This window comes from Thamnophis elegans, chromosome 2 (assembly GCF_009769535.1).
Source record: "Thamnophis elegans isolate rThaEle1 chromosome 2, rThaEle1.pri, whole genome shotgun sequence".
Lineage (NCBI taxonomy): Eukaryota > Metazoa > Chordata > Lepidosauria > Squamata > Colubridae > Thamnophis > Thamnophis elegans.
In genome coordinates, this window is record NC_045542.1 from 24,407,593 (window position 1) to 24,536,368 (window position 128,776).

The 128,776-nt window shown below is 40.6% G+C and overlaps 2 protein-coding genes across 3 annotated transcripts; one reads left to right on the top strand and one right to left on the bottom strand.

Annotated features, from left to right (window-relative positions):
• The first annotated feature begins 32,322 nt into the window (after window positions 1-32,322).
• On the top strand, window positions 32,323-45,486 carry LOC116503504 (retinol dehydrogenase 16-like). The gene is made up of 5 exons (XM_032209927.1): window positions 32,323-32,450; window positions 37,309-37,642; window positions 39,930-40,188; window positions 43,510-43,673; window positions 44,867-45,486. The coding sequence occupies exons 2-5, from the start codon at window positions 37,330-37,332 to the stop codon at window positions 45,082-45,084; spliced, it is 954 nt and encodes a 317-aa protein (XP_032065818.1). The 5' UTR covers window positions 32,323-32,450; window positions 37,309-37,329; the 3' UTR covers window positions 45,085-45,486.
• Window positions 45,487-60,011: 14,525 nt separating this feature from the next.
• LOC116503093 (unconventional myosin-Ia-like) lies at window positions 60,012-121,586 on the bottom strand. Of its 2 annotated transcripts, XM_032209270.1 has the most exons (27): window positions 121,429-121,586; window positions 117,984-118,099; window positions 117,747-117,841; window positions 116,277-116,381; window positions 114,541-114,587; window positions 113,015-113,078; window positions 109,592-109,690; window positions 108,252-108,355; window positions 106,744-106,891; window positions 105,141-105,259; window positions 98,171-98,257; window positions 95,594-95,659; window positions 90,526-90,630; window positions 87,881-87,943; window positions 87,096-87,296; window positions 85,551-85,777; window positions 85,224-85,424; window positions 84,351-84,444; window positions 80,230-80,379; window positions 77,042-77,110; window positions 73,343-73,417; window positions 71,329-71,463; window positions 69,195-69,301; window positions 68,966-69,098; window positions 67,789-67,941; window positions 64,501-64,628; window positions 60,012-60,415 (listed from the first exon to the last, which is right to left on the bottom strand). In XM_032209270.1, the coding sequence occupies exons 1-27, from the start codon at window positions 121,546-121,548 to the stop codon at window positions 60,292-60,294; spliced, it is 3,135 nt and encodes a 1,044-aa protein (XP_032065161.1). In that variant the 5' UTR covers window positions 121,549-121,586; the 3' UTR covers window positions 60,012-60,291. The 2 variants fall into 2 exon arrangements, with proteins under 2 accessions (XP_032065161.1, XP_032065160.1); XM_032209269.1 differs by lacking the exons at window positions 117,984-118,099; window positions 121,429-121,586 and adding an exon at window positions 74,653-74,739 and having other exon boundaries at window positions 116,277-117,803.
• Between the last annotated feature and the right edge of the window lie 7,190 nt (window positions 121,587-128,776).

Here is a 128,776-nt window from a genome sequence, read left to right on the forward strand (position 1 = left end):
TCTTAGTTTCAAAACCTTTCCCCCCTGCTCCACTTGCGAAGAGGTCAGATCAGATATGGCCTTCTTATCTTTTATGGGTAGCTAATGGGAAGGAACTCAATTTAGCTAAATTGCTTAGATTTCTCATAATTTTCCTTACCATTTTCCCATCACTTGAAAGGTACCTCTATTACTCACTCTTCTGTGTGTGAGAAGAAATACTTTGGATTTTTGAAAAAATGCTGCAGCTATTGAGGCTATCCATTCAGTCAGGTACGACCTTTGGTGATTCTATGAGCCATGGCTCTCCACATTTTCCAATCTTGCACTACCTCTTTGAGTTTTTCTATGCTGTGGCTGGTGTCAGCTTTGATGGTATCCAGCCATTGTGTTCTTTGATGGCCTGGTTTCCTTCTACTATTAAATCTTCAAAGCGTAATTGTTTTCTCCAGTGAATGGGATTCAAATGATTTAACAACCGGTTCTCTGCCCTAATGACCAGCTGGGTAGGCATGTCTCGGTGGTCATGTGACTGGGTGGGCGTGGCCAACTCGACATCACTCATGTCGATGGGCACTTTGCCTTAGCTGTTATAATGTAATAAAGGTTAACTAGAGAGGCAGTTTCTATAAGCACGGCAATAAAGATTAGGCTAGAAGCAACACCAGAATGTTTCCTTCCTGCCTTTCTTACTTAGCCCTGTAAAATGGGGAAAACACGAAAGGAGATTTCTTCCAACAATCAGTTCTCCGAACTGCTCAGAAAGTTAACAACCGGTTCTCCTGAATAGGTGCAAACTGGCTGAATCCCACCACTGAAAATAAGTGAGATACAGTTTCATGATTTTGCCTTCCAATGTCATGTCTGGTGTTATGCACTCCAATACTTGCTTGTGAGTCACCTTTGTTGTCCAAGGATGAAAAACGTTACTTCATGTTAAATCATAAGACTGTTTTTACCCACACACAATATACATTTTTTTCTTAGTTCCAACCCTTTCTTCCTCCCATCAGAAACAGAGGGAGTAAGGCAGGAATTCCAGCAGCCACTTCTCACTTAGTCCCCTTGGGGCATGCTGAGCTACAGCTGTCATCATCCCTGGTCTTCTACTGGCTAACAGAACTCCTTCTGTTGCTTGGAAAATTTGGAAGAAGCTTGCCAACCACAATGATGGAAACAGTACTCTCAATATTGCAATGGCTACAGTTAATGAACTTTGTCTGGCTTGAAAGAGAGAAGTCAGACTGAATCTGATTGCTATTTGGTTCAAGTCCTTTGGGAAAGTCTAAGGTAGTGGGCTAGACTAGAAAGTTAGGAAAATATCTCAGAAGAAAGCAATAGAAACTCAAATCTCTATTATGGCCTAGAAAACCGCATGGATGCATCCGTGAAGTCCTTGCACATATATGCTAGTCATTTTTGGCTCTAGGGGGCAGTGCTCATCTCTTTTTCAAAGCCAAAGAGCCAGTGCTGTCTGAAGACATCTCCATGGTCATGTGGCCAGCATGACTAAATGCCAAAGGAGCATGGAACACTGTTATCTTCCCACCAAAGATGGTTCCTATTTTTTCTACTTGCATTTTTACATGCTTTCAAACTGCTAGGTTGGCAGAAGCTGGGAGCTCATTCTGTTATGCAGCTTTGGGATTCGAACCACCAAACTGCTGACCTTTCTGATCGACAAGCTCAGAGTCTTAGCCACTGAGCCACCGCGTCCCTTCTTATATTAGTAGAAGTACTGTATAAAAGAGTGAAGGAAAATGAAATGGCAGGAAAATCAATTCAGTTTGCCTGAAGACTAAAATCTAGAAATCTGGAACAGGAATCTAAATGAATCATCCAGGTTTGAAAGAATTATTTAGACATCCGTTCTCGTACAGCAGCTATGCAGTTGTCTACATACATTACCAAGGGAAGCCATTTTAGTTGCTATGGTTTCCTCTTAAGAATCTGCAGGGTCTAATTTCAAACACATCACCTGGCAAGAGTGGCCAAAGTGCAGCTCAGACTTTAAACCAACCCTACTGACTCCTGATCAGTTGGTTAGGCCAATTCAGAAAGTTAGTCTTAAGACCTGGACTGCATCTTTCAGACCTTTTAAACTCTGCTTAGTTGATGTCTTTCCAATCATAAAATCAAAAATAGAATCATGGAGGTTTTGGGCAGTCAATTTAGTACAAGATTGTCAAACTCTTAGCCTGTAGGCTGAATGTGTCACGCACAGGCCATGCCCACGCCTGGTTTAGCGAAGGGGAAAAAGTCCCGATACGTCACATGACGCTGTGACAGTGTGAGTTTGACACCCCTGATTTAGTAGCCATAATTTCTTTTAACCATAGTCTCTTGAACAAGTCATCATACTTGAATGTACATATACAAGTAAGCCATAAACCATGGTTTAAAACCTCAGTGGTTCACAAATCACATTAGTAATTAATTAAATAATAATTCATTAAATTTGTATGACACCTGACTCCCAACATTATGTCCAAAACAAAGATGCCATATTATTTCTTGTGAGACTGTGAATCCAAACCCAGCCTGTAAAAGATACTTGACAGATTCTTTCATCTATGGAGTAGGAAGCAAGTCAGATCTGGAGATGATATCAATGGAGGATGTCTCCAATTCTAAGTCAGGGACAGAGTACTTGTATCCCTCCAGATGTTGCTGAACTAAATTCCCATTATCCATGTTCCTTGGCTCAGAATGTTGCTTTAATTCAACAGCATCAGAAGAATCATCCTTAAGTTCACAGCTAGAGAAAGTCCATTGAATTCTCATTGTAGGCTGCAATAGCTATTACAGCAGCCATAACTCTATTCATGTACTAAGTAGTTGTAGATTTACAGTTATAACTTTTTTTAAAAAAATATATAATAGCAGCTGATTTACCTGTTAGTTTTGGTTGTAAACATGGTTCGTTCTTAAGAGCTGTATCTTGCAATATTTGCCTTAGATATATTATTATATTTAGAGAGGAAGTGACTGCATGATAATAAGGGAAGAACAATCTTTAAAAACTGAATGTCAAACTATAATTTCTCAGATGGAATGCAAAGGAATATTTATAGTAAGTAGAAAGGCCTTGGCACATTCTCCATTTTCTCAGAAAGTAAATTGTAGTCTTCAAAGGCTTATGCCATAATTGTCTTTAAATTTGTCTTCAAGAAACTGATCCAGCTGTAACTGTCTCAAAATGAATCATTTGATATGCTATGACAGAACCTCCTTGATCAAGTACCTATATGGAGCAACACTTAAACTTTCATATAATAAAAGCCTTAAAATCATCAAGTTAGGACCGACCCCAGGAAACATCCTGCATTAGTTTATTAGGTACTAGTTGGATACCCATGCTTCACAATGAAATCATGTGATCGGGCAATGCAGGCGACATCCTGTTCACTCCGGTTCAATCTGTTGGCTTAGTGGTGGTCGGTGAATGAAACACATAAGGGAATATTGCTCCTGCCATCTTGAGTCTGGAAGCAGTTCTATAGGTGAAAGACAGACATTTTGGTGAGGTACCAACGTTTAATACTGTAAGGAGCTCCAACGTCTGCCAGTTTGAACTGAGGTAATGGAATGTGAGACAACTGGCAGTTGGAACAGAGTCCTTTTCAGGTGGGGAGGGGGAGTAGAATGTCTAATTCCTTAGCATCAGAGCGTGTTAATATAAGGCAACAGGCAGATGGAATGGAGTTCTTTTCAGGTGGGGAGGGAGAATAGAACTCCTTAGCATCAGAGTGTGTTGATTACTGTATAAGAAATACTAATGAGCTGATTGTCATTTTGGAAAATCCTTTCTTAGCAAGCACCTAGAAGCCAAGAGGAACATATAGTACATGCCAAATTTCAAGTTTGTAGGCTTTAAGGTTCTGGAGATTTCGTGATAAGTATTTGCCTTTTATATATATATAGATTCTAGACTCTTACTACTCCCTGTAAGTTATTACACCTGAGTACAATTAATGACCAAATGAAGCACTCTATGGCTTCTTCTTCTGCCATATCCGTCATTGGACGTTAGTGATCCTTTTGGTGATCCTATTTTTATCAACAGCTGCAGGAAAAAGTGCTGTTGAGTTTTGTCTAAACCAGTCCCTTAGATTTTGAAGCCATGATGTTGTTCTTCTGCCTGGACCTCGTTTGCCTTCAATCTTTCCCTGGAGGATTAAATGAAGGATGCCATATTTTTCTGGGTGTCACATGACATTTCCAAAATATTCTAACTTTAGCTTTTTTAAGGTTTTGATTATTTCCCTTGGCTTTTCCAGCCGGCTTAGATCAAATTTGTATGGCTAGATCAAACCAAAATTTATCTCGCCCAACATTACGTTTCAATAGCAGTTAGACCAAGTATTTGTGGGGAACCTACAAAAGAAGAGTGCAGTAACAGCTTTCTAATTGTAGTCCCCAAAAATTAGAATATGGGAGTATGATTCCCCCAACCCAATTATAGTTTGCACAGCCACTGTAGCTTGATCTCATTTTAATTTATCACATTTCCTTCTCAAGACATCCAGATTGGTGACCATTTTGTCTCTTATCGAAGCTTGCCTTGATTGCTCAAAAAGTAATAGTGATTTTTCTCTCTGTTCCAAAAGCTAACAGTGCAAAGTGCACCCAAAAGTGCTTTTTCAAAAGGCAACTGGACTCCCACCACCACTTGAAGTGCAAAATGCTGTTTCTATCCACTCTTAAAAATGGCTCTTAAGTGAATACATTTAGTGCCCTCTAGTGTCTAAAAAAGAGAATGCCAGTTTCTTCTCAATTTTTAAAGTGTTTTCTTTCCTAGACTAATTGGGATGGCTCTGCAATTTCGTTTCCTTCCAGATAAGCCTATAATTCCTTAATTGTAGGCTGGAATGTAAAATGTTCAGAAAGTAGCATCTGAGGGAAAGATAGTTACATATTGCTGAAATAATGGAGGAAAAAAAATATAAGAGCAGCGGTAGTTCCTTGAACATGGTACCTTTTTCCCCTGCTGAGTTCTCTCCAGCTGTTCTCGAGTCAGCAGAAAACTAGATTGGCATTATCTTTGCTTATCCCTAGCCTCCTCCTGTTGCTTCTGTTAAAATCACTGCAGTCATCTACCTTCCCTCCAAATAGATACAGATTTCATGCTCCATGAGGCTGCTTTTGGATAGTGCCAGAATAAGGGAGAAAATAGTACCCATGGGGTCTTCAATAGCGCCTGATGAGTTAATTCTCCCAAATTATGTAACTAGTATACACATATTTCCCAAAAGGGCTTGCAGAGATGATGAGCCTGGTGAGGGTGAACAAAATTCCATTATTCAGGAATGGAATTTCTGGAGAACTTTCTATTATCCCTCTGCAATATGCTGACTCCCCTCTGGACTAGGCCATTCCTAGAGTGATGTGTCTGCTTCCAGAAGTAAACTTCCTAAATTAAGGTGACCAGACGTCCCAATTTCAGCGGGACAATCACGCTTTATAACAATTTGTCCCGTGTCCCGGGCCGTTTTAAAAAAGTCCCAATTTTCTGGCTTCATGTTGAAAGCCCAGTGGATTTGCTTAAGAAATCCTAACCAGGGTAAGACAAAAGACACCTTGTCTAACCTCTCTCTCTCTGTCTTAGTACTTTCACTGAAGATATTAAAACATTAGTGAAGTGAAACCATGTTTAAAAATTCTATGCACAATACTTTGAAATATATTGTGTACAGAAAGAATAGTTTCAAATGTTTTACTTCAATTAATTCTGTGTGGATTCTTTTTTTAAATTGTCTTAGGCTATTTAAAAAAAGATTCTATACAAAATACAAAATACCAGCTGCAGTTATTCACTTAAGAACTGTGGCAAGAAAGGTGGTATAGTGACCAAAGTTACAATGGCATTGAAAAAAGTGACTGATGACCATTTTTCACACTTAGCGACCATTTTCACACTTAGCGACTGTTGCAGCATCCTCATGGTCACGTGATCAACATTTTGATGTTTGGCAACAGTTACAATTTATATTTGTAAATTGTAGTTATGCTGAAATAAAAAATATTACAATACTATTTTTGCATTGTATGAAAATTTTTGTTGCGCCGTATAAAATTTTTAATCAACACCCCCCCCCCCCCCGGTCAAAGGTGTCCCTCTTTACCAATCTGAAAATCTGGTCACCTTATCCTAAATAGGAAGTGGTTCAAGATATTAAGGACATGGTGCTCTAGAACATTCTGCTTCCAAATTGCTACTTTTTGTATGTATTGGCTTAGCATCTCAGTTGAACACAGCCACTGTGATTTCTAAACCATTTTTATGGCTTGGCATGCTGCATGAATCCAGACAATTGTAACTTGTTTAAGAAACCGTAACAATACAATGGATGGATTCAGGCTACAAAACCATTTTTCTAATTTAACAATATCTAATTCAGCAAAGTATTACCAGATTTAATCTCCAAAATACGAAAGTGCATTTTTCATTGGGTTTGCTATGCTTCCTCCTTCCCTGTAAATGCCATTTATTTCACAGATAAAATCATAACTCTTTTTGGACTGTTACCATACACAAATAAGAGACAAAATGGCTATTTTAAATGCCTTTGTACCCAGTGGGTGGTTGTTGAAGAACATATATTTTTAATTAATATATAATCTTCATGAATAGCCTATGAACTGTAGCTTTGCCCACTTTCCACTGTCTCATATGTATACGGATATATATGTGTATGTGTATATTCATATTTTAATCACTTCCCCTTTTCATAATTAATTGCACTTTACACATTGCTAGTTCTTGTTTTTTACTCATTTCTACCTCTTGCTCTATAATTAAAGATGTACCAGAAAATGTCTTCTTAACTCTTTCTAGTCTCTAATCCAGTGTTTTTCAATCTTGGCAACTTTAACCTGTGAGGACTTCAGCTCCCAGAAATCCCTAGTCACCCATGCTGAGCAATTATGGGAGTTGAAGTTTACACATCTCATAGTTGCCAGGGTTGAAAACCATTGTCCTACTGTCGCAGAAAATAACAGGACTTAGACGTTTCAGGATCAAGGAGAGGTTTATTTGGTAGCCAGGTTCAGAAAAGCTAATCAAAGCAAGTATGTAACTTCTGAACAACTCTTCTAATGGAAGCATGCATTCTTATACTTTGTCAAAAGCAGCACAACAGGGATATACTTAACTCATTTCTTATTGGTTACCTTGAGGAAAGAAGCCTTATAAGCGGATACTGTCTTGCTTCCCCTTTTGTCTCTGATGTCAGAGACTCTCTTTTTAAAAAAACAAACAAACAAACAAAAAACACTTAAACTGCCTGTCAATTTGTTGAGGAGAAAGAGAACAAACATGGGGAAGACTGCAGCCCTGTTCCCCGTCCTGGCTTGTCCCCATGAGCCCTCTCATTCCAGAGAGGAGGAAGGTTCACCTGTTGACTGCCAGTACCCCCAGCCAGACTACTGCACCAGCAAGCATCTGAGTCACCTCCTCATCCTTCCCTCACAATATTAAGAGATTTCAAATTTCAACCTCAGTTTTGAAACCGCCAATCGCCATTTACCTCTTGGACCTTTTCAGCAGCTGATTGGGTGAAGGGGTTGGAGGGAGGAGGGAAAGATGGGAGTATGGCCCTCCCATCTTCCCTTCCACCATGCAACCTATAGGATTTTGGGAAATATAGTGAATTAGCTATTTTGAGCAGCATACTCTGTTAATTAGTTTAGCTCATAATTGATGCCAATAAATAATTTGTTGATTTGTATATTAAATAATTATTGTTGTATAGGTACTGAATTTGAGTATTTGTAGTAGAATGTAGTTTGGAATCCCAAGAGGGAGGGACTGCTTCCTAAAGGGCAAAGAGGCAAGTGGATCTTGGAAAATTTGGTGGGCAAGAAGAAGGTTAGAACATCCTCTCCCTAGCAGTTCACCGAGTATATCTATTGTTATGCGGATAGTTGTTTAGCCTGGCAAGATTCTGTCAATAGGTGAAGAACAATAAAGAAAACTATTCTTAAGTAACTCTACCTGTCATTTTTGGTTCTTGAGCCTGATGGTATTCTTGTCCCATGTGACATTTCTCAAATAACATTTTAAAAACACTAGTATTTTCCAAATAATTAAACTCATTCACAAGCTATCTGCAGGGTAAATATGGAAAGAAAAAAAGTGAAAATCTTTTCAAATAAAGTCCCTATTTAGTGTGAAAGCCATTGTGACCTCTCTTAATAAGAAGGTTCAGATTTCATAGCCCACTTTTTGGGAGACAAAAAGCATGGGGAAAAAACCTCTATTGGCATGATTTATAAGATTCAGGTGCACCTTGGCTGAATCTCCAGGTTTCATTTCCAGTTTTTCTTTATTACAGAACTGCCGATGCCTTCTTTACCATGCTACCTAAATATAACATTTCTGATGAATGTTGGAAACGTTCCTAGTTCCTCTATGTAAACTTTCTCTTGGTAGTCTGCAGTCTTTTATTGCCTTCCACTTCCTTCCAACGATTCAGTATTCACCTGTGTGATTGGGCATGTAATCTCACCACTGCCGTAAGATAATTATGACATCACTAAAGTAGTTTTATGACTTCATTGGAATGAGAACCAATGAGAAAAGGAGAGGATATACAAAGCTGTCTGCATAAATCAAGTCTTTGAAGGATAATAAAAATTATACAAAGCTCTTCTGATAGGAAATAAGATACCTGCAAAAATGTGCAAATAATGGGAGACATTGAAAGAAAGATGTCTATGGAGATTCTCAGACATCCAGGTCATGGTTGTCCCAAAGGTGCTTTTTTCAAGAAGCAACTAAACTTTCTGGGGGGTTTTGAAGACGTTTCACTTTTCATCCAAGAAGCTTATTCAGGTCTTGGATGAGAAGTGAAATGTCTTCAAAGAAAAACCAGAAAGTCCAGTTGCCTTTTGAAAAAAAAAGCACTCCTGGGATTGAAAGAAAGAGTTTCTAAGCCTTGGTGATGATGATGGCTGGGAATTATTCCTACTTAGGAATTTCTAGCTTAGCAGTCACATGTCAGTCAAAACTTTTAACTGGAGTGTTAAAATGAGTGAGTAAATATTTTGAGCTGACCTGTGGTATCAAAGGAAAGAATTGTAATTGAACTAAAAAATAAATATATGAAGACAGACACAGATTGGTCCAGAGAAAATTATGGCCAATGAAATTAATGAGATCTTCAAATGGAGAGGAAAAAGTCTGAAGAAAGAAAAGGTAAGAAATGAGTCACTGTATAAATGAAGTGGAAAGAAGGATGATTTTGTATGGAAAAAGTACACTAAATGGTGTTAGCAATTTCCCTGTATTTTTGCTGGGTGACTTTGGGCCAGACATTCTCTCTCAGCCAACCCACCTCACAGGATTGTTGCTGTGTGGGAAATAGGAATATCAGATATATTCACAGCCTTGAAGTATTTATAAAAATAATAAAGGTGTTATAAAAATGAATACTGGTAAATACAATTTCTCCTTTCTTATCTCATGCTTCTATTTATTTGGTTTAACATAGCTTACTCCTTTTCTGAACCTGCACAATGTTGTTTGTCCTACAGGGAATGATGAAATGGGTAGGTATTTCAATATGTATGTTGCTTAGAATTACTCCCAGGCAAATGTACCGTATCTTGGGACAGCAACTAAGCAGCTTACTAAAGAAGGACACAGCCTTGAAAGGGTGGGGAAAGTATTCAGAATGCACACCTAAAGCAGAGAAAGTTGTTTTGTACCCAATGTGATTGCCCTCACTTCATCATGTTGTAATTCCTTAAAGGAGATGTAACTTTTCTTGCCTTACATGGAAGCTGCCCAGTCCCAGGAAAATGAGGTAACAACAGAGTAATGATACATGGTCACAATCTACTGTTACCTCTTTAATTCAATATATATTTTCCAAGGCCAGCATCATTATGATTGACTTCAGGAAAAGACTCACCTCCTTTAAAGTGCAATAGCTTTGCCCATTTTTTAAATCCAAATACTATACCCCTGTAAAAGGAATCCTTCTCTTTCTGCTGTTTCATAAGAGGTTTAGGGTGCAAGGTTAACTTCCATTTTATTCAATACAGCCGTGATGGCAAACCTATGGCATGCGTGCCACAAATGGCACATGGACCATTTCTGAGGGCACACAAGGCGTTGCCCTGTCAGCTCCAGTGTGCATGCACCTGCTGACCAGCTTATTTTTGGCCTTGATTTTCAGCCGTTTTTCACCCTCCAGAGGCTTCCCTGAAGCCTCCAGAGGACGAAAAACAGCCCAACGCCCAAACCGGAAGTTAGCAATAGCAATAGAGTTAGATTTATATACCGCTTCATAGGGCTTTCAGCACTCTCTAAGTGGTTTAAAGAGTCAGCATATTGCCCCCACAGTCTAGGTCCTCATTTCACCCACCTTGGAAGGATGGAAGGCTGAATCAACCTTGATCCAGTGAGATTTGAACCGCTGAACTGCAGCTAACAGTCAGCTGAAGTGGCCTGCAGTACTGCACCCTAACCACTGCGCCACCTCGGCTCTTTTTAAGTTCAATAATGGACTCCCAGTTTGCATGTTGAGCTGTTTTTCACCCTCTGGAGGCTTTAAGGAAGCCACCTGAAGCCTCCAGAAGGAGAAAAAAAGCCCAATGGGAAACCTGGAGGTCTGTCCCCAAACTTCTGGTTTGCATGTTAGGCCATTTTTTGCCTTCCTCAGGCTCCTAGGAAGCCTCTGGGGCCTGGGGAGGGTGAAAAATGGACCTACCTGGCCCACCGGAAGTCAGAAAACAGGCTGTTTCTGGCCTTTGGAGGATCTCTGGTGGGCGGGGGAGGCCATTTTTGCCCTCCCTAGGCTTCAAGAAAACCATTCGCAGGGGGGGGGCTTGTGTGCCCACCCCATAATTAAATTTTGGGGGTGGGCACATGAGCGAGTGCAATAGCACGCATGCGTTTGGGACCCGAGGCGAAAAAGGTTCGCCATCACTGCAATAGGGCATACTTCCTGACAATTTTTTTTAGAACTGCAAGTTCTAGATTGACCGTATCTGGTAATTATAAATTGCAAACAAATTAAAGGCATTTCTTTTGGCAGAGTCATTAATAAGAAATAAAAAATGTATTACAGATGTCAAAATGTTAACCCTGATGCTAGATTAATGGATTTGCTAAAATGGATTTTGCTGTGGCATAGACTATTACCAGTAAACATGAGTGTATCATTATTTTTCCCCAAAGAAAAAAAAATCTGCACTTCAAAATTTTAGCGTTTCTTTTAAGATGCATCTGAGAAAATGATACATGCTTTTGACAAGATAAGAAGGAAATAGGTATGTTCATAATCAGGAAAATGTGCATCTGAGAAAAAAGTGCTGAAAGGTTTTTGTACAATTACCTGATTTGCTACTTTGACCTTAACTTTCATCTCCCAATTTAGTTCAATATTTACACAGCTCCAATACTCAGGTCATGAAAACGGCAGCAAAATAGTTTCCAGCAAGTTGCCCTACTCTTGTAATAAAATGGCAACCTTATTCTCTAGAAGGAGGTTAGCAAGGAAGTCTGAGTGCCTTAATTAAGGAACTTAACCTATGGAGAAGTACGGTTCCTTACAGCCAGGTGTGGGATTCAGCAGGTTCGGACCGGATCGGACTAGTGCAGGGATCTTGCCCCTGCAGTAGTCTATCTATATTTCCTTTGTTTGAAGCCCAGCTGATAGGCATGGAAAAGCAGATTGCTGCACCTCAGCTGTTTTATTCACCATGGCTGCAGTAGAAGGTACGTTTTAGAGCTGTTTTTAAACACACTGCATGTGTGCTAGAAGACCTGCAAGCAGTGGTAGGATTCACTTACCTTCCCTACCAATTCGTAAATGTAAGTGCATGTATCTCATCTGCAAATGCACACCGCCTTCTGCACATGTGCAGTGCTCGCACATTACATCAGGGTGGGTGGGCGTAGCATCCCGCACCCACTGCTACCAGTTCACCTGAACCGAAGAGAACTGGCTGAATACCACCTCTGCCTCCAAGGTCCCTTCCAACTCTTGTTACTCTGTTAAGTCATTGCGAAGAAGCCAGAACTTTTGCAATTCTTTGGTCATGCAAGGAGTAAAACAAGTCAGCCTCCAGGCAAAAATCCACCCCTTCCTGTTTTATTTTGTTTCTAGTCTCTGTCTACCACATTCTTTTCCCCATATTTTTCTTTGGTAAAGTTGTAACACTTGTGCCTCAGGGGGAAAAATTCTCTATAAAAAGAGTAGAATGTCGTATTTCTGAATGATCTTTCTCCCTTTTTCTCTTTGTTTCTTTAAGGCTATTTTTCTCCTGTAAGTCAGTGTAGCAACATTCCCAGCATATCCCTCCTTTAATTTTTTCTTGAGACACCTTGTTTCTGTCTGTCTGTCTGTCTTCTATTTATCTATCTCAGGGGTGTCAAACTCGCAGCCCACAGGCCAGATGTGTCACGTGCTGCCCATGTCCACCACTGTTTTAGCGAAGGGGGGGGGGAAAGTCACAATATATCACGTGGCGACGTGATGCCGCGAGTTTGATACCCCTGATTTATATCTTCTGCCTTTATTATTATTTTTTTATAAATAACTCAAGTCAGTGAACATATCTAAGAGCCAAGGTGGCGCAGTGGTTAAATGCAGCACTGCAGGCTACTGCTAGATCAGCAGGTCAGCGGTTCAAATCTCACCGGCTCAGGGTTGACTCAGCCTTCCATCCTTCCGAGGTGGGTAAAATGAGGACCCAGATTGTTGGGGGCAATATGCTGACTCTCTGTAAACCGCATAGAGAGGCCTGAAAGGCCTATGAAGCGGTATATAAGTCTACTGCTATTGCTATTGCTATTGCTAATACTCCTTCTTCCTCCTGCTTTCTCCATAACAACAGCCCTATGAGGTGAATTGAGCTGAGAAAGAGTGATTGGCCCAAGGGCACCCACCTAGCTTTCATGGCCTGGGCAGGACTAAAATTCATGATCTCCAGGTTGTAACCTGGTACCTTAACTGATAACCAAATGGTTCTGATCTGAAAGTGCCACATTTGGGCCTGTGTTAAATATCTCATTTTTAATAAGACAGCTCTAAGTCAAAGAAGCTTTGGTGAATATTGTTTTTTGAATCGAAGAAACTTTGGTGAATATATTTTTCTTGAATCAAAGAAACTATGGATAATATATTTTTCTTGAATCAAAGAAACTTTGGTGAATATCTTTTCTTGAATCAAAGAAACTGTGGAGAATATTTTTTCTTGAATCAAAGAAACTTTGGTGAATATCTTTTCCTGAATCAAAGAAACTGTGGAGAATATATTTTTCTTGAATCAAAGAAACTTTGGTGAATATCTTTTCCTGAATCAAAGAAACTGTGGAGAATATATTTTTCTTGAATCAAAGAAACTGTGGAGAATATATTTTTCTTGAATCAAAGAAACTGCGGTGAATATATTTTTCTGAGCCAAAACACATGCTTAGTCTTTGAAGAGGCTCACATCCAGACAGTCATGACAAAATTTGATTTGTTCTCTTCTACATTTAATTAAAATTAATTATAGCATTCCCCCCCATGCCACACAGTTACTATTCTCTGGTTATTTGTTCTGACATGTTACAAATTAATAGCAATTTTCACCAATCTCTAAAGGCTTCCACCTTTGGCCTCAGGCCCTGCACCTCTGCTTTAACAGAACAGTTGCTAATCAGTCTAACAATGATAAAGCGACCAATGAGGAAATGTCATCCTAAAATATACCTACGTCTCTAACTTGAGCTGACATTTGCTGTGCTACTACAGGTAGTCCTTGCTTAACATTCATTAACCCATTTGAATTTATGAGGTTGCTGAACAAAGGCACAAAAGACTGGTGCTTGCGGACACATAAACAAATTTCATCCCCCTCAGGGCCACCCATATTTTATGGGATTGTTTTTTAACTAACCACTTCTACCAGCTGCCCACCACCACCTGGTCTTGCCCATAGTCACCAAAACTGCCACACTGTGCACCATCAATGTACCAGCCAGAGTGTTAGAATATGTAGCTGGAACAGTAATGTGTACTAGAGTGCTGACTCCTGAATAAGGCAGGCAATCTACACTATAATTAGTTCCTGTAGGTGTAAAGGGAGAGTAAAGAGGGAGTTTCCCTTTTTCCCACCGTTTTCTTCTGCATGCTCTGTATACTGTCTGATGCTTTACCTCATGATGTTCCTGTGTTCCTGACTATCTTGTCTGCTGTAAATTTACAGTGCATTCAGAAAGCATTTGGATCCCCTTCACTTCTGCCAATGTTGTTATGCTGCAGCCTGATTTTTGCAGTTGTTGGAATTCATCCCCCCCCCTCGTTTATCTACACTCAGTACCCTATAATGACAAACTGAAAACAGAATTTTAGAAATGTCTGTAAATTTATGAAAAAGAAGAGGTGGGGGGGATAAAATAAATATTGGTATAAGTATTGAGAGCCTTCACTCAGTACTTTGTTGAAGCATCTTTGGCAGCAATTACAGCCTTGAGCCTTTTTGGGTATGACACCATAAGCTTTGCAAACCTGGATTTTCTGCCATTCTTCCTTGCAAATCCTCTCAAGCTCAGTCAGGTTGGAGGGTGACCATCAGTGAACAGCCATTTTCAGGTCCCTCTAGAGATGTTCAATAGGGTTCAAGTAAGGGCTCTGACTGGGCCACTCTAGGACATTCAGAGTTGTCCATAATCCATTCCTGCATTGTCTTGGCTGTGTGTTTAGGATTGGAAAGTGAACCCTTGGCTCAGTCTGAGGTCCTGAGAGCTGTGGAACAGGTTTTCATTGAGGATATCCCTGTATTTGGCTTCATTCAGCTTTCCCTCAACCCTGACCAGTTTCCCAGTCCCTACTGCTGAAAAAACAGACCAACAGCATGATGCTATCATCACCATGCTTCACTATTGGAATGATATTGGGCAGAGTGATGAGTGGTGCCTGGTTTCTTCCAGACATAACGTTTAGAATTGAGGCCAAACAGTTCAATCTTGGTTTTATCAGATCAAAGAATATTATTCCTCACAGTCAGAGAGTCCTTCAGGTGCTTTTTTTTTTTTTCAAATTCCAAGTGGCCTATGTTTTGCATTGAGGAGAGACTTCCCTCTAGCCACTCTGCCATAAAGCCCAGATTGGTGAAGGGCTGGAGAGGTGGTTGTCCTTCTGGAACTCTGTCCCATCTCCACACAGAATCTCTAGAGCTCAGTCAGAGTGACCTCAAGTTCTTGGTCACTGTTCTTTTCTCTCTACACATTACTTGGTGCGCGGCGTGACATGCAGCTAAATCTACCTATCCTCCAATAGAAAAGACAATGTGCCAGTGGTGGGTTTCCATTTTTTTACTACTGGTTTGCTTGTGCCTGGGTGAGTGGGTGGAGCCTCCTACTGCCGCCACTACTGGTTCGTCCAATCCGTGCCGTGTTCATCCAATCCATGCCACCTCTGCCGTGTTCATAGATCTGGATGCTTTATTAAATGGACAGGATGTGTGAAACTGGGAAAAATAGAAATACATACAATAAGAACCCAAATACAACCTCAGCAAACTGGTTGTTAAACCGGTAGGACCCCATCCCTGAATTCAACCATATTTGGATTCAAGATAAATAAATTCCTGTTCAGGGTTGCAGGGGGCTGGGAGGGGGGGTCAAACTTTTTTTCAACACAGATGCTGACATGTACTCTAGAATAAGATTTCATCCTTAAAATGGTCCTGGTTGCTGTTCTTAAAAATTGACCCTTTCTGGTGCCCTGCAAAGAAAATCAATGATGCCAGGGTCAGGGACATGGGAAATTGGGAGGCCAATTTTTTTTAACCCAAATGCTAAAATGGATGCTGGGAGAAGATTCAGGGTAGAATTTCATCCTTGAAAATGGTGGTGGTTGCTGTTTTTTAAAAAATTGACGAATATCTGTTACCCTGCAAAGAAAATTCCTAATGCGGTGGTCAGTGACACAGGCTAAAACATATGCTGGGATAAGATTCTGGGTTGAATTTGATGCTTAAAAGTGATAGTGGTGGTTTTAAAAAAAACACACCATATTTGGTCCCCGGCAAAGAAAATTGCTGGTGGATCAGGATCAGGAATGCGAGGCTCCAGGAGGGCAAGTTTTTTTTCCAACTCAAATGCTAAAATGGACCCCGGATCCAGAAAGGTAGCTCTAAAGCATGGGTGTACAACCTTTTGGCTTCCCTGAGCTGCATTGAGTGAAGAGGAATTGTCTTTGGCTGCATATAAAACCATTATAGCAGGGGTGGGATTCAGCCAGTTCGTACAGGTTCGGGCGAACTGGTAGCTCTGACAATCAGCTGGGGAGCGAACCGTTCTGCTCCAATGATCAGGTTTGCCCGCTCGCCCACCCCTACGCTTTACTTACCTATATCCTCTCATCTGATTTACGCGGCAGAGTGGATTGCCGCACCTCAGCTGTGTTACTCCGCAGAAGTAACGTAGAAGGTAAGTTTTGTTAAAACTACTGACAAGCATGGAACATGCAAAACATGTGTTACCGTCAGATTTAACAACTGGTTTTATAGTACCATAAAGTTTACATAAAGATTGTTAAAGTTTATAATCTTGTGGGACCACATTATTAGCTGATAGGGGCTGAATGAATGCCGCATGCTGCAGGTTGGACATGCCTGCTTCAAAACTTGCTTTTCGGAAGACTGACACAGATTTTCACCCTGTTTTTCTTCATCTTTCTGCCAATGATGCTTTAATATCAAAATATCCGGCTGTAGCTAAAAGCATAGAAAGAGGTCTCAAGTGCTATTAATCTTAGCTTTGAATGGGATTAATATTTGTGAGTACAAGAAAGAAAAAGAAGTTTGCTTTCATAACAATTAATGAATAGAGAGAGTATTTAGAACCTTTTAACAAATATTTTGATGAATTTTTCTACAGGCAATTTACCATCTGAAAGTGAACCTCTCCAACAGCTTTCTGGGTATCTGATGTCCTCTAGATACATGGGGACTACAGTTCCCAGAATTCCCAACCAATATGGTAACTTCTGAGTTGTGTATTCCAACTCATCTGAAAAGTTATGGGTTCAAGGCTGCCCTCTATTATTAGAGTTACACTATATTGCCAAAAGTATTCGTACATTAAATGCTGAATCCACAACTGTATTCTTCTGGTAAGTGGTTCTCACAGAAATCTAGCATCAAAGTTAGAAAGTTGAATGATGAGGTTGTACAGCCAATTTTACTAAAGCAGTTCTTTGTTTTTCAAATCTGAGCAAAGAGCCAATTTTTCTTATCTGTTTGATTCTTAATCCTTTAACAATAGCAAGGGCTGCAGGCCTTAGCAACCACCCATCTTCATAATCTAATGCAAAACAAGTTCTTTCATTTATTGAATCCTGAGTTGGTAATGGCATATCTGTAGATCCAGCTATTTTTCTACCACATAAAAGTGCATCTGTTCTCTTTGGACACATTTCTCAACAAAGAGTTGCAATCACTCTCCATTTTTCTGGAGGACCTCAAAAGAGCTTTTGTCTTTATGGGTTATGTGTATTGATAGTCACCACTTTAAAAATTAAAATGGGTGCATTTATTGCTGCTCACATCTCATAATCATTTGATAAGGCCTTAATTTTTGACATATTGCATGCTCGCAAACCATTTTGATTTTGATTTTGAGAGGCCTGAGAGGGTCTTGGGTGACACCCCCCCCAAGGGTCCTAAGACCATACTTTGAGAAACCCTGGTCTAGGGAATCAAAATTATGACAAGGATGCCAATCTACAACACATTCCAGCTATTTCTTCTATGTGTGCAGCCATTTGAGATGTGCCAGGTCAAGAAACAGACAAGGCAGGAATACAACGTAATGTTACATTGACAAAATATTGCTCCCAAAACATTCACAGCCTCTTTTCAAGGACAATAGATGTTCAGAATCTCTTTCTCAACCATTTCACTTCTCCCATCCACTTCTCAAGGCTAGTCCAAATTTCTTTTTACAGTCTATCACTTCTTTGGTTAATGTTTAGATATAATGATGATCAATGCTTCATTTCACCAAAGTGCGTTATCTAGAGAAAGAAATGAAAAAGACACACAGAGAAAGTATGACTAGAACAACCCCAGTGTATATGGTTGGTGTAGTTTATTTCAAACTTTTCTCCCCCCCCATTCTCTCTCTCTCCCTCTCCCCCCCCCCCCGAACTGTGCTTCTTGATGGATGACAGCAGTACATGAAAATGAGCTAGCACAGCATACTAGCTGATTACCTTTTTGTCTATAGAGTTATGCAAACTCAGTGGTTATAGTTAATTTACAATACATTGTGTTATACAAATGCAAGGAAGTTGGATCAATTCAGTCAATCCATGGATAGCTGTGTTTGAAAACAAAGACATCAATTTAATGAAGTTCTAATATCTATATGCACTTTGTCCACTGATATATTTTATTAAAAGGCATGAATTGCAACCTACTCCATCAGAGACATAGAGTGACTAGAAGAGTGTTTCTCAGCCATACCAGCTTGAAGTTGAGTGGACTTCAACAATCAGAATTCCCAAGGTAACACCAGGCTAGACTGGATGCAGGGTTAAATTGGGGTGACACATGAAGGGAAAATCAGGGTGGTTATACAGATGCAGGATACATGTGAAACAAATTTCAAGCACTGTATCTTATCAATCAAACAATTGTGATGCGCTAGAATCCATTGTGCTTGTTGAGTCTTTTTCAAATTGCATGAAATCTTTTGAAGTATCTGAATTCAGCAGTCTATCACCCAGTTACAGAATTACAGAATAACGAAGTTGGAAGGAACCTTGGGAATCTTCTAATCTAGAGCCCCAACTGTGGCTACATCTTCAAAGTCTTGCAACACATCCTAGTGGCCAAAAAGAGAATTGAACTTAAAGAGTTCATAACACATTCAATAAATTTTCTGAGCTACTCCTAGTCATAGAAGCTTTCTAGCCATGGCAGAAGGGTCAGACATGCCGAACCCCATGCCTGAACCCACCATAGACTCAGAATTGGTCATCCAAAACTCAGAATTGGAAGTCCAACTATCAGAAAAGGCAGAAACACGTCAGATAGCCTATGACCTAAGATAGCATAGAAAGCCTACACATATTAAGCAGTCAAACTTCTTGGAGGAATGGGATGAGGCTTATCGAAGGCATGAGAGTCGCTGGAGGCAGTTGTAGCAGAGAGCGCCTCAACGACATCCAGCTACAACTAAATGATGATGGATGATGGCCATGCCTCCAGAAGTTAAACAAAGAACGTAACAAGAAATTTCAATGCAGCAAAGACCTTATCCACACCTATCTGAAGAGGGAGACTGCACTGGACAAGAAGGCGGACTTCAAAGTATCTCATTGTTCGTATGCAACATTTCAGCAGTCATACGCAACCTCCTCCTATGTCTCCAGAAAAGCCTAATCTTTCTGACCAAAGGCAACTTGCAATGTCTCGCAACAATCTTCCCACTACAGCCAAAGGTCACGGATATCCACAGCTGCAGAAGCCAAAGCTCAAGCAGGGAGGGCAGCTGCAAAAGCCAAATTTCAGGGTTAAGTGGAATATCTTCAGTGCAAGTGGGAAGCAAAAAAAGGCTAATAAGGGCCAAAGTTCTGCAGGCCAAGCTGACAGAGCCTCCTTCATCTCCAGTCTTAGGAGGTTAGAAGTGGAAAACCCAGACACACGCGTCAAAGCCTACGTAAACGGCCAATACGTGGTACAAGAGGAACAAGGAGGGGAATCTCAAATGTCGGAACTCGACCCCTCCCTTAAAATTGGAGAGCTTACCCTGACAAACCAAGAAACACAAGGTGATCAGGGTAGTCCATCAGCAACAGTGAAGGATCTTCCGCAGGCAAGCACACAAGCAGCCATGGTTCACAGCCTCAATGGGGAGGTGAAGGAACCCTTGTCAGACCTTCAAAGGGACTCGAGCTCAGACGGAAAGATACCTGAAATAGTAGATGTGCCAAGTTACAGCACATCAGCCAGTTCAGCACTCGACAGCTTCATCAACATCCAAAGTAAAGAAACACACTTCATGACATCGACGTGCACCAGGTCCCAGTGCACGGCGGGAAGGAAAGTGGATACACTCTGAATAGAAGTGTTAGATGAGAATGCACAGTTCCCACTGGCAACACCAGAGGTAGCAAGCATCACACCTCACCTGAAGCACATGAGTAATCACTTTCCAACTCTAGATCCCAAAGCCAAAATCCTGCTCTTGTCAGGGGCAGACACCTCCAACGCTTTCACGCCTCAAGAAGTGGTCAAGGTCCAAAGAGCCCCTCCCATTCGCCCTCAAGACAGAATTTGGAAGGGGCATCTTTGGGACGGTATGTGTCAATCAACCACAGGTCCCAACCCAGGCGAATGTCTTTGCAAACTCCGCTCTCAGTAATGGGAGAACATCCCACTCAAAACCATGTCAAGAACACTTTACGACCTTGACACTCAAACCAGTTTTAGGAGCAACAGTGTTCCAGACCAGCAAAGAAGACAACAACTTGACCTTGTCGATAGAGAACAAAGAATTTCTGAGGCTCATGATCAAGGAATTCCAACAGGAGGCCACCAAGAATTGGATGGCTTCAATACCCTTTCGTATACCAAGACAACGGTTTCCAAATAACAGGAGCAACCTCTCTCTCACCTCTTCAACCTGAGACAAATCATGAACCAGAAGCCCGAAATAAAAGCTCATTTTGTGGAGTTCCTAGACCAGATGGCCCAGAACGGACATGCAGAACTTACTCCACCTCCAAGAATTGATGAGGAATGCTGGCACCTGCCATCCTTTAGAAAGTGCCAGCCACAAGAGCCAGACCAGATTTGAGCAATTTTCAATACCAAGGCCTCTTTCTGAACAAAGTGCTTCTCAAAGGTCCTGACCTCACCAACAGTCTGCTCAGCATGCTCAAGCACTTCAGAAAGGAAGCCTTAGCCATCCTGGACAACATCCAGAAGATGTTCTACTTATTCCTTGTCAGAGAAAACCATCAAAGCTACCTATGTTTCATGTGGTCCAGTAACAATCAGCACAACCAACGGAAGCAAGAATGGCAAATGTAGCATGCCTCCCTGAGTTGTCTCCAAAGTGATCCCCTCCAGCATAAGTACTTCCCCATCTTGCCTATCACCACAACGAAGGCAATAGAAGCCATCAAGGCCTACGGTGGGGAAAACAACACTCACATTGTCTACGGCAGGGAGAACAATGTTCACATTGGATTCATCATGAGAAAGGTGAAACTAGCACCACAACTACCCATCAACCAGTCCCAAGAACCAACTCGCTTCAAACACCTCACCAGACAGAAGACTCTCATGTTGGGCTTAGCAGTGATCGTTTTCACCACCCTCGTGGTAGAGGGGCAGCCATCATCAACTCTCAAGCCTTGGTTCCAGAGGTTTTGGATCCTGAAAAATCAACTGTCCTCACCCCAGCCACCTTACTGACCCAGAAGACAGGTGACTGGCCAGCACCAGCAGGGAACTTCATTCCCAAAGACATGTATTGGAACTTATGGTCTAAGGGACTTGTGTCCACTGGAACTCACGGCCTATGGGATTTGTGCACCAAGCCCTACCTAGTAATGATGAACTAGTTTCAGATGGAAGCTCAGGTGGCAAAGCAGACTTCCACCAAGAAGCTCTACACCAGACCAATCAGCGACCTAGAACTGCTGTTACGGAAGAATGAACTAGAAGATTGAACCTCAAGCTTTGCATTTTTTGTGTTTACATGATTGTTTGCTCCCCTTGTCCATTCATCTACTTTTGACACTTTTTGAATTTGGGATGGAAATGTACTTTCTCTGATCATCTGTAGGGAATGAGAATAACAACAACAACAACAACAACAACAACAACAACAACAATAGTAATACAGTCCCTATTGTAATTGAAGCCCTTGGAGCAATACCTAAAGGGCTACCTTGCTATTTGGAAATTTTAAATTTATCAGACTTGAACATTCTGATTCTACAAAAAACTTGGAACAGCTTATATCCTCTGACGTTACCTTAACAGTTCCTAGGTCCTTGGTTAGGACTCGAGCTGTTGAGCTACCAACCAGCCCCAAAGGCTGTGAATCTCACCAAAGATTAACCACATAGTAATACAGTCTTAGTAAATAGTTTGACAGTGTTGTGGGAATTAGTTGTTTAGCAGAGCGATGGCATTCTGGAAAAAAACTGTCCTTGTGTCTAGTTGTTCTGGTGTGCAGTGTCCTATAGCGTCCTTTTGAGGGTAGAAATTGAAACATTTTTTTAGTCATTTTTAGTCATTTATTTGACATTTATAGGCCGCTCTTTTCCCTGAGGAGACTCAGGGCGGCTTACAATTAATGGGAAGGGAGTGTAAGACAAAACACAAGAAAGAAAAAAAATGTGAATAAAAAATAAACCGATAAAACACAACATTCATTCAGCATTCGGGTGGGGCGAGGTTCGGGTCTTATCCCCAGGCCTGACGGGATAGCCAGATCTTGAGGGCTGTGCGGAAGGTCTGGACAGTAGTGAGGGTACGAATCTCCATGGGGAGATCGTTCCAAAGCGTCGGAGCTGCAACTGAGAAGGCTCTCCTCCGCATAGTCGCCAGTCGGCACTGACTGGCGGATGGAATTCGGAGGAGGCCTACTCTATGCGATCTGATGGGACAAAGGGAGGTAATTGGCAGAAGGCGGTCTCTCAGATAGTCAGATCCACTACCATGGAGGGCTTTATGAATGGTGAGTAGCACCTTGAAGCGCACCCGGAGATCAACAGGTAGCCAGCGCAGCTCACGGAGGATCGGTGTTATGTGGGCGAACCGTGGTGCGCCCACGATCACTCGCGCGGCCGCATTCTGGACTAGCTGAAGTCGCCGGATGAAACAATTTATGTCCAGGATGTGAGGGGTCTGTAGAAATTTTTCTCAGCCCTCTTTTTGACTCATGCAGTATACAGGTCCTCAATGGAAGGCAGGTTGGTAGCAATTGTTTTTTTCTGCAGTTCTAATTATCCTTTGAAGTCTGTGTCTGTCTTGTTTGGTTGCAGAGCCAAACTAGACAGTTATAGAGGTGCAGATGACAGACTCAATAATTCCTCTGTAGAACTCTATCAGCAGCTCCTTGGGCAATTTTAGCTTCCTGAGTTGGGATAGAAAAAACATTCTTTGTTGTGTTTTCTTGATGACGTTTTTGAGGTTAGGTTCCATTTTAAATCTTGAGATATGATAGAACCTAGAAACTTGAATGTGATCACTTTTTGCAACCTTTTGACAAGCAAAATCCATGGGGAAGCCAGATTCACTTAATGACCAGATTACTAATTTATCAACTGCAGTGATTACTTAACAAATGTCTCTCTTAACAACAGAAATTTTGGGCTCAATTGTGGTTGTAAGTCAAAGGCTACCTGTATTCTTCTTCTTCCAATGCATCCTAAATTGACTAGATCTTTTCCCTACTAGTGAAGGGATTAAGTCTTTCAAATGGAGATCAACTGAGATTAACCTATACCTGACCAGAGGCATACATTGTTTGAAAGTCTTCCTGTTTATACTCCTCAAGTCTTTAGTTAAATGACTGTAACTCAATAAGGACTGTGAATTGTTGTCTCTAGCACTGCTCTTAATTGCTGTTCAGCCTTATGACCCCTAAATCCTATTAGGATGTACCCTCTGCCATTGTTTCCAAAGTTTCCTTTGTTTATGTTACCCTTAAGGATTACCCATACAGAAGAATTGTATTTAAAGTGGTTTCAAAAATGTGAGGGGTGTGTGTGTTTCCATAGTAAAATTCAGTTACCACTGCAGTAGAAAATTGTGTTTGTCATAATCAGCCATCTCCAGCATCTTCCTATATCAACCTACCTAATACATATGCCTGTTTATTTATATGAATATACTATGACATAATAGGCACACAGTGAGATTGTCAATCAGAAAGGTTGGCAGTTTGCTGGTTCAAATTCCTAGTGCCACGTAACAGAGTGAGTTCCCGTTACTTGTCACAGCTTCTGCCAACCTATCAATTTGAAAGCATGTAAAAATGCTAGTAGAAAAATAGGGATAGTGTTCCGTGAGCCTTCGGTGTTTAGTCATGCCAGCCACATGACCATGGAGATGTCTTTAGACAACACTGGCTCTTTGGCTTTGAAATGGCGATGAGCACCGCCCCCTAGAGTTGGGAACGACTAGCACATATGTGCGAGGGAACCTTTATCTTTACCTTTACTATGACATTTTTGTTGTGTATTTCTTGTAATACTTTTTAAAATGGAACTTTCTTTACTCTGTAGATTTGTACATATCTTGACTGTAGAGTTTATACCTTGAGATGAATGTAATTATTTTCCAACCTTTTCCAGCTATAGTTTGTTACCAATGTACATATAAGAGTTCACATCTTCCAAATGCTTCACCCTGGATACCTGGGCATCAACAAACAAAGCACACATAAATCAGATTGATTGTATTAATTGTAGAAGGAAATGAAGAGCTCAGTTGTAATGGAAGATTGTGCCTAGGGCTGACTGGAACAAATCATGCTGTTCTTGTTCAGGTTCCAAAGTAAGCTAAAGAACAAAACTAACCGGTTTCTAAATGTGATTTTGCACCTATATATACACATTTTATAGAGGAATATCAGGAATCCCTTTGAAATCCAGAACCCGAGGAACCAGAAGAACTGCAGAATGAAATCAAATAAAATTAAAATTGCCACATTACAAAAATAGATGTTGAGACTTTGAAAAAGTGCAGAGCAGGGTATAAATGCCCAATGTTGTCAGTTAAGCAAGCCACATTATGGGAACCTAACATCTTCGTTTCTCTCACTCATTAGATAATTTTGCTTTGCAACACAACCGTTTTCTTTCAGCTTAATTATTTTTAGATTAAAGCCAAGTTGAACAAGGAGCCTGGGGGAAGGGTGTTCCTGGACCAAGCTTTCAGGAACAGGAAAAGTGAGCCTCATGGAATCTACACCATTGTTCAGGAAGATTAAGGCAACCTACATAATAGCTGTAAGAATTGCAGGTACTATGAATAACCAACTACAGGTGTCAAGGACAATTGTGTCCCATGATGTATCACAATGTTTTTCGCCTTTGCGGAGTTGGGGTGGGCGTGGCCTGCGCATTACGCATCTGGCCCGTGAACACCAGTTCGACATCCCGAAGTACGGGGCTGGGGTGCAAAAACGATAAAAAACAGGCAATTTTACCCCAAAATGGGCCCGTTTTTTGTAAAAAAAGGGGGGGCATGCGTAGCCTTTAGGAGGCTTATAGAGTGCTCCTGGGGGCTGGGATGACAAAAACAAGCAAAAAACAGGCAATTTAACCCAAAATGGGCCCGGTTTTTGTCAACCAGAAAGGGCATGCATAGCCTTTAGGAGGCTTATAGAGTGCTCCTGGGGGCTGGGGAGACATAAACAAACATAAATGGCCCAATTTTCACTCATTTTTGCCCTCCCCAGCCCCCCGGAGCACTCTGGAAGCCTCCTAAAGGCTATGCATGGCCATTTTTGCAAAGGGGGTGGGGTTTCGGGATGCCAAAAATGTATTCAGTGTATAAGATGCACCCAGATTTTCACCCTCTTTTTTGAGGGAAAAAAGTGCATCTTATACTCAGAAAAATATGGTAATTGGTAAGGAACTCATTTTGTTGTTAACTGCTGCTTCCATGTGTTTTCTTGTGAACAACTTCCCATCACTGGCAGCTGTCAGCTCCGGCCAGCCCAGAACCTGACAGCAGCATTTCAGCTGCTTTTGTTTGATAGACTGGATTGTCCACAAAGGTAGGCAAAAGTGGAGATTTGGCTTTAAAAGATTTATCTTTTTTCTTGGATCAATGCAAGTTGAAGTGTAAACTGAAGATAGGAGCATGTCCCAGCCACTTCTGAACTACCTGCTAGAAATTGCAATCTTGCAGCTGTTGGCAGAAGAAGGGCTACAGAACCTGGATACAATCTATTTGTTTGGGGCTTAACAAGGTCTCCCACAGCCCAGAGGACCTTTGTGTTATAAATCTGGGAAGGGATGAGGGAAGGGATTCTACCGGTTCGGCCTGGTTTGGGCGAACTAGTAGGTCCGAAGATCAATTGAGAGCGAACTGGTTCGCTCCGACCTTCAGGTCGGCCTGCCCACCCACCCCTGGTTTATACCCACATATCTTTCCTTGTTTTTTAGCCCAACTGATAGGCAATTCACTCTGCCGCACCTCAGCTGTTTTCTTGGGAACTGCGCGCGAACCGAACTGGTTGTTAATAGGATCAGATTCCACCCCTAGATTAGCCTCTGTATCCCGCTACAGCTACCAGGGAATAAATGATCTGCTTTAAGTTTGCAGCTAGACCATGTTTCGTTAGCTAACTGGTAGTTTTTTGCCCCTCTGTAAATAACCTCTGGCAGGAAAATGCTTTGGATATCCAAAAGTTGCCAGTTCATATTTTGAGTCAGGTGTAAAAGCAAGAGTAGAGTAGAGTAGAGTAGAGTAGAGTAGAGTAGAGTAGAGTAGAGTAGAGTAGAGTAGAGTAGAGTAGAGTAGAGTAGAGTAGAGTAGAATGAATATAGAATAGAATAGAATTGGAAGGGACTTGGTCTTCTAGTCCAACCCCCTCCTCAGGCAGGAAGCCCTTTACCATTTCAGACAAATGGTTGTCCAATCTCTTCTTTAAATGTTCCAGTGTTGGAGTACCCACAACTTCTGGAAGGAAGTTGTTCCACTGATTAATCGTTCTCACTGTTAGGAAATTTCTTCTTAGTTCTAGGTTGCTTCTCTCCTTCACTAGTTTCCATCCATTGCTTGTATTGTATTGTATTGTATTGTATTGTATTGTATTGCATTGCATTGCATTTTTAGAGGGTGTGATGGCTCAGCGGTTAAGGACACTGACCTTGTCATCTGGCAAGTTGATACCCTGGGTTTGAGTGATGCTCAATGGAGTGAGCTCCCATTCTTGCCCCAGGTCCTGCCCACCTAGAAATTTGAAAGCATGCAAATGTGAGTAGATAAATAGGTACCACTTTGGTGAGAAAGTAACAGCATTCCATGTACCTTGCGTATAATCATATCATAACTACATACAAGATAGAGTTGCCACTGGGAAAAAAAGCCAATGGTATTAAAGTGCTAAAAGCTTACTTTGATATGTGAACAACTATAAGTAGTTTTCGGCTTATGACCATAACTAAGCCCAATTTCTGTTGCTAAGCAAGACAGTCATTATGTGAAATTTGGCCCATTTTACAACCTTTCTTGCCACAATTGTTAAGTGAATCACTGTAGTTGTTAAGTTAATAATATGGTTGTTAGTGTATCTGGATTCCACATTGATTTTACTTGTTAGAAGGTCGCAAAAAGTGACCACATGACCCTGACACACTGCAACAGTCCCAGTGTCCAACTCCTCTTCCAAACCAGGCTCTGATGGGACCATGACAGAGATGTACTGGTGGTCCCTGACTTACAACAGTTCATTTAGTAACTGTTCAAAGTTATAATAGCACTGAAAAAAGTTACGACCATTTGTCACATTTATGACTAGTGGTGGGATTCAAATAATTTAACAGCTGGTTCTCTGCCTTAATGACCAGCTGGCTGGGCATGGATGGGTGGACATGTAACTGGGTGTGCATGCCAACTCGATGTCACTCACATCGAGGGGTGCCTTGCTTGGCCTCTCGTGACTGTGGACTACCAACATGACTTTTAAAAGTAAGGATTATGGCTAATGGAGGACTCTACAGATTTTCAAATCAGTAAAGGAACAAAACAAGGCATTCCAATCTCTCCTTTATTATTTATCATCGTCATAGAAATCCTGGCAGAAAAAATCCAAGATGATAAATGTTCACATACAGGAATATAAAAATCTAAATATTGTGCACATGACATAGCATTAACTATCATATAATTACAAAAGGCAATAAAATACTTAACAAAAGCAATTCATAATTATGGAAATATTTTGGGTATAAAATCAAAGTTCAGAAAACATAATAATTACGCAATTTTTAAAATGCAAGAACAAATATTTCTTTTTCCTAAATAGAATCTGGCTGTCAGATTCCTCCCTTGGCAAAATATCTAGGTTTGCACCTGAGGGGAAACAAGAAATATATGAAAATAATCACATTAAATTATGGCAAGAGATTAAAAGAGATCATGAAATGTAGAGAAACCTGAAACTCTCCTGGTGTGAATTTATTGCAATTATCAAAGTGAATATATTATCCAAAATAACTATTTCTTTCGAATGGTAACCATTCAAATTTCAGAGGGGATTCTACAAAAATGGCAAGAAACTTTCAGTAAATTCATATGGAACAGAAAAAGACCTGGAGTCAAATAAAATTCCAAAGAGAGAGATATTCTTGCCTGCTCAAACTTTAAAGTGTACCATAAATCTCATGGATAACAGAATGGATAAATTTCTGAATATCAGAACAGCAATTTTGGAAGGCGCCTACTTAATTGAACCTTGTAGATATTTATGTTCTGGAGACACAAAGAAGTATAAAAACTTAAAATACCATATTATTAGCCAAAGTTTGATAAAAGTATGGAATTCCACAAAGGGAATAATAAACCAAATAATTTTACCTCTAGCTTCTCCTTCAATTGCTTTTTGTGTCAGAGATAATTATAATAAGAAAATGTAATTAAAGACACAGATACTGTTCACTCAGATTCTATGAACATATTAAAACAGCAAGAAGAACTTAATGAAAGCAAAAATGCCATGGCTGATGTGTACCTACGTGTATAATCCCTATAGCATTTCAAGATTAGTTAGCCTATTGTTTCTCATCTATAAAATGCTTCTTGTGCTAATAGCCACAAAGAGGTCTTAGGGTACAACCTGGGCTTGTATGTATTCCATATTCTCAATATGGAATATAGTCCTTGATTTATGACAATTGAGCACAAAATTTCTGTTGCAAACATTTATTAAGTGAGTTTTTCCCCATTTTACAACCTTTCTTGCTGCAGTTATGTAGAATTGTAGATCACTGTAGTTGTTAAGTTAGTCACAGGGTTGTTAAGAAGTAAATCTGGATTCCCTATTGACTTTGCTTGTCAGGTCACAGAAGCTGGTCACATGACCCCAAGGCACTGCAACCATCATAAATAAGAGTCAGTTGCCAAGCATCTGAATTCTGATCACAGTAACCTTGACTTTATTGTATCACAGATCCACATGCAATCCAAAATTCAGGTCATGGCCTCTGACTCTAAAATAGTATTTCAAATCGGGTAAACCCAATTTTTTCTCTTTCTTTTGCATCATGTAAAATATTATATTTAATTTATGGGTTTTTTTCCTCTGCCACACAAATGTAGATATATCCTTTTGCTAGAGTTTAAGTGGAGCACCAACTGTGAAAACAGGTATTATTGGAAACAATAACATCATTCTAGGCAAGACGTTATTTTTTAATCACAGAAATTTTCTCCAGCAATAACAATTGTAATTTCTCCCATCTTAACATGTCTTTCTAAACCTCATTCCTTAACATAGTTATTTTGAAATGGCATACAATTTGTATTTGTCACAGGGATACCCAAATGTTTTACTTTCTTCTCAATCTTGAAACTAGTTTTATTCATCAATTCTGTTTGATCTTCTGTTTTCATGTTTTTAAACATCTTCATCTATTTGTTGATCTTAAACCTGCTAACAGACCAAATTATCTTAGGTTTCCTAAGCTGCCATAAAGAAGAAGGAGACAAACTGTTCTCCAAAGCACCCAAGGGCAGGACAAGAAGCAATGGGTGGAAACTAATCAAGGAGAGAAGCAACTTAGAACTAAGAAGAAATTTCCTGACAGTTAGAACAATTTATTAGTGGAACAACTTGCCTCCAGAAGTTGTGAATACTCCATCACTGGAAGTTTTTAAGAGATACTGGATAACTATTTGTCTGGTGTAGGGTTTCCTGCCTAAGCAGGGGGTTGGCCCAGAAGACCTCCAAGGTCCCTTCCAACTCTGTTATTCTATTCTATTCTATTCTATTCTATTCCTATTAATGTTTCAACTCCATTTAAAGGTTCTTCCTAAAACACTATAGATTTTATGCAAAAGTCTTTAACATATACATTTCTTTTTTAATCTTTTGTCCCACAATCCTCTCACCTTCTGTTGTATCTCTATTCAGTATTTCAAGAAGTAAAATAAACAAGAGAGGAGATAATGGGTGTCCCTGTCTTGTTTCTTTTTGTATCTCACAAGGCTTTGTTAAAGATAAAAGACAGCTAAAAAGATGGTGTCAGTATGGTATTGGACATTATAGAATACTTGCAACAAAATAATAAAAAAACAAGTTGCAATTATTTGTTTTAGATGAACAGAAAACCTTTGACAATTTAAGTTGACCTTTTTTATTTAAAGTTTTAGAAGATATGAACTTTGGAGAGAATTGCATAAAATGGATAAAATCGATTTACACCTCACAGAAAACAAAACCTTGTGGAATATAAAAGAGAACAAGATAAGCACATTATTACCCCTTTTGTTTATTTTGGATATTGAAGTTTTGAATACCGATAGATATTCATCTATTTTCTCCATCAAAATATCTTATTTTTTATACTAGAAGGTGTATAAAGAATCATATTTATTAAATGCTTTGCATAGCCACATTATCAATTAATACTATATTAATAGTAAATATCTTTTGTAATTTGTTTCTTTTCCTTAGTAATCGTCAGTAAAAAAAATTTTTCTTAAGTATTCATCTATTTTCTCCAGAAAAATGAAACTAGTTTTATACAAGTTAGAATAATGTTGATGAAATAGTTTTTCATGCCCATGCTTAATATTGGATATATCCTTTATAGTTTCAAAAAACATTCATTTTCTGTTTCTTATTATTTGTAAATTCAAATAATATTTATTCTTGAAAAAGATCCATGTCTTTCAGAAAATAAGGTGTACTCTCTTGGACTGCCATTTTTCTGATTCCATAAAGTATGTCAACAAATGCTAAATTGTCCATCAAATCAAAGAAAATTTTTGGGAATTTGACTTGAATAATGTTTATATTTTTATCTGAAGTTCTATCTGGTTTGGGGAAATCTCTCCATTCCAATTCCCATCAACACCACGTATGTAGCCTAATCAAGGAACCAGCAAGAATAGTCCCACCAACACTGATAGGGCAAGCTACTGGTATATAAATATAAGAGTAAACCCCACTCCCTTCTAGCAATGATGGTGTTACTTAGTTTGGTAACGAAACATCTGTAAGAAAACCACCAAGTTCAGAAAGCACTAAGAAACTTAGGCAATCAGAGAATTAGCATGACCTTACTACACTGTGCCTTCTCTCAGTCAGCCAAGACCATCCTTCACACTAGCCAAAGCAATTTGTTTTCCACAACCCATCCGGACGCTTGGCTGACATGGAACTAAACAATTGATAGAATACAATAGGGTTGGAAGGGAACTTGGAGGTCTTCTAGTCCAACCTCCTGCCAACGACAAGAGATCCTATACCATTTCAGACAAGTGGCTGTCCAGCCTCTTCTAAAAGCCTCCAGTGATGGAGCATCCACAACTCCTAGAGGCAAGTTATTCCAGTGATTCTCATTGTCAGGAGATTTCTCTTAAATCTAGGTGGAATCTCTCTTTGATATGATTCCATCTGTTACTTCTTATCTTGCCCTCAAGTGCTTTGGAGAATAAACTGACTTCCTCTTCTCTTTGATAGCCCAAGTACTGAAAGACTGCTGTCATATCAACCTTAGTCCTTCTCTTTGTCAAACTAGACATACCTTGTTCCTTCCGTCACTCATCATATGGTTTAGTAGAATCTCAAAATCATTTTTTTGTATCTTGGTCACCAGAATTGGATGCAGTTCTGTGGCATTTATATGCAATATATATCCCTGCTACTCATAACCTCCTTGTCTCATCTTTTCACATTAGTGGACCAATATTTCCTTGACTTTTTTTCTTGTCTCTTACATGTTGAAAGAAACTTTTTATTTTGCATTTGTTGCACGTCTTAGTTAGAGACTTAGCTTTCCTGACTTGTCCTTGTAGATTCGGGCTATTTACTGGTATTCTGTTTTAATTATATATTTTAGTTTATATAAATTGCATTCAGTTGATACATCTACATAAACATAAATTACAATTGTAACTAAAATTATGTAAAATATAAATTCATTTAGTCCAGCTTTCTCAAGACTTAATCTTTTACATCTCTACTGTTGGCAAGTCTGCACAACGCTTCATCGGCCTTGTAGTCTTTTGTTCTCTCTTCCTATGCTAATGAATGTTTTTTTAAACAATTAGGCAACAGATTACACACAAGACGTTAGTAACAGAATCCCCATTCAGATCCCTGCCTGCCTTAGCAGTTGAGTGGGCGGGCACCGGGAGGCAGTATATTCCACCCAGTTTCAGTTTCTCAATGCAAAGAAATCGGCAAAAACAAATCAGACGATCGCGGTTCCTGAAGGCGCTCGTCGTGGGTTCGGCTAAGCAAGGGGACGTTTGAACAGGTATCTGCTTTTATGGGGTTTACGGTCATTTAAACGAGGCGGTATTGTTGGGAATATGTCGGCTCCCCTCTTTAGCTAAGAAGAAATGGCGAAAAGGGCTCTGTGTGTGTAAAACTGAACAGGGCGGCTTATTTTCAAAGTAGAGTAAACCTGAAACGATTTGCGAAATATTGAATTCACTCTGGTCTCTTTCGTTTCCCCCTTAACCGCCTCTTCCCTAAATCCCCAATCCTGCTGAAGTTAGTTGAGCTTACTTTGGAAAAAATGGGGAGAAGGATTGCTTCAAGTCAGTGTTTTATTGATTTTTTAAAACTCTAATTAAAGTATCTCAAATAAAAGTCTTTTAGCTCCTAGGTTTTTTTAAATGTCATTTAGTTGTTTTATACCCAGTCTTCCCTTCACCTGATTTATTTCTCATAGCACAAAACTCCATCTCAGCTGGTGAAGATAAAATAGGAGTGGAGAGAATCACCATATGCCACCTTGAACTCCCATTGCTTTTTGTTTTGTTCAGGGATTGCCAGATCATCCAACTTGGTGTAAATTGTTTCTTTTTAAGTGCTGAGACAATGATTCTGGGAATACCTGTTGAATGTCATACTTTAAACCAGCCGTCAGTCATTCCAGTGAGATTTGAAATGTGATGCCCCTGGAGGACATTCAGTTAATAAATTCAATGTTATTTATTGTCCCAGCTTTGTTATTTTTATAAATAGCTCAAGGTGGCAAATACCTAACAAGGTGGGTTGGGCTGAAAGAGAATGAGTGGCTCAAACTCACTTTGCCAACTTTCATGCCTTAAGGCGGGATTCGAACTCCTAGGTTTTAGCCTTAACCATTAGACCCAAGTGGCTCTCATATCAAACTGATTCTGAGATTAGGAACCCTGTCAGTGTCTTGCAGACACTGTGATCCTTTGAATTGGTGGAGTAGTTAGAAGTAAAGGTAAAGGTTCCCCTCGTGCATATGTGCTAGTTGTTCCCGACTCTAGGAGGCAGTCCTCATCTCTGTTTCAAAGCCAAAGAGCCAGTGCTGTCCGAAGACATCTCTGTGGTCATGTGGCCGGCATGACTAAACACCAAAGGTGCAGGGAGCACTGTTAGCTTCCCACCAAAAGTGGTTCCTATTTTTCTACTTGCATTGTTTACGTGCTTTCAAACTGCTAGGTTGGCAGAAACTGGGACAAGTAATGGGTGTTCACTCTGTTACACGGCACTAGAGATTCGAACCACTGAACTGCCGACATTTCTGATCGACAAGCTCAGCATCTTAGCCACTGAGTCACCGTGTCCCTGGAGTAGTTAAAAGCACCAGGCTAAAAACTGGGAGGCTGTGAGTTCTAGTTCCACTTTAGTTCACGAAGTGATTAGTTCACAAAGCTTAGTTCACTTTGGGACCTTGGGACATTCTTTCTTTCTCAGCCCTAAGAAAGAGGCAAGGGCAATTCACTTCTGAAAATCTTGCCAAGAAAACTGCAGTTTTTCTTGTTCAGGCAGTTGCCAGGAGTCACAACTGCCTCAACAGCAACAATAATACCACCACCCCAGAAAGGGTGATTACCAACTGTCCTATTTAAGCATTTAGGGGCAGGAAAAGGTACCCCTTTGCAGAATAACATGTGCAGCTTCCTTGGTCAATGAATTGAGATACTGTATTGAAAATGGCTGTACACCTATCTAGTGTTGTGGTTTGCAAAGATAGTATTGTTGTTTTCTCAGGGTTTCAACAGAATAAAAAAGATGTTACATGATTATGGCTGACCCATTTGCAAATGAATGCTGGAGTTCAGCTAGGATGTGAATTACAACCGTAATTGTGTCCTACTTCTCCCTTGGAGAGAAAAGGACTATTAACTCTTGTGCCAATATTTGTCATTAAATAGCTGTTGTTATATGGTAGATTTATACAGAATATCAGACAAGGTGATTAAATGACAGCTGTCTCTTGGTTTGCACTGTAATGTAGGCAATTGGTATCCACAAGAAAAGAAAAGCTCCTGAGGTTTGCTGCATCCTAAAGAACTTCCCAGCTATGCTTTTTATTAATACTATATTTACTATATTACAATAAAAGTATATCAAGATTTGATACCAGAAAACCAGTGCTGGATCTCATTTGAGAAGACCTGAGTTCAAAGTCCACACTTAACCTTGAGCCTGATTGAATGATGTTGAGTAATCACCTTTCTTAACTTCACTGATTTTACAGAACAGCCACAGAGATAATGTGGTGGTGATGGGTGTGTGTGTGTGTGTTTGTGTTGGGGTGTGCAGGCATGCAGGCATGTGTCTGTGTGAGAGAGAAGAGATTCATGCATCATCTCAAGTTTTTTTTAAAGTAGGAAACTAATATAATAGCATTTGTGGGGAGGGATCTTTACTGTACTCTATAGCAGAAAGCAATGTAATTCAGCAAGGGAGGAGTCCCTTGCTGAAGTCCACTTTGTGTATTCTTGCCAAATGTCACCTTTCAGCTGGGGATTTTGAAGTTATGGCCAATGTTCCCTCTAAGCTGCGCAGGTGTGCGGCAATGTTCCCTCTAATTTTTTTTTCAGTGTGTGCGGAAAAGTATAGTGAGCGGCACATTTTCTTTTTTTCTTTTTTTTTTTTTAAAAAAAAGATTTTATTGGTAAAAAGAAAATACAACATCCATAACTTGTAAAAAACAATACAACTACATTTCGAGATATTCCCATACTATCAAATCATTATAAACATCAAAGGTTAGGTATCTTATTCCTTCCCTCCCTCTTTTCTTCCCTCATTTCTTCTTTTCCATACCCTTTTCTTCCCTCCCCCCCTTACTTCCTTCTCCCCTGCCTTCCCTCCTTTCTTTTCCCCTTTCCTCCTTTCCTTCCCCCTCCTTTCCCTCCCTCGGTCCCCCCCTCCTTCTCACATACCTTTCCTCCTTCCCTGCCTCTTTCCCTCCTCCTTCCTTTTCTCTTAATCTCCCTCCTTTCCTCCCTCCTTCCTTCCTTCCTTTCAACTCTCCTTTTCATGTCTGAGCACCTGAATTTTTTTCACAGATGTTTCACAGAACAATTGATTTATAGGACCCAAATTAGAATGGAGAAAAATGATTTTGTGCGTGAGTGAGTGTGTGTGTGTGTGTGTTTGAGTGAGCGAGGGATCTGGCATGGATGCAATTGTGCAAGCATTTTTTTCCTCTTTAAAAGAATTTTTGGATTGCACAATTTGCACAATTGCATCCATGGAGACATGAAATGAGATGTTCTCTCTTACTCTTTCCTCTTCCTCTCTTCTCTCTTTGTCTCTCTCATCCTCTTTCTCTTTGTCTCTCTTCTCTTTCTCTCTCCTTCTTTTCCATTCTTCCTTCACTTTCTCTCTCTTTCTCCCTTCTCTCTCCTCTTTGTCTCTTTCTTACTCTCTCATCCTCTTTCTCTTTGTCTCTCTTCTCTTTCTCTCCCCTTCTTTTCCATTCTTCTATCACTTTACCTTTTCTAAATAGGCGCAATTTCCTTACCGGATCCCTCGCTCACTCAAACACACACACACACACTCACGCACGCACAAACCCATTTTTCTCCATTCCAATTCGGATCCTATAAATCAATTGCTCTGTGAAACATCTGTGAAAAAAATTCACAGGGGGCATTCTCTATAAAAGCGAGGGCTGTGTTTATTACTCAATGTTATATGCCTCGGTTGCACAGTAAACATGTGATTGTATAGAATGAAATGGAAATAAAAAGATTTGTACCATTAAAAAAATTCAGGTGCTCAGGCATGAAAATGTGCCACTCAAACACTACACTTTTCCGCACACACTGAAAAAAGCTAGAGGAAACATTGGTTATGGCTACACCCACTTTGCTGCTCTTCCATGCAATGTCAGATTGACAGAGAAAGTCTCTTCCTCCCTCCTTCCCTCCCTCCCTCTCTCCCTGTCTTTCTCTCTCTCCCTCTCTCTCTCTCATATGTCTACCTACCGACCTCATATATCTATGTATCATCTACCTACCTACCTCTATCTATCATCAACCTATCTATCTATCTATCTGCCTATCTGTTTTTCTATCATCTACCTACCTCTATCATCTATCTATCTATCTATCTATCTATCTATCTATCTATCTATCTATCTATCTATCTATCTCACTCACTCACTCGACGCCTCTTCACCCAACGTGGGTATAGGCGACTTCCATGGAAATTTATGGCGATCCATGGAAGCTGTTTCGGCTGGATATACCCAAGGGGACGCCAGTCCCAAGGGTCGACAGAGCCCGATTGGTGGGAACAGGGGGCACCACGTGAAGGCCGGGTTGTCGTTTGATAGTGGAGAGGCTATATTTGGCGCATCAACTATCCTTGCCCTCTATCTATCTATCTATCTATCTATCTATCTATCTATTATCTACCTACCTACCTACCTCTATCTATCATCATCCTGTCTGTCTGTCTGTCTATCACCTACCTACCTACCCCTATCTATCTTTCTATCTATCTTTCCATCTATCTTTCTATCTATCTATCTATCTATCCATCCATCCATCCATCCATCCATCCATCCATTTATTTGCCACCCATCTCATATCCAACAACTCTGGGCAGCTTACAATATAACAACACTGAAAACATTAAAACCATTCATTATAAAAACACAGTAGATAAAAAAAATTGAAAGATAATGACACGAAGTCATTGTTCAGCTGCTTGGCTTGTGGTAGAGTGGGAACTCTTAGCCACTATAGTTTGTAAAACTTGAGTTATAGTATAACTTGCGTGAATCCAAGCATGTGGTTTATTCAATAAATAATTGTTTATGGATTATTCTCTCCTCCTCTCCCTCCGCTCGGTTGATAATCTAGCATCCTAGTAATGTTCTTCTCTTTCAGCCACAGAAGCATTAAAAGACCATGTGGTTTTATGTGGCAGCCTTGTTGGGGTTCTATATCCTGTTCCGTTGGTACCGTGAAAAACAGATTTTGCCAAACCTGACAGACAAATATGTCTTCATCACTGGGTGTGACTCTGGATTCGGCAATCTCCTGGCTCGGCAGTTGGATGCGAAAGGCCTTCGTGTCTTGGCAGGTTGTCTAACCCAGCAGGGTGCAGAGAAGCTGAAAGAAGCCACATCAGAACGGTTGCAGACCAACCTCATAGATGTCAACAGCACAGAAAGTTTGGACAAAGCAATGGAATGGGTGAAAAGCCAAGTAGGAGACAAAGGTTGGCACAGAATTCAGGCAGTCTTGGGTTTTCTTTAGGGTTTGAATAAAAATGGAATAATATTCTTCTTGTGTAAATCAGGGTGAATTTCTAGAAGGGTTAGCCCCACTTTTTGTGACAACAGTCCTCTGAAACTGATTTTTTTTTTTAAGATACTAAGCAGGAGCTTTTGACCCTGGCTTGTCTAAGTCTGAAGTCCATTTTTAAAATCTCATCTCTACACATTGCCACTCTGTACATATTGGGTAACGTGACTGTTGTGCAATCCTCTTCTTTCAATGGAAAATGTTCCTTACTACAGTATGTATTGGAGGCAAGAGTTACTGGTACTAAACTGGACAGAACTGTTGCTCTAATATGCTCCAGGTGTTTTAGACTCCCATTAGCCTGAGTACAAATTATGGCAAACAATTACGGGAGTTGTCCAGAACTCCTGCAAGTTGCTTGCCCTGCACTCCATTCAGTTTTGTTCTTGCTCATTGTGTCTTCTGAGGTTGCTACTGATCTTTTTTTCTCACAAGCAGTTTCAGGGAATGGTTATTGCACATTGCAATTGGTAATAAGGATGTAAATGGATGACCACAGGTTGATTCAGGTTGTTGTGGTGTTGTGTAAGTTCTATGCAGCTCCAACCAACACAGCCGTGTATTAGCAATATCGGGAAAACTCAATTTTTCCCTTGTCCCTCGACTCTTGAACTATAGTACATACGTCCCACAAGATTAGCCTTCACTTTTTATTAACATTTGCTGACTTCAATACTAAATGCAACCAGCATTCCTGTCTCGATCCATGGTAATTGTATAACAGTTAATTGTTATGTCATGGCATTTATGGTGTGATCTTGGCCAAGATGTCCCCTCCATCCTCAAAAATTATACATAGAAATCCATTAGCATAAAGTAAACTGGCTTTTGATATGGCTAGCTTTGTTTTGTCCAGAAAAGAATATACCAACTTAAATACTGAAGTGATTTTGTTTGCCCATCCAGATTCAATGCTAGCTGTTTACCCATCAGTTAGTATTTGTCTTGGATAGCAACCATTTGCAGTTAAGATGATGATGAAAAAGCAATTTTGTAGCCCAGTGGCTGTATTTGCAACTTTCACAGGTTTGTAAAGCAAAGGAAAATTGAAGTAAGAGCATAAGCACAGTGATGATTTCACTTAGTGACTGCTTCACTTAACAATCAACTTGTCCATCTCAATTTTTTTCAAGTTCTCATCCTGCCTTTATTATTATTTTTTATAAATGACTGAAGGCACTGAACATACTGTACCTAATGTTCCTACCTTTTCTGCTTTTCCCCACAACAACCCTGTGAGGTGAATTGACCTCAGAGACAGGTGAGCGATCCACTGGTTTTCATACTTAAATCAGGACTAGAATTCACATCTTCTGGTTTCTAATATGGTGCCATAACCACTAAACCAGATTTATAGCTATTCAGCTAAACAAGGGCCAATTGCACCACTACTACTTCCAATAGCAACGGGTATTTGTCATGCCAGGCATAAATCAGATTGACAGATTTTACAGTCCCAATTTGTATGGACTTGCAAGATTGAGTACTAACACTACCTTCAATGGAAGGTTGCTATAATGGAATTGAAAGCACATTTTGTCACCTTGGCTTTACTTTCCAAGGGATTAGAGAGGACTAGACATGTCCCACATTTCCATTCTTCAATGGTCTGAGATGTCTCTTACCTGACCATTGTTCTGGCAACAGCTCCTCCTCCTGTCTCTCAAGGATATTCCCACAGACCATTACAAATAAGACTTATGAAAAAAATGACCACAAGTACTGGGAAGTTACTATCAAATGCCAAGGCAAATAAAAACATGTTCACCATATTTAAATTGGTTGCTGCATTAAATCATAACAGCGACATGTGTGGGACCAGTGCAGTACTGCATAGTGATTAAAATGTAAGATTAAGAGTAGGGAGGCCCAGGTTGTAGATTATTCTTATTTTGTGACTTCGGGCAAGTCACTTTCCTCTAATCTTTTTCAAGGGTTATTCTTGTAGGGAAAATGAAAGCGAACTCAAATGAGGACCCAGAATGTTGGAGGCAATCCGCTTAGAGAAGGCTGTAAAGCACTGTGAAGCGGTATATAAGTCTTAAGTGCTATTAGATCTCTAAGCTGTCTTCTTTACATGTTTCAAGAACAAGATTGGCTTGCCTAATGTATAACAAGAGAGAGTATTCCAGAGGGTATACCCTGCTGTAGAGGCCTCTTATCACATAGTTGACATTCCCTGTTTGTCTTCTTCTCATTAGGACTTTGGGGGTTGGTAAACAATGCTGGTGTTTCTGTCCCGACTGCCCCAAATGAGTGGCTAACCAAGGAGGATTTTAAGAAAGTCATAGATATCAATCTACTTGGGGTGATTGACGTGACCATACACATGCTGCCATTGTTGCGAAAAGCCAAGGGACGTATTATCAATATTGCCAGCATAATGGGCCGATTAAGTCTTTTTGGCGGAGGCTACTGTCCTTCAAAATATGGAGTGGAATCTTTCTCTGATAGTCTCAGGTAAGTGCTGTTTTCTGTTAACAGTATTGGCAAAAATTCAAATGTTTCTGGGACAGTGGGGTAAATTCTTTCATAAAACAGCTGCATTTCAGAATATAAAGTAATAATAACAGTGTTAGTTTACAGAAGTGTTGGAGGATACAATACAAGTGTAACTGCAGACCGATCAATTTTCTCATTCAGCATCAAAGTTAGCACCAACATTCCTAACTGTTGAACAAACTTCCATGTTCCTATCAGAGCTTTTGACACACACACACACACACACCTCCTAACACATCACACATGTCCCAATTGCTTTATTTTTTTAATGTTACAGTAAGAGAAAAATTGGTACATAAACAGATGATTAATAATTATGAATCACTGTAATAAGAATGCTTTGCCATCACCACGTTGAAATTCCTCTGCTAATAGTAACAGAGAGTGTGACTCATGGATGTTTGGCTCAGGTTGAAAGAAGAAAAAGTCAGTTTTGAACGCTAATCAACACACAATTAAATTGAGCTAAACCTTTGCAAGTGCAGGGAGACTGATTGGTGAGTAAAACTGAGTGAGCTCTCCTTTAAAAGAACTGACAGTTAGATCCAGGTACTTGAGAGAGACATAACAAACATAAAACATCAGTGTAAATCTTGCTGGCTAAAAAGCAAAATAGAATACAGCTAGACCCCCTTGACTTATATAACCTGTTCAAAATTATGGCGGACCTTTCCAAGGCTACTTACAATCTGGATTTGATGTTCTGATTCAGCAACTGGCCCACATCTATAGCTGTTTCCATTGTCCTGCGGTCACATGACCACAATTTATGGCTTTTTTGCTGGAAAGCAGCACTTACTTCTGGTTTCTGGCAAAAAAAACCTCAAAACCATTGCAGACAATGGATTCACTGAACAAATGGCATCTTCATTTAGTAACTATGGGGACTTAATGACCACGACAAAAAAGGTTGCAAAATCCGGTTCAGTCATGTGAACGACTGACACAATTTACAGCCATAATCCCAGGCTCAATTATGGCGGTACGTTGAGCACTACCTGTGCCTGCAGGTAAAACTTTGTTAAATATACACAAATGCATGCATTCTGAAAAATGAAGTTAACACAGCATCGTAAATGTCAATTTCTCTCAAAAGTGCTGGGTTCTAGTGCCAACAAATTATTCCCATTGAAACAGATGCTTGTCATCAATATAGAAATAGTTCTCACAGAATACTTCTGCTTTTCTCCCCAGCTTTCCACTTGCTTCAAGCACATGTTTTTCTGAAACCAAGTAATTCCCCAGCATAAATGAGTTTTGATTTGCAAAACTATATTTGTAGTATTTGCAATCTTGTCCATTTCAGTCACTATAAAATGTTCATTGCGATGGCACAGCCCTTGCGTTACAAGCCAAGATGGGAGCTGCTCACTGGAGCACTTAATTGATTGGCAACTGTCTTACTTGTCTTTAACCATGGGAGGGCAGATTTTTTGTGTGTGCCATTGTTAAGAATGCAATTGGAAGGCTACATTGGAAAAAAAAAATTGAACCGCTTCATCAAAGCTCCCAGACATGATGTCAGCCAACTATGAGTTCCAAACAAAACACCTTATGGTTAGCACAATGTGAATAGTTAATCCCTTGTGAGATTTTAAAACCACACAGCTTGATTTAATTCAGTCTTTCCCTGGCTGATTTCCTCCAGATGCATTTGCTTTGGCTTCCCATAATTCTACACCCAAGGCCATGTTGGTTAGAGTTATTAGAGATAAAGCCCTATGCATTGGGCGGGAGGGGTGGGACCAGGTTGAAGAAGTCTGGACCCTTGGCTGGGGGAGGGGAAAGAAAAAAGACAGACCTGGCCAATTTAAATTCTATGCATGCCCACACCTTCAATGCACATGTGACTCCCCGTGCATGCATGCACCCCCCTCCCCCATGCAGCCTACTCAGGCTCCTGCACCACGGTGGGGGGCATTTTCACCCTCCTCAGGCTCTGGAGGCTTTCCTCGAGACTCCAGGAGAGCGAAAACAGCCTTCCCCGAGCTCCGGAGGCTGGAAACAGGCCCAGTTTCGGACTTCTGGAACTTCCGGAAGGGCCGTTTTTCTCCCTCCCCAGGCTCCTCTGGGAGGACGAAAACAGCCTCCACCAGACACCAGAGTCCCTCCCTGAAACCTTTGTGCTCCCCTGCACATGCGCGCATGTCTCCTGCATGCACGGCAGAGACCTGAAAATCAGCTGGCCGGTGGGAGGTGTGTGCACATGTGCAGTGAAGCTGAGCTGGGCGACAGCTTGTGTGCTCATAGAGAGGGCTCCCCGAGCCCCTTATGGCACTTGTGCCATAGATTCTCCATCACAGTTCTAGAGTTATTCCACTATGGTAGCCTCAAACCCATGGATTTCCCCCTGGGCACATGCAGACAAGAAAAACAAGCAAGAATCATTTAGACAAGACTCAAGCAGAATCAGGCAGATGAACAAGTTTCCTCACCCTTGCTCTATATTTGTATTACTCTTTCTGAAAACCAGTTCACATCCAAAATATCTGGAGGTCTGTTGCATTTAAACAAGGAAGAGATAAGGAAATGTTTTAGTACAAGGTGTTGTAATAATCACAAGCTTGAACAACTTTTAGAAGAAATTAGATGAATACATGGCTACTAGCCCTGGCGGTTCAATATTGCCATCAGTATCTAAGGTGCCATCAGTATCTAAAGTGAAAGAGCAGCTATTGTGCAACACAAGCATGAGAGTGCAAGAATTCATGATCCTGATTCTGGTCTGTTTTGAGGCATCAGGCTGCGTAGGTGGAAACAAAAATAGGAAACCTTTGCACTCATCTTGCATCAGAGTCCTTGGCCTTTTATTGAATGTTTAGTTATTAATTATTAACGAGTTAACTTATTCTTCAGCCTATATGAAACAAGCAGAGTTTAAATTAAATTAAAAAGAAGAATCAGAGAATGGAAAATCCATTGTAACTTTCAATGGTCACTAAATGAACTATTATATGTCGATGACTCCCTGTACTTCTATAACACAGATTTTTTTTTTTTACTTTCAAGTAAAAAGAATTACATTCTATGCTATAGAAGCAAAGTACATAGAAGTGAGAGCCTTAACATTATTTCCCATGTTTTCTTTGGGGAGATTAATCTGTCTTAAAGTAAATTTTCATACAGAATGTAGAATTTGTACTTTCTCATTTTTCTCCTTCCACTTTCTTTTACTCCCCGTTCTTTTCTTTTGTCCATGTTCCTACATTTTCAAGAAGTTACAGCCATAATTATCTTCCAGGACATGTGGTAGATAATATTAATATATATATTTTGCAGGCTTGAACTCTCCCCCTTTGGAGTGAAAGTCTGCATAATAGAGCCAGGTTACTTCCAAACTGCAATCACCAATGATAAAAACTTGCTCGAAAACTTCAGAAACATCTGGGAGCGTCTTCCAGAAGAAACCAAGGAAGCGTATGGAGAGAGTTATTATAAGTCACGTGAGTGTGATTCTCATATTTTCTCAAAACCTGATGTTACACAATATGGAGTCCAGCCTGAAAAGAAAAGGAAAGGAAAAAAGAAAAAGAGAAAGGGAGAGGGAGAGGAAAAAGAGAGAAAAATGGAAATGGGAGGGAGAGAGAGAGAAATGAGAGAGAAAAGGGGAGAAAGAGAAAGAAATAAGAAAATGATGGAGGGAGAGAATGAGAGAGGGGGAAAAGTGAGGTAAACAAATGAGAGAGAAGGGGAGATGAAAGAAAGAAAGAAAGAAAGAAAAAGAAAGAAAGAAAGAAAGAAAGAAAGAAAGAAAGAAAGAAAGAAAGAAAGAAGGAAAGAAACCCTGTTGGAAATCCCCTGAAGAATGTCATGTCTATCCTTGCAATTATAAGGGTCAGAAACCTGAATCAAATATTGTAATAATCAGAACAATGATTGCAAACATTAACTTTGTTCAGCTGGATTCCAAAATAAATATGTTGCCCTCAATATCCATAATATTAGGGGAAAATAGTAGGAAAGAAAGACATAACAATTATATGACTCTTATAAAGAGCATATGAAGCTGAATCCAATTAGTTCCATGAAAAATGTTTTGCTGTTATAAATGTCTCTCCTTGCCCTCTCTGTCTAGATTCTGCCTTATGTTTCAAAAATTGCACACAGTTTTAGAATGTTTGGTGTTTGTTTTCTAATAACTAACTTATATGAACTATCCTAGTTTTCTGAAGTATCCTAGCTTTCTTTGGGAACTCCCGGGGGGTTGGGAACACACCGATTGCTAAGCTGCTGTGGGCATGATGTATGCCTGGGTGGAGTTACTTAGAACCTCCCCTGTTTATTGGATGAAAGAGATCAATTTTCTTGGGGCCAATGCATTTGGTGCAGCGAGTCATATATCTACAGAAAGTCTTCTACATATTCGAATTACGCTGTTACCATGAGCATTATTTCTGGCTGAATGTATTCTTACCTCATCGACTATTTTATAATGAAGCCCACGCTTCTCAGGATATTAATTTCAGGCACCTAAATTTGTAATGAGCAAAAGTTATAGTTGGAAAGGATAGGTATGATCTGGGCCATTTGTATACAGAATTGTTAAATGAGAGCTTAGGATGATTCTAATTTATATTTTGTGAAGAAGACGTGTATTCTTATTTCATTCCCCCCCCCCCCATTTCTCTCTCTGTAGTGATTGTAGGAACCACTAAGATGCAAGCACACTGCAATTCTAAACTTCATTTAGTTACCAACTGCATGGAACACGCATTGACAGCTGTGCATCCTCGCTTCCGCTACTCAGCTGGTTGGGATGCCAAACTCTTTTACCTCCCTATAAGCTACATGCCAACAAGGCTAACAGATACACTGTTTTTGTGGTCTTACCCTCGACCAAAAGAGAGCACTTAGGGTGGAGAGATGTTGGTTTTCAAGAGGAAAGTTTGACACTGGTGGATTGCGCTTGGAAACCTAGTCTATTTAGAATCTTGCATTCTTGGGTGGCTTTTAATAGGCTCTCCTTTTATTATATGATGCTTGTTTCTAGAATACTGTATATCCTAAATTATCTTTCATTACATCAGACCAGTTTCCTCATTACATAGTTATTGTGGATAAAGGTATTCCCACCATCCACCTGTTCTATTTTTTACAGGAGTGATGTCCATCTAGATTTTGACTCTAAAGCAGTGGTTTCCAACCTTTTCTTGGCCATACCCCACCTAAGCATTTCTAAAACCCTGGTACCCCCCCCCCCCTGTGACATATAAGTCTTACTTTACTCAAAAAGTGAACTCTACTCACATGGAGGAAGCCTAAAAGGCCATTAACCTGGTTTAAACAAAGTTCAAATTGCCCCCATTAAAAATCAAATTGCCCCCCTGTGGGGCATGGGCACTCCGTTGGGAACCACTGCTCTGAAGTATTATCTGGGCAAGAGCATACAAAATTTCCCTAAATCAAATAGGACCATTGATCTGTCCAACTTAGCATGTTACCTTGGATCTTTGAGATCTCCTGATAACTGGTGGCAGGAAGGATGTACCTCCAAATGTTTGTCTGTCACTAAACTATGGTTGGGAACTGCCATCTTCTTCTTCTTGTGCCGTATCCGTCATTGGACATTGGCGATCATGTTGGCGATCCTATTTTTATCAACAGCCATGTGAAAAAGTGCTGTTGAGTTTTGTCCAAATTAATCCCTTGGATTTTGAAGCCATGATGTTCTTCTTCTGCCTGGACCTCATTTGCCTTCAATCTTTCCTTGGAAGATTAAGTGAAGTATGCCATATTTTCTGGGTGTCACATCACATCAGTGGTGGGATACTACCGGTTCGAACAAACTGGTAGTGGTTTGGCGGCCTGAGTCACTGGAACCAGCAGCGACCCAGGCCTGACACCCACCCGAACCGGTTCCCTGGGCAGCGCCATAGGGACCACCAACTTGTTTTACACTTCTGCGCGTGCACAGAACAATTTTTATTGCATTGCGCATGCACGTGCAGTGCACATGAAGCACGCATGCATGCAGAACACCCATGAGCGAACCGGTAGTAGTGCCTGCTGGAACCCACCCCTGCATCACATGTCCAAAATATTCTAACTTTTGCTTTTTTATGGTTTTGATGATTTCTTTCCTAGGTGGCTTATCACCTCCTAATTTCTGATTTTGTCAACCCAATTTATATGTAACAGCTGGCTGGAACTGCCATAGGTGTGTAATAATATGACATAGATCCTGTTGTTCAGGATGGGTTCAAAGACTGCAGAGGATTCCAGCCAGATATTCCCAACAGTCTAGGCAGATTGTCCTCCTGACTGCATTCTATTAATTTGAGAACTAGTCTACAAGGAAAACTTGCTCTGACTACTATTTCAGGCACACTTAGGAAATTATTACACTTCTGTACATTTTTTACTCACTTAGTTTTCTGCTACAGGATTTCTCCCAGACTCTCCATCTGCCAGAGCCCTTGTGAAGGCCAGATTTACTATTTGTTGCTTAACGTATCTGAAGCTCTTTCTGAGTTACTTTTTAATGCCGATCACAATAAATCCTAACCAAATTAAACTTCTTGGAGCGATTTCACAATCTGCCTTTTGTCTATTCTGTTTAAATCACAATATTAACAATTTGTGTCTTAGCTTCATTTTTAAATGATAATTAAAAAAAACATGGTAATTTCATCATGCAATAAAACAGAATTATTAAACTGATGTGGCACACGTGAACCTTTCTTCCTTTGAAACTGAAGCAGTCTGAAAACTAATGATCCAGGAAAAAAGGGAGGGAAGGAAAATACAAAGCTGATTTTTAAGCCATGCTGATAGTAGACTGTAGCTGTGGATACAGTGTGATGGACATCTGAAAACATACAAAGTGGTGCTAGCTTGCATCAAGGACATTCCAAAACCATCTGGGAAGAAGGCAAAGGGCACATCATTATTCCACATTTTTAAAAGTCTAAAATCTATTAAAACCATGAGTGTTGGAAGAGAACAGAAATCTAGTTGTTTGATATCTATTAAACAGGTTGATGACAGTGATTTAATGGCCAGCTTCACTCAACCATAGATTTTATTCTTAGCATTGTCAATTGATAGGTGACCAATCAATCTAGTCCCTACCCTACACCATTTCTGACAGATGGCAGTCCAGTCTCTTCTTGAAAGCTTCCAGTGATGAAGCTCCCACAACTTCTGAATGCAAGCTGTTCCACTGGTTGATTGCTCTCACTGTCACAAAATTTCTCCTTATTTCCAGGATGAACCTCTCCTTGTTCAGTTTCCTTTGGAAACTTCCTTCAGAAGTTGTGGGAGCTTCATCACTGGAAGCTTTCAAGAAGACACTGGACTGCCATCTGTCAGAAATGCTGTAGGGTCTCCTGCTTGGTTGGGGGGTTGGACTAGATGACCTACAAGGTCCCTTACAGCTCTGCTAATCTGTTGGGGTACAAATCTTTTTATTTCCATTTCATTCTATACAATCACATGTTTACTGTGCAACCGAGGCATATAACATTGAGTAATAAACACAGCCCTCGCTTTTATAGAGAATGCCCCCTACAATACAAACCCAATATACCGCCTTAGCCCACCATACACCCTCTTTCATCCCCCTCCAACTTTCATTCTTCCTTCTCTCATACCCCTCTACACCTACTTCCCCTCCCCCTCTATCTAACCCTAACCCTATCACTCCCTCTCTTAATCCATTCCCTCCCTTCCTTCTCCTCCTCCTCTCTCTCACTCTCTCTACTCTCCTTCTTCTTTCATTCAGCTCCCCCTTCGGTATCTCTTACTTTCCGATATATTCAGTTTGTTCTGTTTTGACACTAACATTAATAAAAACCACAGTATACAAGTGCAATCATGCTTTAAAATTTAACACATATTATATTTCCCCCCTCCCCCCCTCCCCCTAGATCCCCGCCTCCCTTCCCTCCCCCCGACTTCCCAGAGCCCATACATGGTATAACTTTTGACAATCACAGTCTAAAATATCTCTACATTGAACTCAGCTTCTTGCTGTTACCCAAATTTTTAACAATTTACGTTATTACTAATTTTAAGCATAAGCTATCTGGAATTTCCTAGTCCCGTATTTGCTTTGTATATAATCAATCCATTTTTTCCAGTCTCGTTTATACTTCTCATTTGAATGTTCTTTAAGATATGCTGAAATTTTCGCCATTTCGGCTAAGTTTGTAACCTTTAAAGTCCATTCTTGAATTGTAGGCAGGTCTTTCTTCTTCCAGTATTGCGCCACCAAAAGTCTTGCTGCCGTTATTAAGTACAGAACCAAATTAATCTCTACTGCTACGAAGTCAGTACATATACCTAGTAAAAACAGTTTGGGAGTGAATTTTATCCTTTTTTTGAAGATATTTTGCAGGATCCACCAAATTTTTATCCAAAATGCCTTAACATTACGACATGTCCACCATATATGAAAATATGTAGCATCGAAAGAACCACATCTCCAACATTTAGGCTGAACATTTGAATACATAGAAGCAAGCTTTTTGGGATCTAAGTGCCATCTATAAAACATCTTATAAAAATTTTCTCTCAAATTTTGTGCTTGTGTAAATTTTACATTTCTTACCCATATTTTTTCCCATGTGTCCAACATTATAGGTTCTTCAATATTCTGAGCCCATTTTATCATACAATCTTTAACCATTTCGGTTTCTGAGTCCATCTGTACTAATACATTATATATCCTCTTTATGTGCATTAAACTTTGATCTCTTATTTGTTTAAACAAGTTATCCTCAGCTATTACAAAACCTATTTTTTGGTCTATTTTCCACCTGGCCTGTAATTGGCAATACTGAAACCACGTTTGAACTACCTTCTCTTTTTTAAGTACCTCTAAGGATTTTAATTGCAGCACCCCTCTTTCTGTATTAAGAAGTTGTCTATAAGTGGTTCTATCGTATTTTTGTTCTATATTCATATTTTCAATTGCATGTCTAGGAATTGCCCACATGGGCAATTTGTCATTTAGTTTATGTTGATATTTTTTCCAAACCCGCAATAAGGCATTTCTTAAAATATGATTTTTGAAATTCTTATCCAGTTTTTTGTTGAATAACAAGTAAGCATGCCAACCATATACCAAATCATGTCCCTCAATATTCAATATTCTGTCATTGGTTAAATGGATCCAATCACTAATTGCAGATAAAGCCACTGCATCATAATATAATTTTAAATTTGGTAATTTCAATCCTCCTCTTTCACGTACATCTTGCATTATTTTCATCTTAACCCTCGGCTTCTTTCCTGCCCATACAAATTTGTTGATACCCTTCTGCCATTCTAAAAGGTTCGCATCTCTTTTAAGTATTGGTAACATTTGAAACAAAAATAAAAATTTTGGTAAAATATTCATTTTCACTGCCGCTATCCTTCCCAACAAAGATAAATGCAGTTTCTCCCACCTTTTCATCTCCATTTGTATACTATGCCAGAGTGGTTCATAATTATGCTTGTATAATTTCCCATTTGAAGTTAAAATATTAACTCCAAGATATTTGACTTTTTTAACAACCTCACATCCTAACATCACTCCCAATTCTTCCTTCTGTTTGGTATTCATATTCATTGCTAATATTTTGGTTTTTCCTAAATTAATTTTAAATCCAGAGACTTGACCATATTGATTAATCGTATTCATTAAAACCTTACTGGATTCCTGCGGTTATTTCAATATTATAACCAAGTCGTCCGCAAAAGCGCGGACTCTGTATTCTTGCTGTCTGATCTTGATCCCTTTTAAAGCATCCAAAGCCCGTATCTTATTCAGCAATACTTCCAAAGTTATAATAAACAATAGTGGGGACAAAGGACAACCCTGTCTTGTACCTTTTTCTATTTGAAAGGAATCTGTTAAACTTCCATTAACTATAATTTGGGCTTTTTGCTGCTGATATATTGCACCAATTGACCTTAAAAAGTCATCTCCTATCTGCATTTTTTGCAGTATCTTCAACAAGAATTGCCAATTGACTCAATCAAAGGCTTTCTCAGCATCCAAAAATATGAATGCGGCAGGGATTTGATTATTCTTTCCCAAGTATTCTAATGCATTAATAATTAACCTAACATTGCTCTTCATCTGTCTACCCTGTATAAAACCTGTTTGGTCAGTATGTATCAGTTGTTGGATAACCACCATTAACCTATTTGCTAATATTTTGGTAAAAATTTTATAATCTACATTAAGTAGTGAAATAGGTCTATAATTTTTCGGCTGAGTAAGATCTTGGTCTTCTTTGGGTATCAACGATATAAACGCTGTCTTCCATGAGGGGGGCACTTTACCTTCCGATTGAATTTTATTAAATAATTCTCTAAGAGGTTCTACCATTTCTAACTGTAAGTTTTTATAATAAACGGCTGTTAAGCCATCTGTACCTGGTGCTTTCCCTAGCTTTAATTGTTTGATTACCTGCAGGATTTCCCCAGAGGTTATTGGTTGGTTCAACCTATACCTATGTTCTTCGCTAACTAGGGGGATTTTCTCTTTATCTAAGTATTTATTTATATCTAAGTCCCTAATTTTGTCCCCTTTATACAACTCTGTAAAAAATTCTCGAAATCCCTTTTGGATCTCTTCCTGCTGAAACACTTCCTTCCCCCTGTAACACAATTTGGATACATTTCGAATTTTCCTTTTTTTCCTGATCTGATAAGCCAACCATCTACCGGGTTTATTTGCATTACAGAAAGTATTATGTTTAGCATATAATAAACTGGTGGCTACCTGGTCAGAAATCAGCATATCAAATTGAGATTTTAATATGGAAATTGCTTCTTTAGTCTTTGTATCACCTGGGTTCAATATTAATTCCTGCTCTTTCCCTTTAATTTCCTCTTCCAATTCTTTACGTTTTTGCCCTTGTTTATGTCTATGTATTTTATTTATATTTATCAATACTCCTCTCATATAGGCTTTGCTTGCATCCCATACATATTCCATAGGTGTACCCTTATTCATGTTAAAAACAAAGTATTCAGATAACAATTTTTTACAATCATTAACATACTTTTCATATCTGAATAAATTTTCATTCAGCCTCCAGGACCTTGTAGCCTGAACTACCCTTCCCAGCTCCATCCAAACTGGGTTATGATCCGAAAGGGCTCTGGCCGTAATCTTTGTCTTCTTCACCCTAGAAAGTAAATCATTAGTAATTAATATAAAGTCGATCCTTGAAAAAGATTGATGTCTGTCGGAGAAGAAGGTAAAGTCATATTCTTCTGCATGCCTTTCACGCCAAACGTCTCGCAGTTCGAAGTCGTCTATCATGTCAAAAAAGGATTTGGGTAGTTTGGCTCGGAATTTAGTATTCGGGCGAGATGTCTTCTTATCTCTTTTGGTGTCAATCACGCCATTCCAATCACCCAGTAGTATGCACGACTTAAAGTCCCACTGTACTAATTTAGCATGGAGATTTCTATAAAATCCATCTTGTTGTTGATTAGGAGCATAGATTCCCAAAAGCAGTGTCTTTTTCCCTTCTAAGATTAAATCTAATGCGATATATCTTCCAAAGGGATCTGCTTCGATTAACTCAGCTTTAATGTCTTTCCTTAAGTATACTACTATACCATTTTTTTTTCCGTAGCAGAGGTCACAAAGTGTTGACCAAGTTTGGGATTGGACAGATATTTTTGATCGGTTATTTTGATATGAGTTTCCTGCAAACAAATTATATCATTCTTAGATTGTTTAAGATAATGAAATATTTTCTTTCTCTTCTGTGGAGAGTTCAGTCCATTAACATTCCATGTCAGAATCTTAGTTGTCATTTTTGATTGCCTGAAGCTTTTTTAGAGCCTCCCGCATGGCCTGTCTCACCTTGGGTCTAGCTCCTCCCACAGCTTCTGAGCTTGTTGCTGTAGCTCCTTGGTCAATGGCCGAAAATTGTAAAGATTGTTGCGTTATGGCTTGTTTTTCTGTTTGTCTGGTGGTCATATGGTTAGATCTTTGTTCCTTAACCCCTTGCCCTTCTGGGAGGGGGAGATGATACGTTTTGTCTGGTGATTGTGTAGTTTGCTGTTTCTCTTGTCCTGCTTGTGGTTTTTCTCCATATCCCGATGGTTCAGGGTGCCGCACTTTCAAAATCTTATGATAGAAATCTCGAGCTTTCCATACAGAGTTGAGACGATATCTTTGCTTATCAAATGTAACTATGATGCCAAACGGGGCATCCCATCTGTACTGTATCTGGCGCTTTCTGAGCTCTTCCACCAAAAAAGCATAATCTCTTCTGGCTCTTAGCATTTGAGGTGGTATCTCTTTCAAAACCATCAAATCCTGTCCGCCAATTTGAAGCTTGATATTGTAGGACTCTTGTAATATCTTATTTCTGGATTCTCTTGTAACAAAATATATTACCACGTCTCGGGGGAGTTGCTTTTGTTTTGCCGCCCAGGAGTTGACGCAAAATTTTTTATCAATCTGCCAATCAAGATTGGATCCCGGTCTTCCCACCAGACAGTCAAAGGCCTCAGAAAACATCTGCTTTAAGTTCTCCTGTCTCTCTTCACGCAGCCCCCTAACTCTTAATGCAAGTTCCATCTGGTTATACTGTATCATAATCATTTGTTTTTCAGCATTTTCAACTTTTCGTTCCACCTCTTCGGTTTTAGATGTCAAATTAATTTTGGCTTCATTGAGAGTTTCTAAGTTCTCTTCCATTCCAGAAATATATTCTGTAAGTACGTTTACGATTCCCAACATATCATCATTTATTTTGGTAATCTTGGTATCAAATTTATCATATGAGACTTTTATCTCATTGCTTATCTCTTTCCTTATTTCTTCTCTGAACTCTCTAAGAGCTTCCAAATTCTGTTCCTTTGATTCTCTAAACATTTCCAACAAAAATTCTTTTGTTACAACATCTCCACTAGGGGGCATAGAAGGTGGGGGCTGTGACTTTGTGCCAGGTATGGGAGAAGCAGATTTAGGAGGTAATTTCGCAGGATTCGACTTTGAAGCCATAATATCTTTGCTTCAAGCACTTAACAAATCACTATGCCAAGAAGAGAAAAAAAAATTCTCCCTTTTTTGCCAAGAATTTTACGGAGGATTTCAAAGAGCTGGCATTACGCCAAAACAGTTCAACAAAACAAAACAAAGAACAGAGAAAAGCCCTGTTCGGAATGTCTCTGGGTCAACAAAGGGCCTTTGAAAACTTTTAATTAGATAAGGAAGTCTCTTCAAAGGGAATAATTAGAAAAGCTGATTAGAAAAGCTGCCGGAATGTATCATCATTGCAAATACAAAGGCTGGAGAATCGCCATCTTTAAAAAAAAAAAAAATTGACACTGAAGCTTGAGTTTCTAAAAAAACAGACGTAAAGTTCTCAAATATGAGCTCTGCTTGTATTAATTTCATAAGAAAAAAAATAATTTCATTAATTTGTCCTAAGGGGGGGTCTTGGCCTTGTGCCGTTAATACAGCAGAGAAATCTGGCCGGAGATGACTCAGCTTAAAAAAAACAACCCCCCCCCTCGTTTGCAGCAGAAAAAAAAAAAGCCACAAACTGCAAGGAAAAGTTCTTACCAGCTGAGACGCTCACTACAATCTTCTTATCTGAAGTTTGAGTTATCTAAAGGGTGTTTAATTAGATAACGAACCAGAAATCTGGGAGCGGCTCAATTAAGCCGCTGCCGATGGCTAAGTTCCTCCCCGGAAGCCCTCTGTTGAATGACATATTTGGAAACCCTGTAATCCTTCATGGTGTACTATGTTGTGAATTTCCCTTTTTGTTCCAGCCAGCCCATTTTATAAAAGGGAGATCAGCTTGCCATACAATAAACACTTATGCCATTTCATATTAAAAGGGGGGCAAAATGGCAATTGCTATTTAATGGAGCTATTTCTCCAGTGTTTCTTGCTTAATACATATCTTACTAAATCAAAGAGGCCTAGTCAAATATTATGAAAGCAAAGTTTACATCATAATCTTTCAAAATGGCTATTTGGAAAGCCAGGAATCTCATTAGACTTTCGTAATATAACTCTTATCAACTCCTACAATTATATTCTCAAGGAGAATGGTTATACTTTTTCTCAGATCAAGATAGTCATTAGTGTCTTGGCCCAGAACTCTGAATCTGAAGAAGTTGCTCCATTTGCCCCAGTGGAATTTAAGCCTCAGGAGATACAAATCAAGAATTATGTGATGCTCAAACACAGCAGGAACAGAACAACTGGAGTAATCATGCCTCCAAGTCCTCGGTTTTGGCACAAAGCAACGACATCCAAAGAGGCTCCTTACCAAATAGGAGTCCTCTTGTCTTAACATCTGGTTGCAAACTTAAGAGGCTGCTTTGATTCAAACAATCATCTGATTTTGTTGTATCCAGTGTGTCATTGCGTTTGATTTGTGTAAGAAGCCTAAAAATCTGGACCCTGGACAAGCTGTTAAACCTTGTTTGCCGCTCTGAAATTTGGATTGAATCTTGGCTAATTTTCTACAGATTACCTGTGAAAAGCAAAATGACTCAGGGAAATCTTTGCTTCAGAAATTCTGACTGATGTACCTTTGCTTTTCTGCTGTTGATCAGCTCAACCTTGAGTAAATTAGTTACCATAAATAGGATAAGTATGCAAGTGCTACAAAACCATTTAATATGTTAGTATTGAAATAGTTAAAATATCCCCATTGAACTCACTGAATGACTTTGAATCAATCCCTTTCCTTCAATTTAAGTGATTTCACAGAAACAGGGATTTCCTAGGGCAGTGATGGCTAAATTTTTTGGTCATCCCGTGCTGAAAGTGTGCGTGGGTGACAACGTGGGCAAGTGCCCACACCCATAATGCAATGCATGTGTGATGCACGCATGACACCCTTGTGTTCCTGCACCCTTGTGTTCCTGCACCTCATTTTGGGCCTAGCAGGCCTCCCTGAAGCCTCCTGGGACCAAAAACAGTGTGCCATACCCCCCTGGGCTCCCCCTGCCCCCTGCACATGTACGCGTAACCTTCCCAACTCCCGTGCATGCACGCGCGTCACCTGCATGCACCCCACCAGTGGTGGGTTCTGGATCCCATTGCAACCGGTATTACCTTCCAGCAATTTCTCTGCAAGCCTCTGCATCGCTCCAGCTGCTTGACAGAGCGTCACACAGGCGCTGTATGCACTATGCCCATGCGCGGAATTGCCGAAGGCTTTAAAGGACAGGTAAGGAGGGTGAGCGGGTGGGTGGGCCCTCTGGAGCACCGTACCAGAACAGTACCCGGTGCTCCGGGCAGGCTCCGGTCTGCCCGTACCGGGGCGGACCTCCTGCAATCCACCATTGCACCCCCCCACACACACATGCTCAGCAGAGACCCAGAAATCAGCTGGCCGGTGGGAGACGCATGTGGATGCACAGTGGACCTGAGCTGGGGTGATGGCTTGCATGCCTGCAGAGAGGGCTCCACTTGCCAACTGTGGCACGCGTGCCATAGGTTTACCATCATGGATGTATGGTCTCCTGCTTAGGTGGAGGGTTGGACTAGATGACCTACAAGATCCCTTCCAACTCTGTTAATTTTATAAAATTTTATATTTTTTTTAATTTTATAAAAGGGGGATCAGCTTGCCGTACAATAAACACGTATGCCATTTCATATTAAAAGGGGGGCAAAATGCCATTTGCCATTTAATGGAGCTATTTCTCCTGTGTTTCTTGCTTAATACATATCTTACTAAATATATGAAAGAGGCCTTGTCAAACATGAAAGCAAATTTGTATCATAATTTTTCAAAATGGCTATTTGGAAAGCCAGGAATCTCATTAGACTTTTGTCATATGACTCTATCAACTCCTATAATCTTGTTCTCAAGGAGAATGGTTATACTTTTTCTCAGGGCTTCTTGGTGAAAAGACAGGCTATGCATGAAAAAGCCAGGCATCCACCCAATACTTTTTGACCAATTCTATATGTGAACAATATATAGCAGCACCGGAGGGAATGCTGATAAGAGAAGAGGGAGGAGCTAAATGCCAGGAGATGGAGAAAGAACAGGAAGATAAAGCAGTAAGAGAAGGAGCAAGGGCCAATGAGACAAAGGAGCAGAGGGAGCTAAGAACGACTAGATCAACTAAACCTATAAATCAATAAGATATGGAGAAAGAAATAAAAGTAATCTCCATAACATAAACGGAATAAACTCGTCAATAAAAAGAAGAATATTCAACAAATTGGAGAAATTGAAATTGGACATTATATGCTTACAGGAAGTACATATTAGAAAGCAACATAGAAAATTTCTGGAACAGGTAAAAGTAGGCAATTTATACATGACATTGGCTGACCAAAGCAAAAAGGGAATAGCATTATATATTAGAAAGACAATACAATCAAACTTAATTTTTGAAGATGGGGAGGGGAGAATACTGATGGTGGAGATAATGATGAATTTGAGAAAGATATTATTAGTGCCAATATACAACCCAAACGATAAAGAATATTTTTTTGGGAAATTACACAAAAAGATAATAGAATACAAATATGAAGACATATCTATACTGGGAGACTTTAATGCAATTTAAATAATGGAATAGACCATAAATCCACAAAGATGAACAAGAAGCTGAGAAAAACCCTACCCAAAACATTTTTCATGATGGTGGAAGAATTAAATCTGCAAGACATTTGGAGAATAAGACACTCGAAAGAAAGATAATATACATTCTACTCAAACAGACATTTCTCGTGGTCAAGAATGAATATGATGTGGATGTCAACAGAAAACATTTAAGATAGACATAGACATAAGCATGTGGGCTAACTATAATCCAATAACAATGACTTGGTAGGGACAGAAGAAAAATGGAAGATGGACTTTAAACTCAAGAATATTGAATGAAAAAAGTTTCCAGCAATACATGGAAAAAGAATTGACATATTTTTTCCAGGAAAATAGAAAGGAAGACACATCATTACAGAACATATGAGACACTTGTAAAGCATACATCAGAAGCCTTGCAATGATATACTTAGGGAAAAAGAATAGACAGAATGGACAAACTCAAAAGAAGTTGGAATCAGAGTATAAAAGTAAAACAAAGAAGTAAAAAAAAATATAATGGAACTGCAAAAACATAAATTGAACCTGATAGAAAATGAAGACTTGGCAAATAAAATAAAATTGGCAAAACAAAACTTTTTTGAAAATGCAAATAAACCAGGACGTTGGCTGGCTTATAAGATGAAAAAGGAAAAAGAAAAAAGGCTGATAGGCCAATTGGTGGATGAAAAAGGGAATCTACAACATTCAAATGAAAAAATAATAATAATTGAGAACTACTACAATAAGTTGTATCAACATGAGAGGGTTCCAGAAGGAAAAATAAGACAATTCTTAGAGAAAACTAGAACAACTAAAATCCCAGAAAAATTTCAGAAGGCATTAGAAGAAAGAATAACAATGATGGAGGTAATAGAAAGCATCAAAAGGCAAAAGAGGGGGAAATGCCAGGAGCAGATGGATTACCAGCAGAACTGTACCAAACATTACAAGAAGTATTAAGTAATGTAATGTTGGAACTATTTAATGAGTTACTAAGGGAGGCAAAGATGCCAGAAACATGGATGGAGGCATATATAACTCTTATACCAAAAGAAGAATCAGATCTACAACAAATAAAGAACTATAGCCCTATTTCACTATTAAATGCGGATTACAAAATTTTTGCATCAATAATGGCAAAAAGAATGAGGGGACTTTTAAATGAATTTATACACATAGACCAAAATGGATTTCTCCCTAAGAGACAGATCAGAGATAATATGTGAATTGTAATGAATATGCTATAGTACTATGAAGCCCACCCAGAGAAGCAAATGGCGTTGTTATTTCTGGAAGTGCAAAAGGCCTTTGACAATGTGAATTGGCAATTTATGATAATGCAATTACAAATGATGGAATTTGGTGAGGGATTTATAAATATGATCAAAATGATATAAAATAAGGTAATGATAAATGGTGACATGACAGGAAAGGTAGCAATTATGAAGGGAAATAGACAAGGATGTCCACTATCACCATTATTATTTATATTGACACTAGAGATTTTAAATAGAGAAATATGACAAAACCAAGAGGTAAAAGGTATGAGGGTCAAGAAAGAAGGATATAAATTACAAGCATTTGCGGATGATTTGGTGTTTATTATGGAGGATCCAATAGAAACAGGGCCAAAACTACCATATTTTTTGGAGTATAAGATGCACCGGAGTATAAGACGCACCAAGGTTTTGAAGAGGCAAATTAAAAAAAAAGTTTTTGCACTCTGCAAACCTCCCAAAAATGGCCTGGTTTTCACAAAAATGGGCCTGTTTCCGCCCCCCAAAGTGTGAATAGCCTCTAGGGGGCTTGCAGAGTGCTCCTGAGGAGGCAAAAACAAGCAAAAAATGGCCCATTTTTTGTAAAAAAAAGGGGGGGCATGGATAGCATTTAGGAAGCTTATAAAGTGCTCGTAGGGACTTGGGGGGGGGGTAAAATTGAGCAAAAAAACAGCCCGTATTTTGCTCATTTCTGCCCTCCCCAGCCCCCAGGAGCTCTCTAAAAGCTTCCTAGAGGCTATGCACGGCCATTTTGATGAAGGGGCGGAGTTTTGGGAGGCAAAAAAATGCTGTATTCAGTGTATAAGATGCACCTGAAAAATACGGTAGTTGAAATAATAGAAGAATATGGAGAAGTAGCAGGTTTGAAGATTAATAAAGACAAAACAAAATTTTTGGTGAAAAATATGACAGAAAAACAGAAAAGAGTTAATGGGGAAACTGGACATACTAAAAAAGGGAAATATTAGGGTATGCAATTGACATCAAGGTGTGTAACATTAAAGGAGGATAACTATTATAAGGTGGGAAAACAAATAGAAATTTGTTTCTATTTGGAAAGATGGAAAAGCCTACAATTATTATTAATGGGAAGAATAGCTGTAGTAAAGATGAACGTATCACCAAGATTGCTATACCTATTCCAAACAATACTAATAAAATTAGAGAAAAAATATTTTGAAAGTATGAATAAAATAGTGGGGAAATACATATGGCAAGGAAAAAAAGCAAGAATTAATATAAAAATGTTGCAAGATGTAAGAGCTCGAGGTGGATTTGGATTACCAAACTGGGAATTGTATTATCAAACAGCAGGACTAACTTGGATGAAAGAATGGATCTTATTGAGAAATACAAGATTATATTTTACCTATGCACCATTTCACTTTCTAAAATTGTTCCTGGTCTATGTAGTCCAGGGCATTGTTGGAAATAATGTATGTCGGCAATTAGTGATTTGCTTTTCAGTAAGCTAGTTTCCCATTCATTTTAGGAATAGGAATAGGAATAAGTTTATTTATAGGCCGCCCTTTTCCCTGAGGGGACTCAGGGCGGTTAACAACTTATAGGGAGGGGATACAAACAGTGACATATAACATAACACATAATTAAAAAATAAACAACATTCATTCAACATTCGGGTGGGGGCGGATCAAATCTTTACCCCCAGGCCTGGCGGGATAGCCAGCTCTTGAGGGCTACGCGGAAGGTCTGATATTAACATTAAATTAGAACAGAGACCTAATGTGACCAAAGAATAAATCAATTAGACTTTGCCACTTGCCCTGTTGGATATCTCTGGAGAAAAGCAAAAAAAAAAAAAAAAATTCAAAATGGGATGGAGATTATTCAAATATGTAGCTCAAAATAAAGTTGTATTCTGTAGCCAAATTTAAGCTTTGGATTTTTTGGTGTCCCCAACGATGGTTTAGTCTTGCGAAGCAGCTTAAATCAAAGCAGAGTTGACATTTCATTTCATTTGTTTGTTTTTAATTGGCAATTCTCCCCAAATTTTCCACTTAAAGCATCTACAGAAAGAAGCCATTTCTGAAGATATTGGCAAGACATTTACACTTTCTGCAAATGCATCAATTGGCCTTGGAATGTATGCAATTCATGTTGCTCCATGCTGTAAACATTCTGATGAGAAACCTAGAAAGGCACCAATGCTTGTAGTGGGTCGAGTCTAAATTTTATTCTCAATATTTTGTGATCCACTGTCCAATGTAGCTGCCTTTGAATCAGCAATAACTTTAATGGACCAACACCTCCATCCTATGGCTGCCTTTTTTCCTGCAAACAGGAGCTTTGCCTTGTGTCTCATCTGTCTTCACAAGTTTGACAGTGATGGTGCTTTGCTTAAACTTCACCAGAAATCTGTAAGAGATCAAATAGAAGGTCAGCTGAACAAAACAACACAAACAGAGGTGGTAGTCAGCAGGTTCTGACCAGTTCTGGAGAACCGGTAGTGGAAATTTGAGCAGTTCGGAGAACCGGTAAATACCACCCCTGACTGGCCCCGCCCCCATCTATTCTCTGCTTCCCAAGTCCCAGCTGATCGGGAGGGAATGGGGATTTTACAGTATCCTTCTCCTGCCACGGCCACCAAGCCACTGCCACCAAGCCACACCATGCACACCAAGCCACCCCCACAGAACCGGTAGTAAAAACTTTTGAATCCCACCACTGAACACAACCCTTGTTTTAACTCTGCATCACAATTTGTCTGTCTTGTGGAGGCTTCCATCATGCCATGTTTGATCAAAACCTTACATACAAGTGTGGGGAGTACAACTATAAGGCAGGGTTAATTTTAGGATTGGAGCCAGTTCGATTCAATGTTTAAGGTACCAGGCTAGAAACTAGGGGATTGTGAGTGCTAATTCTGCCTTGGGCACAAAGACAGCTGGGTGACCCTGAGCCAGCCACATTCTCTGAGCCCTAAGAGGCAGACAAGGGTAAACTACTTCTGAAAACCTATCAAGTAAACTATGGATTTCAAAGAGAGTATGGGAGATTTGTATTTGTATTTGTATTTATTGGGATTTATAGGCCGCCCTTTTCCCTGAGGGGACTCAGGGCGGCTTACATTCGTAGGGAAAGGGGGAGTGCAATATAAAACAAAAACAGTATGTGACTAAAATAAACAGTAAAAAACACAACTTTCATTCAGCATTCAACTCTCGGGCGGGGTGAATTAGAAACTTATCCCCAGGCCTGACGGGATAGCCAGGTCTTGAGGGCTGTGCGGAAAGTCTGGACGGTGGTGAGGGTGCGAATCTCAACGGGGAGGTCGTTCCACAGGGTCGGAGCTGCTACTGAAAAGGCTCTCCTCCGCGTAGTCGCCAGTCGGCATTGACTGGCGGATGGGATTCGGAGGAGGCCCAATCTGTGTGATCTAATTGGTCGGAGGGAGGTAATCGGCAGGAGGCGGTCTCTCAAGTACGCAGATCCACTACCATGGAGGGCTTTAAAGGTGGTAAGTAATACCCTGAAGGGCACCCGGAAATCGACAGGTAGCCAGTGCAGCTCGCAGAGGATGGGTGTTATGTGGGCGAACCGCGGTGCGCCCACTATCACTCGCGCAGCTGCATTCTGGACTAACTGCAGTCGCCAAATGCACTTCAAAGGCAGCCCCATGTAGAGCACATTGCAGTATTCCAGCCTAGAGATCACAAGGGCTCGAGTGACTGTTGCGAGGGCCTCCCGATTCAGGTAGGGTCGCAACTGGCGGACCAGGCGAACCTGGGCAAATGCCCCCCTGGTCACAGCTGACAAATGATGGTCAAAAGTCAGCTGTGGGTCCAGGAGGACTCCCAAGTTGCGAACCCTATCTGAGGGGTGTAAAATTTGACCCCCCAGCCTGAGCGATGGAACACTGGCCAAATTGTTGGGAGGGAAACACAACAGCCACTCGGTCTTGTCTGGGTTGAGTACCAGTTTGTTAACACTCATCCAGTTCTTAACATCCTCAAGACCCCGGTTCATCACGTCCACCGCTTCATTGAGTTGGCACGGGGCGGACAGATACAATTGAGTATCGTCCGCGTATTGATGGTATTTTATCCCATGCCTCCGAATGATCTCGCCCAGCGGTTTCATGTATATGTTAAATAGTAGGGGGGATAAGACCAAACCCTGTGGCACCCCATATGTTAGGGGCCTCAGGGACGATCTCTGCCCCCTGACCAACACCGACTGCGACCTGTCCGAGAGGTAGGAGGAGAACCACTGCAAAACAGTGCCTCCCACCACCACCACCTCCCGCAGTCGTCGCAGAAGGATACCATGGTCGATGGTATCGAAAGCCGCCGAGAGGTCAAGGAGAACCAGGATGGACGCATGGCCTCCATCTCTGGCTCTCCAGAGATCATCGGTCAATGCGACCAAAGCGGTTTCTGTGCTGTAACCAGGTCTGAAGCCGGACTGGAAGGGGTCAAGGTAACTAGCTTCCTCCAAGGACTGTTGAAGCTGGAAGGCCACCACCTTCTCGACAACCTTCCCAACAAAGGGGAGGTTGGAGACTGGACGGTAGTTGTTAAAAACGGCTGGATCCAAGGATGGTTTCTTCAGGAGGGGTCTCACCACCGCCGTTTTAAGCGCGGCGGGGAAGTGCCCCTCCCAAAGGGAGGCGGTCACGACCGCCTGGATCCAGCCGCGTGTCACCTCACTGCTGTTGGCAACCAGCCAGGAGGGACACGGGTCCAGTATACAGGTGGAGGCACTCACAGCTCGTATGGCCTTGTCCACATCCCCAGAGGTAACATCCTGAAACTCATCCCAGAGATGGTTTGCCAAGTAATCCCCCTGTGACTCGGCTGGATCTGCAGAAGTGGAGTCCAAGTCCGACCGAAACCGAGCAACTTTGTCCGCTAAGAACTGGGCATACTCCTCAGCCTTACCCTATAGGGGGTCCCCCACGTCCCTCCTATTTAGGAGGGAGCGGGTCATCCTAAACAGGGCGGCTGGGCGGGACTCAGCGGACGCAACCAAGGTGGCAATATGTGTTCTTTTAGCTGCCCTCAATGCCCTGATGTATTCCTTGGTGCATGTTGTCAGAAGTGCTCGGTTCGATTCGGACTTATCGGACCTCCACAAGTGCTCTAGGCGTCTCCTCCGGCACTTCTTCTCCCGGAGCTCCTCAGTGAACCAAGGAGGTCTCCTGGATCCGCCGACCCGGAGGGGCCGTAGTGGCGCAATCCGGTCGAGAGACTCCGATGCCGCCGAGTACCAGGCAGCAACCAGGGTCTCCGCCGAACTGTGGGCGAGAGTATCAGGAATAACCCCAAGCTCCGTCTGGAACCTCAAGGGGACCATAAGTCGCCTGGGGCGGAACCACCTGGTCAGTTCCTCCTCCCTACGGTGGGGGTTTGGCCTCCGGAAGTCAAGCCTCAGTAGGCAGTGGTCTGACCACGACAGGGGTATGATCTCATTACCCCTCAGACCAAGATCACAAATCCACTGCTCCGAGAGGAATACGAGGTCAAGCATGTGACCCGCTGAGTGGGTTGGGCCCCGAATTACCTGGGCCAAGCCCATGGCTGTCATGGAAGCCATGAACTCCTGCGCTCCATCAGAGTGTTCACCGAGCGAAGGCAAATTAAAGTCCCCCAGAACCATGAGCCTGGGGAACTCAATTGCCAGCTCGGCTACTGACTCGAGGAGCGAGGGGAGGGCTGCTGCAACGCAATCTGCAAACATATTTAACTCCAGTGTAAGGTCACTGCTGGACAATTTGGGAACTGTCCTGTCCCTGATAAAGAAATACAATAGTAGGTTTGCCATGTACTATTTTCAGTCAAATAGGATATAATATTCAATAGCCTATGGGGATGATCAGATTTACAATTATTTTTACAAGCTGTTGAAACTAAGATGTTTCATTATTGAATTAGTTACTTTACTGTAATTAGAAAAGGGGCACGAAATGTATTAATTGCTGCAGCTAAACAACCTGAATACAATGCAACAAATCACACAAACTATATAATTAGGGCTGTACAAGCACTAGATGTACAGATCATAATATATAATTTACATACGCTTGTTATTGCCAGATGGGAATTGGCTGGCAAATTTTATCTGTATATTCAGATAGCTTTTGCTATCAAGCCCTGCTTACTTAACCCAGTGGGGCTAAAGGTAACCCCCCCTTCCTTTTCTTACACACCAGAGCTCATGTAGTCTTTTTAATTGTGGGCAGAAGGGAGGAAAGATTTGGCAAAATTGGATCCAAAGTCTCCTTTATCCCCTTTAAAGTCAGAGGTCTCCAATGGAGACCCCAATGGAGGCTCCAAGAAAGAATGAAAAGGACTTTCAATGTCCAGATTTTCAGAACCCTTTCAGTTTAAACCTTGATAGGTTTTCAATAACAGTACAAGAGAACCAAGATACAAACATCTAAATAAAAGCTCTCATCCAAACCCTTCCCTTTCCCCACCCGCGGCCAACTCCATCCTTACTCATCAGCCACTTGGAGTTTCAGTTTTTGCTTTGTAGTCTCCAGCATGGTCTGGTGAAGCCGGGTAACCAGTTCAATCACGTGGTCACTAATAAGAAGGAAGTCCCCTTTGGTGTCCGCAGTGGTAGACTATAAGAGAACAGTAGTCACATGTATTGGAGATAACTCAATATCTTTCCAGAAGGTAGGCTTAAGGTACAGAAGGATCTTGACAGACTTTAACACTGGGTGCTATCTAACAAAATGAAATTCAATTGTGAAAGAAGTAAGGTTCGACATTTAGGCAGGAATAACTAAATGCAAAGGTACAGTATAGGTGGTACCTTGCTCAATAGTAGTAATTGTGAGAGGGATCTTGGAGTCCTAGTGGGCAACCATTTAAATATGAGTCAGCAGTGTGCAGCAGCTGCCAAAAAAAGCCAACACAGAGGCTACATAAATAGAGGGATAGAATCAAGATATCGTGAAGTGTTAATACCACTTTATAATGCTAATGATAAGGCAACAGTTGGAATACTGCATCCAGTTTTGGTCACCATGATGTAAAAAAAGATGTTGAGAAAGAGTGCAGAGAAGAGCAACAAAGATGATTAGGGGGCTACATCATATAAAGAACGGTTGCTGAAATTGGGTATGTTTAGTTTAATAAAAAGAAGGACTAGGAATGACATGATAGCAGTGTTCCAATATCTCAGGGGTTGCCAAAAAGAGAGAGTCAAATTACTATCCAAGACACATGAAGGCAGGACAAGAAGCAATGGATGGAAACTAATCGAGGAGAGAAGCAACCTAGAACTAAGAAGAAATTTCCTGACAGTTAGAACAATTAACCAGTGGAACAACTTGCCTCCAGAAGTTGTGAATTCTCCAACACTGGAAGTTTTTAAGAAGAATTGGACAATCACTTGTCTGAAATGGTACGGGGTTTCCTTCCTGAGCTGGGAGTTGACTAGAAGACCTCCAAGGTCCTTTCCAAATCTTGTTCTGTTCTGTTTTGTTCTGTTCTGCTCTGCTCTGCTCTGCTCTACTCTATTCATTTTCTTTTCCCTTCCTCTCTTCTGTATTAAAACACACCTCAACATTGGAAATAAATCCTATTTACAGGGAAAACAGCGAGATACTAGGCAGTTCAATGATACATTTCCTAGAAAAAATGTGATTTAATTAATTAAAAACACATCTTAATATATTTACCCAGCTATAGAGTCCCCCTCTTTAAAACCATACCTTAAAAACACAGTTCCATAGCTGAGCCTGCAATTTCAATTGTAAATCATGACAGCTGTAAAGCAGGTCACCTCATGACTGTACCAATTTTATCTTTTTTGTAGTGGTCATTAGCCACAAAGCCGTGATGGCACAATGGTTAGACTGTAATATTTCAGGCTAATTCTGCTGACTGTCAGCAGTTTGATCCTGATCAATACAACATTGACTCAACCCTTCATCCTTCTGAGGTGGATAAAATGAGGACCTAGATTGTTGGGGGCAATAGGGCTGTCTCTGTAAACCACTCAGAGAGTGCTTAAAGCACTATGAAGCTGTATATAAGTGCTAAGTGCTATTGCTATTAAGTGAAAGAGACTGTCATAAAGTGAACACCACAGTCATTAAATGAACCCATTGTCCACTACATGGTTTTTCTTGCTGGAAACTAAGTAAATTTTAGTTTCTGCTAAAAATGTCATAAATTGCAATCACATGACCCTAGGATGCTGCAAATGCAGGATGTTTTCTGAGTGCCCAAAATGTGGTCATGTGACTGGGGAGGAGGGCAAACATTGGAATGTTGAATTTGGATCATAAGATCCTTTTTCGGAATGTGTTATAATTTTGAACGGTCACTAAGTGACTAGTCGTAAGTCAAGGACTACCTATATATGTTGGACTGCTACTTAAGTCCCTTCAGTCAGTTGATAGCCTTGCTGGTGCACACCCAGCCTTTTCTTTCAAAATGATATGTTCCTCAAAGCCAATTTTTAAGAAACAGCTGAACATCAGATTTAGCTTTTCAAACACGTGGATTTTTATTTCAACTCTGGTATTATAAATATCCTCTTCCCCAAACCCTAAACTTGATGCAACTTCACATTTTGAATGGGGGCAGTTATGCTATTCCAAACCAAATAGCTATAAGCAAAATAAAATTGCCTATAGGGAGTTTTCTACAGCAGGGGTCACCAACCCTGGGGCTGTAGACCATTACTGGGCCATGGCCTATTTGCAACTCGGCCGCGTGAATGGTGGGCCAGGCCGGCGCGCATGCACACACAGGTTGACTTGTGCAAGCAGTGAGCACGCACAGGCACACACAGCTCGACTTGCACAAGTTGAGCTGCGAATGTGTGCCAGCCTGCTGCTTGTGCGGACCCATTCCCCTCTCCCGCCCCTGCTGGGCTGCCAAGCCATAAAGGTTGGGGACCGCTGTTCTACAGTACAGATAATCCTGAATATGCAATCAAATTGTGCCCCAAAATTATGTTGCTAACTGAAACAGTTTTTAAGTGAGTTTTGCCCCATTTTACAATCTTTCTTGCCACATTTGTTAAGTGAATCACTGCAGTTGTTAAGTTGGTAACCCAGTTGTTAAGTGAATCTAGCTTCCCCATTGAGTTTGCTTGTCCGAAATTCGCAAAAGGTGATCACATGACCCCAGGACACTGGAACCATCATAAATAGGAGTCAGTTGCCAAGCATCTGAATTTTGATCACAGGACCATATGGATGCTGCAATGGTTATAAGTGTGAAAATAGCAATAGCACTTAGACTTACATATATTGCTTCAGATTTCAGAGTCGTAAGGCAAAGCCACTTAAGTGGGGAATGGCTGAGAGCCAGCAATGCAACTTTGGTGCACTGGAAAAAACTACAGCAATAGCAATAGCACTTAGATTTACATACCACTTCACAGTGCTTCACAGCCCTCTCTAAGCGGTTTACAGAATCAGCATATTTCCCCCAACAATCTGGCTCCTCATTTTATTGACTTTGGAAGGATGGAAGGCTGGGTCAACCTTGAGCTGGTGAGAATCAAACTGCTGGCAATTGTCAGAATATTGTAGTATTGCAATAAATCTGTAATATTGCATTCTAACCATTGCACCACCATAGCTCTTGTTGCGTGTCATGGTTATAAATCACTTTTCCCAATGCCATTTTAACTTTGAACAGCCCAAAATGAGCTGTTATAAGTCAAGGACTACCTGTCATTGGTTATACCTTCTCTCCCTACCAATCTTGAAAGAGGAAGGCTTTTTCTCTTCTCCCTCCTGTTCCCCCTCCACTTACCTCTCTAATGTGCAGAATAAGAAACCCATCTGAATAGCAACTGACAGAAACACTCTCAATGTTATTCAAGGTGATCATGGTTTTAGGTTGAGCAGCCTTGAGATCAGCCAGGATGATGTGACTCTTTGTGAGAAGGAGTATCCGAGAAGAAGTCTGAAACGAAGAGAGGAAAAGCTCCTATTTCATGTACTATATCTGCTTGTCTGAGCTGAAAGTCTATGGAGATTCTCAGTCATCCATGTCATAGTTGTCCCAAAGGTGCTTTTTCAAGAGGCAACTGGACTTTCTGGTTTTTCTTTGAAGACCTTTTACTTTTCATCCAAGAAGCTTCTTCAGCTCTGAGTGGATGGTGGGGAATGGAAGGATTACAACTAGGAGTATAAATCCTTCCAGAAAGTCCAGTTGCCTTTTGAAAAAGCACTTTTGGATCTGAGATGAAAGTTGACTTCCTCTGTATTTGTAAGGATCATGGGTTATTTCCAAGCAAAAAAACCAATTCTCTGCCATGATTTCTGACATCATTGTTAAACATGTGGCTGATAAAACAGAAGGGGCTATTACTGTGTTCATTAATGCAATGCACTTAACCCAATCCCTAAATCAATCATTATTTCCATGTCTATTATATATTGCCCCATAAACCTTGCATGGATATGCTCTGCCACGCGAAAACATCTCCTCCCTCAAGATTAATACAAACCAAGCGTAGCTGGTTGCCCAAATGCTTCTGTTCGATACGCATGACTTGTGTGACCATAGGGTTCCCCCAAGGCACCAGATAGAGTGCCTGCCAAAATGGCTATAATAGCTCAGTGAGTGTTTCCAAATACTCCCACACAATCCCCTGCAGCCATATCTGATTTTAGCCTCAGCGATGGCAGCGGTAAGTTAAGAAAAAGATGAAGTGGAGGAAAGCATTAATCACAAGGAAGCCTGTCCTGAAATAAATTATTATCAGATAATTATTATCTTAAATGTTGAGGAGATCAACTGAGTGTGCAATTTTGCGTGGGTGTAGCTTCACAAATGTTATTGCAATACATTTCAAAATATTTTCTCATTCCAGCAACGCTGTAAGCAGATCTCTTCCCTTTACAGGAGCAAAGTGAGAGAGAACATTGCCGTTCCTGGTCTCCTCCCCTTGGAAGTCAAAGCAAGTTAAAGAGACAGGTCCCACCTTCCCATCACCTCGGTTGACTTTCTTCACATGGTCGGCCATCACCAGCTTGTCGTCGGCAGTGGTTTGGAGCTTGCGGTATTTGGGGTTCTCCTTCAACCCAAGGTATTCCCCTTGGAAAGGCTGGGGGAGGCTGAAAAAGCATAAATCTGGATTGTGATCTGCCCCATTCCTTGGGGAGGTCAAGGCCTCTTGGCCTGGGTGGTGTAGGTTCACGCTTTCCACTCACCTCCTAGGATACAAACTTTTCTTCCCCTTAAAAAGTTCACTGGCACACAACTTGTTCTGCAAGGCTTCTTTATCCTTTGGGGAAAGCTGCTCTCGATACTTCTTACACTGTACCAGAAAGACATGAAGCAACAAGGGAGGGGACAAAATGTGACATTCCTTCTTATAAAGTACAGAGACAAAAAAGCCAAAAAGGCTGAAAGTGGTTTTAGAACATTAGATATGGTATCAGCATTTCAGAAGAACCCAACTCCAATTAAAAACTTAGAGACAGGCATTTTCTCAAAGTTCCCTTTTGTTAGAGTAGTTATACTGGCACATCTGGGAAAATCCGAATCTGAGAGTTTCGGGATTTCCCTCAGTAAATCCATCCCCTGCACCCATGGTCCAATCACAACCCATCTCAACTCGAGACATCACTTCAACCACTCCTCCAGGTGCAGGAATACCATGACCTTGACCGAAAAGAAGAATGCTATTATGTCTAACATTCCCTCTACTAAATCCCCCCTCCTCCTAATTTCCCAAGCACAAGAATGTGGCAGCGTGGAAGCCAGTGATGGGTTTCCATTTTTTTTAACTACCGGTTCACTCGTGTGCGCATGTGCACTCACGCACATGTGCAACACTTCTGGACATGCATCCAGGAGGGTGGGCGGAGCCTCTCACCACCACCATTACAGGTTCGCCCGATCCGGGCCAAACCGGGAGCAACCCACCTCTGGTGGAAGCTTCCTATATATATATATTCAGCTCTGTTACCTTTACACATGCATGTGCACAACCACAGACAAAGTTTCAAATTTTTGATACCTGACACTTATAGCAGTATTCTTGAGGAAGTGGGGAGAGAGGGAGTAAAAACCTGCCTACACTATGGAAGCAATAAGGAATGCAGCTGAGAAGAACAGACTGGTTCAGTCCAGTAATAAGTGAATTCTTACAATGTCACGTGACGTATCACGACCTTCCCCCCCTCGCTAAACCAGGGATGAGCATGGCCAGCGTGTGACGCATCTTTGACGTGTGTTTGACACCCATCTTGCATTCTTTGTTTTATTGTAATTTTTAAAAACCTACCATTCAATATTACAACGTGGGTAACTTGTTACATGATAGCAATATTTTATGTTAGACAAAGCTTGTGTGCAAGTGTTACATTGATGAGTTTCTGTTAATCAGTGGAATTATTATTTCTGAATAATTTTCCTTGTTTTAAGAAGGCATAAAAGAACACTCAACTGTCCCTCTTTGCTCCTGCATAGAAATAAGAGCTTTTAAGCACCTTCCCTGACTCTATGCATCTTTTAGCTGTTGCACACTGAGGTGAACGAATCAGCCAGGCATTCTGGCTAACAGTTTTCCTGGTGTAGCCAGCCAGGAGGCTGTTTGGTTCTGCTTCACAGCAGTGCTGGAACTGGGGTGGTAAAACCTACCAAAGTGCACCCTGAACCTTTTGCATTAATTGGCCCTCAATGTTGTGGGGGATGGAGGGGAGTTAATGGTGCGATTTGCTTTGCCTCAAAGAAGAGAACACAAAGGAGGAAATCCACTCCACCTATGCCCCACATCGCAGGACATTGGTAAGTAAGAAATCTTTCTTTCTTACTACAATAATAGGAATTGCTCCATGGCCAATTCAATCTTTAGTAATATGGATGAAATAAATCTGCCCAGAAATAGACTATTACACCATCGTCTGAATAAATCAGCCAGGTGTTCTAACTAAACACAAAGAACCTTTGACAGCTGACATGATCCGTGACTAGAGCAAAGATTAGATAAACAAAGCTTAAGCTCATTCCGAGCAGCCTGAGAAAATGCCTGGCACTGGCCATTCTTTAGTGTTTAGTTTATAGAAAGATAGAAAAATAAAGTGAGGGAGGGGGGAAGCATTTTCAGATTTGCTTTTGCCATCCCTTTTCAACACAGAGGGAGAGCTTTCCAAAGAATGCATTGCAGCATGTTAAAATTAAGCAAAGTGAGAGGCAAGCTTTCATCCTCCAGCCCATCCATCATATACAAGCCTAAGAAACATATAAACTTGCTTCTGAAGCTCTTAAAGGAATAAACACCAAGAACCTGTTTTAGATTGAAAGAGCAATGGATAGAATGAGTCAAAATTAGCGCCTAACCCTCCAATGGTGGAATGTTTTCTTCAATTCTTGGTTGGTATTTGTGAGAAATTTGTATGGGGCTGGGGGCCAATTGTGATTGATCGCTGACATGGAAGGGAGGTTGTCCTTCAGGCCCAAGAAGAATTTTTGTACCTAGAAGCAGAACAGAAGCAGAAATTGTGAAATCCGTGTTAGAACGTTACAGGTAGTCCTTGACATACAGCAGTTCATTTATTGACCATTCAAAGTTACAACAGCACTGAAAAAATGTGACTTATAACCATTTTTCACCGTTATGGTTTTACGACCGTTGCAGTGTCCCCATGATTATGTCAAAATGCAGATGCTTGCTTCATATTTATGACCATTGTGGTGTCCCAAGGTCATGTGATCCATCCCCTTTTGTGACCTTCTGACAACAAAGTCAATGGGGAAGCTAGATCCACTTAACAGTTAATAACTTATCAACTGCAGTGATTGACTTAACAACTGTGGCAAGAAAGGTTGCAAAATGGGGCGAGCCCCGCTTAACAAATGTCTCACTTAACAACAGATAGGTTGGGCTCAATTGTGGCCATAAGTTGAGGACTACCTGTACTTGTATATTCTGATTACATAATGTTTATAAATTCAACACTGTTATTAAACCTAAACTGAAAGAAGCTACATACATAGCTTCCTTCTAACATCTTGAATTACAGCATGCAATGTATCTCCAATCCTCAGCCAAGAAGCAGCTGCTGCTTGCTTGCATTGACTGTTCTGGGACTGCGAGGATACAATTCTGGGGCTATGTACAAACCACGACAAGATCTGCTTCTTAGGTTTAAGCATATATGCTAAAATTCCTCCTTCTTCTTAAAACTAGGCAACTTGTAATCAGCCATTGATGTCTTGCTGGCAGTTTTCCAAGTTGCAGTACATCGGGTACTACTAGTAAGAGGAAATGAATTTTCATGGGTTCTTTATGGTGCATGGAAATATTTTAAGCCAAGGGTCTCTGAGTTTGCAAACCAAGATAAATGGCTTGTGGAAAAGAATAACTGCACACATGCGGATACTTTTACTGATATTATTATTTAACGATTTGAATCTGGTTACTGAAAATGGTGCAGTTCACAAAAGTTAGGTCAGAGTCTTTTTACCATGCCTGTAAGTTCCAAAAACTGAATCTCCTAATCTCTTATCCGGAACTATAGACTGTTCCTTGGCTAAGTACTGGACCTCATGTATGGGAAACTGTATGCATGCAGCTATGTCTAAGCTTGCCAAAAATTATTATGCTAGGTCGGTGATGTTGAACATTAAAGTTTCCACACCATGTTCTGAGTGGCCTGTCACCATAAATTAGCATTAAGGGCAAGCATTTCCCCAAACACTCCCTGTTCTTTTGCAAACTTGGGAAGCTATGGAGAATTTGTGGGAATTGGATAAAACTCTTGCATAGCCTTGGAAACCTCTGAAAGTCACATGACATGGGCATGGCTTCCTGTGGTCCTTGGATGCTGCAGAAGCTACATAAGAAAAGTCCTCAGAGCTGTTTCAAGAACGAAGGCTTCGTGTGACTCAGAGCAGCCTGGGACAGTCATCAAGGGCCTGTTACCAGAACAACAACACTGCTGGAAGGTAAGCAGAACATGGTACATCCCTGAGGGTGCTGGGCCATGGAGACAATTGTGCCGTTTTCGCCAGGCCCAAATCCTTTGGGGAGTGGTGTGAGGTGCTCTTTTTGAGTGTGGCTGTGGCGGTGTTAGGGCTGAGTTGAGGACCAAGATTCTACATCGGCCCAGCCCAAGTGCTGCTACTGTTTAAGCTGGCCTAGCCCTTTCTTTTGGGGGTGAGGGGATATGACAAATGGAGAGTCAAATTAGGCATGCTTCCAAATTTTTGATATGCTGAGCCCAAAAGGTTCAATTCCTGGACCTTTTTTTTTTTTTTTTTTTTTGCTAGTTATGGTTCATTGGATTTTTTTCAATAGACTTTTTTTTTGCTAGTTATTTTCCATTTTGAAGCCATTCTGGGAAACACTTACCAGTCTTCGGTAAACAAAATTGGCAATACGGTCAGAAGCCCCAGAGCGGAAATATTTCTTATACTCCTTCCTTGTCTGTGAGGAGGAAATAATATGCGTTAGCAACATGTTAGAGTAAAAGCATGGACAAACTTTTTATTCATACTTTCTAATGTTATCTGGTCTCTGATTTTTATCTGTTAAGATTTCTTAATGGGTAGTGCACCAGGTAGTGAATCTATGATTTTGTGCACAAAGTCTACAATTCAGAACTGAACAATTGTTTCTTCCTTATGGCTCTTGTATATAATATTTATATCTCTTGTTTTTATTTTTATACTCTTGTATTTTTAAGGCTACATTCCTGCACAGTTCTTAAGTTCTGGAAGCAGTTATCTAGTCACCTTGTTTCCATTCTCTGGGTCATTGTACTATATAGTCCTCAATTTACAAACACAACTGGGGTCAGAACGTCTGTTGCTAAGTGATGCTGTCATTAAGTGAATTGTCACTTAAAGATTTTACAATCTTTTTTTGCCATGGTCATTAAGTGAATCATCACAACCATTAAGTGAATCACAGTCATTAAGTGAATCCAGCTTCCCCCATTGACTTTGCTTGTTGGAAGGCCCCTGGGAAGGTAACCAATGGTAACTGCCTGATTTCAGGATGCTGCAAACTTTGTAGTACATGCCTGTTGCCAAGGGTCCAAATTTTGATCACATGACCGCAAGGATGTTGTGATGGTCATATGTGCAAAGACTGGTCGTTAGTCACTTTTTCAGCACCACTGTAACTTTGAATGGTTATTAAACAAATGGTTGTAACTTGAGGACTACATGAATATGAAGGCTGACAGGAAAGAAGATAGGATTGCTAAAGAAAAGAATACCCTCCACCAAGCTAGAACACCAGAGAACAAAAAAAGGGATGACTATTAATCTGCATGGAACTAATTTAAATATATGTGGAAGTCACTTTTGCCTTTTCTTTCAGAAAAGCGGGAAAAAGGTTTTATGAATGTATAAACAACTTCTCCTGCAAAGTTATATCTTTTAATGTACCGCATAGATTTTCATAAGGGGAGAAATTCTTGGGAGAGTCAATTGGTACTCATTTTATACTATTACTATAGGTAATGTTCAGGATAACTGTGTTACAAAGGCAAGAGTTAATTCTAATTCATGCTGATTCTTCTGCATGCAGTCAAGAAGAGTAGCTTAGGTTTTAAGCTGGACACCCTGAAAACAGAGAATTAATGAAGAGGTATGAATGAGGGAGGGCTAATCATGGCCACTGCGCTTAGATCTGGGCATGTTCTCCAACCATACCTGATGACCTTTCCAGTAAGCAGAAATGGTGGTGGCAGCCTGAACTTGACATTTCTGTTGCCTTAACTCTCGCAGGAGTTTACGAGACTGTAGAGGAAAGGAAAGGATAGATAAGAAACCCAAAGGAGCCCATAGAAAAAGGGAGACAGTGAGCAGATTCCATTTTCATATTTTGTCTTGAGGCTGTTGTTATAGTAATCAGTCTTTAAGGTGCCACAGAACTCCATGTTGGGTAAACAGTGTCACAATAGACCTGTCATCTAGTCCTTCTTTTCTCCAGGCTAGCCATACCCAATTCCTGCAACCAGGGATGGGTTCTAGCTGGCGTTATTGCTGGTTCGCTTGTGCGCGCATGCTGGATGCGCACTGTGTGTGCATGCACAGTTCAATGGGAATTGTTCCATGCATGCGCAGAACTCCAAAGAAAGATGGCAGCGGCGACAATGGCGACTGGGGAACCAGTTCGGGGGTGTGGCCAGCCTGGGTTGCTGCCGGTTCTGCGACCCAAACAGGCATACCAGTAGCGGTTGGGCCAAACCGGGCCGAACCAGTAGGAACCCACCTCTGCCTGCTGTTCTTCATCTGTTCATTAAATTAACATAATTAAACTAGTATGTTTAATTATGTTACTTTAATTTATAAAAATTAAATAATTTTATAAAGATGCATTATATATACATATATATGTGTATATATATTATATATAATAAAATATCATAATATATGTTATAAATATAAATATTTATTATCATAATTAGAAACATAATTAATTAAATGTAATATGTTAACCACTTGAACAATTGACGATTTGCTAACTGAAAAGAAAATGAATTAGCTGGCACACAAGGTAACATGATAAGACTCTTCTCCATTATGGAGCAAACTACATTCTTCAGATGGGACCTTTGCAAGTATAGCATGGTGTGATATAAACTGTATTGCCACTTCATTCTGAATAGACTTAAGGATACGTAGAGGACAGTGGTGGGTTTCAATGTTTTTTAGAATCTCTTCTGTAGGTGTGGCCTGCTTTGTGGGAGTGGCTTTCTGGCCATGTGACTGGGTGGGCGTGGCCAACCTGTAAAATGTGGTGAAACTCACTTAACAACGCTCTTGCTTAGCAACCAAAATGTTGGCTCAGAGACTCTGGCATATGAAGCACGCAAGTCTTAAAGCTGTCAAGTTACAAGACCCTTGCACCCCTAACCCTTTAGGAAAAAAAAAAAAACCCAGGCGTGTTCAAACTTGACAGATTTAAGACTTTAAGGTTTAGACAGGACTCTTAGAGGCGGGCAGGGCGATTGGTGAGCCAGCCAATCAGTGAGCGGCGGGCGGGGCAAGCACGGTAGATTTGTGGAACCTCTTCTATAGAAGAGGTTAGAACTTGCAGGAACCCACCCCTGGTAGAGGAGCAATTAAGTATTATAGAAATCAAGTTTCAGAAGAAAAAAAAAGGACTTTTCATAAGATGTAGATATCATAGTATAGCTGGAATCCTGTCATTACCAGTAAGTATATTGAGCCAGTGGCCAAAGCAGTAATTTCATTTTCTTTGCCTCATGTTTGGCATTTTGCAATTTCTTTTGATAACATGAACCTATTGTGTCATTTGGAATTGATTCTCTGAAAACCACTTCCATTCCCTTCATCACTACCCATTTCTGTGTCCTGCTCTACTGATTGGATCGCACCAATTCAAATATTGTAGGCAATGGGAAATATAATTCTAAGGCCCTTCAAATTATGAAAATGCAGCTGAAGATATCACTGGAAAACCAGGAATAACCAAGATTTTCTATATGGTCAACAAAATCCTGCTGCATATTTTATCTAGCACAATAATCACATTAGCTCCAGTCCTTCACCAATTGTGATATCTATTTCCCATATCATGTCTTGTATAAGGAACAGACTTTTTTTGGGGGGGGGGGGAGGATTGAATTGTTTGTTCATTTATATTAATCTCATAGACAAGTGAATATTACATATTACATCTAGTTCTGCCCTGAAATTCTACAAAGTCATTTTGCACCTGTGGTTTGCATGCATATTTCAAAAGCATAAGTTATCACTTGTCAGGAAATTATATGAAAATTCATTTATTCATCCTTCTATTTAGCAACTTGGTGAAAACTAGGAACATTAAGTTTAGGATATCTAAAAGGCCACCGGATTCAAAAGACTGTCCTATATTGACTATGTTCCAAAGAACAGAATACTATGATTGCACATCTTGGAAGATTTTGTTCTGTAATGGTTGAACATGTAATAAGGTAAATAAAGATACATTTAGGAACACATCTCCATTTTTTTAAATAGAAAAATTAACTCTGCATTGAACCCAGAATCATTAAGTGCCTGGCTATATCCATTACACACAATTCCTTACCTTCCAACTTCGGATATAGGCCTGAATAAGAATAACTGATGTTTTCATTTTTAAATAATTCTTCCTTTCCTGCAAAATAAAATGCCTACTTTACTATAGAGATACAGAAACAGATAATAGGTGAAAACAATTTTTGTTTGTTTGATCTGCACGCATAGCAGCCAAAGATATCGTGCACACCATTTACTTAGTTTCATCCTGGCAGAAGTTCTATGCCACATGTGTGTGATCATCAGTCTATGGGTATCATGTGGCTACTGAATCTTCCCTCCCCCCCCCCCAAGCCTTGAAGATCCATCGGAATTGAACAAGAAGCACAATTTTATCTGATTTTTCAACATGAAAGTATCAGCATATAATAATTTATAAACTGGAATAGCAAGTCAGCCAATGGGAACTTTTTGGTGACTGAAAGCCATGTCAGACAGACAGCTCAGAGCCTGGGTGTGTCTTAGCTTGACTGATCTCTCTCTCTCTCTCTCTCTCTCTCTCTCTCTCTCTCTCTCTCTCTCTCTCTCTCTCTATCTATCTATCTATCTATCTATCTATCTATCTATCTATCTATCTATCTATCTATCTATCTATCTATCTATCTATCATCTGCCTGTTTGACAAACCAAGAGTTGGTTTGTCCTTGCAATATTAATTCTGTGCTTCTGTAGCTTCTGTGATTCTGTGTTTTGTGCTTTTGTGCTTCTGAGTTCTGGTTCTGCCTTCCACTGCATGGGTATTGTATACATGCATCATGTTTTATATTTTTGTATATAAACAAGTTTCCTCTATAAATTAATCCTGCTGAATCATTTACTTGTGTGCTGGTTGGATTGCTGCAAACTCTGACAAAAAGGGAGAGGAAAGCACACACTGTATCTTCAGTATATATGATATCCTGCCATTGTAGTCCTGTTACTGAAATGAATCACATTAATAGAACATGGTCTGTAGCCCCTAAAATGTTGCCCTTTCCTGCTTTGTCCCCCTGCTATAGTGGGAGTTGGATGCATATTCTCCATATCTTGCCACTAAGCAAACTTGCAATAATTTCTAGAGGCTGCTCTCAGCACAGAAAGCAAATCCTAATAGAGATATACACCCCAGAAAGTACAGTGTAGTTGGGTGGATCTGGCACTGGTCCTTATGGGCACAGCTGACACAAAGACTTAAAGCTGAGCTGCCACAGAGACCTTTGCAAAACCAGAATAACAGAGTTGGAAGAGATCTCGGAGGTTTTCTAGTTGAACTCCCTGCTTAGGCAGGAAACACTATACCATTTCAGAAAAAATGGTTGTCCAATCTCTTCTTAAAAACTTCCAGTGTTGGAGTGTTCCACTGATTAATTGTTCTACCGTGTTTTCCCAAAAATAAGACAGGGTCTTATTTTCTTTTGACTCCCCGAGATAAGCACTTGGCCTTATTTTTGGGGAGCTCTTATTATTTTCAAGGTACAGGAGACTGCTGCTGTTTTGCAATATTTTTGTGGAGGGCTTATTTTTTGGAGGAGGGCTTATTTTAGCACATGCACTCAAAAGCCTCATTGGGCTTATTATCCAGGGAAGTTTTATTTTCGGGGAAGCAGGGTAACTGTCAGGAAATTTCTCCTTAGTTGTATGTTGCTTCTCTCCTTGATTAGTTTCCACCCCTTGCTTCTTGTCCCGCCCTCAGATGCTTTGGAGAATAGCTTGACTCTAGTGGTGGGATTCAAATACTTTAACAACAGATCTCTGCTCTAATGACCAGCTGGGTAGGCGCAGTGGTCATGTGACTGGGTGGGCGTGGCCAACTCAACATCACTCATGTGGATGGGTGCTTCGCCTTAGCTGTTACAATGTAATAAGGGTTAACCGGAGAGGCAGTTTCTGTAATCAGGGCAAAAAAGATTAGGCTAGAAACAACACCAGAATTTTCCCTTCCTGCCTTCCTTACAGGATTAGCCCTGTAAAGTGGGGAAAAAACAAAAGAAGATTTCTTCCAACAACGGGTTCTGCAAATTGCTTAGAAAGTTAACAACCGATTCTCCTGAATAGGTGCAAAGTGACATGCAGTGAGTTTTATGGCTGGTGAGGCAGCTTTTTAGACTTGTGGACTTCAACTCCCAGAATTCCACAGCCAGGCATGCTCAGTTCCGATTTAAAGCGACAGCATTTTTCCCCCTTGCAAAATAAGTTTTCCCATTCTCTTTCTTCTCCCTCCCCCTCCTTCCTCCCTTTCTCCCTCCCTCCCCCCTCTCTCAAACAGACACACGCACACAGAGAACTTGGATCCCTCTCTCACTCTCAAACACAAACACAGAAGTTGGATTGGATATATTTTCTAAAGCCTTGAAAGCAGCTCCTCTGCCATACCCCCCCCCCTTCCCCTGCTGCCTTCCGATCGGAGCCTTTGACTGCAGGTGAATCACGTTGCCTTTTCAGTGAAGCTGGGCTTATATACTTTTATCCAGCTGTGTGTGTGTGTGTGTTTGAAAAGGCAACGTGGGTTCTGCATGCAATGAAACTTTTTGAATTCCTCCCCCCTCCCCACACACGCACCTTTTTCCAGCTGTTTCAGAGAGGATTTCAACTCTGCCCTCATGAAAGGCCAGAGCTCTGAGTTGGACAGAGCTAGTTGCTCCCAGAGAACTCTAAAAAGCCTCTAAAAATGCCCTCTAAAGGAAGTGAGAGAACACGTGCCTCATTTGCATAAGGAATTCTTTGCTTTTTAACCCTTGGTTAACTCTTAAAAGGCGAAAAATTCCTTATGCAAAAGAGGCCCCAAGTTCTCTGGCCTCCTCCTATAGTTAACACTGAGAGCAGACACCAAGCCACTGTGACTTGAAATCTGGTAGCAACTATCCTGGCTTTAATTATTTTTAAAAAATTCTTTAAAATTCTTTCCTTTCCCTCAAGAGACTGGTGAGGCACGCCTCCCTGCCTCTAGTGACTGCACGTCCCTGGTGCAAACTGGCTGAATTCCACCACTGCTTGACTCCTTCTTTGTGGCAGCCCCTGAGATATTGGAACACTGCTATCATGTCATTCCTAGTCCTTCTTTTCATTGGTAGACATACCCAGTTCCTGCAACCGTTCTTTATATGTTTTAGCCTCCAGTCCCCTAATCATCTTTGTTGCTTTTCTCTGCGCCAAAATCAGTAGAGTTTGCTTGTCAAAAACAGCTAGGTATATACAACTCAGTGTCTGTTTGCTTCTTACTCTTTGGGCCCGAAACCAAGCCGAAATAAGGATCTGGCTCCTGCGCATCTCTTGGTAATGCTTACGACACTTCCATGCTCGGAAAGCTGCTTGAATTAAGGCAGCCAACTCTTGTACTCGCTGCTGGCGTCTCCTCTCCAAATCAAAAAGCTGTAAAGAAGGTTGGAAAGTAACCAAGATGAAGTTTGAGTACAGTTAGCATTTTACAGGTAGTCCTTGACTTATAACCACAGTTGGGACCAGAACTTCTGTCGCTAAGCAATGTGGTCATTAAGTGAGCTGTGCCTGATTTTATGACTATATTTGACACGGTTATGTGAATTACCACTGTCATTAAGTAAATCCAGGTTTCCCCACTGACTTTGCATGTCGGAAACCCTCTGGGAAGGTAATAAATGCAAATAACTCAAACCAGGATGCTGCAACCAGCATAAATACGTGCCAGTTGCCATGTACCCCACATGACTGTGGGGATGCTGTGAGGGTTGTAAATGTGACGACCTCTTGTAAGTTACTTTTTCCAGTACCATCGTAACTTTGAACAACTGTTAGACAAATGATCATAAGTCATGGGCTATCTGTGCTTCTTGAACCTAAGCCTAATTGGTTAAATGTCAGTGGATCCTATTCCTTGTGGGTTTGTCTCGAGAATCTCATTGTGAGGTTTGGAAGATTATTTCCTGCAAATTTCACCTTTCTGGTTGTTTAGGAATATGTCCCTCTTCTCTCCTCAAGACATCCTTTTTTTCGCCTTCTTTTTTCAAGGCAACATCTCCAGTATGGCTACCAATTACAGGTGGTCCTCGACTTACGACCACAATTGGGTGTGAAATGTGTGTCGCTAAGCGAAACATTTGTTAAGTGATTTTTGCCCTCTTTTATGACCTTTCTCGTCACAGCTGTTAAGTGAATCATTGAAGTTGTTAAGTTAGTAACACGGTTGTAAAGTGAATCTGGCTTCCCCATTGACTTTGCTTGTCCGAAGGTCACAAAAGGGGAATCACATGAGCCACTTCAACCGTCATAAATGTGAGTCAGTTATCAAGTATTTGGAATGGCAATGATCATGTGACCAAGGGGATTATGCAATGGTCCTAAAGTGTGAAAAGCGGTCATAAGTCACTTCTTTCAGTAGCATTGCAACAGTCATTAAATGAACTGTTGTAAGTCGAGGACTACCTGTAACAGTGACGTGCGGTGAGCTTCATGGCCGGTGAGGCAAGCACAAAAGCTCCACCGAAGCCCCGGCGCCGCATCCGCCATAGAGTGGGACCGTGACCCGCTCTATGGTGGACGTGGCGCCGGGACTTTAAAGCCCTGCTGCCGGGGCCCTGCCGCCACTTTAAAGCCCTGCTGCCCAGGCTTTAAAGTGGCTGCAGGGCCCCGGCGGCGTCCACCATAGGGCAGCCTCGACCGTTGTTAGTAGCCACGTAGTAGCCTTCCCTGCCTGCCGACTTCACCTGATGCCCAGAAAGTGCTTGCAGGCAGGCAGGCAGGCAGGCAGGCAGGCAGGCAGGCAGGCAGGCTTAGCTCAATAGCTTAACATTGGACTAACAGCTGCAGATAAAAAGGACACAGTGGGGATTCCATGAACGCCCTCGGAAGGGAAGGCGAAGGGCGGGGTTATGTGTTCAGGATTTGGATGGGTCTCCGTTGAACGAAACTGCAAGCTCCTTTTAAAGCGAGGTCGGGGGAGGGGGTGGAGGGGTGAGCCAGCCAGCACTGCAGTGGAGCTATACAGAAGCCTAGCAAAGAGGGAAGCCATGGAGGCTGTCCCTAGCTCAGCAGGTTCCTCGCCGGCTCACCTCTCCGCGCCCCCTCCAAGCCTCTGTTTGTGGCTGGCATCCCCCACCCACCCCCACTCCTACCCCTCATCTGGCCAAGGTGCCAAAGCCTTTGATCTGCTTGCTGACACCCCTCCTCGACTCTGTTGCAATTGCTCCCCTCAGGTGAGAGCAAAGGATGAGGAAGGTGGGGAGGGCGCCCGGGTGCGCCTCTGGCTTTCCAAAAGGAAAAGGCAGGAGAACCACAGCCATTACCTTCCACAGCCATTCTCTCAGAGCTCGCTTAGTGCATGCATAATTCGCCTGCCCAGAGATGCTTCTCCTCCTCCTCCTCCTCCTCCTCCTCCTCCTCCTCCTCCTCCTCCTCCTCCTCCTCCTCCTCCTCCTCCTATCTCCCTCCCTCCCTTTTTTCCCCACCTCCTTCTTTCCTTCCTTCTCTTTCTTCTCCCTTCATGGTTTTCTCTCTCTCGCTCATCTGAAACCGAGAAGTTCAACCTGCAGCGAGGAAGGCTTTAACTCGCTTTCCCTCTGCAGCCTGGGAAATGGAGTCTCTGCCCTCCCCGCTCAAGTGGCGCAAGGCATTATTTGCTGCTCCCAGATCAGGAGGCGGGAGAATCACATGCCTCCTTTGCATATGGAATTTTTCGCTTTTTAACCCTTGCTTAACTCTTAAAAGGCGAAAAACTACCTTGGCCTTTTTAATTATTTTAAAAATTCTTTCCTTTTCCTCATGAGACTGGTGAGGCCCCACCTCCCCTGCCTCCAATGACTGCACGTCCCTGACCTGTAATATCTCCTTCAATACCTTCATGCAGTTTTCTTGGCATGGCCCAGAAGGGATTTTGCAATTGCTTTCTTATGAAATGCTTTTTTAAATATTTCTGTTTTTCCTGCAGCCTTGGAATTTCTTGATGGCTCCAACCCAGCTAATCTGATCCTACTTATTGCTTTAGGCCAAAAGATTCATTAGGTGTTGCCACTCCTTTCAGTAGCTCAGTTCTGGGTTAGTTAATGTAAACTTTGGAAAATTACAATAAATTCATCAAAAATTGGAAGAGCAGTGGGAAGGATTTGCCATCTTTTTAACTTTTGTTTTAGTAAGAGATTGATAAGACCCAGCGGGAAGCAGTGATATACTTTAGATTTATTCGTATCACACCCATGGTGGGTTCTTACCGATTCAACCTGGTTTGGCTGAACTGATAGTGGTATGGCAGCCTGGGTTGCCCAAGCCTGCCATGCCCCCGAATCGGTTGCCTTGTCGCTGCCATCACCCCTGCCATCTTGTTTTTTAGTTCTATACATGTGCAGAACAATTTTAATTGAAGTGCACCAGTGGTGGGCTTCAAATTTTTTTAGAACCTCTTCTGTAGGTGTGGCCTGCTTTGTGGGAGTGGCTTGCCGGCCATGTGACTGGGTGCGAGTGGCTTGCCAGCCATGTGACTGAGTGGGAGTAGCTTGGCAGTCATGTGACTGGGTGGGCATGGCCAACTTGTAAAATGTGGTGAAACTCATTTAACAACGCTCTTGCTTAGCAACCAAAATGTTGGCTCAGGAACTCTGCAATTTCAAGCACGCAAGTCTTAAAGCTGTCAAGTTACAAGACCCTTGCACCCCTAACCCTTTAGGAAAAATACCGCAGGGGTGTTCAAACTTGACAGCTTTAAGACTTGTGGACTACAACTCCCAGAATTCCTTCTCCAGTCATGTTGGCTCAGGAACTCTGGCATTGAAGTGTACAAAGTCTTAAAGCTGTCAAGTTACAAGTTCTTGTGTTAGAACTGGCAGGAACTATCCCTGAAGTGCACATGCACACGTGAGTTAACCGGCAGTAAAGCCGGGCAGAACTCATTCCTGCATCGCACTATATAAATATGAGCAGTTGCAGCTAAGCGGTAATTATTCTAGCAGTGCTAGCGGGGTTGGCAATATTTTGTATCTTATTTCAGCACTTCTTTCCAAAACATTTGTTTCAATTGCTCTTTCTTGTTCTCCGCATGTAATTAAACAGCCAAATCTGGTTGAGCGCATCATATTATGACGAGCAAATCTTTCACTGTGTAATCAATACACCAGAGGAATCAAAAGAAAGGGGAAGCAACATCGGCAAGAGCCTGGTATCACTGAAGCGAGAGAATATAAAGAAAAAAAGGGATTAGCTGCACAGGCCTATTTTTAGGAGGCATTAAAACCTCTGCTTTCAACTAGGAAGTTCAAAGTGAGGAATTATCCAGCAGAGTCCTACAAGCAAAATATTCTTTTCCTTTTAATCTTAATTAGCATAGTGATCTTGATCTCTTCACCCCCCGTTGCCCTGAAGTGCCATTATTAGCTCACCGTGGATGGGCTTCGGATGAAAATCTTGGTGTGTCCGTATGCCAGTTCTTTGGAGTCAATGGACAAGCTGTTCAAGACAATCTGAACACCATCTCTGTATCAGAAAGGAGAAGAGATCCGATATTGCTTGAGTAGGCAAATAAGTGCTCTGATCACAAGTATGGAAAACAGTGGGATGGCCAGTATTGGTTATGCCACCACCAACCAAATTCCCCAGATGGAGTCTCAATTTTATAGAGACTCATATAGAGTACAGGTAGTCCTCGACATACGGCCACAATTGAGCCCCATGTTGTTAAGTGAGACATTTGTTAAGTGCGTTTTGCCCCATTTTATGAAATTTCTTGCCACAGTTGTTAAATGAATCATGCAGTTGATAAGTCAGTACCATGGTTGTTAAGTGAATCCCCATTTCCACATTGACTTGGCTTGTCAGAAGGTCACAAAAGGGGATCACATGATCTTGGGACACAGCGACCGTCGCAAATATGAACCGGTTGCCAAGCGCCTGAATTCTGATCACATGATCATGGGGCTGCTACAAAGGTCATCAGTGTGAAAAACAGTCATAAGTCACTTTTTTCAGTGCCATTGTACCTTTGAATGGTCACTAAATGAACCCCTGTAAGTCAAGAACTACCTGTAGTTATGGGATGTCCCTGTCACGTTCTCTGCAACCATAACCAATTTTGTTGTATTTAAGTACAATGACAATAAAGATTACACTTATATCTGTTCAGCACAGCTTTTCAATATTCTTTGAGGCACATTATATTAAACCATTGGCTTTCACCATCTGGACCGTCTGCTGAATACTGAAGGTTATTACAAATCTTTTGCCAGCAACAACTTTAGTACAGGACTTTGGCCTACCTTCCACTTCCTTTCCAATGTGGCCAGGTCTCCTTGCAGAGTATCTTATAACGCTCCAGACATGGCTCATAACGCTGCCTAAAGGCATAGCCAGCCCGCCGGACCTGAATATTTTCCAACAGCCCAAGGTAGCGCACCTGTGCTCGGACCAGCCCATCGGTGAATACAGCTGGCATCTTGTTCTCGTTAGGCTTGATACACCTGACAGCAAAGGGAACATGAGCAGAGCCTTGTTGAGACAATATAAACTAGTCAATGCATTTAGCTAAAGCCCAGTGCAATTCAATCCTAGTTGGAGTTCATCACATGGGAGTAGGCATTCATTACCTGATATAATTGGGGTTCTTGGAATAGAGGTTTTTCATGAGGGTGAACACAGAGGCTTTGAACTGAGAACCGGCTGTAGGTGGGCGCTTGAGTGAGGCTTTTTGGGGGTCACCTTCAGGGAAGAGGCTGCGTAATAGGACATGCTTGGCCTTCCACATGGCTTGTGACAGGTCTCGAAAGAGCAGGTCATTGTTCTTCTCAATGAATCCAGTCACATTGTAAGTTACCTGTGGGAGAGACTGGCTTTAGTCATATCCTTTGGCAGGCATGGTACTTCATCTAACATTGTGTTTAGGAAACTCATGGAAAGGAAGCATCACGTTCACCATTAGATGGTTACTAAATATTCTGGCCTACACCCACAACTCATTTTTCCTAAAGGGATTTCACAACATATTTCTCTGTGCTGCAATCTATCTGCTTTTAGCATCATATTTATTAGCATTTATTTATTATTTGTTATTATGCCTTGGAACCCCACTAAGGAGCCCAGGAGTTGGAGAACATCCTGAGCTTCTATGATAATTTACTTTCTGGTAAATGGGAGCTTTGTGTGACTTACCATGTCATTAATTTTACTAGTTTACACGGTACCCATAGCAGCCAATTTATGAAAGTGCTCTCAGATTTCTAAATTTGCTCCTGGTCCCCAAACCGTGTCTGTTCCTATGCTAAACTAGCTCTTATCCAGTTTCCATGACTATGAGTTTTGTTCCTGGTACATAATTCCTGGGTTTTCTTTCCCATTTTTAATGAAATTAGAGATAATAAAGTTTAGTGTCACATTTTCCTTTTCTATACTACTATAACCATATGCTCCTGGTTCCATTTGATTCAAATCCCTTCTTTATTATCTCTTGCCTTTAATTTATTTGTTCACTCTTATTTTGCATGTTGCATAATATTATTTACCCCCAAAGAGAAATATTTTAATGTATATATTTGCATACATTAATGTATGTATCTATATAACATGTTTTCCCCAAAATAGGACAGGGTCTTATTTTCTTTTGATCCCGAAATAAGCACTTGGCCTTATTTTCAGGAAGGTCTTATTATTTTTGAGGTGCAGGAGGTGGCAAGCATGATCACCTCATGGCTGCTGCTTTGTTGCAATATTTTTGTGGAGGACTTATTTTCAGGGGAGGGCTTATTTTAGTGCATGCGCTCAAAAGCCCAATTGGGCTTATTATCCGGGGAGGTCTTATTTTCAGGGAAACAGGGTATGCATTTGATTCTCATTCATTCTAAATTCCTGGGTTATATCATACATTTCGTTATCTACCCTTGAAAGATTCCTGCCTGGCATACATTTCAGTCCTTACATAAAATACTCATCTAACTTTCCTGACTGAACTCTTTTAATTAGTTTTATAGTGCTAGGGATTATATCACTAATAATACTGAGAACCTCTCCAAAGAGACCCAAGGTCACCAAGCTTAGAAAGCGCGGCTTATGTGCCCCACGTCCCCACATACAGTGGTCTTCCTTTTCTCTTCCTTCTTTGCTTCCAAGAACTGAGAAAGACCCCCAACACTACTTGCCTTTCCAGCATAGTGTTGGATTCGAAAGCAATTGACAGGTAAGCTGGCATCCATAATGCGCTTGGCATTCTGGGTTACTCTGCTCTCATAGCGCTGATGTTTTGCAAAGACCTGGTTAAGTTTGTTCAGGAACGTTTCTTCATTCACTTTCCCAGGGCGAAGGCACTCTTCATCCAACATAGCTAGAATTCCGCTTTTGTTCTGTTGAAAGAGGTACCGATTACAATGCTGCTCTCTCTGTATTTTTTCACTCCAGATCTTGTAGAGTTTGAACAATTGTCCAAAACATCAGAAAAAGAAGGCAGTGGTGATCTTTTAAAATATTTATATACCCTGAAGCTCTCCAGACCACACCACATCTTGCTGATAGGTGGTCCTTGAAGCTATGGAGAGATTTGGAGTGGGGTGGGGGTCCACAGACAGTTAGAAAATCTTCCCCATCAATTTTCAAAGTCATTTTACCATAGGTTCTAAGCCAGTATCCCCCAAACTGGACATATTCTAGATTCTAAACTTCCCCAACCATCATGACTATTTCTGGATGTTAAAATGCCCATATCTGTAGGGTGCTGAGGTTGGGGAATACTGGTCTACTCCAAACTATCAAATTCCCAATGATTTATGCAGATTTGCATCCAGGTTTCTTTAGCCAGAGTGCCAACACTGCAACACATTCCAAAGACTCTGGACACTCTACAGGCATTAACAAAAAGAATAGATTTGGCAGGAACTGGCATTGTCCCTGCTTCACCCCCCCCCCCACCTTTGTTTTGAAACCAACTTACATCTTCTATCAAGTTACAAATGATGCTGTTATCAAAATAATCCACATGGGTCCAGGTAATGCCCTGGGAGGGAGAAAATAAAAGTTACATCAGCAATAGAAGGGCGTGTTATGATACTGCTTATTACAATGTGTGTGTGTAAAACTCTTATGCCACATGACCAAGAGAGAAAAGTGGCAGGGAGAAACTCCTGAGACCAATTCCTGGTTAATCAACTGCCTAGATCTGATGCAAATTTCTCTGGAGGAAGGAGAAATCAGGAGATCACCCACTGGTGCTCCAGAATTGCCCAGGAATTTAGTTTCTTGTGGTTGATTGTGGGCTAAAGGCCTTGGGAACCAAGAAATTAACAGTGAAATTTACAAGGTATAAACCTTAATTTTTGTGCAGCCTTCAGAGACATTTGACTGGTAAAAGCCTCACATTTTAAAACACTTTATGATTTAATTATTTTACATTTAAAAGAGAGATTCTGGGCAACAGTGAAGGTCAAAGACTCTCGGTGAGTGCATTCTTTTTAAAATTAGGAAGAGGAAACGCCCTTCCCCCTCACTATTTTAAAGTGTTTCAATTTAAAAGCAAAAAAAAATATAACAAGATAATGATCTAAGAAAATTTTAAATGGACAAAGGAGATATGGATTTTTTTAAAAAATTGAAAGTACCTTTGAAAATAGTAAAATTAATTAGATTAATAAACCAGAACTTCTTAGGACTGTTGATAATGTTTTTTAAGGATAGTAGTAATTGGATTATTTAAAAGAAGAAGAAGGATAATATGAACTAAATTGTGAGACTGCAACTACAGAGCGCCAATTGGGACTAAAGTGTTCAAGATAGAAAGATGCAAAATGGGTGGGGGGAGAGAAGTCTGCTTTTACTTTCACAATAGTAGTTGACATACTTTCTCCCACAACCACCACAAGCAAAGCTGCCAAATTTGGAGAAAACACAAGAGTTCCCTAGAAGAACTTGCAAATAAGAGCATTTCATCAAATTTATTGCAGAAAATGTTTGAGTTGAGTTGAGTTTGGCCAAAAGATGACTGTAACGTTTAAAAGATGGTCCAAATATATGTGTGGGAAATATTATCATGCTTGATGAACATATAACAAACTTAGAGAAAATGGATTTAAATACATACTTTGATAGCGAGGATTTTAAAGATCAGTATACAATGGAGACCAGAGGCCTTTCTTTTGAGAATGATTGCCACCAGAATAGGAACATGAGGAACAAACAGTTGGCAAAAAGCCATGGAACTTTGTTTTTGTATATAATAAGTGCAGGGAGATTATTATACACCCAAAGATGCCAAGGCTTGGCATTATTTATACTGGAGAAATGATTGGTGAAGATGATGGAACTTGCTGAGATGGCCAAATTAACTTCTTTGATTAGAGAAAAGACAATATCTACATTTATTTCTGATTGGAAACCCCTTATAGATTTTTTGCGGAAAATATATATTGCGGGCATATGGTTTTGATGATTAGACAGGAAAGATTATAGAAAGAAGAGAACTTTATGTTGTAATCATAGAGCAGCAAAGGCGAACATTTTTTGGCTTGCGTGCCATAAGCTGGGGGAGTGCAGGGGGGTTATGCTCAGGCGTGCCACACCCATAATGCAATGCGCAACCCCCCAGTACACATGTGCGCATGATAGGCGCTGCCCCCCATTTTTTGCATGCTTTTTTCGCCCTTCCCAGGCTCCTATAAAGCCTCTGGAGCCTGGGGAGGGCGAAAAATGGCTTTAAAAAAGGCTGAATCAGCTGGCCAGCGTGCGCATGCACGCTGACCAGATGACAGGGCAACGCCTCACGTGCTCTGACAAATGGCTCCACGTGCCACCTGTGGCATGTGTGCCATAGGTTCACCATCCCGGTCATAGAGTAAGAGATAAATTTATAATTCTACTGATAACTGCTGTAAAGAAGATTGGAAGCTATTTCTTTGTATCTTTTTTCTTTCTTTTCTTTTTTTTTAACTTTTCCTTTCTTGCACTTTTAGATTTCTCCTTAATTTCTTTTTTCTTTCTTTCTTATATTTACTAGTTCGTATGGGTTTTTAATCTTTTAAAAAACTTTTAATAAAAAAATAAAAGGATTGTTCATATCTTTTCATCACAGTGCCACAGTGGTTAGAATGCAGAACTGCAGGCTACTTCTGCTAACTGCCGTCTGTCTGCAATTTGGCAGTTCAAATCTCACCAGGCTCAAGGTTGACTCAGCCTTTCACCCAGAGGTGGGTTCCAATCGGCACTACTGCTGGTTCGCTTGTATGTGCGCTTGTGTGTGCGCTTGTGTGTGCACTTGATGTGCACTTTGCGTGCATGCACAGTGCAATTAAAGTGCAAAGTGCAATTTGCACAGTGCAAAAACAAGATGGCGCCGCTGATGGTGCCACCCAGGGAACTTCTTTGGGGGCGTGGCAGGCCTGAGTTGCTGCTTGTTCCAGTGACCGAGGCCGCCAAACCACTACAGATTCAGGCAAACCGAACCGTTAGGAACCCACCACTGCTTCCATTCTTCCGAGGTGGGTAAAATGAGGATCCAAATTATTGGGGGCAATATGCTGATTGTGTAAACCGCTTTATGAATTTTTCTATCAGTGAAACCGACCCAGATACAAAATAATTGGCTACCTCACAAATGTATTCTTCTTGTTCCTCCTTTAAGGTGAGCAGGATGAAGATCTGCTGCAGCTTCTCATTACAGTAATTGATAATGAATTGTTCAAAGCTGTTATCCTGGGAAGAAGAGACAAGACAAATATAAAAAACCAAAGACAGTAGGCTAAAGGATGTGTGTAGCTAGGAGGTCTTATAACACATTTAAAGTTCTACTTAGTTCAACAAGCCTGATTGTTGCCAAAGAATTTTATTAGAAAAGGAACTGTCAAGCATGGGGAAAGTCCAGGCATTTCAACTGAATATAAACGTTTATTGCAAGCTTATGCGCTCTACAAGAATCTAAACTCCTAACAGTCAACGCTAATTAATGGTAGATAAGAGTTAATGGAATTTAAGGTGGGCTGGACTTAATCTCTTGTTAAGGGATTCAAGACTGATGATGCATTTGACTCCTCCCTTGGGCTCAGCCTGGTCATCTCCTACAGGCTCTCAGCACCTGCTGAGAATATTTTAACAGAATAACAGAATTGGAAGGGACCTTGGAGGTCTTCTAGTTAAATCTTAACTACCATCAATTAGCTCAGGCAGGAGACCGTATATCATTCCGGAATATACGTTCTCCAATCTCTTATTTAAAACCTTCAGTGTTGGAGTATCAACAACTTCTAGTGGCAAGTTGCTCCACTGATTAATGCTTCTCACTATCAGGAAATTTCTCCTTAGTTCTAGGTTGCGTCTCTCCTTGATTAGTTTCCATCCATTGCTTCTTGTCCTGTCTTCAGGTGCTTTGGACAATAGGTTGGCTCCTCCTTCTTTTCTGCACTTGCCATGGCTTGTTTGTACTGCTTTGCTACAAGCAGGCCTCGGGCATGTGTACTTCAGGAGTGAAGTACTATAGACAGGAGTGGGCTGCTACGGGTTTACTTGGTTTTGGGAGAACCTGTAGCTAACGTTATGGTCGGTTCAGAGAACCTTCAAATCCCACCCCTGCTTGTCCCTGCCCACCTCCCCTCCCCTCCCCTCCCCGGAGTCTCCCTGTGGCCCATTTTGGATGCGAGGTAAGTGCAGGGCCTGCATGGAGGTTCTGAGAGGGGGGGAAATGGGCCTCGCGGAAGGCCTTCAGAGCCCGGGACAGTTTTCACCCTCCCAGAGGCTCAAGGAAAGCCTCCAAAGCCTGGGGAAAGCAAAAACACCCCCCCCCAGCTATGGTTCAGGAGGTTGACTAGGCCATGCCCACCATGGCCATGCCCACCAAGCAACCGGGCAGAGAACCCATTGCTGAAATTTTGGAAGCCCACACCGACTATAGAGGTTTTAAGGCTATTATGTCAATGTTGAAACCGTTTATTATGGAAGGGACTGCTGGTAATCACTTCAATCACAGATATCTGCTTTCTTTTTCTTTCTCTAATGATAAATTGGCAGGCAAAATACTCTGTGCTATGAAAGCATTCCACTGGGGAATTACTCTTCAGATCTGGCAAGGACATACCTCTGTCTCATTTATTTATTTATTCATTTATATTATAACATTTCTATACCGCCCATCTCATCTAAGTGACTTTGAGCAGTTTATGGCATAATAATAAAACTGTATATATACACAAAGAAAAGCATAAGGGAAGACCAGAACTAAAAACATAAATACTACCAAGTAAAGATAAAATTCAAGGTACAAAATTCAAGAGACTAGGAGGTTAATAAGGCAGTAGAAGCAGTGGTGGGACTCAGCCAGCTCGCACCACTTTGGGAGAACCGGTTATTAAGTTTCTGAGCAGTTTGGAAGAAGCAGTTTGGTTGTTGGAAGAAATCATTAGGGCAGAGAACCAGTTGTTAAATTATTTTAATCCCACCACTGAGTAGAAGTGTTCTTAGGCCACCAGCTATCCCTAGGGTTCCATTATATTTTTAGACCTCCATACTTATTGCCAAAGGTCTTAAAAACCAGAAGAGTAGGGGACTCATCTTGCTTCTATGAGTAAGGTACTCCCTAGGGATGAGAAGCTCTTCCTCCTAGATCCCACCAATCAAAACATCTTGACTGACAGGATATGCCGTGTGTCTTCCCTACTTGATGGGATGGGTGGAGGTAATTGGGGAAAAATGGTTCCTCAAGTATCCATGCCATGAAGGATACCATACCTTTAAATAAAGGTAAACCATCACCTTGAATTGGATCTGGGAGTAAACTGCATAGTAGAGGTATTGTATGTACCACCATATTATCTCAAGTGTTCTTTTGTCTTTCCCAACAAGATACAATGGACATCAGGTTTCAAAGAAAGATATTAGCATTTGACAGGCTCCATGAGCCATTTCTCACCACATGACCAAGTTTGGAGTTAATAACTTTTTAGAAAGAGCATTGGTCATAGCCTGCAAAATTAGGGACAATCAGCTGGAAATCTTCTCTTTGGTCGTTCCTAAATGGATAGAGAACAGCTTCCTCTCTTGATTACAGATGAACAAATCTGTTTGTGTTGGTTTCTTTTCCTTGTGAATCTGTCAAGTTCAGTTCTTACTGTTTTTGCAGATTGTCAATTTCATTTTGTCAAATTTCTGGGATATTTTTTTTTTAAAGGTCATACTAAATGAGCTGCAATTTGGTGCACAAATTAAGAAAGTGTGCATCTCTCTTAAAACAGCCACATCTCTTCAAAGCCTTTCAGTATACAGCTTTTAAAACTGACTCTGTCCTTTGTTCAGGTTCAGGAATTACCTGTACAGCAGAGGTGGATTCATACCGGTTCGGCCGAATAGGTAGTAACTGGGCCGGACACTTGTACCGGTTCTATACTGGGTGCCATCATCTTTATTTTCTGTTCTGCACATGTGCAGAACAATCTTCATTGAAAAAATATAATCCCCCCCTTTTAATGGTGTGCATATGCCAGTCCCAGAGAGGGGCTCTTTTATTGCAAAAACAGAGGTGTTTTTGCTTTCCCCCAGCCTCCAGAAGCACTCTACAGGCTTCAGCAGGGCTGGGGGAAGGGGAAAATGCCAGCTAATGGAAAAAAAATGGAGGTTAGAGTCTCAAAAACCCAAGGGAAAAATGAATAAAGAGGCAAGATAATTGTGGATATTGACAGTGATCTGAGCGTGGTTGGAAATGGAAAGAATGGAACATGGAAAGGGAAGAGAGGTGGAAAGGAACTTATCCCAGATTTCAAGGCATAGAAGGAGAAAAAAGAGAAGAATTGATGGATTTAAGGAGAGGAACTTTGACAAAAGCACTACTGATAACCAAAGATAAGCTGATTAAAGAAACTGATGGAGGGTTCTGAGAATTTATAAGACATGCAAAAAGCAACAAGGTGCGAAGAGAAGTCCATACAAAGTTGATTAAGGAAATAACCAGAAGATTAATCCCACATAAGGCAAAAGAAATAAGATTGTACTACTACTGGAAAGACACAGGTTGAGATATGAAAACTATTAACAAAATACTAGCTAAATAGTTAAAATTAGAGCATTATGTTAAAAATAAAGTGATAATGGATATAGCTAGATAGAAAATTGATAATGATGTAATATATACATATGTATTGGTTTGACAAGAGAAAATTTGGTATAAATTTTTAAATGGTGACCATGAAAGGAAGTTTAGAAATTTTGTTATGTATGAAAGCCTATAATATTGAAATTGGATTAATCATGGATATAGTTAGATAAATAATTGATAATGATATAATGTATACATATATATTGGTTCGACAATAGGAAATTTGGTATAAATTTTAAATGGTGACCATGAAAGGAAGTTTTGAAACTTAGTTACGTATGAAAGCCTATAATATTGAAATTGGATATAAATTGTAAACAGTAATTAAGAAAGGAGGTTTAGAAACCTTGTTATCAAACATAATTAATTTTTATTTAGATAGAATGTTTCACAAAGATAGAATGTTGTTGGATAATATTGAAAATAGACAATGGAATGTCATTATGTGGTTTTGCTTTGAATTTTGGAATATTTGTTATAAAGGGATGTTAAAACAATTATAGTCGTATGAAGGATAAGGTATGATGATAGTAATATATATTAATATATTTGATGTGAAATATATAATTTGATATGGATTATAGGTGATGACTGTGGAAGGGATGCACGAAAGTTCTTTGTAACCAATTGACACAGTTTTTATAATTTGTAATGAAATATGTTTTTATGGTGTTTGTTATGTCTTGTTTGTTTGTGTTTATTCAAAAAAAATAAAAAAAATCTTTTCACCATCGTTTTAATGGGCATGGCTAGATGAGGGGGGGTCATGTGACTGAGTGTGCGTGAGTGATGTCAAGTTGGCCACGCCCACTCAGTCATATGCCCCCCATCTAGCCACACCCACCAAACTGGTAGTAAAATGTTTTGAAACCCACCCTTGCTGTGCAGGTATGCAAACAGGTAGGAAAAACCTTCAGAGAAGCTGCACCAATTCTTCTGGAGGACAAAGGCTGCTTTGGTACTTTGAAGTGGGGTATTTTTCTCACACTAGTGCACTTTGTAAAGGGCCCTTTTGCAAATGCTTTATACAGTTCAAACGTAGCTAGCTTACCTTCCACATACACAACCACCCACCACTCATATTGTACAAATAAAGGGGAATGTTGATTCACTTCAAAAGAAGCTAGGATGTAGGATGCAAGTTTCACTATTGCTAAAATTGACAGGTTCTCATGGCAAGTATACATTAGAACATGACCTAAATTAGTTTGGAATACTTGAATCCTTTGTGATGTTTTTCAGATACACACACACACATATACACGCATGGACCCACAGACACAAACAAACACACTTTAAATCAATGGTCACCAATTAGTGGTCCATGAGAAAATTTTGGTGGTCCGTAGAAAAATTATTTGCATTTTTTATATTGCAACAAATACTATTTATCTTTTTAAATAATTCATACTAGTATGTGGGATTTAAAAATATGAATTTAGGGGTTCCTGTGGTCCGAAAGGTTGATGACCCCTGCTTTAAAGTATCAGTAAACCTCAGTTAATTCTGAAACAATTTGAAGTTCTTTATTAAATCCATGTGTTTAGGAAGAGAATTCCAGGAATATCCAACACTTACCTGAAAAATCTCAAAACCATATATATCCAGAACACCCATCACTTTCTTCCGCTCAGTTGTTTTCACCTAAGAAGAAGTACAATACAATACAATAGCAGAGTTGGAAGTGTGTGTGGAAATGAGAATTAATTTCAAAGAATCCCAATGTTCAGAAGGTATCCCCAATTTTCTCTTTTAACTGGGGCATTGCTTGTATATTGAAACTAGATTATGAAAACCAATTATAGCATGGAAGGAAAAAAGCACCTCACATCTCATTGCTATGTTCCATCTTATTCCAAGTAGCTGCAAAGCAATATATAAGGCAGATTTGCCTGGCTTGAATCCCTACAGTTTCAATGTGCTATTGCTCCCATCATATACTGACAACATGAGCAATGTGCAAGGATCATAGGTTGTTTGAAGACACGGCACCCACCCCCATTGAGGTTAGATTGGCCCCTGTCAAAATATTCATGAACTGGAACAGTTACATGGTAACAAGGTCAGCCAATGTATAGGCATGACAACTGGGTCAGCCAATGGGAACTATTTGGTGACTGACAGCCATGCCAGATGGCTCGGAGCCTGGGTGTGGCTTACCTATGTAACTCTGAGACTGTGGAAGAGAACTAGTCTACTCTGCTCTCTGAATTGAAACTGGAAACCAATCTCTCCTCTGCCTGTGTTTTGCCTGTAACTACTACCACTTTGGAGAATCCACTATTGGTATTGTATATTTATTCATGTGTTATTATGTATATAAAGAAGTTAATGAATCTTGCTGAATCAGTTATCTTTGTGTGCTTTCTGGATTTAATTTTTGCAACAAACACTGACAGCCCCAAACCCTATTGGCCTTTTGGGGAACCCCAAAGACAGGGTTCTCTCCCCAGGCCTGGGGATACCATGGCTGAATGGAGCTGGTGAAATGGCTAAACTGGTCATAAGGTGTTGGTTGGTACTCTTTCGCATTTTGCATTTCATGTTTTACATTTTATGGCTAATGGTTCCTTATTTTTAATTGCTTTAATTTGTTTTTTGCTGGATTTTTTTTTTTGTTATGGTCGGTTTTTATTTTCTTTTTTCAACTTTGTGAGCCAAGTATTAGATAAATGTGACTGTATAAATGGAATAAAGGAAGTGGCAGTGTACATTGGCAATATATATAGAGCATGGCAGGCTATGTATTGCAATGCACATTCATTTCCGGCATTCAGAGACTAAATCAGAGGTGGCATTCAGCAGGTTATAACCAGTTCTGGAGAACCGGTAGTGGAAATTTTGAGTACAACCTCTCACTGGCCCCGCTCCCATCTATTTTCTGCCTCCTGAGTCAGCTGATCAGGAGGAAATGGGAATTTTGCAGTAACCTTCCCCTGGAGTGGGGTGGGAATGGAGATTTTACAGTATCCTTCCCCTGCCATGCCCACCAAGTCATGCCATGCCCATCAAGCCATGGCCACAGAACTGGTAGTAATTTTTTTTTAATCCCACCACTGGACTAAATGTATCCATTCGACACTAAAATGCAATTTCTAGTCAATTGTGAAAGGGATTTGAATATTGAAGGATGGTTTAATTCACACAATTAAAACAAGGAAAAATAAGACCAGGGCCTGAAATTTGAAGCCCCTATGGAAAGCAGGAACAACTTAAGTGTTGTTTTTCAATTTTTATCCTCTTTACAGGCTTAAGAAGAAGGTGAGATTGAAAGAAAGCATCCTGCCCAAAGATCCTCAGTGACAAAAGAGCAAAATGTCTGTTTCTACTTGTTAGGAACTTCCAAATCCTTAATGGAAATTCTTAATGTAGCTTTTCCATCTAGTGAACTAAGGCTGCAAGAGGCAATCTTACTGTCTTCAAGACAGCCCAGGTCAGCAGACCTCACAAGAAGGAATCAAACAACACCTTTTCTAATTAACAAATGGAATTAAAAGCTGTAAGGTTTTGGGAGCTGCAGTTCACTTTATCAAATGCTGCCCTGTGCATCTGATCAAGTGAGCTGCAATTCCCAAAAGCTTGTGGCTTTTATTAAAACATGTTAATTGGAAAAGATTCTGTTAGATTTCTTCTGATTTTTTGCCTCATAATCCTATATGGCTCTCCTATAATGTCTATTCTAGAAATCTATTCTATCATCATATGATATTGAAACCAAATCTTGAAAGATTTCCCTCTTATACCAAAAAAGCCTAAAGAATGGCATTTTTTAGTTTCTTCCTCACCTCACCCATCTTTTCAGACCAAGCTGCTGTTTTCATAATAGCTGTTGCATACCTTTTAAAAAGCTACCTTTGTATAACTGGGACATCTTTGTGTTCTTTTCCATGGTTAAAGCTTTAATTTCTATACACCTTTTCAACAAAGAGTGAAAGCTAATACAATGCTTCAGCCACATTCGTCCAACACAGTGCCTCCAGGTGTCCTAGATTACAATTTGACTTAAAAGGCAATGGCCATACAGTATTAGCTAGTAATTCTGAGTGCTACCTCTATACCAGGTTAGTGAAAGCTCTCTCAAAAGATCTCATTCAATTATTATGAATGGAATCTAACTATGTGTTAGGAAGTATACATAGGATGAGGCATACTCACTTTGATGCTCTCGTTGATTCTGTTAATAAGCCAACTAAAGAGACGATTATAAATGTTCTTCGCTAATGCATCCCGCACATAGTAGCCCTAGGAGCAAAGACAATGGTGGTTAGTCATTCAGAAGCTAAGAAAGACTAAAAATCGTTTGTGTGTGTGTGTGTGTGTGTGTGTGTGGTGGGGAGGAATTAGTCCCTGCCCCCCTATAGCTTGTGTTAGAATCATTCCAGATGTAAACATTCTTTTTTTAAAAAATATTAAAGTTTTTTTAAAAAACAAAAAGACATTTATTTATTTTTGCAATTTCCTTCTATACATTTCCATCTCGGTATACATCCATTGTAAATGTACTTCTCCCTCCTTATTTCATTTTCTCTTTGTCTATACATATGATACTATTATATACATTCCTTAATTTACAATCCTTCATTCCATTTATACATTTTTGCTCATCTCTATCTATATGCTGTTAATTTCTAACTCCTGTGTCTTCTTCATTTAGTCTTTCCTTAAGCTTTACATCTGTCCTCTAGCCATTTGTACCACTCGTTCCATACCCTATAATATTCTGTTTCTTCCTTATCTTTTATTTCTTTTGTAAATTTGTTCATCTCTGCACATACTAACTCTTTCATTATAACATTCCCCTCTGTTTGTATCTTATTATTATTCCAATTTTGTGCATATGTTATTGTCGCTTCTGTTATGTATAATTAAATATTGTGGGTTTTTTGTCATGTTTCCTTGTAGATATTCCCAATAGAAATAATTCCAGTTTCATATCTATTTGCTATTTAGTAATTTCTTCGAGCCATTTTTTTTATTCTATTCCAATATTGTTTAGCCTTTGGGCATAACCACCACATGTGGTAATATGTTCCTTGATTTTGCCTACATTTCCAACAGTCCAGTGATAAGTTTGGGTACATTTTAGCCAGTCTCGCTGGTGGGAGATGCCATCTATAGAACATTTTATAGATATTTTCCTTGTAGGTTACTGGCATTGTAAATTTATAATTTTCATTCCAAATTTCTTCCCATTTCTCCAAATCAATACTATAGCCAAAATTTTTGGCTCAAATTATCATAGTTTCTTTAACTACCTCCTCCTCCATTCTGTAATTCAATAAGTAGTTGTATAATTTCTTGATCAATTTATTCTCTGTACCTTGTAAAATTTTATCTAGATCTTGCGGTTCTGTTTGGAATCCATACTGTTCTTTATCTTTCTTATATCTAGACTGTATCTGCACATATGGGCACCAATGTCTATGCCCTGTTCTTTTAGTTCTAATCTTGTTGTAAATCTTTATATCTTTTTATTTTATCTATGTCTAATACATTTGGGTAGATTAACACTTCCATTGTTGATAGCCAATTTGTAATTTTATTATAGTGTTTTTCTTTAGTTTTTTGCCATACTTGCAGCAAAACATCCCTAATTAAATGTTTCTGAAAATAATTGCGAGTTTTATTTTTGCTGTCCCATATAAACATGTGCCATCCTAACTGTAAGTCATGGCCTTCTAAAATCAGTGTTCTTTTATTTTTTAACTCAATCCAATCTTTGATCCACATAAGTGCCGCTCATTTTATCCAGGTATTGTTTGGTATTATCCTCCAATACATGCTCCTGCCGATTCAAGCTTTGAAAAAATTGTTGTGTTACATTCTTTTTTTCCTCTCTTCTATAGTGTGTCATGCCCTCCTTGTCTTGTAAATAGGCTAATATTCTTTTCTCCTTTTCTTTCCTTAATTTATATGCCAGCCAACGCCCTCGCTTATTTGTGTGCTCAAAAAAGTTTTGCTTTACCATTCTAACTTTTGGGGTCATTTCGTCTTGTGTAATTAGGTTCAGTTTATGCCTTATTAGGTCTATTTTTCCTTTTCTCTTGTTGTTTTGAGGCATGGGCTATAAATCTGATTGTAATCTTTTAATTTCTTCCTGAAATCCTTCTTGGTTTTTTTTCTTTTATTGTTTCTTCTTGCCCTGTACGCTATAGTAAGTTCTCGTATGTATGCTTTGGTGGTATCCCACAAGTTTTTTTTTTAATATAAATTATTTTTATTTTTTGTTACATAGACAACAATGGGAAAGGGAGAGGATGGAGAGAAAAAAGGGGGGGGAGGGGAAACCCATCTTCACATACAATATGTCGTTTAATCACAGGTGCATCCCTACTAAGTTTATACATCCCGTATCTCTCTATTGTATATTTAATAAGCACCACAATAAGCTAGGGTTTAAAAAACAAAAAACAACAAAATAAAACAAGGGAGAGAGGAAGAAAAAAAAAGGGTGGGGGGAGGGGGGAGGCCAAAAAGGACAAAAAAAAGGTTCAAGAAGGAAAGGGGGGAAAAAAAGGGTGGGGGGAGGGGGGGAAGGCCAAAAAGGACAAAAAAAGGTCCAAGAAGGAAAGGGAAAAAAACAAAACAAAACAAAAACAAAAACAGAAAAGAAAAAAACCATCATCACATGCAGCATGTCGTTTGATTACGGTTGTTTTAACATCTACATCTTCAAGTAATGTTTACCATCTCAGATATTTCCTCTAAATGTATCCCACAAGTTTTGTTGCAATGTGTCTTCCTTTTTGTTTTTGTTTTTAATTTTTTTAAAAATTTTTGAATAAACACAAACAAACACTTTAAAATCATGTTCCATTACAAAATGTAGAAAGTTTGAGGCTGTGCTTATTGTTGCCAGCAAGAAGAGATTCTCTTGGGTCAATCAGGGACTTTGCAGTGTCCCTGAGATCAGCAAGACATATCATTGTCTCTTCGGGACAGTTTAAGTCCGAATGGACCATCCAGTGGCAAAAGTGTCAACTACGATCTCAGAGCTCCATTTGTGGTATTTGTGGTACCATCTGTGTATATTCTTTTTCTTTCAATATTTCCTTGTTATCATCTACCTCCGCCTTTTTCTTTTGTCCTTTCCATATTACTTTTATGAGGTTGTGGTCTGCCCAGATGTTAGTCATTATTTCTCTCTCTTCAATCTCTTTTAACAGCCCTGAGGTCGTCCATGCCATATCGATCCTAGACCACAATTTATGTGAATTAGAATAGAATATTGGTTCTGTCTCCTGTTTGTTTCTCTCCACACATCTTGTAGGCTTGGTTCATGTGTCATTTCGAAGAAAGAGTCTGGTGGTGTTGTCTTCTTTATCTTATTCTTCCTGTTACTTTTATACTCTTGTTGATGTCCACTATTGCATTGAAATCTCCAATTAAACATATGTTTTCATAATCTAAATCCGTTATTTTGTTATGTACTTTTCTGTAAAATTCAGTTTGGTTGTTATTTGGTGCATAGATTATAGTAAGGGGTATTTCTTTTTGCTCTGTTTTAATCTCAATCATTAAAATTCTTCCCTCCTCATCTGTATAGATTAGCTTTGATTCAAGTCTTTCCTTATTTTGAAATCTTAAAAAGAAGGAAGCTTTCTCCATCTCCAGAAGGACGATAGATTCTTCAAGATCTCTATTTACAAGTCCGTATTTCTGTTCCGTTGTTTCCATCTTTTTGTCTAGTTGTTCCATTTTTGTCTCTACTATTTTTATTCTCTGTTCATTTTTAATAATAGCTTGCTGGATATTTTCAATTTTGTCATCCAGTCTTCTTATATCTCCCTTCATTTCTCCCATATCCTGTTTGATCTCTTCATGGTTTCTTTTGGTCTCTTCGTGGTTGTTTGCTATTGCTTCTTGTGTTTTGGTCATTCCTTCTTGTATCATCAAGGACGTGGCTTGCATGCTCTGGATATTTGATGCTGCAGGCACTGTTCAATCTCGGGGGGGGGGGATTGCCAGAGGAAAGGGGAAGCTTCGAGGACCTTGGGGGTGAAAGGCAACCCGCTCTGAAGGTACAGGAGAAACCCCTTAATTATAGCAGGAAAGAAAATGCCCATTTTGGCTGGTTCAAAATGGTGATAGTTGCAGAGCAGGAAGAGAATATTAGAAAACAACATAACACTTTTGGTGAGAGAAGTAATCCCTAAAAAGTAGAAAAAACAGAGTGTTGGATTTGGAGGAGCGGAGCTATCGAGACTCCAAAGTGAAAGGCAGATTTCTGCCTTAAGACAGCGGTGACAGGAGAGAGAAGGAGTGGGTGACAACCAGTTTCTGAGCAGTGGACAGTGACAATGCAAAGAGAAGAAGAGAGAAAGAGGAATAAGCTCTAGATGGAAGTTTCCTGAAGCTGATCAGAAGGGAAGTGCTATTGGATTTATTGGATTCCATTGGATTGGTTACTATAAACTCTGTTTCTTAATAATATCATATAGGCTTGTGAGGAGGAGGAGCTAAAGAGTAAAGGGTGTATATGTTGGATATACCATATTTTTTGGACTATAAGATGCACTGAAGTATAAGACGCACCAAAATTTTGAAGAGGTAAATTTTTAAAAAAAAGCTTTTGCACTCTGCAGGCCTTCCTGCAACAACAACAAAAAAAAACAGGGTGTGCAGAGGGTTTGGGAGGCTTGTAGAATGCTCCTGGGGGGCTGGGGGTGGAAATGAGCAAAAAATGGTCCATTTTTCATGAAAATTGGCCCATTTTTATGCAGAAAACAGGGCATGCAGAGGCTTGTAGAGTGCTCCAGGGGGCTGGGGGAGGGCAAAATCAAGCAAAAAATGGCTCGTTTTTCACTCATTTTTTGCTCTCCCCATTCCCCAAGAGCACTTTGCAGGCCTCCCAAACCCTCTGCACATCCCTTTTTGTGAAAAACGGGATGCTCAGGGGCGGGGTTTCAGGAGGCAAAAAATGCTACATTCAGTGTATAAGATTTTCACCCTCTTTTGGGGGGGAAATGGTGCATCTTATACTCTGAAAAATACGCTAATTTAAGATGGACTAGAAGTGGAGTGCAACAGGACTGGGACTATGAACTGTGTATTTGGATAATATCATAACCCATAAGAGTTGATGGATTTGAGAGACTTCTAAAACTTTCAAAGCTGAAAGATAGTAAAGGAACCTGTGCTAAGCAAGAACAAGAGTGCCATCTGGTGGATATTGGATTGATGGAATGAAACAACTAGGCTCTATAAAGAAATGATGCAAGACTTGATTGAATTGATTGGTTGAAGGTTATAGAAGACAAGTATTTTATATATATAGACATGTATTTTATATGTGTGTATGTGTGTGGATATATATAGTCCTCCGGGATTGGTCCTCCGGGATTGGGCGGCCTATAAATCTAATAAATTAAATTGAATTGAAATTGAATTGAATATATACATATACATATACATATACATATACATATACATATACATATACATATACATATACATATACATATACATATACATATACATATACATATACATATACATATACATATACATATACATATACATATACATATACATATACATATATATATATATATATATATATATATATATATATATATACACACACACACACACACACACATATGTATATATATAATATGATGGTTGTAAAGTGTTATAAATATCATTAGAAATTATATTGAAATTATAGTGATTGCATATATCTCATATAGCCTATATTAACAAATGTATAGAATGTTCTATATATATATAAAATGAGTATATTTATAATATACTCAGAGGATTATCACAGAAGGATATATACCCATTTATATTAATTGGTATTTAGACATTTGAAGATATTTATAAGGATTTTTTATATTTTAAGCTAAATACCCTAAGGCACAGTGAAAGTATTCTTATCAACACAGCAGGATTGTTGTTTGATAAATATAGGTGTGTCAAGGCCTTAAAAAGAAACCCAAACAGTTAAGCCATTGCAAGTTATTTATTGGAAAAATCGTTTGCATGTGGGGAAAATGACGAGTACCACAACTATTACCAGGACAAGTAAGAGAGAATGAGAGAGAGAGAACGAGGACGAGAGAGAGAACGGATATAAACAACTGGCATTTGGTGAGTAGATGCAGATAAATTGATTGGTTCACTATTTTTTCTTTGTTTGCTTATACTGTACAGCTGTTTTTATGCTGCTGTCTCTCAGAATTTAAGCCTATTTATAGTTATAAAGCTGTAACAAACATTCCACTTAAAACAATGTCTCAAAATCCCCTAATGCCATTGTCCATCTAATTGGGGTTCTTCTCACCAAAGGCCCTAAGAGAGACCACAGTTTTCACTGCTTTCCTAGTTGTAAACAGGATGAGACCATGCTGACTAGAATCGGCCAGCTGTTCCAGAGGGAAGGGACTGGCTGTAGGCTAGTCTGGAAATTATGAACAAGAAACAAAACAAAAAAAACCCTGGAAGATGACCATGGCAAAGCCCTTCAGTGTGTTTGCCTAGAAAACTACGTGGACATGTAATCTCTAGGAGTTGAGCTCAACTTTAAAGAATTGTGTTTTTCCCCCAAAGAAATCATATTCATGCTGAATTGCTATTTCAGTATAGTTTTGTCTCTGCTCCACTTTCTTCTTTCATGCTCTTCAAATTAGTTTGCCCAGCATCTAATTAATTCAACAGTTCTTGTCCTGCTAAATCAAATTCACATCAGTCAGGCTGCATTTTTCCTAAGGTCAGCTAACAAAACACTCAGCATACAGTGACCCATATTAAGATAAGTTAAAGCATATTTCAAGAGCAACATAGTAATGAAAGCTGCCCAGGCTCTCTCTTTTCAAAGAGTCCCTGGAATAAGTTATCAATCAACTTATGTTAGCCTGAAGGTTCTTCTGGAGAAGAAAACTAAATCCAGATATAGTGTTACCTGCAAACATCTGAGTAACTTCAAATGCCTGGCATCCTGTTGTTTTTAGCGTTGAACCGATGAACCTGTGCTTGAAATATGTGTTATGCTGAGTACCCTGCACACTTTTCAGCATGGAGCAGAATGATCACAACTAACAGAATGATCACAACTAACACTTCTGCTTGGGACCAGCCATATTTCAGAGACCTTGTGTACATAAACCTGCCCAACACTTACTTGTGAGACATTCAGAGATGTCACCACCTTATCCTGATGGGCTTCTACTGTTCGAGAACACAAAGCTTGTTCCAGTACCATTTCATCCAGTTGGATCAGCTGACAGATCTCTCGTAACACTGTAGAAGTAGAATATGGAGGAAACAGTACATTGAATAGTGAGTCACTGGCAAGGAAGGTTTGAACCGTTGCGAATATGGCTTGGATTTGTGATGGGTATGACCAGGTTAGGATCATTTCCCACCTAAATGGCTGGGTATATCACAGTATCCTAAGCCATATAGCTAATTTCTAAAGACAGTTAAAACTAACCAAGCTCATAGTATGTCAGCTTAGTGTGGCTACTGGGTCAGTAACTGATTTGGTTCAGTGCATTGCGGAAACCCAGACATTCTCAAAGTACAAATTTATTTGGATACATCATATTGGCACTAACTGGTGAAAAGTCACTACTAAAGTTCTCAGGCTTTTCACATCAATGTAAGTTTCAGTTTTCTCAAGTTTCCAAAACAATTGGTCACATTATCCAACCAAGATGGGAACTGGTTGCTTGGTGACTTCTCTCTTCCTCCAGCCAGGGAGCCATTTGAAAGTGCATGACTCATCAGCTAGTTATGCTGTGGTTCAGGCATGAAATCCTCTTACCTTCGCTATCGGTTTGGAACCAGGAGCGTGCACGCCCATACACTAACTTCGCTCACATGTGGCACTTCTGGGCATGTGCAGAAGCTTCTGCGCATGCACAGAGCATCCGTGGTGATGTCTGGGCAGGTGAGCGGAGCCACCTGCCGCCACCACTACCGGTTCACCCAAACCAGTGCGAACTGGCAGAATACCACCCTGATATGGTTGCTGAAGTTTCCAAGCTGTGTCAAACTGAATTAAAGTTAGAACACTCCAGGATATAAACAATCCCACACCCACTTAAAATTCAGGCTTGACACGCGGGGGAAATCAGGAAATTCAGGAAGTTCAAATGCATATAAAGATTTTTTTGCAAGATTAAGCTCTCTACAAGAATCTGACCAACAATCAAGGGAAATCAGCGGGAGATATGAAAAGCATTCAAGGAGGGCTGGCCTTAGATCTCTTGCAGACGCACAGGGACTCATGACTTATGATGCCCTTGACCCCTTCCTCGGGCTCAACCTGGTCATCTCCTACAGACATTGTCTGATATAACAACAGCAAACTGTTGCAGGTTTCTCTGGCTTCATCTCTGCTTTACTGACTGCTGGAGGCAAGGCTGGAGAAACTCAAAAATGGACGGCACGTATTGCTTAGTCCGATATTAAAGAAAGGACAGCAGATGTAGCTCTTTGTCTTTGAATAGAAGAAGTTCTTCTGGAACAATTGATCTTAGAAATACATATGGCCTCCCTAACAGCTTTACATTATTGGCTGTTTTCCACAAGGCAGCTGATGTTATATGCAACTTCTAATGCAAAGCTATTTTCAAGGTGATGTCAATCTGGCTTCTCTGTAGTAGTGTGCCCAGGGATGAGCTTGTTAAGGCAACAGAACACTGAAGGCAAAAGATCACGATATATAATGCCATCAAGTTCCTATGTAACCCTGGAAAGGATCCTTCTCTCCTACTTACCTTTGTCACTCTGGATAACACAAGCTTGCATCCCACCAGCTTGAAATTGCTCTCCAAATTGCATATTGCCGAGTTTGAGGATGACCGCTATCACCTCCAGCACCTCGGTCATCTCTGAGGGTGTGAACCCAATGGCTCGCATGGCATCCTGCATGAAAGAAGTTCCAGGGAAGAGCACGAGCCTCAGAAAGAGCATGACTCACCTCTCTCTGCATCCAAGGAAAGCTGCATGTGCCTAATAGCACTGAGATAGAAAGGTAAGTCAAGTAGTATTTTCAGGGAATATTGAGTGAAAAGAACACATTTAGATTGCTCAGCTACATTGAGCTCAAAAGGTCTCGAGATGAGTTTGTAGATTCATAGAAAAGTAATTTTAAAAGCGGGACATGTAACAACAGGGCATGTTGCAATGTACCAGAATGGCTTCTGTTTAAGAAACTCTGGTTTGGAATAGTGAATTCTCCTTCTACCCATTTTCTTTGTTTTTCCCCTGAAACAACCAATCAGCATTTTCTAACCATGGGGCATGGTCAGTTTTCCCATTAAATTTTTGGTTTTTTGGGGGGAGGGGATATTTCTCCCTTTGATTTCTTTCTTTCAAGTTATTATGCAGTTCCATAGATCACTGATTTCACCAACTGGCTGGTGCTTTCCTGTTTTGTACGGGGGTTAGGGTGGTTTTGGCAATGCAGGAGTCCAATTTGGATAATTACTAGCTGCTACTATGTATAGGATTTTTTTTTTGCTCTAGGCCCGTGATGGTGAACCTATGGCACACATGCCACAGGTGGCACACGGAGCCATTTGTCAGGGCATGCGAGGTGTTACCCAGTCAGCTGGCCAGCGTGCATGCACGCGCTGGCCAGCTGACTTCAGCCTTCTTTTGAAGCTGTTTTTCGCCCTCCGGATGCTTCCCTGAAGCCTCCTGAGTGCAAAAAAACAGCCCTATGGGCAAACCAGAAGTTCAGGAATAGACTTCCGGTTTGCTCATAGGATCGTTTTTTGCCCTTCTGAGCCTTCAGGAGGCTTCCCTGAAGGCTCCGGAGGGTGAAAAACGGCCCTATGGACAAACTGGAAGTAACTTCCAGTTTGCTGGCAGGGCCGGTTTTTGCCCTCTGGAGCCTTCAGAGAAGCCTCCTGAAGGCCCCTGAAGGCTCTGGAGGTCGAAAATCAGCCCTATGGACAAACCGGAAGTCACGCTTCCCGAACTTCCGAGTTACCCGTAGGTCCTGAGGCCTCTGGAAAGTGTGCGGGGGAGGCTCTTTTTGCCCTCCCTAGGCTCCGAGAAGGCCTCTGGAAGCGGGGAAGGGTCACTGGTTGAGTGTGCATGCGCACCCAGGGGGTGGGGTTGCATGCATAGCATTATGGGTATGGCACACTGGTGCACACAACCTCCCTATGCTCCCCCCCCCCCACTTTTGGCACGGGAGCCAAAAGTTCGTCATCACTGTTCTAGGCCAATATTGTTTATATTATATCTTGCACAAAGAGTATAATATAACACATACCTGAACAGTTTTGAAGTTGGTTGCATCATCAATGCCCTTTAGGCTTGCTGCCTCCTTGTTGAGGTAATTATAAAGGCTGAATTTTCTTTCAAGTTTCAGCTGTTCTGTTGAAGAGACGGAATTGTAGGAATGGAGTCCTGAGTAGCACCCACTCCAGTTAAGGTTTTTTTTCCTCTCCAGATGCTATACAGGTAGTCCTCAACTTACAACAGTTCATTTAGTGACCATCTGAAGTCACTTTAAAAAAAGGCACCAAAAAGTGACTTAAGAGCATTTTTCACACTTACGACCATTGCAGCATCCCCATGGTCATGTGATCAAAGTTCAGACACTTGGCAACGGACTCATATTTATGACGGTTGCAGTGTCCAGGGGGCATGTGATGACTTTTTATGACCTTCTAATCAACAAAGTCAATGGGAAAGCCAGATTAATGTTACTAACTTAACAACTCCAGTGATTCACTTAACAACTGTGGCAAGAAAAATCATAAAATGGCACAAAACTCACTTAAGTTGGTTGTAAGTAGAGGAGTACCTCTAATGGGTCAGTTTTCATGTGCCAATCAGTTTCAAGCTAAAGTAGGCATTCCATATCTTGCCTTTAATATGACTTGGTATTTTTGGCCGAAAGTACTGACTTGCATAACTCCATTTACCATAATCTGATATCTTCTAGCTGCATTAGACTATAACTATCATGGTTAGTTACATGCTGGTAGGGAAATATGATGGAGATCTTTGTACAATGTACCTGGATGGGAATGCCTCTCTGATTCCTGCTATTCTGTGTCTTCCCAACTGCTGGGAAGAAATGGTTTAGAAAGGCAATGGGACAACTTGCCACTTCCAACTTGCTGCGGCCAACTCACCATGGCCAACTCACCACGGCCAACCCACAACTGCCAACTTATCACTGCCAACTCGCTGTGGGACAATTTGCCACAATTAACTCCCAGTGGTTCTCAACCTGTGGTCCACAAACCTCCGGGAGGGACCGCAATATCATCACAGGGGTTCTGCAAAAACTTGAAGAAATTTAAATCTTGAGTTAAGACTTTGGGGTTCTGTGGTATACTCTATGGCCATTTAAAGAGGGTCCATGGTAAGAAAAAACTTGAGAACCATTGGTTTAGCAACTTGGGCTACCCACACCTCAAATGAGTTGACAAGATTCAACATTTCCTGAAACAAGTTTTCCAAATTCCAGAAAATAGATTTTTCCTGCATTCCCCTTATTTCAAATCACCCCCCCCATCTCATGTCCCTTTCTCTCTTTTTGGGGGAGGGGGGAGGAAGTATGGGAACTAATCCCACTCAAGTCAAGTGTGAAGGACATACTGAGCAACTGGTCTGAGCCTCCAGATAAGAGTTGGTAGAAGATATGGAAGTTTCTCTCGCCCTTCACATGATGTACCACTCGGGATTTCTCCAGCAGGTCTGCAAGTAAATGCAGGACAAGAATGGGGAAAAAAAATTAAAATGCATAGGCAGGGGTTGGGAGAATTTAAGGCCAAGGTGTTTCCTCTGTGGATGGTTAGAACATGTCCTCTATCAGCCAAGTAACACCATGACACTCTCAAGTTCCAATAAAGGAAAATAATTGTAGCTCAGGGTTGAAATGAGGAGTCCTTGGTGCTCTCTGAGCTTGCTTGCTCTCAAGTTCATTACCTTTCCTGCTTGATTCATCCATGCTGTTATTACTATGTGATCACTGCAATACAGGCACCTGGGCCAGGAGATTAAGTAGGCTCTGCTGTTCCTGGTGTGCTTTCTTTTTTGTGATTAATTAAGGTCGCTACAGATTTTGTGTTGTGCTTTTTATTTTAATCTCTGTATGCCGCTCAGAGCTGTGACATGACAGCAATGTTCCAATATTTGAGGGGCTGCCACAAAGACTTAGAACTTAGTGAAAACTTTATTATCACTTTGAAAGTACACTAACTGGCATACATTAAAATGAATTTTCATTGCATATAGCTCTCTAAAGGTCCCCACCTCTAATATGCACTACATAAACATGACAAGATAAATAAATAAATACAAAATTGTGCATGTACCCACATATACAATATCAGAGGTGGGTTGCTCCTGGTTCAGCCGAACCAGTAGTGTCGGCGGTGAGAGGCTCCGCCCACCTGCTCAGATGCTTCTGCGCATGCGCAGAAGCATGGCACACAAGCATGACTGAACCAGTAGTAAACCAGTTAGCAACCCACCACTGTACAATATGACACGGAGAAACAACACTGTCTAGTTCGGATGTATATATAAATGTACATGGTGTGAGAAACAAATCTTGTGAGTTTATCAGACGGATGGCATAGGAACAAAGCTGTTACAGAATCTAGAAGTCCTGCTAGAAATACTTTGAAAACTCCTCCCAGAGGGGGGAGACAAGGGGTTCAACCTATTTTCTAAAGCACCAGAAGGCAAGACAAGAAACAATGGTTGGAAAGTAACTAAGGAGAGAAGCAACCTAGAACTAAGAAGAAATTTCCTGACAGTGAGAACAATAAACCAGTGGAATGGGTTGCCTTCAGAAGTTGTGGGTGCCCCATCAGTGGAGGCTTTTAAAAAGAGTCTGGGCAGCCATCTCTCTGAAATGGTATAGAGTCTCCTGCTTGAACGGGGTTGGACTAGAAGACCTGCAAGGTCCCTTCCAACTGTATTATTCTGCTTCTGTGAGATGGGCAGACATATAAATAAGGAAATAAGCACAGAACTAGAAAAGTTGTGGACCTCCAGATAGTGCTGAACTTTAATCCTACATTTCCAGCATCTGGACCAGTGGTGAAGAATGTTGCAAATTGCCACTTAGCAAATCTGGAGGTCAGCCTCTCCTGGAATGACACAGGATTTCTGTTATTGGCTGGCAATCTATGTATATAAAAGCAAAATACCACTCACACAGCATCATGAAATCTCCAAAAGCCTAAAGCCTACAAGCTTGAAATTCAGCACATATGTTTCTCCTGGCTTCTAGATGCTTGCTAAGAAAGGATCTTTCAAAATGACCATCAGATCATTAGTATTTCTTATATTATTATTAACACGCTCTGATGCTAAGGAGTTAGATGTTCTACTCCCCCTCCCCACTTGAAAAGAACTCTGTTCCAACTCCCTCTTGGGTGTGCCAGCATGTGACTCATCCAGCCTGTGGGCTGGCAGTTTAGACATTCTACTCCCCCTCCCCACATGAAAAACGCTCTGATGCTAAGGAGTTAGATTGAGGGAGAGAAGAGCATAAGATAGGAGAGAACTTTGTGGGGCAAGCCTGAAGGAGAGAAGGGGGTAGAAGAGGATCAATGGGGCCAATCTGAGGGAGAGAAGGGGGAGAAAAGAGGCCTCTGTGGGGCAAGCCTGAGGGAGAGAAGGGGATAGGGGAGGCTGATCGTAATGACTCATTAATTTTCAAGCTGTAAGTGTCGATTTATGAAGCCCGATCACATAGTTTTGTAGCAGAGCATATGTATCCAGCTAGTCAAATATATGCCCCATTGGATAATTCTGTAGCACCTGTCCCATTTTAGCTGATCTCAAAAAGCTAAGGAGAGCCAGACCTACCAGTATTTGGAAGGGAAGTAAATCAACAATTTCTACTGGTTTGAAAACAAATCCCCCATAAGCCCTCCCAAGGTACAGAATTGCAAAGGGAAAAAAACAACAACAACTTTGCTCCAGTTTCCAATAAACCATAGCAGGGGGAGCGCAGAAACAATAACTAGGTCTGAAACTAGTTTGGACCAAAACCTTCATATAAAGGTAGCTGTGCTTAATTTAGAAAGTACAGGTAGTTCTTGACTTACAACAGTTTGTTTAGTCACCATTCAAAGCCAAAATGGCATTGGAAAATGTGACTTATGACTGTTTTTCCCAGTTATGACCTTGGCAGTATCCCCATGGTCATGTGATTAAAATTCAGATGATTAGCAACTGATTCATGCTTATGACCGTTGCTACGTCCCAAGGTCCTGTGATCTCCTTTTGCGGCCCTCTGGGAAGCAAAGTCGACCGGGAAGCCAGATTCACTTAACCCTGTTATTCACTTAACCCTGTTATTCACTTATCAACTGCAATGATTCAGTTAACCACTGTGACAAAAAAGGTTGTAAAATGGGGCAAGGCTCACTTAATGACTGTTTCACTTAACCACAGAAATATTGGGCTCGATTGTGATAATAAGTTGAGGACCTCCTGTGCATAGATGTTTCAGTAATAATTTATGTCCTCATTCTCTGTTCGCAAACACTTCCTCTGGTACAGGAAGTTCTAGACTAGACCGCAGTTGGCGCCGGAACCTCTCTCACTAGTTGTTGTAGTTGTTAATCGAGTTGGAACTGATTTCACAAACCTTTTGTTCCCTCAGTTGTTACATGAGTCATGTGGTTGTTAAGTGAATCTGGCTTCCCCATTGACTTTGCTTGTCAGAATCCCCCCTAGGATGCTTCAACCATTGTAAACATTTGATGATTGTTGAGCAACCATCAAATTCTGATGATGTGACGACAGGTATGTCCAATCACATTGGCCAATAATGAATTCTATTCTATTCTATTCTATTCTATTCTATTCTATTCTCATAAGTGCAAGGACCAGTTGTAAATTACTTTTTTCAGCAGCATTGTAACTCTGAATGGTCGATAAACGAATAGCTATAAGTCAAAGAGGCTACCTGTATGGTAAATAGCCCATGTCTGATTCTGACTCCAATTTTAGCAGATGTTCCCCTTCTATTGAAAAGATCCGGAAGACCATACTTACAATTATTAATGACACCACCCAGAGGATCGCCTTTGAAGTCAAACTCAATATCCATGTATTTTCCCTGGAGAGAAAAAGAAAAGGAGGGGAACATTTGGATCCAAATGAGAAGCCGTGAATCCCTAATGGATCTGATGTGGGCTTCCCTGCCATTTATTTATTTATTTATTTATTTATTTATTTATTTATTTATTTATTTATTTATTTATTTATTTATTTATTTATTTATTTGCTTTGGGCTAGTTCAAGGTATTGCATAGATATGTAGCTGGGTGCGTTTGAAACTCAACTCTCTGAAAACAGAGGAGTCTGGTAGTATTTGAAAAACTAATCTACTTATTGTGATGTGAACAATAGATGCCTCAGCAGGTGGCAGCACCTGAATGATCTTGTTTGAAGTTGGAAGCCAAGCCAAGTCTGCTTGTATGGGAGATAACTCTAACAGCTCTAGATTAGACGATATTCAGTCTAGCATTCTGCAAAAGACAATAGTGGCCCATTTCTGTGTTGTTGCCTGGTTGGGTTCATGAACTCATCAGGAGTTGATCTTGATTGAAAGAATTGCCTATTTTAAAGCTCTATATAGATTAGCATTTAAGGTGTCACAAAACAATCTGTTGGTTTCGTTGCCATAGTTCGACATATTTACTCTTCTGGAAATTGTCTGAAGGCAGTAACTGAGGATCAAATTACATTTGATATGTATACATTCTGCAGTGCACAAGTAAAAGTTATGTACGGGATCTAGATGAGAGAATTGGCACTGGAGGGACTTATGATAATTCTCCTTTCCTTCTTTGCTCTAAAGTCTCATTACTGCAATGTGAAAGATGTTGAGACACATCTTTCATTGTTAACACACTTTCATCAGCTACATGTCCAGTTAGAAATGCATTTTTTTCCTATAGCAACTGCTTCACAACACAATTTCATTATGTTTTATGGTGGGTGGGGGAGCTGACTGTAGAACACAACAATGAACTGCTGCTTTCCACAAGAATTATTTTGGTAGATTCCAGGAAGTGCTTACATCATTCACTCTGCTCTTCTGAAGTCAGGGTAAATGTTAAGTGTGATTTAATTGTACAGGTTGGGTCACAATTCTATTTCCCAATGATTCTAATCTTCTGAAAAACATTTTAGCCTTCAAAACAGCAAAAATAGAATTGTGTACCTGGAAAAGTCCAAGTAAGTTTGTGTTTGAGACAGAGAGGGGAAAAAAGAGAGGATAAAGAAGCCCTTCCACCGTTTCTAAAAATAAAAAGATAAATCTACTTGTCTCTATTAGCAAAAGCAGAATAAATTATGCAGAATGTTTAATTGACCCTTATCATTTATGCAGGTTGGATCATCCCATTTTTCTTTGTGCACCACTTGAGTTGCAGAATTGTGATGCAGGAGCCAGGATTTAAAAAGACTGCTAATCTAGATTTGCCCCCAAGTCTAGATCTATAAGGCATATCTTCTAAGAAACATTGGAAGTTGTGCTAGTTCCACTCAGTAGTAATTCTCCATTAACTACTTACAAATCGGGAGGAGTTGTCATTGCGGATGGTTTTGGCATTCCCAAAAGCTGAAAGAAGAGGTAAAAAAATTGCTCATTTACCTAGGAATAATTTTGTAGGCTAGCCACTGTGTTATAAAGGCAAAATTAGGGAGGCAATATACCAGTAAATATAGACCAGGGGTTCCAAAATGCTCATTCATTGACCGCCTTCATGAAGTTTCAGATTGTTCATTGAGCCCCAAACATTCATTATATGAAAATAATTTAATAAATATTGTTTCAATTAGTAGTACTATGAATAACGACAATAGGAACAATGAATAATCCCTTGGATAGTTTGGGGGTCAATACTGACCACTTTGGAGAACCCTGGTGTAATATAGACCAACAATAAGAAAAACAACTAACAGCGCATCAGTTTCCCCCCCAATTTGGTGCCTTCAAACATATTAGCCATCCAGTATAGCCAACAAGCACAGGGGAGAATTCCAATCAACATGTTGAGGACATTTCTGGAAAATTTGAAAAAGGTCAGTTTGCCATAGCCAACTTGCTACGGCCATCCTGCTGCAGGACAACTTGCCAAAGCCAATTCCATGCAGTGTGTTAAATGTTATCCACCACTGTTTCTTTGACATTATTTCCATTGACAAAAATGGAAATAATGTTGAAGAAACAGTGGCAAGTAACATTTATTGTGTTGAGTTGGCTGTGGTAAGCTGTCCTCTGGCGAGGGGGCTGCGGCAAATTGGCTGCGGCAAACTGACCTTTTCCAGGAGTATCCTTAACATATTCGTTGCCTGCAGCAAGATGGCTACAGTGAGTTGGCTGTGGCGAATTGTCCCATTCCAGAAGAAGAAGTGGGGAAGGCTCTTTCAGTCTTTCTTATTGTAAAGGAACTATATAAATATCCCAGTGCTCCCAGGATTGCAAAAAAAAAAAAAAAAAAAGTAAAGGGATTTCTTTTAAACTTGGTTTTAATCTTTGTTAGTCCAGAGCCTTCTATGAGTAAGCATTTTAGACATTGAAATTATAAATAAATAAATGCATTTCCTCCCCCATGTCCCAAGAAGCATGATTATTTGATGTTTTCTTGCTATAATGTTTGGCAGAAGCAAAAGGAAAACAGAGCAGGGAATCTACCAGTGCCCATGCTCTATTAATCCCATTGTCATATAACATATATTGAATTAAGATAAAACCATAATAAAATCATCATAATATGGAACCATAGAATTGCAATGGAATAGATGTTATAATATCTAAAGAAGCTAACTATTTCTGGTGCAGCTGCAGTGAGATCATCCCAAGTGCCCTTAAATTTTCTTAGGAGACATTCTTGAACTATATGTGTTATATTTTTTTTGCAGTGCATCACAATTGTATTGTGGACTCTCAGCCATTCCCCACTTAAGGGGCTTTGCCTTATAAATCATGCCAGTGGTAAGTTAGGGATTGCCATTACAGGCATCAAATTTTATACAGTACTGGTATTTTTTTCTTTTTGCCAGTTCAAGAGCTGGAGAACAGTTCTTTGACTCAGCTGTAAAGAAGTACTCCAACAACCACTCCTTATAACCACTGCAAATACAGTGTAAGTGCCCAACTGGGAGATCTGCACTTTCTCAGCAACAAAATACTGATTTTGCATTATGGGAAAATGTGATAATAGGTAATTGCACAGTGAATGCCTATATGTAGCTCCTATAGCGATCCCTCCCTTTCTCATCCCTTGTAAAGACTGCAAATACATACCTTCCAGGACAGGATTGGACTGCAGCAGCTGTTCCTTGACACGATTCACCTCCTCCCCTTTTCCACATACAGCTGCCACATAGGACATTACCAACTTGCTGGCCTCTAATGATGAAAAGGTGTAAGCATCAAAGAATCAATGACTTGGTAGGGATATTTTAAAAGACCCAGTTTTGGTGAGGTGGATAAGACACAAGGCTAGAAATCAGATGGCTACGAGATCTAGTCCTTCCCTAGGCCAGCTGGGTCACCTTGGGCAAAGTCTCTCTCGCTTATTCCCTAAAAAGGATGCCAGGACATGCCACTGCCAAAAAATAGTTCAGGCATTCATCCAGATAGTCCCCATGACTGTCTGGAAGGGACAAAACAGAGGCAAAGTGGCATATCCTGTCTTATTCCCTACTCAGGAAAAATCCCCAGTAGGTATCCACTACTAAACAATCCCTAATGTAGGTGACTATCCTGTGCCAGAGAATTATTTTTATTTCTCTGCCAGGAGATCCACAGTTTGAGGCAGGCTGTGCCACTGAGTAAGCCCTCTTAAATCATGAGGAAATTCCCCCTTGTGATCATAGAATGCATTTAGAACTTCAATATGAGTTGCTTGTAGGCATCTGGTTTATGTTATTTAGAAAGAAAGGGCACATCTATTATATCACTCCATGTGAATCAAGAATATATTCCTCACAGAGGAATAATTTCCATGTAACTTGCCACCGAAACAGTAACAATTGCTAAAGGAACTCTCTCCAACCTGGTAGCCCCAAATTGGTTACTGCCAGACATCTATATCACGGTATCAGTATTGTATCTCCAAGGAATGGAGCCAATGGGATTTGCTTACTAGGGATGAGGAGTGTTGTAGCCCAATACAACACAGGCTGTGGAAGTTCGCTTAAATTGTTCAAATTTGTAAACGTCTGGCAGTGCCACTAAATTAATTCCAATGAACCACTTTGCCCCTGCATTTCCCCTCCTGCTTCTATATTCTACTTCATTGATTTGAGAAAGCTCAAATCAAGCTGTATTTATTTAAAGAGAGCCCTTCAAGAGTGGCCTGCTCCCAGGCTATTTAGATGACAGTTGAAAAATGTATTGATCTCTGCTCATCTCTGAGTGCTTCAAAAACGCAGCTCCTAATACTAGCAAGAAAAAGGACAGAAGAAGCAGAATTACAAATATTAGGCAAAGTTATCAGAATGTCCTCCCCGCCCAAAGTTTGAGCATGGGATAAGATGATTGCCCAACGAATCTTCTTGATTTGAAGACCTTCCCATCCCTTTTGGTGTTTCCAGTCACATCCCCTACCTGTCCCTGTAGTGATCAACTCAATTCATGAGTGATCCCACCCCTGTCCCATCCAAGCTCCTTATCTACCTAACCCTAACCCAAGCTTGGCTAGGAGTAGCCTCTTGCCAATGATTTATTTTCTCTATGCCCGTCTTGAGGAACCCAGAAATCCTCACTCACCTGTTTTGCCGGCCCCGCTCTCGCCAGTGATAAGGATGCATTGATCTTTGTCTTGATCCCTCAGTGAGTGGTATGCATCATCCGCAATGGCGTAACTGGGCAAACACAGGAAGAAGAGTGAGGAGCGGTGCTGCTTTGGAGTCCCCCCAAGACCTGCCTTCTCCCTCTCATGACTCGGAATCCATTCTTGAGAGTTGTTGGCTATGATAATCCCCACTCCGTTCCCATCTCACTTACATGTGAGGCTTGACAGCAAAGAAGTTGCAGTTCCTATACTCTTCCACTGTTTCTGCTGAGTAAATGGGCAGCGGCTGATATGGGTTCACTGAAATCACCACATTCCCAATGTAGGTCTGTGAGGCAGAAATAGGTTGTTCTCATTAGCAAGATGGCAGCGTTCAGGCTGTAGAAGAAAGAGTCAAAGCTTGGATTTGTCTCAAAGGTGCTTTTTTCAAGAGGTAACTGGGATTTTTGTTTTTTTCTTTGAAGACGTTTCGCTTCTCATCCAAGAAGCTTCTCGGATGAGAAGCGAGATGTCTTCAAAGAAAGTCCAGTTGCCTCTTGAAAAAAAGCACCTTTGGGGAAGAGAGGAGGAGAGGAAAGGAGAGGGAAGAAAGAAAGAGGAAAGGAGAGAACATCTGCGAGGGATAGAAAGAAAAAGAGAGAGGATAGGAAGGGGAAGAGGAAGAGAGGAGTAGGGGAGAGGGAAGGGAAGAAGGAAAGGGAAATGAGAGGAGGAAGGAAGGAAGTAGAGAAGGGCGGAAAGGAGAAAAGGAAGGAAAAGTAGGGTGGTAACAACACAAAATAGGTATATGGGACAGTAAGCAAAGCAATCTCGAATGTATATTTTAACTCTTTATATGGAAAAATAAATGTGTAAAAGTGATAAATACAATAAGAACAATAACTATGTGAACATATACCTGCAATTATATCTAAGAGAATAAAAAAATAAAAAACTTTTTTTTTTTTTAAAAAAAGAACCTTTGGGACAACCATGACCTGGATGACTGAGAATCTCCATACAGATCTGTTCCTTTAGTTCACCATTGCCATCTGCTTCTATTCCTATTTCTTACTCTGGCTCAGGAAGACGGGGGGGGGGGGGGGGGGGGGAAGGAAGCAAAGTGGCCTCATTGCCATGATCTTCTTGCTCGCCATCTTTTTCTACTTGGCAGGCAAACAGCCTGGTGCCATTCACCGAGTAGAGCAAGGCAGCTGCTCAGTGACCACTGCCAAAAGAAAGGCAACAAGAAAGAGCAATCTGCCAGGCCAGACAGTTTTGTATATGGACCAAGAGAAGGCCTCTTCTGGGCTTTAGGATTTGGCAATATAATGTCTTGGTCCAGTCCTGCTAATGCTGGTAAAGAAGATCCACCCACTGCAGGCCTCCTAAAACATGGAGCCCGATAGATTTAATAAATTCCATCGACCTTTCCAGTTTTAGCTGTGTCGTGTCATGTTACCCAAGCTTTGTAGAACTAGAAGGGGAAATTGGGCTTGGCCCATTACTATAAATCAGTACGGGTAGTCCTCAACTTACAACCATTTTAGTGACCATTTGAAATTACAAACAGCACTGAAGAAAGTGACTTATGACTGGTTTTCACAGTTACAACCGTTGCAGCATCCCATGGTCAGGCGATCAAAATTCAGACACTTAATAACTGGCTCATATTTATGACCGTTGCAATGTCCCAGGGGCATGTGATCACCTTTTGTCACCTTCTGACAAGCAAAGTCAATGGGGAAACCAGATTCTCTTAACTATGTTACCAGGGGTGAAATCCACTTACCTTTGCTATACTTTTTTTTTTTAATTTGGCAAGATTTCTTTCTATAGCTGAGGAACAATATGAACATGTTGAACAAGGTGAAGGTTCAACATGTCTTTCTTGCTTTTGGAGCACGACACCTGCCCTACTTAACAGGCCTTTCCCTTATTGCTTTTTCCCATGGCTTCTTTACTTCCCCATCTTCCCTGCACTCCCTGCAATCATCTGATAATTGATGATTCTAGAAGAATAAATTTTCATGCTCCCGATCAATGGATACTGTGCACTATTCCAACTTTCGTTGCACCAGGGAAAAAGAAAACACACAGGAAAACTCCAAAGAGAGGATTATTTCATCTGGTAGAAAGTTAAGACTCTTTTGAATGAAGCTCAGCTCTTGATTTCATAGACAAATGTTTTTTTTTTTTTGGCAAGGGTATGAAACTGCTTTGCCAAGCCCCCTATCTGGGATTTAATCCCCCAATTTCACAGTCTAATCAAGTGTCTCCTATCCAAGCATGGGCCAGGTCTCACCCTGCTTACTGATGTGAAGTTTCTTTTTCTGCTTTTTTTTTTTTTGAGATCAACAAAACTTGGCAAGATGCTACTACCTGACATCAATGAGACAAGGAATTAGATTCAGTATTTTATCCAAATATCTTCTGTGCTAGGCGCAGTTAAAACTGGATGTAATGGATTTTTTTTTAAAGGAATACACTCCTGCGGGTTGAGGCCTCTTTATTTCAAATCGCTTATTAAATATTTGTGTACTCTGTATAAATAAATGGCAATGATACAAGGAACAAATTATTAGTACTTAGGAGGTACAAGCAAGTTAACTTGAATGTTTACATTAATTTTTGCATTGTTCTTAGTTATTCTCTGCTGACTAGGCATTGTATTTTCTTAAAGGCCAGTCCTACCTTGGGTTATAAAGCAGAATTTATGAATAAGAAGTGACCATGAAAAATAACAAATATTATTAGGTTGGAACTCCCTTAAAGTTTCCTATGGTTGAACGCACAGTGCAGAGGTACTTCTGAATAGACTGTGTACAAAAGTTAGTTTGGAGAAGGTGTTGGCTTGGAAACTAGGAGATGGAGAATTGTAGGCTTCCCTTAGGCATGAAAACTGGTTGGGTGATTTGGGGTTCTCTCTCAGCCCAACCCACGTCACAGGTTGTAGTTGTGGGGAAAATGGGAGACAGGAATATTGGGTATATTCACCACCTTGAGTTATATCTAGAAAAATCAGGATACAAATGTAATAATAATGATCACCTGGGATGCAATCCCAAGACTTCTGAAGCACTATTTGAACACCATCGGCATCGATAAAATCAACATCAATCAATTGCAAAAGGCAGCTTTACCTGGAGCAGCTTACATCCTGTGATGGTACCTTTAACACCATCTACCAACAATATCTTGGGAAGGACTCAATAAATACTGGTAGATAAAAATGTCAAAACCAGTCTGGCTGACTGTGCGACCAACTGTAGTAATAATAATATTCGTTTCAATTTTGAGAAGTGACTGCTCTCAAAATGGAAGGGGACCTCTATCTGAAGAATTGCCTGGTTTAATCAAAGGAAGTTGTCAATCCACAATAAGAAACAGAAGATACATGGATCATCCTTCTGTTGAGATGTCTTGCTTTCCTTTTATAGCACTTTTTTCATTTTGCAGCAATGCATAATAATCAGCATATAAAAATATTCATGAAAACCGTTTGGCCCTTTGTGTTGGTTGTATTCTTAGGATAGTAGCGATGTTTGTGACAGTGAAAGTAGCTGCTCTGATTGCATGCTTCATAGTAGATCTTTGCAGGTTCTAAACTAAAGTTGACCCTAAACAAAAAGTCTCCCAGATCTGTTGTTCTCTGTATCCCTCCCCATGTCCACTTACATAGATTTCTTTATGTTCGAAGCGTTTCTTCAAGTTTTGCATCAATGTGTCTTCAGTCAGGGGCTCCAACAGCACCAGGTCTCCTACACCCACAGTGTCAAGCACCGCCATGCTCTCCATAGTTGCAAGAATGGCTGGGATTCCAAGCACAGAGGAAAGTAACCTGCAAGTGAGTGAGTCACAGGTTAAATCCAGATGTTTTTGCTACCCAATCAAGAGCTTTTCACACAATGACTCCTGAAAAACAGTTGCAGATTCTTGGTTTCATTCTGGGTTCCAATGAGAATCCATAGATAATAAAGTGCAACACCCCCCCCCCCAATATAAAGCCCAGTGTGAGTTTTACAACAGTTGAAATAATCAAATAATTAAGATGATCTAGGTCACTGGTTGACTGACTGTACAATTTAGAGAATGGCTCATAAAGGGATGTTTTGGAGAAGGACCCCAAGAATACTATGGACAACCAAGAAAACAAACTGATGGACCATTGAACAAATCAATCCAGAGTTCCCTTGAGGCATAAATGATCAGACTCAAATTATCCTATTTTGGACACTATGTGAAGATCTTGGTCTCTGGAAAAGGCTGTAATGCTGGGAAAAATGGAATGAAAGAGAAGAAGAGGATGACCAGCAGCATGGTAGATGGACTCAATTACTGTGGTAATGGGTAGCATTCAAAGATCTGAAAGATCATATTAGAGACAGATTGCCATGGAGAAAATCCATCCATTTGATTGTTAGGCATCAAAAATGACTTGATGACATATAATCTATCAATCAATCATATAAATTGATATCTTTGCAAAATAATTATACTTCAGAATCCAGACATGTCCCAAATTAGTATCTCTCTTACATTTATTCAATTTATTAGCTTTCTCTAAATTACTTCCCTAAACTTCATGTTATAAGCTAGGTTTCTTCAGTCACTACATATCTAGAATACTATTTCCTCTGTACATACCATTGTTAAATTTATTATCAATGGAAAGTCACTTCTCTATTATGATGCTGTCAATTTACAGTTTGGTTACAGTGAACAGGTTTATCACAATTTTGTCACAAGTTATTCCAGATCAGAAATGTCCTTTAGTAGTTCATATTTTTAAAATAAATGGACAGTTCACTAGATGCAGTTTGATATAAAGGGTAATCAGATGGGGTCTGCCTGGCTTTATTGCCGATTTGCTCGCATGTGCGTTTCATGTGCATGTGCTGGAATTGCGCTGCACACACATGCACAAGTCAATTAAAATTGTTATGCGCATGTGCAAAACTAAAAAAACAAGATGGTGGCACCAATGATGCTGACTGGGAAACTGGTTCAGGGGCGTGGCAGGCCTGGATCACTACCAGTTCCAGTGACCCATACCATTACCAGTTCGGCCAAACGCGGTCCAAACTGGTAGGAACCCACCACTGAATGTAATGTATAACAGCAACACAAATGAAATACACTAAATTAGATGATTCGATGTATTATCTGGAAGTGAGGCATTTTGAGAAGCAAAAAAATATATCTCCCTTATAAAAAGAGTAGTAAAGAGTTAACTGCCTCATTACAGACTTGATTGATTGTAATACCTAGGTAACTGCATCTTTCTAATGATTCAGACATCTGTAATAATTCAGAACGTCATTCCAGATGTTCATAATGTTACCAATAAAATTGGGGTGGGGAGGACAACCCCACAGGTGCAGGTTTTGCCTCCTCTCATGCAGAGATGCATCAACATATGCAAGCATACCATAAACATAATGCCAAAAAGTCAATAAAGGCACATACAATGAGAACCAAGCCTGGTCTTTCTTCTCAATGTCTCCATGCATGATAAATAGCACTGAAATCTGAAATAATACCCCAGTGCATAAACTCCAAGGAAATTATGACTGCATATACTATATTCCACAATACAGGTAATCGTCATTTAATCATTCGACACTATGGAACAATCTCCCCGTGGAGATTCGTACCCTCACCACCGTCCAGGCCTTCCGCACAGCCCTCAAGAACTGGCTAGCCCGTCAGGCCTGGGGATAAGTCTATTTTCGCCCCTCTCGAATGTTGAGTGAATGTTGAGTTTTATTGTTTAATTTACTTTTGTTCACATTTCTTTTTGTACTGTCCTACACTCCCTTTCCTTTGTGATTGTAAGCCGCCCTGAGTCCCCTCAGGGAAAAGGGCGGCCTATAAATGTCCAATAAATAAATAAATAAATAAATAAATAAATAAATAAATAAAATAAATAAAAATAAATCATGTTTGGGACCAGCAACCCAGTCATTAAGCAAAGAGGTCACTAAGTGGACCCCTTTTAGTCAGGTTGTGGGACAGAAATGGCATTGGTTGCACATGTTGATGATCTCTGGCAAGAGTGGGATGGGGTAAGTGCCACCGTTCTAGCTCTCCTTGATCTCTCAGCAGTTTTCAATATCATCCATAGCAATAGCACTTAAACTTATACACTGCTTCATAGTGCTTTTATAGCCCTCTCTAAGCGGTTTACAGAGTCAGCCTATTGCCCCCAACAATCTGGCTCCTCATTTTACCCGCCTCGGAAGGATGGAAGGCTGAATCAACCTTGAGCCTGGTGAGACTAAAACTGCAAAACTGCAGGCAGCCAGCAATCAGCAGAAGTAGCCTGCAGTACTGCATTCTAACCACTGCGTCACCACAGCTGTTAGTATGGTATCATCCATCATGGTATCCTTTTGGACTGGCTGTGGGGTTTGGGGCTGGGCAGTGCAGTGCAGTTTTGGCTCCTTTCTCCAAGTCCGGTCCCAATCCGTGTTGATATGGAGTGAGAGGTCGACCCCACAGCTGCTCTGTAGCATGCCACGGGGCTCAGTACTCTCTCCACTCCTTCAAACTGCTAAATGTCTACCAAGATTTTCAGTCATTCCAGGTCAAAGGTGCTTTTTCAAAAGGCAACAGGACTTTCTTTATATTTTCCTTGAAAATATTTCACGTCTCATCTAAGAAGCTTCTTCAGTTCTGACTGAATGGTAGTGGTGGTGGTGGAAATGGAAAGATTTATATTCCTTGCTGTCATTATAGACATCGAAGGAGGAGAGCTACATTGGGATTGGAAGGAGTTCTGGTTACATCTTGTCCATTCACAGATGTTACACATCTGAAGTTACTCGAAGCTCACAGAACTTTAAGCCTTCTAATAAATCTGCGGAGTGAACTTATTACTTGGACAGGGTACTACCAGTTTTCTCCCCCTCTCCTTTTTTCCCCAAATCTAATAGCATTTTCCCATAATGTAGTTTTTTATGTACTGTACTGTTCATCCTTTTTTATCTTATGAAGTACTCTCAGGATTGTGATGGTCACTAAATGTGATTGGTAGACAGCAGAGGTGGGTTGCCAATTTCTTTACTACCGGTTCAAGCGTGCTCCCGCCCACATGGGTGGGTGGAGCCTCCTGTCGCCGCTACTACCAGTTTGGCCGATCCGGGCCAAACCAGCAGCAACCCATCTCTGGTAGACAGACAGAGCTAGCCTCCTCCCAGCTGTTCTTCACAATCTCATCTCCTCAGAACTGGCCAATGGTATTTATTTCTACGTTCAAATTTCCCAGGGGGATTTATGTCAACATTGTGCAAAAACCTCTAAACAGTTGTAGTCCATTATGAGATTCTTGGACTAGAGATGCAAAACTCTTCCTTTCAATGAGACAATCCTCACCCCTTCCAACCAAATGAAACATACCAATATTTCTGTTGATGCAACTACATGTTATACTGGGGCACAAACTTTTAAGATGTCACAAGATTTTTGCTGGGTTTATTCAAGATGCCAGCAATATGTTTTCTCTCATCTTATTTTATTGTTGTTGTTAGTTGCGAAGTCGTGTCCGACCCATCGCGGCCCCATGGACCCCAGACCTTCCTGTCTTCTACCATCCTCTGGAGTCCATTTAAGCACACGCCTACTGCTTCAGTGACTCCATCCAGCCACCTCACTCTCTGTCGTCCACTTCATCTTTTGCCCTCAATCGTTCCCAGCATTAGGCTCTTCTCCAGTGAGCCCTTCCTTCTCATTAGGTGGCCAAAGTATTTGAGTTTCATCTTCAGGATCTGGTCTTCTAAAGAGCAGTCAGGGTTGCATCTCCTCTAGGATTGACCGGTTTGATCGCCTTGTTTTTGGCTTCTGCGCATGTGCAGAAGCATTTTTTTAGTACTGCAAAGCACACAGTGCATCCCTAAGCAAACTAGCAGTAGCAGTAGTTCAGAACTCACCCCTGACTTATAGTAATATATTTTATTACTATATCAACTTTCTTCTTTGGGTAATTATAAACTTTATTAGTTGTTCCAGAATTGCTTAGTGAGAGGGTGGCCAGATAAGCTTATTAAGTAATTAAATGAGCAACCAAGGAACACCATGTTCAGCTAGTTCATGGGTGTCAAGCTTGATCGTGGCACGTGATGTCACGTATTGTGACATTTTTTGCCTTTGCAGAACCAGGGTGGGCGTGGCCTGCGTGTGATGCATCCGCCAGTTTGACACTTCTGACATTGCTAGTTTATGGCTTGATATACTGCAGAAATCCTAGTTCATGGTTTAATATGTAGGTTTGTCCCATAAACAATCATAGGAGCACTGCTCTCTACTCCTTTAATTCCAAAAGAAACAATGCTGTGGCTTTGAGCATCTGGTATTCTCTTTATAGAAGAGGCAAGAACAAGTTAGCAAGTATCCTAACAAATGCAGCCTCCTCCATCTTAGAACTTTGAACATACAGTAGGTGGAGAGGTAGAATGTAATGCCAAACTCTGAATTGTGGACCCAAAAGTGCTTTTTCAAGCGGCAACTGGACTTTCTGGGATTTTCTTTTGAAGAAGTTTCTCTTCTCATCCAAGAAGCTTCCTCAGCTCTGAATTGTGGATTTCTCCCTCTCTCTCCCTCCCTCCCTCTTTCTGATCAACATAGCTAGGTTGGCTTTTCAAGGGAAACATGTATAGAAAGGCCTAAAGACCACCATTTCGGAAATGTTTTTTGTATACCTCCTTCTTTCCTTCCACCCGTCACATATACACATCCTGCAGCCCCATTGATTCCAACACCAGCTGACAGCTGTGGGTGATGCAACTTCCTGCTCTAGCTCACTGGAGTCTTTGCCAGCCCATTACCCCATGCTTCTCAGTGGCATTTAACCTCTTTCCTTCTGGTTCCAAAGCATTGATCCCTGTAAAAAGTTAGGGGAAAAAACCAAACCCTGAATAATTTGTTACTCGCATCTTCTTCAGAAGGAATTGCCATTTTGTAAGCAAATGAACTGGTCGCATAGACTTGAAGTCCAGAATCTAGAGACTACCAGCTGTGTCTGCAGGATCCTGTTGCTTTCAGAAAAAGATTGAAAGCAGGATTGTGGCATCAGTTGCAAGCTCCACCCTTTGGGGGCCTGTGTAAGACACCACAATGCATTTGGAAAGCGCCGGGACTTACATTGTGACACTGTGATGCTACTTTTGACAGTCTGGCCCCCTCTTGCCTGCCCCTCCAAGGATGCTGCAAGGGCTTACCGCCAAGGCAGAATAGAAATCTCAAACTCATCCACAGATCTTGAGCCATAACATCCAATTATTTTAAACTAAGCCTTTTTGGGAGCCTTGATACAACTTTGAACCACAGAAACCCAGGAAGAGGGGTTTCTTTCGGGATATTGCTAAATTATTACATACATTATTTTTATTCCATCATTTGTCCAGTAAGACTTCCCCCCAAAAAAAATCACAACATGTGATAAGCCATGTCTATCAAAAAGCTTCAGAATCAAGCCCAACGTTGAGAAACAGCCATTTTAAAATGCTGAAGTATAAATGTTTTCATACAGTGTCTAAAAATGACTATAGACATGTTTGGCACATCTTCTTAACAGGGGTATTTGAGAAGCTGGGATCCACCACTGAAAAAGCCCTCTGATTGGCCCTGACAAGTACATTTCCAAAGGGATAAAAAAAAACCCTAGAACTTCAATGGAAGTACTCAAGTCACTGGACAGCTTGCCTTAAGAAAAAGAACTCCTTTTGCTCTCAAGCTATGTGGAGTCTTCAAAGGAAAATACCACCCTCCTGTACCGGAGCCAGAAATGAATTAGCAATCAAAGTTGTTTTGTTGTTAAAGCTGAAGTAATGTAGATAAATCAAGTGACAGCCGTTAGCGTCTACTATACTGCACAGCTGAAGCTTTTCTCATTGCTGAATCTCCATGCCAGAAATAGTTTCAGCATCGCATTTTTGCCCACGATGCAGTTATCAAACATGCAGAGTGTTCCCCCTCTCTCCGCTAGAACAATGATTTGATCCTATAATTATTTTTATCCTGCCTTTTCTCCAAGAAGCCTGGTTCACTTCCTGAATTTTATCTTTAAAAAGAAAAGAAGGTGGACTGTGCTTGCCAAAATGTATTGCTACTTCTACAGAATAATAGAGTTGGAAGGGATCTTGGAGGTCTTCTAGTCCAACCCCTGCTCAAGCAGAAGCTATTTAAACAAGTGGCTATTCAGTCTCTTTTTAAAAGCCTCCAGTGATGAAGCATCTACACCTTCTGAAAGCAAGCTGTTCCTCTGGTTAAATGTCCTCTCTGTCAGAAAATTTCTCCTTTGTTCTAGGTTGCTTTTCTGCTTGATTAGTTCCCATCCATTGGTTCTTGTCTTGCCTTTAGGTGCTTTGGAGAATAGTTTGACTCCCTCATCTTTGTGGCAACCCCTGAGATATTGGAACACTGCTATCATGTCTCCCCTGGTCCTTCTTTTCTCTAGACTAGCCATAGCCAATTCCTGCAACCGTTCTTCATATATTTTAGTCTCCAAGATCCTATCTTTGTTGCTCTTCTCAGCATTCTTTACAAAGTTGCAACATCTTTTTTTATAATATGGTAAATCAAAACTGGATGCAGTATTCCAGTTGTGGTCTTACTAAGGTTTTATAAGGTAAAGGTTCCCCTCACACATATATACTAGTCATTCCCGACTCTAGGGGGCAGTGCTCATCTCAGTTTCAAAGCCAAAGAGCCAGCTCTGTCCGAAGACATCTCCACGGTCATGTGGCCGACATGACTAAACACCGAAGGTGCACGGAATGCTGTTACTTTCCCACCAAAGGTGGTCACTATTTTTCTACTTGCATTTTTACATGCTTTCGTACTGCTAGGTAGGCAGAAGCTGGGACAAGTAACGGGAGCTTACTCCATTATGCGGAGCTAGCAATTCGAACCACCAAACTGCAGACAAGCTGATCAACAAGCTCAAGATCTTAGCCACTGAGCCACCACGTCCCCTTTATAAAGGTTTTATAAAGTAGTACTTCATGTGATCTTGCCTCTATCCTCT

What these genes read in the sequence shown, in the direction of transcription:
- LOC116503504 (XM_032209927.1), top strand. Translation starts at nt 37,330, where the DNA reads ATGTGGTTTTATGTGGCAGCCTTGTTGGGGTTCTATATCCTGTTCCGT. An exon ending in AAGCCAAGTAGGAGACAAAG is followed by an intron (nt 37,643 to 39,929) that starts GTTGGCACAGAA and finishes TCTTCTCATTAG; the next exon opens with GACTTTGGGGGTTGGTAAAC. An exon ending in AGAGAGTTATTATAAGTCAC is followed by an intron (nt 43,674 to 44,866) that starts GTGAGTGTGATT and finishes CTCTCTCTGTAG; the next exon opens with TGATTGTAGGAACCACTAAG.
- LOC116503093 (XM_032209270.1), bottom strand. Translation starts at nt 121,548, where the DNA reads ATGGAGAGCATGGCGGTGCTTGACACTGTGGGTGTAGGAGACCTGGTG. An exon ending in ATGACAACTCCTCCCGATTT is followed by an intron (nt 113,079 to 114,540) that starts GTAAGTAGTTAA and finishes TTTTCTCTCCAG; the next exon opens with GGAAAATACATGGATATTGA. An exon ending in CATCTCTGAATGTCTCACAA is followed by an intron (nt 98,258 to 105,140) that starts GTAAGTGTTGGG and finishes CTTTGCTCCTAG; the next exon opens with GGCTACTATGTGCGGGATGC.